This window comes from Phyllobates terribilis, unplaced genomic scaffold (assembly GCF_046119375.1).
Source record: "Phyllobates terribilis strain yellow unplaced genomic scaffold, ASM4611937v1 Scaffold_160__1_contigs__length_4322635, whole genome shotgun sequence".
NCBI classification, from domain to species: domain Eukaryota; kingdom Metazoa; phylum Chordata; class Amphibia; order Anura; family Dendrobatidae; genus Phyllobates; species Phyllobates terribilis.
Window position 1 is genome coordinate 1,522,380 of NW_027362920.1, and position 144,179 is coordinate 1,666,558.

Genomic DNA, 144,179 nt, shown 5'->3' on the forward strand with positions numbered 1-144,179 from the left:
ATCACTTTTTGTGGGACATGCTACTGGCTGGAGATGGCGTTCACCGCAACCTGCTGTAATATGACAATTATCTCTGCAAGACAATTTTCAATAACATTAGTACCCAAGGTTATCTTAGGGTGGCTTTCACGACGGTCAATGTCCACAATAATCAGTCCTTGCGCTGGCAGTTCAACTTTACCAATCTTTATGGTCACCTCCTTGAATCCCACCTGCGGCACGGGCTGACCATGGCTTGCGATGATGCTCAAATCGTCATCTGGGTAGCGGGTAATATCTGAGTCATTCCAGTACCGCTTAAAGAGCACATAGGGGATGGTGGTTACCTGTGACCCGGTGTTCAGTAGTGCACTCATAGGAATGCCATCCAGCACCACAGGCAAGACCGGTCGTCCCCCTACGTACTTATCATGCCAGCTCGATGGGCCTTATGATCTTATGCCTGGGGGTCGGTCCTCTGCCCCAGGTCGGGCCCATTTAAATGACAGTACCTTGCCATATGTCCTGGTTGGTTGCAGTGGCGGCAGATGGGTTGTCCGTCCTGGTCATAGCGGTCGCTGGGCCTTCCTCTGAACGATGGGATCCTCCTCCGTTGGCTCCAAGGGACGTCCTCCGGACTGGAAGCCAGCTGGATCTTTCCTGGGGAAGACACCTGTAAAGACTGCACAGTTCTTGTTAGCGCGGCAACGCTTTTGGTCAGATCTTGGACCTGATGGTGCAGGTCTACAGCCGGGGCTTTGTCCAAAGCCTGTGTATCAGCTCCCACAGGCTCTGCAGGCAAGGGTGCCGCCTCCTGGTGATAGCAGGGCGCCTGTGGGTTACAGCGCCACCTGGTGCCGGTTCTCGGAGCACCCGGATGGCCTTGTCTTTAAACTGCGCAAAGTCCAAATCAAGGTTCTGCAAGGACATTACACGCAACTGGGTTCGGTGGGCGCTGGACAGTAGACCCTCAATGAACTGTTCAGTCAACAGCTTATCCTCATTCCGCACGCTGTCAGGGTCTGCCTACTTAATGGCTCTCAGGGCCTCCTGCAAATTCAAAGCATAGTACCGTATACTGTCTTGTGCCCGCTGCTTGCATCCATAAAATTTTAGCTTGATCTCTGCTGAGGTGCGGTATCAAAAGTGCCAGTATTTCCTTTACAGTCCCCTTTTCCCTGGCTGACCAGGACTTCACTTCTCTTTGGGCTGCTCCAATTAACTGACCTATCAGGATGCTCACTTTATGTTCCTCGGACAGGGGGTATACTTTGAATGGGCTATACAGTCTTTCTTTAAAGTTGCTCAGGGTATGCGACTCCCCTGAGTACTGGGGTAACCATGCCGCTCCAGGGATATACGGCATCGTGAACGGCATCACTGCGGCACTGCCGCACTGGCGGTAGGAGCTCCCTCCATTCCTGGTGTCTTCCTCCCCCCTAGTTAACCGTGGCCTACCTTCCATTGCTTCTTCTCGTAGGCCGCGGCTCCGCAGGCGATCGTCGGGGTCGAGGACCTTGCGTCGCGCGCTGGTGACGTCGGCGTCCGCTAGGCTCCTTCCAGGTCCTTGCGCAGTGTCAGTACGTAAGGTGGGGCTTCAGCTCTTGCGCGCTTTTGGCGTCCACGCCCCTCTTCTTCCCGCGCGGCGTCCCAAAAATGGCGCCCAATAGCGGGAAAATGGCTGCGGATGGTGGGAAAACGTTTGCGGATGGCGGGAAACTTCACCACGGTAAGTATCACAGTCTTTCTTCAGGCACGCAGTACCCGGTGGTTGCGGGCACGAGATCCTGCCGACTACGCCAAAGTTGATGCGCCCCCTGGGCCGTGTGTGTGAGAATACCCGGAGCCGGGTCTCTGTGTGATGTCAGGGGTTGTAGTCTCCGTGGCGGCGACCCGGTCCCGTGGATCAGGGTGGTCAAACCAGTGGCGGATCTGTTTACTTGGTTTTTAATGTTGAAATGTCCGACTATGCCACCCGTGGATTGCGGTCTCTGAGAACCGCCGCTGCGGGGCAGACCGCTGAGGCTGATGTTGTGTGCGCAGCAGGGGGTAGTATAACTCCCCACGGGAGGAGTATAGCCTCAGGGCAGCGTGTGTAGATGGTGAGGGTTGTGGTGCATAGGCGCAGCAGAAATGACTCAAAGTCCGTGCAGTGTAGTTCAGGGTCTTTACTGTTGGTGATGAAGGAGACCCTGCTGGGAGTACTGGCTAGCATTAGAGGCCTGGTCAGTCTGTGAGCGAACAAGAATCCCCCTGGCCAGGTGGAGGTGTAGGCCTTCCCGTCTGACTGCACTCTTCCTGGCTACCTTGCTCTAGTCGTGTAGTAGCCCACGTCCCTGAGTGTACCGTGTGGTGCTCACCCGTATGGCTGGTGACTTGGGGCCTTTGGTTCCTTCCGCTCCTCTATGGCGGTGCCGGTCCCTTGCGTGTGACTGAGCCTCCAGGCTTTCTACGGCCAGAGGACCTGAAATCCCCTGCCAGGTGGTTTCTGCTGCTGGATGTGAATATCCTCACAGCCTCGGACTCCGGTGTCCGGTTTTCTGCGTCATCTGCCAGGACGAGCTCTGCTGCTCCAGTCCCTGGCTCTCAGCTCCTGTCTCCTACAGGGCTCCTTGCTGCTCTGTCCCTCTCTCTGGAACTAACTAACTAACCCCGCCCCAGATCCAGTTTATAAATGGCAGGTTCCTCCCCTCCCTGGACTGGGGCAGGAAGCGTTGCATGCAAATGTGCTCCTGACCAGGAAAACCCATGCTCGCTCTCAGATATGGTATTTCTACCACTGTGGCAACCAGACCCCCTGGGGTGCCACATATACATATATTTTCACACTTTTTGAATGGACTATGTATGGACTAGCTTTGGTTGTACTCAGGGCCTGTTTTAGAGATAGTGGGGCCCCAAATGCTCACATATTGCACCATCACACAGAAATATTTTGGTTGTATTTACATGCGCTGAGTTCAGGCCATTAAACGAGCGCGATCGACAATATTGAAGTCATTCGACGCTTGTTTCCCGGGTTCTTTACACCGGCTGAGGAAGAATGATGGGGACAGAACAGTCACTAGTAGATCAATCTGTCCCCTTACAGTATCATTTTATTAGCAGTATATCTGCAGATTACACCAAACGATGTGCTGCTGAGAACAATGAGCTTTGTTTTGGCATAAACAATCCAATCACTCGATGAATAGGCAGCATTGTGCTCCTTAAGTACAATATGCCCCATAGTCCTCCATATAGTATAATGTGCCCCATAATCCTCCATACAGTATAATGTACTCTCCATAGTTCTCAATACTGTATAATGCAGCCCTCATATAGTACAATGCACTCCCCATAGTCCTCAATACAGTACAATGCGGCCCCCATAGAGTATAATGCTGCCCCATAGAGTACATATACTATAATGCACCCCCCATAGCCCTCCAGCCTTGTGACCACCATGTTCTCAATGATGTAAAAAAATAAATACAATACTCACCTCTCCCCATTCCCCCACTGCTCCGGTCTGTGCAGCATGTCTGCTTGGCCTCAGCTGCTCCACTGCCTGGCACACAATTAAGTGACATAAATGACGCGCCCCCTGGGCCGTGGGGAGACCCGGAGCCGGGCCTGTAGATGCTGGGGGTTGTAGTCACTGTGGCAGCGACCCGGTCCGTGACCCAGGGCGGTCAAACCAGGGTAATCTATGTGTCTCAGTTATTGATAGTCTGACTATGTCACCTGTGGATTGCGGTTATTGGTAACCGCCGCTGCAGGGCAGTCCGCTGAAGCTGGTGGTATGCGCAGCAAGGTAGTGTAACTCCTCACAGGAAGAGTGTAGCTTCAGGGCAGCGTGTATGGATGATGGTGGTGATAGTGCCTGGATCAGTAATAATAACACGGAGTCTTTGCAGTGCAGTCCTAGGGTCTTTACTGGTGGTAATTATATAGGCCCCAACGGGAGTACTTGCCAGGGATGAGGGCCTGGTCAGTCTGGGAGCAATCCTAGAATCCCCTGGCCAAGTGGAGTTGTAGGCCTGCCGTTCCGACTGTACTCTTTTGGCTATCCCGCTTATAGTCGTGTTGTAGCCCACGTCCCTGAGTGTAACGTGCTGTTCACCCGTATGGCTGGCGACTCGGATCCCGTGTATTCCTCGCTCCTCTGTGGTGGTACTGGTCCTTTCGTGTGGCTGAGCCTCCGGGCTTCTGTCAGCCAGGAGACCTGCAATCTCCTGCCTTGCGGTTTCTGCTGCTGGATATACAATCCTCACAGCCTCGGACTCCGGTGTCAGGTCTTCTGTATCCACTGGCCAGGACGAGCTCTGCACAGCTCCAGTCCTCAGCTCCTTGCTCCTTAGTCCTAACTGACTCCTGACACTGAACTAGACTCTCACTAGACTGACTAACCCCGCCTCCAGATCCAGTTATATAGGGCAGGATCCTCCCCTTTTCTGGTCTGGAGCAGGAGGTGTTGCATGTAGTGTGTTCCCTGACCAGGAAACTCCTGTTTTGCTCCCAGACATGGTATTACTACCACTGTGGCAACCAGACCCTCTGGGGTGCCACATTCCACCCTAGTAAATTTCAGTACTCCGGGACTGAACATATTTTGCAAAAATACAACAGGTAACAATACATTAACATATTTACAACCATTAGAGTCTTTAAAGGTCACGGTATCATCCGCAACCAGGTGTCCATTTCACTGAAACAAGGTGCAATCAGAGGGACCTGTCCCAAACCCTCAACGTAGGCCCTAGGGTGGCTACAGGGCATTGATGATCCGGAGTTGGACCACATCTTCAGCCACCTCCACGGGTTTTTGTTCTGTGGTCTGGCACCAAAGGGGCACTTTACAGGTGCACTATTTACAGGCAGAGTTTTTGGTTATTCATTGTCCATAACCTGAAAGTCTTTTTGGACCCTGTAGGGTAACTGGAAAAACATATTCAATACACACACAAAACAATTCAACATTACAGTTATAGTTACATTTAAATTTTCCAACGAGCAGGAATTTGACCTCTGGTGACTCTGGTGGACCTGCGTAACACACTGTCTGTCTGTGTTCCACTCTGGTCCCTTTTCCCTACCCCTGGTGTGGTGGGCACTGTGTGACCTGCACTACTGGTATTTTGAGGTGTCACTGGTAGGTTGGGCAGCTTCCTACGGATCCTTTGGCTTACCGTGGGTACGACAGGCTCGCTACTAGCAGAGGGTAGATTCTCCTGGTCTGCTGATGAGGAATCTTCTGTCTCCGGGGCCATTGGTTCTTCCAACTCTACTGAGACTTCTGTAGGTGCTTGAGGTGCTGGTTGGAGAAATGTAAGGACAGGCACAACAATGGCATTATTCACTTGTGTCCATGACCGGGGAAATTCTCCGAGTACCGTGCTGACCATTTCTTACACTTCCTCTGCGGGTTGAGGGATATCTTGGCCTTCTTCAGCATGCTGTAGCTGCTCGGGACATTTCTTCAGGTGGTCTCTGGAAACTGGAAACTGTTGCTGTTGTCTCACCTCCGTCCTTACTTATGAGGCACACCTTGGTATTATCATGACTTGATGGTAGAATGGTGTACGGCTCTTTTTCCCACTGGTCATCCAACTTGTGGAGTCGCCTCTTCCTCTTTAGGACTTGCTCTCCAGGTGACAAGGGGGCAGCAGGTGCATGTTGATTGTAAGTCCTCTCTTGCCTTTCTCTTGCTTGGAACAGACTTCTTTCAACACTTTCCTGTACCTTGCGGTATTGCTGTTGCCACTCAGTGTCCCAATCTGCGTCTGGTGAGGCGTCCTCTGGTGTCAGAACTCCCATATCCAGATCGATGGGCAGCTTACCAGGTCTCGCTCTCATCAGGTAAGCTGGTGTGCAGTTGGTGGAATTCACTGGGATATGATTGTAGAGGTCCACTAGGTCTAGCAACTTTTCTGGCCACAGACTGCGTTCCTCCAGGGGCAATGTCTTCAGTAGGTCTATCACCACCTGGTTCATCTTTTCACACATCCTGTTGGTCTGGGGGTGATAAGGCGTTGTCCTGATCTTCTTGCAGCCGTACAGGTTACAGAACTCTTGGAATACCTCCGCTTCGAAGGCCGGACCTTGGTCAGTTAGCATAGGTTCTGGGTAACCATGCGGGCGGCAGAAGTGCTGTTGGAAAGCTCTGGCTGCTGTCTGAGCTGTTTGGTCCTTGACTGGCACTACTACCAGAAACCGGGAGTAGTGGTCTACGATGGTGAGAGCGTAGACATAGCCTGACCTGCTTGGGGACAGCTTCACATGGTCTAGGGCTACCAGTTCGAGCGGCTGCTTGGTGATGATGGGCTGCAGGGGAGCCCTCTGGCTGTCACGGTCTTTCCTTCTCAGGTTGCACGGTCCGCAGTCTCGACACCACCTCTCGATTGCTCCTCTCATGCCGACCCAATAGAACCGTTCACGCAGCAGGACTTCCAGCTTTTTCCATCCGAAGTGTCCTGCTCCATCGTGGTACACTTCCAAGACCATAGACGCGTCCCGCCTCGGGACTACCACCTGCCAGACCAGCTCATGCGCCTGGGAGTTGACAGTTCTTCGACACAGCTTCCCTTCATAGATGAACAGCTTACTCTTCTCTTTCCACAGCTGTTTGGTCTCCTCTGGAGCATCTGGGTCAGGGTATGAGTCGGCTCGTGTCAGCAACTCTTTGACTAGGTGGACGGCCGGGTCACTGTCTTGTGTTTCTGCCCAGCCGTGGTGGGGCAAGGGATTGAACGTGGCCTCTTTGGTGGAAGAGTACCTGTCTTTCACACAGTGGGAGCACTGAGTTATCCCATGACGGTGGAAAGCGGGGATTTCTATCTCTTCCAGTTCTTCTGGGTCTTCTCCCCCATCTGGCAAGTTAGGCATCCTGGACAGTGCATCTGCATTGGCATTCTTGCGCCCAGCCCGGTACTTGATGGTGAACTCATAATTGGAGAGTCGGGCCATCCATCTCTGCTCCAGGGCACCAAGTTTCGCAGTGTCCAGGTGTGTCAGCGGGTTTTTGTCTGTGAATACTGTGAACTTGGAAGAGGCGAGGTAATGTTTAAAGCGCTTTGTCACTGCCCATACCACTGCGAGGAAGTCTAGCTTGAAGGAGCTGTAATTTTCAGGGTTCCTTTCTGAGGGCCGGAGCTTCCTGCTGGCATAAGTGATTACCCGTTCTCTGCCCTGCTGGATCTGGGACAGCACCGCTCCCAGTCCCACGTTGCTCGCGTCCGTGTGGAGGATGAAGGGCTGGCCATAATCAGGGTAAGCCAGGATCTCGTCCCCCGTGAGGGCCATTTTCAGCTGGTGGAAGGACTCATCTTCCAGCTTGTCCCATTTGAATGGCGGCTTCTGGTTTTTGGCCTTCCTGGACTGGCCTATCAGGAGGTCCAGCATGGGTGCTGCCATCTTGGTGAGGCCTGGAATAAATCTTCGGTAGTAGCCTACCAACCCGAGGAACTGCCGCACTTCCTTTACGGTGGAGGGTCTTGGCCAGTCCTTGATTACTGTGATTTTATCGGGATCTGGAGCTACACTGTCAGCGCTCACCCCGTGCCTCAGGTACTGTACCTTGGGCTTCAGCAGATGACATTTTGAGGGCTTCACCTTTAGACCAAAGCCAGCCAGTGAGTCAAACACTTCCGCCAGGTGCTTCAGATGGTTCTCATACGTCTGGGAGTATACAATGACGTCATCCAGGTACAGCAGGACTGTCTCGAAATTCTTATGTCCCAGATAGCACTCCATCAACCGCTGGAAGGTTCCTGGGGCGTTGCAGAGCCAGAATGGCATGCAGTTGAACTCGCTGAGGCCCATCAGGGAGGTGAATGCGGTCTTTTCCTTATCCACCTCTGCTACAGGAACCTGCCAATACCCACTAGTAAGAGCCAAAGTGGAGAAATAGTTAGCAGACTTTAATGAAGCTAGTGATTCCTCTATTCTGGGTAACGGGTATGCATCTTTGTGTGTTATGCGGTTGATTTTCCTTTAGTCTACACACATTCTCATAGCGCCATCCTTTTTCTTTACAAGAACTAATGGAGCTGCCCAGGGGCTACAACTGTCTCTTATTACCCCAGCCTCCTTCATTTCTCGCAACATCCCTTAGGCATTTTGGTAGTGTGCAGGGGGTACAGGCCGGTACCTTTCTTTAATGGGTGGATGGTCTCCCGTGGGGATATGGTGTTGAACCCCTTTTACCTGCCCGAAGTCAAGTGGATGTTTATGGAAGACCCTTTCGTATTCCTGTACCACCCGGTACACTCCTTGTTTTCAGTGTGGAGAGGTGGAGTCAGTGCCCACATGCAGCTTCTGGCACCAGTCCTCCATTTATTCCTTGGAGCCGTTATCCTCTGCCTGTTGGGATGGAGGCAAGGGTTCCACTGTCTTTATAGAATTCTGGTTGACAGTGAACTGTTTGGCTAGAGTGGCATACCGGGGCAAATGGACTTCTCTCTCCCCAATGTTTAGGATGCGGACGGGTACCCTCCCATGGCGGACATCAACCACCCCCCGGGCTGTCAAAATGGTGGGCCTACTGTCAGAGTAGACGGGCTCTACCATGGCCTGGTAATCTCTACCCCTTAGACCAATAGCTGCCCGGCACCATATCATAATTTCACTTCTTAGGGGCATGGCAATAGGGAATGGGTCACTCATCCTGACACTGCCAATTTCACCACCAGACAGTTCTACCTGTTGTCTTTTCATCAGGGCTCTGATCTCTCTTTGTAGAACCGGCTGCTGGCTGGATCTGGCGGTCTCCGCAACCTGCTGTAACAAGACAATTATCTCTGCAAGACAATTTTCAATGACATTAGTGCCCATGGTTATCATGGGATGACTTTCTCGGCGATCAATGTCGACAATAATCAGTCCTTGTGCTGGCAGTTCCACTTTGCCAACTTTATGGTCACTTCTTTGAACCCCACCTGAGGAACGGGTTGACCATTGCTGGCATAAATGCCAAATGTTCATCTGGATGGCGTGTGATATCAGAGTCAGTACAGTAAAGAATGTAGCGGATGTTGGTGACTTGGGATCCAGTGTCCAGCAACGCGCTCATTGGAAAGCCGTCCAGCACGACAGGTAGGACCGGTCGTCCTCCCACATATTTGTCTCGCCAGCTTGATGGGCCTGGTGGTCTTATGCCTGGGGGTTGGCCCTCTGCCCCAGGTTTTGCTCGCTTAAATGACAGTACCTTGCATAATGTCCTGGCTGGTTGCAGCGGCGGCAGATGGGTTGTCCGTCCTGGTCGTAGCGGTCGCTGTTCCTTCCTCTGGATGGTGGAATCCTCTTCTGTTGGCGCCACGGGTTGTCCTCCGGACTGGAAGCCAGCTGGATCTTTCCTTTGGGATACACCTGCAAGGACTGTACAGTTTTGGTTAGTGCTGCTACACTTTTAGTTAGCTCTTGGACCTGATGGTGCACTGTCCAGAGTTTGCGCATCAGCTCCTACAGGCTTCGGGGAAAAGGGTGCCACCTCCTGGTGGTAGGTGATATCTGGGCGGCGGTGAGCTGTAGCGCCACCTGGTGCTGGTTCTCGTAGCACCCAGATGGCCCTGTCCTTAAACTTAGCAAAGTCTAAGTCAGGGTTTTGCAGAGCCACTATGCGCAGCTGGGTTCGGTGGGCGCTGGACAGTAAACCCTCAATAAACTGCTCAGTTAACAGTCTGTTTTCATCACGCACACTGTCAGGGTCTACCTGTTTGATGGCCCTCAGCGCCTCCTGCAGGTTTAAAGCATAGTTCCATACACTGTCCTGTGCCCGTTGTCAGACCATGCCCCGTTGAGATGGTTGAGGGAAAAGAGAGGTAACAATGCCAGGGTAACTAGATGGTTCCTAGCTCTTCAGGACTTCAACTTTCATGTAGAGCATAGGCCTGGGAAGTTACATGGGAACGCTGATGCCCTTTCCCGTTTTAGGTCAATTAGGATTACCATAATTTTTAATATTTGCCAAATGCCAGAATAAGGAGAGAGAGAATGTATTAAGGCATTTAAAAAAACGGGAAAGGTTTATTCTGATTTCATGTCAGATATTGAGAAAAACATGCATATGTGTCTTTTTATATACTGTATGTAAACTTCTGGTTTCAACTGTACATCTTGGGCCTCTTCCTTGTATAATGTGCTCTATTCTGCGCCCTTTCCTGGTATAATGTTCCCCATCCTGAGCACCTTCCTGGTATAATGCACTACATCATGAGCACCTTCCTGGTATAATGCACTACATCCTTGGCACCTTCCTGGTATAATGTTACCCTTCCTGAGCACCTCCTGGTATAATGCACTACATCCTAAGCACCTTCCTGGTATAATGCACTACATCCTTGGCACCTTTCTGGTATAATGTTACCCTTCTTGAGCACCTCCTGGTATAATGCACTCCATCCTGGGCATCTTCCTGATATAATGTACCCCATTCTGAGCACATTCCTGGTATAATGTACCCCATTCTGAGCACATTCCTGGTATAATGTCCCCCATCCTGAGCACAATCCTGGTATAATGTCCCCCATCCTGGGCCCTTTCCTGGTATAATGTTCCCCATCCTGGGACCCTTCTTGGTATAATGCACTCCATCCTGGGACTCTTCCTGGTATAATGCACTCCATCCTGGGACCCTTCCTGGTATAATGCACTCCATCCTGGGACCCTTCCTGGTATAATGCACTCCATCCTGGAACCCTTCCTGGTATAAGCACCCATCAGCCCAAGGGTGCTTTTAATTAGTGTTGGATTCTACCTGCCCACTTAAATTTGTAGGTTTCTATCTCAAGAGAGGCATGTTTGCCCATTTATATTGTAGGCTTATAGCCCAAGAGAGGCATGTTTAAGAGGTTAGTTAACCATCATGCGGAGGCTACCTTGTCGTGGTTGATGGGCATACATGAATTGGCCAATTTGTGCGCTAAGAGCCTTCATTTTTTGTAAGTACATTTTATTTAGCAATAATGCAGTTTAGCTCTTATGTTCTCAGTGTCTGCATATGTATTGTCCCTTGCAGTGTGTTGCTGAGCTTTCTTATTGTACCCTTCCTGGTATAATGTCCCCCATCCTGTGCCCCTTCCATTAATAATGTTTGCTGTTCTTCTCCAATACATTTAAAAATAAATAAATTATTCTTCTTCCCTTCCTCCACTCCCACAACTCGCAGCGTATTCTTCTATAGCACTTGAAGGAACTGGCATCTAACTTCGTCTTGCTGGCATGGTGCATGACGTCACGGTCATGTGCCGCCTGCGACTGGCACACCAACGTCAACAGCCGGCCTCTGATTGGCTGGCAGGGTGTATTGCGGTGCAGGGACACAGATGGTCTCTGCGTCTCAATACATTTCAGCTGAATGTGTGTCCTTGCATGCACCTCTAACTGAAATAGGTGCTGGTGGCGGCCGACCCCCCTCCTGCACGGGCCCGGTCGCACCCTCTGTGACCGATGTCGTTCCGCTCCTGGAAGGGATATGCTGATGTTTACTATTGGATTCTATCATGTATGTGAGAATAAAAGGCTTCTTGAGATTGATGACACTGCCATATCTAGCAGCCAAGACTTCTCAATAATAGCGGACAATTGAGGCTGCTGGGATCTAGATCAATCACACAACGACACGTGTACAATGCAATAGTGTTTTTATTAGCAAAATCATAAGAATCATTAACCTGAATTACATCGTAATTTACTAATAAAGAAGGTCAGCTCCTGATTTTACATAATGATCAGTAATGGCGCCATCATCCCATTCTCTCACACATTTACACTGCTGCACTGCCATCTAGTGATGAAAAATAAAAAGTACAATACCAACACAGTTTATTGTCAAATTGGCCATACAGAGTCACTATTGGTGGGATCATATTATTAACACGGCTCATTATAGACTGCAGGTTATTAACAAGTTAATGACACGGTGGTTGGAACAAAAGATCTCAAATTTCGACTCATCAGATCAAAGCACAGATTTCCACTGGTCTAATGTCCATTCCTTGTGTTCTTTAGCCCAAACAAGTCTCTTCTGCTTGTTGCCTGTCCTTAGCAGTGGTTTCCTAGCAGCTATTTTACCATGAAGGCCTGCTGCACAAAGTCTCCTCTTAACAGTTGTTGAAGAGATGTGTCTGCTGCTAGAACTCTGTGTGGCATTGACCTGGTCTCTGATCTGAGTTGATGTTAACCTGCGATTTCTGCGGCTGGTGACTCGGATAAACTTATCCTCAGAAGCAGAGGTGACTCTTGGTCTTCCTTTCCTGGGGCGGTCCTCATGTGAGCCAGTTTCTTTGTAGCACTTCATGGTTTTTGCAACTGCACTTGGGGACACTTTCAAAGTTTTCCCAATTTTTCGCACTGACTGACCTTCATTTCTTAAAGTAATGATGGCCACTCGTTTTTCTTTACTTAGCTGCTTTTTTCTTGCCATAATACAAATTCTAACAGTCTTTTCAGTAGGACTATCAGCTATGTATCCACCAGACTTCTGCACAACACAACTGATGGTCCCACATTTATAAGGCAAGAAATCCCGCTTATTAAACCTGACAGGGCACACCTGTGAAGTGAAAACCATTTCCGGTGACTACCTCTTGAAGCTCATCAAGAGAATGCCAAGAGTGTGCAAAGCAGTCATCAAAGCAAAAGGTGGTTACTTTGAAAAACCTATAATATAAGACATAATTTCAGTTGTTTCACCATTTTTGTTAAGTATATAATTCCACATGTGTTAATTCATAGTTTTGATGCCTTCAGTGTGAATGTGCAATTTTCATAGTCATTAAAATACAGAAAAATCTTTAAATGAGAAGGTGTGTCCAAACTTTTGGTATGTACTGTGTGTATATATATATATATATATATATATATATATATATATATACGCGGCTGCTGATGTTCTCGGCTGTCCCCATCAGTCCCATAGACACTGAATGGAGTGTGGCAGTGCGCATGCCTGGCAACGGCTCCATACTACTTCCTCCATAAGAGAGGATAGGGATCCCCACTCTAGTGATTGGTGGGGTTCCCAGTAACTACCATCACCGATCCTGCAGATCCTTTCTTCTGTCATTAGGTTTTTTATGTTTTACATGGTCCAATAGAGAGATCAGAGGTGCGATATAGTGAACTAACACATGCAAAGCCTAAATTATATAAAATGTGAAACCACCAGACTGTGACCGTAGCCAAACATCTTCTAACCTTCCTTACAATTCCTAAAGTTGTTGACCAATGTTTTTCTTTAAAGGGGTTCTCCAACCATAGACACTTATGACATATACTAGATGGTGGCCCGATTCGAACGCATCGGGTATTCTAGAATAGGTAAGCGGCCGACGGGGCGCAATTAGCAGAGAGGCGTTTAAATTTGGTGCCCAAATCGCTGATTGGTCGCGTTAGGCAACCGCGACCAATCAGCAAAGCGGTGTTTAAATTTGGCAGCAATATCGGTGATTGGTCGCGGACGGCGGCCGCGACCAATCTGCGAACCGTGTTAGTGAGGACTGGAGAGCGTGTTTAAATTTAAATTAGTCGCGTCCAATCAGCAGAGCGGTGTTTAAATTTGGCGCCAATACTGCTGATTGGTCGCGGCCGCCGACCGCGACCAATCAGCAGAGCGATACAGAGCGGGGTTTAAATTTGCACCAAAATCGCTGATTGGTCGCGACCGCGACCAATCAGCAAAGAGGTGTTTAAATTTGGCGACAATACTGCTGATTCTTCGCGGCCGGCGACCACGACCAATCAGCAAAGCGATGCAGAGCGGGGTTTAAATTTGGCGCCAAAATCGCTGATTGGTCGCCGGCCGGGACCAATCATCAGAGCGGTGTTTAAATTCGGCGCCAAAATCGCTGATTAGTCGCGGCTGACAGCTGCGACCAATCAGCAGAGCGTTGTTTAAATTTTGCGCCAATACTGCTGATTGATCTCGGCCAGCGACCGTGATCAATCAGCAGAGCGTTGTTTAAATTTGGCGCCAATCTCGCTGATTGGACACGTCTGGTGTCCGCTACCAATCAGCAGAGCGTTGTTTAAATTTGGCGCCAAGCTCGCTGATTGGTCGCGGCTGGCGTCCGCGACCAATTAGAACAGCAGTGTTTAAATGTGGCGGCAAGATCAGTGATTGGTCGCGGCCGCTATTTAAATGTGGCGCCCAAATCGGTGATTGGTCGCGGGCAGCGGCCGCGACCTATCAGCAGAGCGGTGTTTAACTTTAGCGCCAAGATCACTGATTGGTCGCGTGCGGAGAGCGCGACCAATCAGCGAATCGTATTGGTGAGGAGCAGGGAGCGGAATCGTATTAGTGAGGACCGGGGAGCGCCGCTGCCTGTGCGGCTACTTCCGCTGCGAGAACCCGGGACATGAGCGACTGCTCGCAGCAGAAGTATCCCGACCCGCAGCACCCCGCTCCCCAGTCTTCCCTTCACACCCTAGCCGCTGATCTCCCCACAGTATCCGCATGGTGTTACAAAGGTCCGGACATTTGTGTTAAAAATCGTTGATTGGTCGCTGGCGCTGCCCGCGACCAATCACCGATTTGGACTCCACATTTAAATAGCGGCTGCGACCAATCAGTACAGCGGTGTTTAAATGTGGAGCCAAGATCGGTGATTGGTCGTGGCCGATATTTAAATTTGGCGCCCAAATCGGTGATTGGTCGCGGGCACCGCCAGCGACCAATCAGCGATTTTTAACACAAATGTCCGGATCTTTGTAACACCATGCGGATACTGTGGGGACATCAGCGGCTAGGGTGTAAAGGGAGGACCGGGGAGCGGCGCTGCTCGTCGGGATACTTCTGCTGCGAGCGCCCGCTCATGTCCCGGGTTCTCGCAGCGGAAGTATCCGCACAGGCAGCGTCGCTGACATCCATGCGGCAAGGGTGTGAAGGGAGGACCGGGGAGCGGCACTGACATCCAATTGGTCGCGGCCGCTATTTAAATGTGCCGCACAAATCGGTGATTGGTCGCGGTCTTGACCCGCGACCAATCACTGATCTTGCGGCTAAAGTTAACCACTACTGTGCTGATTGGTCGCGGCCGATATTTAAATTTGACGCCCAAATCGGTGATTGGTCGCGGGCAGCGTCTGCGACCAATCAGCACAGCGGTATTTAACTTTTGCGCTAAGATCAGTGATTGGTCGGGTCCGAAGACCGCGACCAATCATCGAATCGTCTTGGTGAGGACCGGGCAGCGGCGCTGCCTGTGCGGCTACTTCCGCTGCGAGAACCCGGGACATGAGCGGGCGCTCGCAGCAGAAGTATCCCGACCCGCAGCGCCGCTCCCCGGTCCTCCCTTCCGCATGGATGTCAGCGACGCCGGCGGTCCTTCCGCTGCTGCCGGCCGGGACATGAGCGCCTCGCGCCAATCATCTCCCGGCTGCATCTCTGTCCCGCAGATGGGTCCGGCGGTCGGGGTCCTCCTGCTGGTACCGGCCGGGAGATGAGCGCCTCGCGGCGCTCATCTCCCGGCTGCAACGCCGCTGAGCTCCGTCCCGCAGAAGAGCCGCTAACGGCCGCCATCTTTTTTCTGAAATCCCGCGGCGCTGATTGGCCGCTGCCGGACCAATGAGCGACGCGGGATTTCCTGGACAGACAGACAGACAGACAGATAGACAGACAGACAGACAGACAGACAGACGGGATAAGACAATTATATAGTAGATACTTCGAAAACTCTTACCAACACTTATCAACCATTTGCAGTCCAAAAAGCCCCTCAGTGGCCAAGAAAGTAAGGAGAAAGTTTGGCCAGTTTTAATGGCCTGTCTCCAATAGGTGGATGTCCCCAGGTAAATATCATTACTGGCAGATAAACCCTTTTACCACTTTGAAAATCTAACACTCAGAGCAGCGATTCATCCGCAAAACAATTTTATATTACATCCATTTATAATCTACATAATACATTAACCAACTTTGTTACTAGATAGAATTGCTTGTCTTGCACTAGCCCTGAGTTATACCTTATTCTCTTCCACATCTCCATTGATCATTCTTAATTTTACTGCATCGCCTGCTTGTTCAGTGTCTGGACAGCAATTATGCTCTTTACTTTATTTGTATTCTTGGCATCATACAGTCATCTGATGTGTTAGAAGGGGCATCATTAAGTCAGTTATTCGGGGAAATAAAATTCAATGCTGGATCCCTGCGGATCCATTGCCATATGGCACCCCTGGATCCCATTGACGCAAGCCGCTGAGTGGTCTTCGAGGTCTGCATTGTTTGGATGGTAAGGAATAGCGCTGCATGCTGCACCTTTTTTGCCATGAAAAGCAAATGAATGCATAATGGAGCTACAGACGGAGGGCCGGAGCACAGGACAGGACCCTACAAAAAGCAGTACAGCAGAACTAAGCTGTAGCTAATCATGTGTCATCCCACACCTTTACATTCAGTAGTAATTCAGTGTGAATGCAGCTTTCAGCTATGATACAAGTACAGAATCATTTTTTACAAACTTATGCTACATTTGAAGACGTTCTGAAGATTTATGATCTGGGTAAACGGGTGAAATGGTGTATAAAGGTGAACCTATGCGTTACATGGATCAACAGCTGCAGCTCAATAACTAGCATCTATCTCTAGGCGGACATCTTCAGTGTCACATTGGACCTCCACACTACACTGGGCCTTACTATAATAGCTTTGTACCTGACATCATTACTGATGACTGCACTTTTACTGTGTCGTGTCATAAACAGACTCCCACTGGAGCGAACATGGTGTGCACATAACACAGCTGGCCATGGGAGGAAGCAAAAGAGTATACAGACAGGACAGCACAGGATGGCAGCTGATTCTGTGAGGTAAAACATTTCCCTGCCTGTTTAAAAACTTGTTTTACCTCATAAAGAATCGGCTGTGATCCCCGGCTGTAATGTCTGTATACTCTCTTGCATCCTCCCCGTCCAGGAGATGAGGTATGTTCAGACCATGTTCCTGTATGGTCAGACGTTACACAGTACACAGCAGGGGCATATTTCTAAGATTATCTCAGCACAGGAACATTTTATTTAAACACATCCAATTGTGGAACTTATTATTATTCCAAGATCTATTGATTAAAATGAATTTTGTTTGTGGGAAAATCCCTTTAAATAATTGAAAGAGGGTTACAATTGCTCCTTTGAAACTTGATGCAGGTAATCTTATATGAGAGTAATGGCGTATTCACACATCTGTGTGTCATAGATCGTGATGCACAAGCTGTTTGCGAGTCTCCTGCCCCGATCTTTGACAGCCTCATATACGTCTATTAGGCCACATTGGCAGAAATGGAAGCTGGCACGTTTAGGTGGGCTGCACTGTGGGAATGAAGAGCCTTGGGATTCCCAAACGTTTTTTATTAATATCAATGCGTTTCTGCAATGGACCAGGGCCTTTCTCAAGGTATAAAAAAAACAAGCTCTTCACTCCCGCAGCACGGCCCACCTAAATGTGCCAGCTTCCATTTTTGCCATTCCACCTCTTGAAGAACCTTTCCTCCAGCCACAGGGCAGCCGCGGCTTTCTACACCATTATAGCTGCGGTGACTGCACACAACACCTCTAGGTGAGCGCTGCCATCAATTATCCCGACCCCTTATCAGACGCTATTGCCCTATTTTGTGTGCGCTCCAGTCCTTCTCCACAGCGTCTCTATTAGGCACCTTCACACGTTCAGTAAGTTTCATCAGTGACGTGTTTCTATTATACTTTTCCTCTAATTGTTCCACTCCTGGTTTTGGCTTCCTAATACTGAGGTAAAATACTGACCAAATTACTGAATGTATGAACATGGCCTTAAGCTCTTAAGTTCGGGTCAAGAGGCCAGCAACTAATCTTTGAATCATTTTGTGCTCAGACCATGACACGCCTTAATGTGTAGAGTCACTTTCATCTTACAACTAAATAAAAACTACGTATTGTTTTAAAGGGGTATGCTACCACTTATCAATTAGGAGAAGGCATCAATATAAGTCAGTAGTATCAGATTGATAGGTGTCCAAATCCTAACACCACCAATCAGCTGTTACCAGCTCCAGCATGGAATCAATGGAGTGGCAGAGTGTTGGAACTCTACCAACCTGATCTTGGTGGTCCATCCTAAGTATAAGTGATCAATATCATAACAGTGAACACCCCTTTTAACTTTTTTTTGCAAATACTTGCTTCTCTCATCCTGAAATGCAGCATGTTTTTGGATCAAATCACATGTGGCATTTTTGTTGCATACATTTTTTCGACTAAAATTAAATTCTTACATTTAAAGGGGTTGTCTTATCCTAAAGAGGACCTGTCACCAAATTTTTCATGTTTTTTTTTCTATTTTATCTTTCATTTGCGGAGATATTAGCAATGAAAGTATTTGGCGCCTAATGAGTTAAAAAAATTAAGTCCAAGTAGATGTTATCAGAGTTTTCACTGGGGGTGCGAAATTCTTCTCCCTGCATGATGCTGACCAATTATAAGCAGACGACAGCACTGAAAAGAAAGATGATCTCATCCCCACCATAGCTTAGAGCAGATTTCTCAATGTCTAAGATGTAAGGATACAGACCTGGTCTCCTGGGCTAACCTCCTTCATGATTAGAGCACACAACTGACTAATACATAGAATCATAGAATCATAGAATCATAGAATGGTAGAGTTGGAAGGGACCTCCTGGGTCATCTGGTCCAACCCCCTGCTCAAAGCAGGATTCACTAGATCATCTCAGACAGATGTCTGTCCAGCCTCTGTTTGAAGACGTCCATTGAAGGGGAACTCACCACCTCTCGTGGCAGCCTGTTCCACTCATTAATCACCCTAACTGTCAAAAAGTTTTTTCTAATATCTAATCTGTGTCTCCTCCCATTTAGTTTCATCCCATTGCTTCTAGTCTTTCCTTGTGCAAATGAGAATAAAGATGATCCTTCTACAATGTGACAGCCCTTGACATATTTGTAGACAGCTATTAAGTCTCCTCTCAGTCTTCTTTTTTGCAAGCTAAACATTCCCAAATCCTGCAACCGTTCCTCATAGGACATGGTTTGCAGACCAGTCACCATTCTGGTCGCTCTTCTCTGAACTTGCTCCAGTTTGTCGATGTCTTTTTTAAAATGTGGTGCCCAAAACTGTACACAGTATTCCAGATGAGGTCTGACCAAAGAGGAGTAAAGACGGATAATGACTTCACGTGATCTAGACTGTATGCTTCTGTTAATACATCCCAGAATTGTATTTGCCTTTTTTGCTGCTGCATCACACTGTTGACTCATGTTCAGTCTATGATCTATTAGTATACCTAAGTCTTTTTCACATGTACTGTTGCTTAGCTCTATTCCTCCCATTCTGTATATGCTTTTTTCATTTTTATTGCCCAGATGTAGTACTTTGCATTTTTCCCGGTTAAAAACCATTCTGTTGGTTGCTGCCCACTGCTCCAGTTTATTTAGGTCTTTTTGAATCCTCTCTCTCTCTTCTCTAGTATTAGCTATCCCTCCTAGCTTTGTGTCATCAGCAAATTTAATCAGTTTACCCTCAATTCCTTCATCTAAATCATTGATAAAGATGTTGAACAATACAGGTCCCAGGACGGAGCCCTGTGGTACCCCACTTGAGACATTCATCCAGCTGGATGTGAAGCCATTTACAACCACCCTTTGAGTCCGATCACTAAGCCAGTTATGAATCCACCTAACAGTTGCCTGGTCCATTGCATACTTGGTCATTTTTTCAATAAGGATGATGTGAGATAAGGTCTCTGTGGGTGAAGGGGCAGCACAAGAGAGTTTAGTTGTGCAACATTACAAACCTTTCTAACAGCTCTCCTCCTCTTATGGTACTCTCACCTCTGCTGTACTGCGCCTATCCCACACTGCCTGTCCAGAAATGAGAGCACAGTGTCAGTGTCACACTTAGATCCGTTGTGCTCAACTTGTACTCATTCTGCAGTGAGATTAGAGCAGACTGTCATTACATTTCACCATAGAAGTAACCCAGAACGCACTGCTCCTGTGTGAGGTGTAATAACAGCCTAATATCACTGCAGAGAGAATACAAGTTGCTTTAGCACAGAAGACATAAGTGTGATACTGGCACACTCCATAATCAGGAGTCAATAAAAGGGTTTGTAATGTGACACAGAGAAACTCAGCTGTGCGGCTCCTTCCTTGTCTTAGAGCTGTTACCTCTGCTTTCTAATCATGCAGAAGGTTAGACCAGGAGATCAGGACTCTCCATCATTATACATCTTAGGCTAGGTTCCCACGATGAGCTTTTGGTGAGTTTTTGATGTTGTAGAATTTCTGCACCCATTAAGATAGGTTACTTGCATTATTTCTAAAATATGCAGCGTAAAAACTCACTAAAAACTCATAGTGAGAACGTAGCTTTATACCCTAAGAAACCCGCTTTGAGCTATGGTGGGGGCGTGTTCTTCTTTTCTTTGAGTGTTGCTGCTTGCTTATGATTGGTCAGCATCATACAGGAGAAATCTGCAGCATATTTAAGGATTTCTCACAAGCCTCATTCGGGTAAATGCAAAAAGGTAAATAAAATGACCAAAATTTCCACAACAAAAGTGTAGCTCTACCTACAGCGTATTCACACCCAGACTATAAGATTATGGCCGGTCTCTGGGTGGGTGTTTTTTTACACAGTAGTCAGAACCTACAACATTGTGGTGCCGTGCATTACATGAGCTATACTAAGGGAGCGCCTGTCAGCATAGAGCGAATACGTCCATATACCGACCAGCAGAAAGTGTAAGAGAAGAACTATAGAAGGATGGACCATAGTGGAGCATTCCGGACTGGAGCAACATAAGGAGCCAGAAGGCCTCCCCCCGGTATTCCATGCTATGTGCTCCTTATAAAGTGACATCTCTCCATAGACCCCTCTGTGAAGACCACCCCCTTATCCAGATGATACATTCTCACTTCCACCATATATAATGCAGACTGGCCATTTTTTTTTTTTTCAGAAAATCCCCGATTTTGGGTCGTCAGCTGTAAAAGAAGAAATGCTTTACACCAGTGCTGGGAACCTATGGCAGCGTGCAGAGGGGGCAGCAGAGCCCTCCTGGGGGGCACCATGGCCGCAGCACTAGCGCTACTGGATCGGGCCGGCGGGGAGAACTCTGAGCCGCCGAGTGCCGGCACCAGCTCCGCTACTGCAGCTAGATGCGCGATCTCTCTCGGACGGAAACACATCAAGCTGAAGTGTATTGCAGCGCACGAACTAGCCAGGCCCGTGCGCGGCAATACACGCTGCCGGCCAATCAGAAGCCAGCGGCGGGCGGCCAATGAGAGGCCATAGGCTGTCGGCCAATCAGAGGCTAGCATGACTTCGGCCGGCCAATCAGCGGCTGCCGGCCAATCAGAGGCCAGCATGACTTCGGCCGGCCAATTAGAGGCCAGCGTCTGCTGGCCAATCGACGGGGCATATGATGTTGGCTGGCAGCGTGTATTGCAGAGCACGGGCCTGGCTAGTAATACACTTCAGCTAGATGTGCCGACTACAGGAGAGGACGCTGCGCGGGAGAAGAAGGAAGGTGAGGAGGAGGGTTTATTATGTGTTTTTTTTGTTTGTTTTGTTTTTTTTTAAATATGTGATGCACAGTGACTGGGGGGGGAGGGAGCATATATACCAGGATTGAGGGGAGGGCCAGCATATATACCAGGATTGAGGGGAGGACCAGCATATATACCAGGATTGAGGGGAGGGCCAGCATATATACCAGGATTGAGGGGAGGGCCAGCATATATACCAGGATTGAGGGGAGGGCCAGCATATATACCAGGATTGAGGGGGGGCAGCATATATACCAGGATTGAGGGGAGGGCCAGCATATATACCAGGATTGAGGGAAGGGCCAGCATATATACCAGGATTGAGGGGAGGGCCAGCATATTTACCAGGATTGAGGGGAGGGCCAGCATATATACCAGGATTGAAGGGAGGGCCAGCATATATACCAGGATTGAGGGGAGGGCCAGCATTTATACCAGGATTGAGGGAAGGGCTAGCATATCTACCAGGATTGAGGGGAGGGCCAGCATATATACCAGGATTGAGGGGAGGGCCAGCATATATACCAGGATTGAGGGGAGTGCCTGCATTTATACCAGGATTGAGGGGAGGGCCAGCATTTATACCAGGATTGAGGGGAGGGCCTGCATATATACCAGGATTGAGGGGGGGGGGCATATATACCAGGATTGAGGGGAGGGCCAGCATATTTACTAGGATTGAGGGGAGGGCCAGCATATATACCAGGATTGAGGGGAGGGCCTGCATATATACCAGGATTGAGGGGGGGGGCATATATACCAGGATTGAGGGGAGGGCCAGCATATTTACTAGGATTGAGGGGAGGGCCATCATATATACCAGGATTGAGGGGAGGGCCAGTATATATACCAGGATTGAGGGGAGGGCCAGCATATATACCAGGATTGAGGGGAGGGCCAGCATATATACCAGGATTGAGGGGAGGACCAGCATATATACCAGGATTGAGGGGAGGGCCAGCATATATACCAGGATTGAGGGGAGGGCCAGCATATATACCAGGATTGAGGGGAGGACCAGCATATATACCAGGATTGAGGGGAGGGCCAGCATATATACCAGGATTGAGGGGAGGGCCAGCATATATACCAGGATTGAGGGGAGGGCCAGCATATATACCAGGATTGAGGGGGGGCAGCATATATACCAGGATTGAGGGGAGGGCCAGCATATATACCAGGATTGAGGGAAGGGCCAGCATATATACCAGGATTGAGGGGAGGGCCAGCATATTTACCAGGATTGAGGGGAGGGCCAGCATATATACCAGGATTGAAGGGAGGGCCAGCATATATACCAGGATTGAGGGGAGGGCCAGCATTTATACCAGGATTGAGGGGAGGGCTAGCATATCTACCAGGATTGAGGGGAGGGCCAGCATATATACCAGGATTGAGGGGAGGGCCAGCATATATACCAGGATTGAGGGGAGTGCCAGCATTTATACCAGGATTGAGGGGAGGGCCAGCATTTATACCAGGATTGAGGGGAGGGCCTGCATATATACCAGGATTGAGGGGGGGGGGCATATATACCAGGATTGAGGGGAGGGCCAGCATATTTACTAGGATTGAGGGGAGGGCCAGCATATATACCAGGATTGAGGGGAGGGCCTGCATATATACCAGGATTGAGGGGGGGGGCATATATACCAGGATTGAGGGGAGGGCCAGCATATTTACTAGGATTGAGGGGAGGGCCATCATATATACCAGGATTGAGGGGAGGGCCAGTATATATACCAGGATTGAGGGGAGGGCCAGCATATATACCAGGATTGAGGGGAGGGCCAGCATATATACCAGGATTGAGGGGAGGGCCAGCATATATACCAGGATTGAGGGGAGGGCCTGCATATATACCAGGATTGAGGGGAGGACCAGCATATATACCAGGATTGAGGGGAGGGCCAGCATATATACCAGGATTGAGGGGAGGGCCAGCATATATACCAGGATTGAGGGGAGGACCAGCATATATACCAGGATTGAGGGGAGGGCCAGCATATATACCAGGATTGAGGGGAGGGCCAGCATATACACCAGGATTGAGGGGAAGGCCACCATATATACCAGGATTGAGGGGAGGGCCAGCATATATACCAGGATTGAGGGGAAGGCCAGCATATATTCCAGGATTGAGGGGAGGGCCACCATATTTACCAGGATTGAAGGGAGGGCCAGCATATATACCAGGATTGAGGGGAGGACCAGCATATATACCAGGATTGAGGGGAGGGCCAGCATATATACCAAGATTGAGGGGAGGGCCAGCATATATACCAGGATTGAAGGGAGGGCCAGCATATATACTAGGATTGAGGGGAGTACCAGCATATATACCAGGATTGAGGGGAAGGCCAGCATATATACCAGGATTGAGGGAAGGGCCACCATATATACCAGGATTGAAGGGAGGGCCAGCATATATACCAGGATTGAGGGGAGGGCCAGCATATATACCAAGATTGAGGGGAGGGCGAGCATATATACCAGGATTGAGGGGAGGGCCAGCATATATACCAGGATTGAGGGGAGGACCACCATATATACCAGGATTGAGGGGAGGGCCAGCATATATACCAGGATTGAGGGGAGGGCCAGCATATATACCAGGATTGAGGGGAAGGCCACCATATATACCAGGATTGAGGGGAGGGCCAGCATATATACCGGGATTGAGGGGAGGGCCAGCATATATACCAGGATTGAGGGAAGGGCCAGCATATATACCAGGATTGAGGGGAGGGCCAGCATATATACCAGGATTGAGGGGAGGGCCAGCATATATACCAGGATTGAGGGGAGGGCCAGCATATATACCAGGATTGAGGGGAGGGCCAGCATATTTACTAGGATTGAGGGGAGGGCCAGCATATATACCAGGATTGAGGAGAGGGCCAGCATATATACCAGGATTGAGGAGAGGGCCAGCATATATACCAGGATTGAGGGGAGGGCCAGCATATATACCAGGATTGAGGGGAGGGCCAGCATATATACCAGGATTGAGGAGAGGGCCAGCATATATACGAGGATTGACGGGAGGACCAGCATATATACCAGGATTGAGGAGAGGGTTATTGTGTGTGGCCACCTTAACTTGTGTGTGCAAGTCACAGATAAACACAGGTATTTAGACTCTTTGCAGTGTATGAGCAGCACTGTAGAATTGGTGTCTGGATGCACCATTATGTATTTTACACTTTTTCAGAGAGTGAGAAATATTCTGTATGTAGTATGTGGTAATTGTCTGTATATCCTGTACTCCATGTGTGTATGTGTAAGTAGTAGCTGTGCATAATATAAATATATATGGTTTTATCTTTATTAAAGGCTATGGAGTCCCACATTTCTTCCATGGTATGCATCACCTTCTCCAGGGAAAACTCCTAATAAGAAAACACAGAAACTTTTCACTAGTAGCAGATTCCTCTTTGTTCCGACAAAGATGGGGGAGCAGCATATATACAAGGATGGGGGGCAGCATATCTACAAGGATGGGGGAGCAGCATATATACAAGCATGGGGGAGCAGAATATATACAAGGATGGGGGAGCAACATATATACAAGGATGGGGGAGCAGCATATATACAAGGATGGGGGAGCAGCATATATACAAGGATGGGGGAGCAGCATATATACAAGGATGGGGGAGCAGCATATATACAAGGATTTGGGGGAGCACACACAAGGATGGGGGAGAAGCATATATACAAGGATGGGGAAGCAGGATATATACAAGGATGGGGGAGCAGCATATAAACAAGGATGGGGAGCAGGATATATACAAGGATGGGGGGTAGCACATACAAGGATGGGGGAGAAGCATATATACAAGGATGGGCAAACATATACCAGGATGGAAGGGGGAGCATATTTTTTCTATCTGCAGTCTCATACCCCTGCTCCTGTTTGTGGCTGCTTTCGGTTCCCCTCGCCTGCTCTATGTATGAGTTGTTTTTCTAAACTAAAACCTCAGCATTCTGGTTAAATGACCGTGTTGGCACTATGGGATAAATAAGTGGGTTTTGGGTTGCAGTTTGGGCACTCGGTCTGTAAAAGGTTCGCCATCACTGACCTAGGATATTTTGGAGATATTGTCACTGCAGTATTCAGGTGTCACCATCTAGAGGTCAAAATGCAAATTACTACATGGATTCTTAAATTAAGTAATAGGGAGTCACATAGCAAGAGTGATTTGTATCATACTATCAAAAAATACTGCATCTTTTTGTAAAAGCATCTCATATACAGTACTGTGCAAAAGTTTTAGGCAGGTGTGGAAAATATGCCGCAGAGTAAAAAGCTTTAAAAATAGAAGTGATAATAGTTTATTTTTAAGAACAGTTATTAGGCTATGTTCACATGCTGCGTTTTTTCAACCCTTTGCATAACTAATAATCTTTATAATAATAATATTTTTATTTATATAGCGCCAACATATTCTGCAGCTCTTTACAATTCAGACAATTCACAGACATTCTGGGCGCTGTCCCCATCAGGGCTCACAATCTACATTCCCTATCAGTATGTCTGATACAAATGGAAGCAAGGGGACCTGTTATAGGACGGAAAATAATACTCCAATATTTGCAGTGGGTTTTTCTGCTGCAATTACTGAACATGTGCACATACCCTTATGACGTTTCTTTATATTTTAGTGGTTAAAAAAAATTCAGACCCTTAAATTGTTTGTTCCTCCTTATTCTGAGACCTGCATCTTTTCGCTCATGGAGCTGAATGAGGTCTTGGTTATTTTTCGCTGGGAGCTGATGCTTTTAACCCCTTCACCACCTTGGGTTTTCCATTTTTGCGTTTTCGTTTTTTGCTCCCCTTCTTCCCAGAGCCATAACTTTTTTTTTCCTTCTTCATGTTTAACATATTGTCTGAATAATTTAATATTTCGATAGATCGGACTTTTTTAGTCATGACGATATCAATTTTTTTTTCCATTTTTCCATTTTTGAATGGGGACAAAGGAGGTGCAGTTTTTTATATATTTTTATTTTTTAAATGGAACCTATCATGTGAAAAAACGCTATCAACCTGCAGGTGTGGGATTACTCTGAACTTGCTCGGCGCCCGCACTTTGAGCCCTGCTGCCAGGAGGAAGCTTTATTCCTCCCGGCATTGGTGTAACCGCACCCCCCGGCATTGACTGACTGCAGCTCAGCAGTACAACCGGACGACAGTCAGTGCTGGAGGCGCCACTCTCTATGTACAGAGCAGTGACTGAACCCGCGCCACCGCACCTATGACTGGAAGCTGACCGCTGCCAGGAGGAATACACATAATTTCCTCCCGGCAGCGGGGCTCTAAGTGCCAGGGCCAGACGGGTTCAGAACGCTATTAACCTGCAGATTAACCCTGTTTTTTCACGTGACAGGTTCCCATTTTTTTATTTCTACTATTTTTGTACCACTAGGGGATCTCAACCTGCAATTGTTCGATTGCTTACACTATACTTACCGGCTGCCATGGTAATGTGGCGCCCCTGCGGGTCCAGTTGCCACAGAGGTACTGCATCTCACCCAGAGGTGTGGTACTCCACACTCAGGTAAGGACGGAGTACTACCCGGGACCCACACACCCACATCCAATATTCTTCACTACAGTAGGGAAGGGCGAGATTGATCCTAAGGGAGAGCAGTCCCTGGTCCCTAGCTGGAGGTGGAACTAGGTACAGGAGGTGGGTGGAGGAAGAAGTTCAGGGGAGCACAGACAGAAAGAGTATAAAAGACAAGGGAAACCATCTAGAAGCGGACAGTACAGAGAGGAGCTCAGTTGGGAGTGGGAGCTCAGGAGAGCAAGGAAGGAGAGAGAGGAGTCGGACCTAGTAAGAGAAGCCCAGGAGGAGAGTGAGAGAAGATGGGAGCAGCGAGAGAAAGGCTCCAGAGACAGAGGGGATCCCAGGGGCACGGTGAGCGCAGGAAGCCACCCGTGCGCCCGAATTCATGCTGACGTGGAGGGATCAGGCCGCAGAGGGGTACCGGCCCCAGACTAGTGGAGAACAACCAGGCTCAGCTAGCCAACCGGAGGCTGCAGCATTTGCAAGGTGTTGCAGCCAATATTCACAATTATATCGCTGAAAAGGTGGCCACATAGGGTACAGGAGATTGCAAGTTGCCCGACAAGGCCCGAGGCCACTGGCTTGGGACACTGATTGTGAGGTGCAGGGTAGGAGGGTGAGAACCAGCGCTGTGAGACGACCAGGAAAGGTACATTGAACGGGGTCCCGTCTAAGTGCTCCTGAGGTACCTTAGAGTTTGCTGGATCACTACCCCGGAGGACACAGGGCGACATGGGAAGTTGCACACTGGTGACTGTAACCTGAGGAACTTAACAACTGTGAGTAAAACCTGAAGACTGCACCCCACTGTGTCCTTGAATAATTGCTGCGTCATCACCTGCATTACACCGCACCAACAACATCTACCTTCAAAATTCATCTTATTCTGCCCTGGGGCTAAGCTCTGCCTGTGGAGAGCTGAACCAACTCTGCTGCGTCACCTTCAGCTCCAGTGGATCTGCACCGCAGCGGCGGCCCCATATAGCCGCATACCACAGGTGGCGTCACAAACATTATCTCTAAAAAACTTTATTCCCCTTTTACTTTTCCTTTAATTTGACCACCCGGGGCCACGGACCGGGTCACTGCCACCGTGACATCCCCAGCACCAACCGGCCCAGCTACCGAGTACCCCACAGCCCCAGGGGGCGCGTCAGTAACCCATCAGCTCCCTGCAATCGCCATTCAGTGATTGACAAAGGCATTTAGATGGATAAACCTCAGCGATCGGAGCGAGCTCCGGTTGCTGCAGTTACAGGCAGTTTTTGGCTGTGTAGCACAGCCGGCATCTGCTACATATGATGTGAGCTCTACTACTGAGTTGGTTTCATACAGGCCTTAGAGACCTGGGACAAAACTACATCATGGGTTAAAGGGAACCTGTCATGTAAAATAACACTATTAACCTGCAGATATGGGATATGGGGTAAATCTGCAAGTAATAGCATTGTGACACTGTGCGGTGCCTGCACTGAGAGCCCCGCTGCCAGGAGGAAATTAACTTTATGTCACCCAGCAGCCTCTCTCTGTCAGTCACAGCGGCGGCGCCTGTGCGGCTTCAATCACCGCTCTGTGTATAGTGAGCGGCAGCTGTAGAAAACCCAATATCCAAATGCCACCTTATGGGAATCTGAAGTTCTGTATTCTCATCCATTAGTCAGAATGAAAACGACCACCAAACAGCGTCTCCTGCCCTGGAGGACCCAACACTTCCATGATTTCCAGGTACAGCCCAGTGATTACAGAGAATCATGTGTAATACTTCATTTCTCCTTTGGAGGCGCTGTAGAGAAATTCAGAACCTGCTGCCGGGTACTCGCTTACTGCAGAAGGGATCAGTTTGGTCTTTATCCGCAGCACATTGGGGTTTCACCTCTGACCCATATGGAGAAACCTTACATGAGACCGTATGACCCCATCAAGACTCAGGGGCGAAACCCACATTCACTACATGGACGACCAATAAAGACAAGAACAACGATGTAGGGGGTAAACGAAAGATTTTATTTATAGATGGGGTTATTATATGTTATAGTATCATGTATATGTGTAAATTATTCTTCTATCAGAATAATCCTATTTATGGGCCGCATTGATCCAGAGGAAGGCGAAAACCCCCTGTGAGGAATAAGCCAATTGTCCTCATATCAGGGGGGAAAATTCCTTCCTGACCCCAAATATGGCGATCAGAATAAATCCCAGGATCAAGGGCTGAGACCGAAATTAAATTAATTTCTAAAAAATGTATTAAACTATTTATCTTTTCCTTATTTAAGTTCAAAGCTACGGTATATATTATACATTATCTGAAAATCTGCCTATACTTTAAAATGTTTTTATGTATTTATAATAAGCCATTAATATGGGAATTACTTATATAACTGTCAGTTTATATCTATTTAAGGCCGTGTTGATCCAGAAGAAGGTGAAAAATTCCTTCCTGATCCCAAATATGACGATCGGGGTGAATCCCAGGATCAAGGGCTCATAGCTAATGTGTGATACGTAAGTGTACATTTTTTATTTAAATATTTAATTATTTTCAATTTTTGGACTAATTTATTTTTATATTTATATTAAATAATTTTTCTTAAACCAAAAAATAAATTATTTTTTTAGATATTTTTTCATTATAAATATAAGAACCTACTTATTTCTTCTATTTTACTAAACCTATCTATGGGCCGTGTTGATCTAGAGGAAGGCGAAAACCCCACGTGAGAAATGGGCCAATTATTCCCATGATGGGGGAAAAATTCCTTCCTGACCCCAAATATGGCGATCAGATTAAATCCCAGGATCAAAGGCTCGTACCTCCCTGTGTGTAATGGAAGTGAGATTTTTAAAAAATATATTTACATTTTTTAATTGTTATATATTTAGACTAAAAATGTTTTTGGTTTGTGTAAAATAAACTATTTTTGAATTTTATTTTTTTAAACTTATTTTTTTGCACTACTTATGTGTGAATCTACTTATTGATATATTACTAAACCTATTTAAGACCGTGTAGATCCAGAGGAAGGCGAAAACCCCCTATGAGAAATGGGCCAATTATCCTCATATTAGGGGGGAAAATTCCTTCCTGACCCCAAATATAGCGATCAGATTAAATCCCAGGATCAAAAGCCGAAACTTCTATCTACGTCCTATGTGTCTATGTGTGTGTGCCTATACCTGTAGTGTAGTGTAGGGTCTACACCTATCATGTACTGTGGATGTGACGGATGATGGGTGCAGTACTTACCCGGCCTGCGCTGAGGTAAGTTCAGGGATAATGGCCAATATTATACTATTGTTCCTGAACTCACCAGATGGAAACTTAGCACAGGCCGCTCCTGGGGCGCAGAAGACCTTCGGGCTGGAGGGATCTCAGATGCCAGCCATGGATTGGAGGAGGCCAAGTCAAGGGCCTGGTGCAGCGACACGATGGCAGTGGTCCGACATGAAGGTGTTAATGAGAGACATGATGTTCTAGGGCAGCCGAGGTGACAAACAGCAGCAGAGACGTGAGGTACGGGTCAGGAGGCAAGAAGTTCTGGGCAGTTGGCACGGGTTCATCCTGCAAGACATAAGGAGGAAGACATTTCAATAACTTCTATCTCCTGAATCCTCTGTTATCTTAGAGGAATGGTCATTATAATGAACCATTCCTCTATGTAACATCAGATATAATGTACACATCTAATGATCGGTGTCCTGTGTGTACAGCGGTCACTCACCAGATGGTCGTGGATTCTTTCACAGCCCAGATATTCTCATCCACCTAAGAATGACAGAGACATAGTCATTGACAGAAACAGTGGGAGAAGACAAAGATGGTCATAATGGCCACAAGGTGAGAAGAACATTTGATGGGATTTATCCTCACAGAGGATGATCTTACCGGGCCCAGCTTGATGACACATAATTGAATCCGGCCACGGGGTTAAAGGCTTTCTTATCCTCCAGCCACTGCAGATGATGGTTCTCCAGAACTGGCCTGAATGGTATAAATGGCGGCTTTGCTCTCCTTTTCTCTAGATCCTCCCAGCCGATGTTGGTAAAGAATGGATGCTCTCTGATGTTCCCGCACACATCCAAGCGCTTCTCAGAATTTTTGCACAGCAGCTTCTTGATAAGATCTTTCAAGTCAGCATCAAGCCAAGATGGAATTTCAGGCTCTCCTCTGGTTATCGCTGTGTAAGCCATTTTGCTGACGGAGCCGGTGTAAAATGGGGAGCGTCCTGTTGCCATCTTGGACACCACAATCCCCAGGCTCCACCAATCCACTGCTGTGCCATATCCTTTTTTGAGAAGCACCTCAGGGGCCATGAAGTGGAAAGTGCCCGTCACTCCAGAGATGTTATTGGAGGAGGTGACCCCATCTTGGGCGAGCCCCAGGTCAACTACACGGATGTGGCCATCGGCATCCAACATGATGTTTACTGGCTTAATATCTCTGCAATGAAATAAGAAAACATAATAAGAAATCTGCCCCATGATACAGGAGATGGAAAATGGGTCACTGCAAGATCAGGTGGACTAGGCAGACAGGAGCCCAGGAAAGTTGGGGGCAATTTTTTGAGCATGTAGAGGGGACAGAGAGAAGGAGGAAAGTTGTGCTTACCGGTGGACGATGTTGTGTCCGTGGAGGAACTGGAGACCACATACAATCTCTGCTGTGTAGAATCTGATGGAGAGAACAGAGTGTAGTATCAATGTCATCGCTGATACCTCCTTCCCTCCTGGGCTACATGACCTGCCAGTCCTCTCCCAGCTACATCTCCACCTCTGCTTTTATTTTCACCCCTCTGCTCTCTTTTTCGTATATCTTCCTCATACTCACCTGACGCTGTCGATGTTCAGGCAGCCGCACATGTCAATCAAAGCCTCGAGGCTGCCGCCGGACAGATACTCCGTGATGAAATACGCCAGCTTCCGAGACTGCTGTGCGGCATAGAGGTGACATAAGAATGGGCAGTCTCGGGCCGCCAGGAGTATCCGCCGCTCTCTCATAAGGATGTTTTCCTTCACCTTCTTTTTCTTGATCATTTTTACAGCCATAAAGATGTTTCGGCTGGGGACTGATGTCAGGACCACCTGAAGAAAGAAATAGGGAATGCTTAGAAAATGTGTATGGGAGGTGGAGAACAGCTGGTTTATCACTGCACAAGAAACGGGTGGGCTGAGTGGTGTGTGAGTCTGATGGTAATGGGGCGCCCCTGAGGGTTCTGTCGCCACAGGGGTACTGCATCTCTTTAATGAGGTGTGGTATCTCCTCTCCGAGGTAAGGATGGAGCACCTGTCAGGACCCCACCACTGCATTCAACACTACACCTCTCCCACCTGTAGGGTTCTTATATGCACCAGGGTGCTGCCCCAGCCAGTATAAGAGGAGATGGGGGGGAACCAAAGCTAGGGGGAACCTAGTAGTGGGTGAGGGTGGAGGACACACCAGGAGGTTACACTTGCTAATACATATTTAATAAACGGCCATCTTAGGTTCAAGGTCTTTTGATTGAGATCTTCATCGCTGAACTTGGCTTTCTGCTAGAACCTGCAGCTGTTGAAGATACACGGTCCTCGTACTCTGGCCTTGAGGCGAGGAGCGGGTTAGAGTTAACGGCTGTCTCTACCCGGTCAAGGTCCCTACCTAAGAAGGCCTGGAGGGGAGCAGAGGAGTAAAGCTCCACAGGCAAAAGGATCCCAGGGAATTCGGACGGAGCGGTTTACGCCACCTGTACTCTTCATTCTGGCCTAGTCAGAGGGACTCCTGCTGCAAGAGGGGACCGGCACCCGTTATCTGACTTTGTTACTTCACGTCCTAGTCAGAAAAGCTCCGGAGGCTTGGTGGATCCCACCGGGTAACAGACGGAGCGGAATTGCCACCCGTACCCTTGTTCTGTGAGTAACCAGAGGGAGACCCAGCCTTACTACACGCACCACACACGAACAGGAGAGGACCTAGTGGGAGTTTCTAGGAACACTCTGGTGCTGGGGTTCCTGATTGATGCACCCGAACTACCCGGAGAGTGCCGAACCCCCTTTCCTGGTGGCCGCAGCGCGCCGTGAGGAGCAAGGAGAAGCCTTGCAGCTGACCATTGACAACGTGAGTAAAGCTTGGAAGACTGCATCCATTGCCTCCAGTCCTTTATTCTAGCGCGACACCACACCACAACATACAACCCACTACTACTCTCCTGATCCCTCTTCGCTGCCCTGAGGCCCTGCTCCGCCTGTGGGGAGTAGTACCATCTGCTGCTGCCACGACATCCCGCCTCAGAGGACTGCTGCAGCGCTGTTGGCAATCACCGGACACCACAGGTGGCGTAGTCGAGTACCTTTCCATCATCCCTCCTAGCCCGTATTTTTATGTGACAACCCTGGGCACGGAGCGGGCCTAGGTCACAACTGCAACCACCCTACACGAAGGCCCGGCTCCGAGTACCCCAACTCTCAGGGTGGGCTAGCGAGCGAGTCCCCGTGAGGGGAGGCGTCACAGTAACCTGGACCTTATAGCTGAGCAAAGCTAATCTATCGGCATAATGCATTATCTGCTCCATGAATGCTCTATGGAGAGGTCTTAAAGGGTATTCCATTATCACCATATGGGAACAAATATGACAAACACTGGATGGCACTTTGAGCTGGTTGGAGTCAGTATTGGTCTTATATCAATGTGCAACTGATTTAAAGTTTACTGAAACATAGAGGGCAAAGTATATATTGTATCCTGATAGGAGCATATATGTGTGGCGCCCCATAGGTACTGCATCTCACCCAGAGGTGTGGTATCCCACTCTCAGGTAAGGATGGAGTACTGCCCGGGACCCATACACTTGCATCCATTACACTCCACTTCAGAGGGAAGGGCGAGATTGCTCCTAAGGGAGAGCACAGTCCCTGGTCTCTAGCTGGAGGGTGGAACCATGTAGTGGGTGTGGGTGGAAGAAGTAGTTTAGGGGAGCACTTCAGTAGGTGTATAAAAAGGGGAGCCATCTTGAGAGAGTGTGGTCAGTCTGAGAGAGAGATAGTTGGGAGCAGGAGCTCTGGAGGAACTCTACTCAGGAGGAGAGGAGGAAGGAGCGGGTCTAGTCTGGGAGGCCCAGGAGAACAGACTGAGAGAGAGGATGGGAGCAGAGGGAAGGCTCCAAGAGGAACAGGGGGGATCCCAGGGGCACGGGAAGTGCGGATGCCACCCGTGCGCGCGAATTTACCAGGAAATGGAGGGATCAGGCCGCAGAGGGGACCGGCCCCTAACTAGTGGAGAACTACAAATCTCAGCTAGAAACCAGAGGCTGCTGTACTTGCAAGGTGCAGCTGCCAACCACCACAATTACATCGCCGAAAAGGTGGTCACAGAAGGTCCAGGGGACTGCAGGTCGCCCGACAAGATCTGAGGCTACCGGCTTGGGGCACTGATTGTGAGGCGCAGGGCAGGAGGGTGAGAGCCAGTGCAGGAAGACGACCAAGGAAGGCACATAGAACGGGGTCCCGTTTAAGTACTCCGTTTAAGTACTCCTGAAAAAGGAAGGCACATAGATCGGGGTCCCGCTTTAGTACTTCGTTTAAGTACTCCTGAAAGAGGGATTGCTGAACCCCTTCCTTGGTGAACGCAGGGCGACGTGGGTGGTTATAAGCTGGCAGTTGTAACCAGGAGCAGCGTGATAACTGAGTAAAATCTGAAGACTGCACCCCACTGTGTCCTTGAATGACCATCACCAGCCCTGCACTACACAGCACCAGCAACATCTTCCTCATAAAATCACTATATCCTGCCCTGGAGCATAGCTCTACCTGTGGAGAGCTGAACCAACTCTGCTGCATCACCATTAGCTCCAAGGGATCTGCACCGCAGCGGTGGCTCCATATAGCCGCATACCACAGGTTGCGTCATGAACATTAAACTATAAAAACTATAATCCCCTTTTATTGACCGGCCTGGGTCACGGACCGGGTCACTGCCACTGTGACATCCCCTGCACCGACCGGCTCGGCACCGTGCACCCCACGGCCCAGGGGGCGCGTCATATGGACCAGGGCATGGACGGAAATAAATCTTGTCCCCCCAACTCCCCACAGATGTGATCCCAGAGATCAGCTCTTCCTCTTCAATGAATCAGAATACCCATTTATAGAATAGATGAGCTAATATGTGAAATAATCATGGGCTCAGGGGAGCGTCTGGATGTTTTTTCAGTCATCCCATAGACGAGCACTTCAATGAATATATATCGACAGAACAGGGCCAACCCCAGGTTTTCATGGGCACCGGGTGAAAAAGTCTAAGTGGGCCCCTTTAACACATACCACCATTCATGATGCACAGATACGGTAGAGAAATATAGGTATAGTACAATGCCAAAGATTTCACTTACATGAGTGATATCTATTGTAAATTCTACAATAACTCAGAAACCGGCGAATCCTCGCAACGCACAGTGCAGACCGGACAGTATAGAACTGCATACAGTATTATAGGCACCACATAGTCCTTCATACGGTATTATGGAACCAACATAGTCCTCCATACAGTATTATCGGCACCACATAGTCCTCCATACAGAATAATGGGCCCCACGTAGTCCTCCATACAGTATTATAGGCACCACATAGTCCTCCACACAGTATTATGGCCCCACATAGTCCTCCATACAGTATTATGGGCACCACATTGTCCTCCATACAGAATAATGGGCCCCACGTAGTCCTCCATACAGTATTATAGGCACCACATAGTCCTCCATACAGTATAATGGCCTCACATAGTCCTCCATACAGTATTATGGGCACCAGATAGTCCTCCATACAGTATTATGGGCACCACATAGTCCTCCATACAGAATAATGGGCCCCACGTAGTCCTCCATACAGTATTATAGGCACCACATAGTCCTCCATACAGTATAATGGCCCCACATAGTCCTCCATACAGTATTATGGGCACCACATAGTCCTCCATACAGTATTATGGGCACCACATAGTCCTCCATACAGAATGATGGGCCCCATATAATGCTCCATACAGAATAATGGGTACCATATATTGCTCCATACAGTATGGGCCCAATATAATACTCCATATAGAATGGGCACCATGTAATGCTCCATACATAATGGGCCCCATATTTTGCTCCATACATAAAAAAAATCAAATACTCACCTCTCCTCGCTGGCCGCTGCTCTGCTTCGGACTCCTCAGTGTTAGCGTCTTCTGGCTCTGAGCACTTCTCAGTACAGAGGGTGCTTCTGTAGTGACGTCATCGCTCCCTCCGTCCTATGACAATGTGGCGCCCCTGAGGGTTCGACTGCCACAGGGATACTGCACTTCTTTAATGGAGTGTAGTGTTCCTCCTCTGAGGTAAGAACAGTGTGATGGTCAGGACCCCACCTCCACATCCAACACCACACTTCTCCCACCAGAGGGGGCTAGAATGCACTAGGTGCTTCCCTCTTGGGTACTCGGGAGACTGGGGAACCAAGAGATAGGGGAACCATTTAGTGGGTGAGGGTGGAGTACTCACATTTTAGTGACAATAATTCATATTTAATACACAGCCATCTTGGTCATTGGTCGTCGTCTTTTGGCAGTCTGTCCTTTGCAATGGTTCTTTGACTGTCCTCTACTGTGATCTCCCACCCTGAGCGTGGATCCTGTGTGGACCTGCAGCTGATGGAGACACAGCTCCCGTACCTTGGCCTTGGGTCGAGGGGCAGGTTGCACATAATGTATGTCTCAACCCGGTCAAGGACCATGACCAAGAAGGCCCGGAGCTTAAGAGTGTAGCTCCACCGCAAATGGATCCCAGGGAGGATGCAGACGGAGCGGTGTACGCCACCTGTCCTCGCTATGCTGATCTATTCAGAGGGATTCCGGCTGCAAGAGGGGTACCGACACCCGACCTTGCTACTCCACGTCCTGGTCGGGAAAGCCCGGTAGGCCCTGAGGATCCCACCGGGTAATGGAAGGAGCGAAGCTGCCACCCGTACCCTGTTTCTGAGAGGAGTTCAGAGGGAGACCTGGCCTATCTACACACGCAGACAGGAATGGACCCAGTCTGAAGTCTAGGAACACTCTGGTGTGGGGTCCTGATTAAACACTTGTATTACTCGGAGGTGGTTGGACCCTCGTTCCTGGTGACCGCAGAACTCCGCGAGGAGCAGGGAGAAGCATTGCAGCTGTACTCTTCAACGTGAGTAAAAACCCTGGAAGTTAACCCCTATGGCCTCCGGACTCTTTATTCTGCACTACTCCGCACTACACGGCACAAGAACTCCTAGACTACTACCCCCTCCATCCTGTCTCTCTGCCCTGAGGCCCTGCTCCGCCTGTGGGGAGTAGTAACAACGACGGCTGCCGTAACATCCCGCCTCAGAGGACTGCAGCAGCGCTGGTGGCCTTCACCAGGTGCCACAGGTGGCGTAGTGGAGATCAGCCACTCAACCCGGATAAGCCCGTACCATCCCTTTTTAATGTGACGGCCCTGAGCACGGAGCGGGTCCGGGCCACGGCTGCACCCCATCTACAACATAGGACCCGGCTCCGAGTCCCCCATCTCCCAGGGTAGGGCTTTCGTGAGGCGTCACAACATCACAGAGTCAGAAGACGCCGAAGACACCGGAGCTGTGGTGGAACAGGGAGAGGTAAGTATTGCAAGTACCGGTGCCCTGAGCAAGCGGGGGGGCCCCTCTCACGGGCTTTGGCACCAAACTCCGCTTACTCACAGGCAGGAGTGGGCTGGGCCTGGGGGAAGAGGGGCAAATGCCCCCCGGGCCAGTTCCCCAGCAGAGGCTTTGAGCCGTCGGCTGCCAAGAAGACAGCAGCCAGCACTTTAATTGTATATAAGTGCTGGTCCGGCCATCCCTGTATTGCCGGCTGTGTGACCCTATCTCTTGAACTCAGTAGCACGCCGGCCTGCTGGGTCTTCACCGGAGAGAGGTCAGCAGGGCCAGGGCAGGAGGTCAGGGCTGGATCCTGAGTGTCTTGTGTCAGCGATGCTCTGAGGTCTCATGAGTTATTACTGCAGCTTCATCAGGTCGCGCTGTCTGTAGCCAGATCTGCAGGAAAGTCCCAGAGCCACTGCAGACTGTATACATACTCCAACACTGACTGCTCCTGAGCCTGGATCCAGGACATCATACATTATATATACTGCTATACATGATAATATGTGATGTTCTGTAGCCAGGTCCAGGTGTAATCAGTAAGGGTGTATTCACACTGCGTTCTGGCGCTCGTTCATTGGTCCCGCTGGGGCCTACTTCCGAATCCCCAGCAAAACGGTATATAATATATATACAGCTGTCATATACTATCCTGTATATACCATCAGATGTCTGTACACATAGTATAATATACAGCAGTCACATACTATCCTGTATATACCATCAGATGTCTGTAAACATAGTATAATATGTAGCAGTCACATACTATCCTGTATATACCATCAGATGTCTGTACACATAGTATAATATACAGCAGTCACATACTATCCTGTATATACCATCAGATGTCTGTACACATAGTATAATATACAGCAGTCACATACTATCCTGTATATACCATCAGATGTCTGTACACATAGTATAATATACAGCAGTCACATACTATCCTGTATATACCATCAGATGTCTGTACACATAGTATAATATACAGCAGTCACATATTATCCTGTATATACCATCAGATGTCTGTACACATAGTATAATATACAGCAGTCACATACTATCCTGTATATACCATCTGATGTCTGTACACATAGTATAATATACAGCAGTCACATATTATCCTGTATATACCATCAGATGTCTGTACACATAGTATAATATACAGCAGTCACATACTATCCTGTATATACCATCTGATGTCTGTACACATAGTATAATATACAGTAGTCAGTCACATACTATCCTGTATATACCATCAGATGTCTGTACACATAGTATAATATACAGCAGTCACATACTATCCTGTATATACCATCTGATGTCTGTACACATAGTATAATATACAGCAGTCACATACTATCCTGTATATACCATCAGATGTCTGTACACATAGTATAATATACGGCCGTCACATACTATCCTGTATATACCATCAGATGTCTGTACACATAGTATAATATACAGCAGTCACATACTATCCTGTATATACCATCAGATGTCTGTACACATAGTATAATATACAGCAGTCACATACTATCCTGTATATACCATCAGATGTCTGTACACATAGTATAATATACAGCAATCACATACTATCCTGTATATACCATCAGATGTCTGTACACATAGTATAATATACAGCAGTCACATACTATCCTGTATATACCATCTGATGTCTGTACTCATAGTATAATATACAGCAGTCACATACTATCCTGTATATACCATCAGATGTCTGTACACATAGTATAATATACAGCAGTCACATACTATCCTGTATATACCATCTGATGTCTGTACTCATAGTATAATATACAGCAGTCACATACTATCCTGTATATACCATCAGATGTCTGTACACATAGTATAATATACAGCAGTCACATACTATCCTGTATATACCATCAGATATCTGTACACATAGTATAATATACAGCAGTCACATACTATCCTGTATATACCATCTGATGTCTGTACTCATAGTATAATATACAGCAGTCACATACTATCCTGTATATACCATCAGATGTCTGTACACATAGTATAATATACAGCAGTCACATACTATCCTGTATATACCATCAGATGTCTGTACACATAGTATAATATACAGCAGTCACATACTATCCTGTATATACCATCAGATGTCTGTACACATAGTATAATATACAGCAGTCACATATTATCCTGTATAGGTGGACGGTTTTGTCTATTTTACAATAGAGGCAAGAATATATTAATCCTTTCCTCATAGATTGTAAGCTTGCGAGCAGGGTCTTCTCTTCTCCTGGTATCTGTTGATTTATGTGATCATCGTTATTTTGTAATGTCTTTTATTTTCTGAACAAGTCCCCTCTAAAATGTAAAGTGCTGCGGAATATGTTGGTGCTATAAAATTAAAAAATATTATTATTATATTTTTAATCAATTCTGAAGACATGATGCAATTTACCAGCCGCATACTTTTGTTTCTAACACTCTTTTCAGAGCTCATCTTCCTGTAGCCCCTCTGTCACTGCAGATTGCTGAATCGTGATAGAGCGCTGTGCACACACTGTCACGATTCCTTCGTATTTCCAGCGTAATGATCGCAAGTATGAGTTTGCATAGTTATGGTCGCATGCCGATTAGTCTCAGACACCTCTCTGAGCAGCTCACTGATAGAAGTGGATGAGAATCTAGTCGGCATTTGACCACAACTATCCCATCATTACTCCGGCTTTATGTTTTTAAAGTCTTGTACCTTCTGCTCCCTTTATGAAATAGCCATAGGTAAATACAAAAAAGATGGGCCGCTGCTCATGAGCCGCTGCTGTGTGCTTGCCCCCTAGGCCAAAATTTGCCATCCAGCCCCACAGGTCTCACAGTGTGCCAGTATCCTGACGGTGAGTGTGCTCCCCCGCTTCCTCAGGGCCCTGGCGCTTTCCCGGGTGTGCCGGCTGGTGATGCCGACCCTGCTGCAGAAAACAACAGATGGAGATAACATGGCAAGTATAGGTGATGAAGAAAAATATATAAAAACTTACTTGGCCAAAACTGCCCCTACCCAAGATATCATGGATGGTAAAATTGCTGATGTTAAGCCTGGGGTAGGGGCTGGATGTTCCGGGGTCCCTGCTGCATCCAGGTGTTGGCTGTTCATCCTCCAGTCCATTGCCTTTGGCCCCTCTCCTCTTCTTTGTGATATTCTTGAATCCAGAAGTATCACTGTCCTCTTCTCTCTTCCTCTTGTCTTCTCTCTGCTTCTCGCTTTCTCTGTGTCCAGTAGACGCCATTTGCAGTAATATCTTCCAGTCTGTAGACTTCCGTCCGATCTCTTCAGCCGACAGTTGAAAGTAAACGGCAGTTGGTCGTGTGCAGGCAGCGGCTCATGGCCCGCTCTGCCCGATACACTGATGTGGGCATCATGGGTGACAGTTTAGGGTCCAGAGGAACGGCACAGAACTTCATGGCGGCTTCTAGTGCTGTTTTTTTTTTTATTTCATAATAGCTCTTCCCATTACCAATGTAATTCTAGGGTTTCCATATATTTAAAAAAATCATTACTTTTATCTTTCATGTTATAATACTATTTCTCATATATCATGGTTACTAGGGATGATATTTTTAAAATATTTAGAAACCCATGTATCATTTCCATTACACTTCACAAATACTTGGTACTTTGTGTTGTTGTATCACATAAAATCCCAATAAAATACATTTAAGTTTGTGGATGTAACATGGAAAAATATGGAAAAGTTCACAGGGTATGAATACTTTATCAAAGCCATTTTCTGCAATTTAATAATTTTTTTCCTTCCATATTTCCTCTGTTACATTGAGTCTTTTCTACTTATTGAGTATTTTTTACTATCCTTGTATGTTTCCTGGGAACCCCTGCTCTTATTTGGAGTATGGGGTGGGTTGCCCTTTCCGTCCATGACTTGGAACATGGATTGGTCATTTTGCACACGTTGATGTGTTTTTTAGATTTTTGTGATCTGTGGATTTGTTCTGCTTTCCTCTTGATAGCGTTGACAATAAAGATATCCTATTATACAGTTATATGAAAAAGTTTGGGCACCCCTATTTATCTTAAGCTTAATGTTTTATAAAAATTGGTGTTTTTGCAACAGCTATTTCAGTTTGATATATGTAATAACTGTTGGACACAGTAATGTTTCTGCCTTGAAATGAGGTTTATTGTACTAACAGAAAATGTGCAATCTGCATTCAAACAAAATTTGACAGGTGCATAAGTATGGGCACCTCACCAGAAAAGTGACATTAATATTTAGTAGATCCTCCTTTTGCAAGAATAACAGCCTCTAGGCGCTTCCTGTAGCTTTTAATGATTTCCTGGATCCTGGATGAAGGTATTTTTGACCATTCCTCTTTACAAAACAATTCCAGTTCAGTTAAGTTTGATGGTCGCCGAGCATGGACAGCCCTCTTCAAATGATCCCACAGATGTTCAATGATATTCAGGTCTGGGGACTGGGATGGCCATTCCAGATCATTGTAATTGTTCCTCTGCATGAATGCCTGAGTAGATTTGGAGCGGTGCTTTGGATCATTGTCTTGCTGAAAGATCCATCCCCTGCGTAACTTCAACTTTGTCACTAATTCTTGAATATTATTGTCCAGAATCTGCTGATACTGAGTGGAATCCATGCGTCCCTCAACTTTAACAAGATTCCCGGTGCCGGCATTGGCCACACAGCCCCAAAGCATGATGGAACCTCCACCAAATTTTACTGTGGGTAGCAAGTGTTTTTCTTGGAATGCTGTGTTTTTTTGCCGCCATGCATAACGCCTTTTTGTATGACCAAACAACTCAATCTTGGTTTCATCAGTTCACAGGACCTTCTTCCAAAAAGAAATTAGCTTCTCCAAATGTGCTTTTGCATACCTCAGCCGACTCTGTTTGTGGCGTGCTTGGAGAAACGGCTTCTTTCGCATCACTCTCCCATACAGCTTCTCCATGTGCAAAGTGCGTTGTATAGTTGACCGATGCACAGTGACACCATCTGCAGCAAGTTGATGCTGCAGCTCTCTGGAGGTGGTCTGAGGATTGTCCTTGACTGATCTCACCATTCTTCTTCTCTGCCTTTCTGATGTTTTTCTTGGCCTGCCACTTCTGGCCTTAACAAGAACTGTCCCTGTGTTCTTCCATTTCCTTACTATGTTCCTCACAGTGGAAACTGACAGGTTAAATCTCTGAGACAGCTTTTTGTATCCTTCCCCTGAACAACTATGTTGAATAATCTTTGTTTTCAGATCATTTGACAGTTGTTTTGAGGAGCCCATGATGCCACTCTTCAGAGGAGATTCAAACAGGAGAACAACTTGCAAGTGGCCACTTTAAGTAGCTTTTCTCATGATTGCATACACCTGGCTATGAAGTTCAAAGCTCAATGAGGTTACAAGACCCAAAAAAGTGCTTTAGTAAGTCAGTAAAAAGTAGGTAGGAGTATTTAAAACAAGAAAATGATAAGGGTGCCCATACTTATGCACCTGTCAAATTTTGTTTGAATGCAGATTGCACGTTTTCTGTTAGTACAATAAACCTCATTTCAAGGCAGAAACATTATTGTGTCCAACAGTTATTACATATATCAAACTGAAATAGCTGTTGCAAAAACACCAATTTTTATAAAACATTAAGCTTAAGATTAATAGGGGTGCCCAAACTTTTTCATATCACTGTATATTTGGATGTCCGATCCTTTGTTTTTCTTGTTGACAATATTGTAACTGTGCATTTTTGGCTGCCACTCTGGTCTTTATTTAGGTTGCACCCTCCCAAGAACCAACAAAAATACAACCAATTAACTTAAAGTGAATGTGTCACTGGGTTTTTGCTGCCCCATCTGAGAGCAGCATGATGTAGGGGCTGAGACCCTGATTCCAGTGATATATCACTTAATGGGCTTCTTGCTGCAGTTTTTATTAAATCACAGTTTTCCCTGCAGCAGATCTAAAAATGCAGAGCTCTGTATAACCCTGCCCACATCACTGATTGGCACATTTCTGTGTACACTGTGCATAGGCATAGCTGCCAATCAGTGATGGGGGGCGAGGTTATATAGAGCTCATGAATATGGAGGACTACCTGGCAGCAGGATTAGTAGTCGTCTAGTGATAATTTCCTGTTAAAAAACAGTGATTTTATCAAAACTACAGCAAGCAGCCCAATAAGTGACACATCACTGCAATCAGAGCCTCTACATTATGCTGCTCTCAGATTCAGTAACAAAAACCTGGTGACAGATTCCCTTTAACCTATTAATAAAAAAAGACTAGACAAGGTTAGTTTGGATAAAGAATAGGTTACTTAAAACATAAATTAATAAGTCAATAAATATTAAAAACCATGGAATAAATTAATCAGTCAGTAATCAAATAAATAATCAACTGTGACTATCAAAAATGGACCTAGTCCTCCCAGCCTTAGCCAACTGATAGGCATCGCAACAAAAAGCGGGTGGGTGGCCAACGCTGGTGACTTGCTGTGCATGGACTACCCCGGACTTTGGTGAAACTGGGCCTTTTATGCAGAAATATTCCCGCGCTAGCATTAGTTCTCCCATCAGGATAAAGATGCATCTTCCTGCGCAAACAACAGAATCTTCTATAACTTGCTGGTAGAGGATCACAGCTGAGACAACAGTGACTCTGAAATGATAAGTACCATTGCCGAAAAGAGTAGGAGGAGAAAGAAGAACGGAAAGGGGAGCACAAATGCAGCCAAAGTATAGCCAAAATTCTTACCTCCAGAACAAATATTCTACTGGGCCTGTAAAACTATGTGTTCCCCCCGCTAACCTCTCTGGGGGCCCTGCCCTGACATTAGTGTCTTACCAGACATTGCTCCTTATCTGAATAATCTGTTCACACTATGTTTTTGCCTATTTGACACTACAGACAAAGGACCACCTATTACCAGGTCCTAGAGGGTCCTGTCCCAACTTCTACTACCTCATCTGAAAGAATCCACTTAATGAGTTGGATTTATACTACTTAAGAAGTTGTCCACTACTTTTACATTGATGCCCTATCCTACAAAACTAGTGGACAACCCCTTTAAATATAAGGACTTCTATATGTGCCTTTTTAATGGACATTAACCCCTTTATGACATAGGGCGTATTAGTACGTATCTGTGCCCTGGGACTTATGGACCAGATACGTATTAATACGCCCTGGCGATTTCGCCCGTACACAGGCTGTGCGGGCGCGATCGCCGCCGGGTGTCAGCTGATTGTCACAGCTGACACCCGGGGCTATGTGCAGGGAGCGGTCCCGGTCCAGCTCTGAGGTGGCTACGATAGAGGAGAGCATGGCTTCTCTATCCTCATCTCAGTTGCCTCTGGAACCATGTCTTACCCTGCTTCAACATCTGACCTAGTGAATAATATTGGCCTCACTATGTGTACACCTGATATGCCCAAACAAATCCATCACAGCTGTGCCAGGTGCTGTCTAATCCTAGTGTACATGGTATGAGCTGATCAGTCAACTGATTGGCTGCAGCAGTCACATGTGATACGGTCATGACGCAGTGGCATACCGCTAACAGCAGATAAACATATGGCTGCTATGAGGCCCATGAATCTGAGGGATCTTGGGTAATCATACTGTTTGTGGGCCATCATACTATTTGGAGGGCTAGGTGGGGGCCATCATACTATTTGGAGGGCTATGTGGGGACCATCATACTATTTGGAGGGCTATATGGGGGCCGACATACTATTTGGAGGGCTATGTGGGGGCGGTCATACTATCTGGAGGGCTATGCGGGGGCCGTCATACTATTTGAAGGCCATCATGCTATTTGGAATGCTATGTAGAGGCCATCATACAATTTGGAGGACTATCCGTCTCATTTCACCGACTTTTTGATTATCAATCTACATCATGTGTTGGATTATATATATCTTACTCTAATGTTCTCTTTATTACTAATCTATATCATGTGTTGGATCAGTCCTAGAGTACTTTGTCTTTTTGCCCACCACTAATGTATCTGCGCCATTATGGTTTATATGTAAGTCATTTTTTTAACTTTGGATAATAATAAACTTTGTATTTTTAATATTACTATGTTCTTGTACGTCATTCTCTTTATATGAATCATTATTTGAGACGTTGAACAGACTCTGTTTTTCTAAAATGTGACCTATATGGTCAAATTACTTTGCCTCATAAAGACTACAAGGTAGACAGACACGGGGGAAAGTAGCTTAGCTTTAGCCGACTTCGTAGAGATAACTCCAGGAGTCCTCCTACCACCACAGAGGAAGTTAGCAGTCTGAGAGCTCCAAGCATTCACAAGGAAACGTGACTATCACCGGACCCTCCCTGCTGCAAAGTGAAACTATTTAAACACCCAGGCCAGGGTGTCAATTAGCTGGTGGGAGGTAGCCGATGGGTCCTAGAGGGAAACAGCTAAGAAGGTGTCTGTATTGCCAAACGAAGAGATCTTCTGCAACCAACTGCAGGGCAACTGTCTGTTACATTTGACATACCCATGACACTAGCGCCACCTATTGTAAGTATTAATTTCAAAAGTCAATATTGATTCTTTAAAGGGTATTGTCACATGACTTAGGATAAAAAGGCCAAACCAGAAACTCCATTTTCAGGACACGTGTTTAAGGATGTTTGTCCCTCATCAGTGCAAGACAGGAGAGAACTTGCTTGTATGGGTGAGTGACCTCTGACAGGGGATCCAAGGGATACATTTTCTCTTTGTGGAGAAGTTACCTACTTTGCTAAGTTAGCTACTTGGTAACCCCTTTTGAATTCCTATGTTTACACTCAGTTAAAATAACAAAACTTATACTTACCACCGGCACCGTTCCTACGGTGTCCCTTCCAGTGCTCCATGCGATCCCTTCGGCCAATTAGCGGTGGCTTCACTTTCCTCTGCTATGGATAGAATTGACATCCAGGGGAAGTGAAAGAGCATCAGCAACTCTCACTTACTCCGAATGTCTTGATTTGTATGAAGGAGGGAAAAGTGAAGCCAGCGCTGATTGGCTGCAGGGATTGCGTGATATAACAATGTCACACAAGCCCCGGGAGAACCAGTGCCTACACCGCTGGAACAGCGCCAGCACTGGAAGTGAGTGTTATTATTTTACTGGGGGACACATAGGGATTGAGAAGAGGTTGTCCGAGTAGTGGACAACCCCTTTAAATTCCCAGTGGAGATCTGCATGTGACTTATATTTTTTAATTGCAGCAGTAAATCCCTTTAAGAAGATTATGATTTTACACTGTAAGTTTTCTAATAATTCAGAATGATTCCTAAAATATCTTATGTCCTGGGCGCTGGGTACTATCCATCTGCTGAGCCTTTGTGCTATGACCTAGGACAGTGCTGGCGAACCTATGGCACGCGTGCCAGAGAGGGCACGCAGATCCCTCCCTAAAGGGCACGCGCGCCATCGCCTCACTAGGACCGGGCCTGGCGGGTAATTACTTGGAGCCCCCCGACTTCAGCTAGATGTGCGTTCTCTGACACACATCTAGATGAAGTGTATTGCAGCGCACGAACTTGCCAAACCCGTGTGCGGCCATACACTCTGTCAGCAGGCGGCGTCAGCGTACAAGCGACTGGGCGCATGGCAGTGGCGTCATGCCGGCTACAGGAGAGGACGCTGAAATCAGCTGCCGGCTACAGGAGAGGACGCGGCGCGGGAGAGGAAGGAAGGTGAATAGGAGAGTTTATAATGTTTGTCTGTTTTTACTATGCGATGAACAGCAGCGCAAATACAAGGATGGGGGAGCATATTCATGGGTGGGCATGTTCCAGGATGAAGGATGGGAGACGACAACATATCTACAAGGATGGGGGAGCAGCATATCTACAAGGATGGGGGAGCATATTCATGGGTGGGCATGTACCCGGATGAAGGAAGGGAGACGACAACATATCTACAAGGATGGGGGAGCAGCATATCTACAAGGATGGGGGAGCAGCATATCTACAAGGATGGGGGGCAGCATATATACAAGGATGGTTGAGCAGAATATATACAAGGTTGGGGAAGCAACATATATACAATGATGGGGGAGCAGCATATATACAAGGATGGGGGAGCAGGATATATACAAGAATGGGGGAGCAGCATATATACAAGGATGGGGGAGCAGCATATATACAAGGATGGGGAAGCAGCATATATACAATGATGGGGGAGCAGCATATATACAAGGATGGGGGAGCAGGATATATACAAGAATGGGGGAGCAGCATATATACAAGGATGGGGGAGCAGCATATATACAAGGATGGGGGAGCAGGATATATACAAGAATGGGGGAGCAGCATATATACAAGAATGGGGGAGCAGCATATATACAAGGATGGGGGAGCAGCATATATACAAGGATGGGGGAGCAGGATATAAACAAGGATGGGGGAGCAGCATATATACAAGGATGGGGGAGCAGCATATATACAAGTGTGGCACCCCAGGGGTCTGGTTTTCCACAGTAACAGCAATGTTATGTCTGAGAGCAGGTGGGAGGTCTCTTGGTCAGGGATCCTATGCATGCCACACCTCCTGCCCAGTCCTGGGAGGGGAAGAACTTCCCCTATATAAACCTAGGGCTGAGGCAGGGTGAGTGAGTAGAGAAGAAGCAGAGAAAAGAAGCAAATATAGGAAGAAACAACAGGAGCTCTGTGGGAGCAGTGTTACAAAGAGTCAGGGGCTGGCAGCTGCAGAGCTCGCCCTGACTGAGAAGTTATCACCGGACCCGGAGTCCGAGGCTGTGGGGACTAACTCCTATCCAGCAGCAGAAACCGACCGGCAGGGGATTGCAGGTCCTCTGGCCCAGAAACCCGAAGGCCCCGAGTCACCGGCCATACGGGTGAGCACCACACGGTACACTCAGGGACGTGGGCTACTTATACCCGCCTCTAGCAAGGTAGCCAGAAGAGTATCGTTAGTTTGGGAGGCCTACAACTCCGCCTGGCCAGGGGAGATCCCATCTGCTCAAGGACTGACCAGGCCCCAATCGCTAGCCAGTACTCCGGGAGGGTCTATCTTTGTCACCAGTAAAGACCCTGAACTACACAGTACCGTCTCCGAGTGGTTCCTGCTACCCCCATCATCCACGTCGGCTGCCCTGAGGCCATACCCCTCCCGTTGGGGGTTATACTATCACGCTGCACAATCCTACCACTGGCCTCAGCGGTCTGCCCTGCAGCAGCAGCTCCCTGGCTGCACTCAACGGGTGGCGTAGTCGTCCAACATCTACAGCTAAAACAGCGCCACTTAGTCTGACTCCCTGGGCACGGACCGGATCACCGCCACGAGACTACAACCCTCAACAGATCCGGCTCCGGGTAAGCTCCCGCGTGCGCAACGCAGCGCGACACAGGCCCAGGGGCGCGTCAACTTTTGGCGTAGTCGGCAGGATTTCGTGCCCGCAACCACCGGGTACTGCGTGCCTGAAAAAGACTGTGAAAACTTACCCGTGGTGAAGATTCCCGCCATCCGGCGCCATCTTCCGCTTTCTTCCCGCCATCGGTGGAGTTTTCCCGCCATCCGGCGCCATCTTCGGCCTTCTTCCCGCCATCCGTGGAGTTTTCCCGCCATTGGACGCCATCTTGAGGACTCCGCGCGGGAAGAAGAGGGGCGTGGACTCCGAAAACGCGCGAGAACTGAAGCCCCGCCTCACGTCCGGACGTTGCGTAAGGTCCTGGAAGGAGCCCAGCAGACGCCGACGTCACAGGAGCGCGACGGAAGGTCCTCAACCCTGACGATCCACTGCGGAGCCGCGGCCTACGGAAGAGGATCATCGCAAGGTAGGCCACGGTCCACTAGGGGGGAGAAGGATGTCGGATACGGAGGAGAGCTTCACCGCTCCAACCCCCGCCAGCGCCACCGCTGTTGCGGTCATGCCTTTCACCATGCCCTATATCCCGGGGGCAGCCTGGCTACCCCAGTACTCAGGGGAGTCACATACCCTGCAGGACTTTAGAGAAAAACTGGATAGCCTCTTCCAGGTGTACCCCCTCACAGAAGAGCAAAAAGTAAGCATCCTGGTGGCCCAATTAACCGGGGCAGCCAAAAGGGAGGTAAAGTCCTGGCCACCTGGGGGGAGGACTGTCGCAGGGATACTAACCCGGCTGAGGGACACCTTTGATACCCGTACCTCAGCCGAGATCAAGCTTAGATTCTACGGGTGCAAACAGCGGGCACATGAGAGTATAAGGGACTATGCCCTGAACCTACAAGAGGCCCTGAGAGCCATTAAGCAGACCGACCCTGACGGCGTGGGAGACGAGGACAGGCTGTTAACTGAACAATTTATAGAGGGTTTATATTGCAATGCCCACCGAACCCAGTTGCGGGCAATGGCCTTACAGGACCCTCATCTGGGATTTGCACAGTTCAAGGACAGAGCCATCCGGGTGCTCCGAGAACCGGCACCAGGTGGCGTTGTGACCCACAGACGCCCCACTACCACCTACCACCAGGAGGCGGCGCCCTTGTCGGCAGGGCCTGTGGGAGCTGATGCGCAGGCTTTGAACAATGACTCGGCTCCAGACCTGCACCATCAGGTCCAAGAGCTAGCTAAAAGCGTTGCTGCGCTAACCCGAACTGTGCAGTCTTTACAGGTTTCCACTCCAGGGAAGATCCAGCTGGCATCCGGACCGGAGGACATCCTGTGGCGTCGACCAAGGAGGACCCCACCGGCCAGAGGATGACCCAGCGACCGATACAACGAGGACGGACGACCCATCTGCCGCCGCTGTAATCAACCCGGACATATGGCAAGGTACTGTCCTTTAAACTGGCACAACCTAGGGTAGAGGGCCAACCCCTAGGAAAAAGATCATCAGGCCCATCGAACTGGCGCGACAAATATGTGGGAGGACGTCCAGTCTTGCCTGTGGTACTGGATGGCATTCCTATGAGTGCCCTACTGGACACCTTGGTCACAGGTCACCACCATCCCGTACGTGCTCTTCAAGCAGTACTGGAATGACTCGGATATTACCCGCTACCCTGACGACGACTTGAGTATCATCGCCAGCAATGGTCAGCCCGTGCCACAGATCGGATTTAAAGAGGTGACCATTAAAATTGGTAGAGTTGAACTGGCAGCACAGGGACTGATCATTGTAGACATTGACAAACACGAGAGTCACCCAAAGATAACTCTAGGAACTAATGTAATTGAAAATTGTCTTGCAGAGGTGATTTTCCTTTTACAGCAGGTTGCCAAGAACGCCAGCTCCGGCGAGCAGCGAGTGCTCCAAAAAGAGATCCGGGCACTGATGCGACGGCAACAGGTGGAACTCTCCGGCGGTGAGATTGGTAGTGTGAGAATGTGTGACCCTTTCCCTATTGCCATGCCCACAAAAAGTGAAATGATGATTTGGTGCCGGGCAGCTATTGGTCTGAGAGGTAGAGATTACCAGGCAATGGTAGAACCAGTTTACTCAGACAGTAGGCCCACCATCTTGACAGCACGGGGGGTGGTTAATGTACGCCATGGGACGGTGCCCGTTCGCATAATCAATATCGGGAAGAGGGAAGTGTACCGGTATGCCACGCTAGCCAAATTATATACCATTAACCAAAATACTATAAAATCTGTGGAACCCTTGCCTCCATCTCACCCGGAGGAAGGTAACGGCTCTAAGAAAACAATGGAGGACTGGTGTCAGCAACTACATTTGGGTACTGACTCCACTCCCTCACATCAGAAACAGGGAGTCTATCGGGTGGTTCAAGAGTACGAGAGAGTGTTTAGTAAACACCCGTTAGACTTCGGGCGAGTCAAGGGGGTAGAACACCACATCCCCACGGGAGACCATCCTCCCATAAAAGAGAGGTATCGACCCGTACCCCCTGCACACTACCAACACGCCAAGGGGATGCTTAGAGACATGAAGGAGGCTGGGGTGATCAGGGATAGCTGTAGCCCCTGGGCAGCTCCACTAGTCTTAGTCAAAAAGAAAGACAACACCATGAGGATGTGTGTAGATTATCGGAAAATCAACCGTATCACACACAAGGATGCGTACCTCTTACCAAGGATAGAGGAGTCTTTGGCTGCTTTAAGATCTGCTAACTTCTTCTCTACCTTGGATCTCACTAGTGGGTACTGGCAGGTTCCTGTAGCAGAGGCGGACCGGGAGAAGACCGCATTCACCACCCCGATGGGACTTAGCGAGTTTACCTGCATGCCGTTCCGACTCTGCAACGCACCAGGAACCTTCCAACGATTAATGGAGTGCTGTCTGGGCCATAGAAACTTCGAGACGGTCCTGTTGTACCTGGACGATGTCATCGTATATTCTAAGACTTATGAGGACCACCTGAAACACCTGGCGGAAGTGTTCGAAGCTCTGGCAAGCTACGGCCTAAAGGTGAAACCCTCCAAGTGTCACCTCCTGAAACCAAAGGTGCAGTACCTGGGACACGTGGTGAGCGCTGACGGAGTGGCTCCCGACCCTGATAAGATCACCGCAATTAAGGAATGGCCAAGTCCCTCCAGTGTAAAGGAAGTGCGGCAGTTCCTCGGGTTGGTAGGCTACTACCGCAGGTTCATCCCCGGTTTCACCAAAAAGGCAGCTCCTATGCAGGACCTCCTGATAGGCCAGTCCCGGAAGGCCAAGAACCAGAAGCCGCCCTTCAGATGGGAGAAGTTGGAAGAGGAGTCCTTCCGCCAGCTGAAGATGGCCCTCACGGGGGATGAAATCCTGGCGTACCCGGATTACAGCCAGCCCTTTATCCTCTACACCGACGCAAGTAACATCGGACTAGGAGCCGTGCTGTCCCAGATCCAGCAGGGGAAAGAACGAGTAATCGCTTACGCCAACCGAAAACTGCGACCCACCGAGAGAAACCCTGAGAACTACAGCTCATTTAAGCTAGAGTTCCTGGCAGTGGTGTGGGCAGTCACCGAACGCTTTAAGCACTACCTCGCTTCTTCCCGGTTCGTCGTGTACACGGGTACACGGATAACAACCCGTTGACACACCTGGACACGGCAAGACTCGGTGCCCTAGAGCAGAGATGGATGGCCCGCCTGTCCAACTACGAGTTCACTATCAAATACCGGGCAGGACGCTCCAATATCAACGCGGACGCCCTGTCCAGGATGCCAAACCTACCGGACGTAGGAGAAGATCCAGAGGGACTGGAAGAAGTCGAACTCCCCGCGTTCCACCGGCATGGGACTATCCAGTATTCCCATCGGGTAAGGAGTAAGCAAGCCGCTACGTTTAACCCCTTGCCTCACTACAACTGGGAGGAAACGCAAGACAGTGACCCTGCCGTCCGACTGGTGAAGGAGATGCTGACTCGGCCAGAGGCTCGCCTTGACCCAGACGCTCCGGAGGAAGCCAAGCAACTGTGGGCTGAGAAGAGTCGACTGTTCCTTTACAAGGGGAAGTTGTGCCGCAGAATGGTTAACTCCCGGATGCATGAACTAATCTGGCAAGTAGTGGTGCCACGAAGAGACGCAGCCATGGTGATGGAGGCATACCACGACGGGGCTGGACACTTCGGATGGAAGAAGCTGGAGTTCCTGCTGCGCAGGCGGTTCCACTGGGTAGGCATGAGGGGAACCATCGAGAGGTGGTGCAGAGACTGTGGCCCGTGCAACCTAAGAAGGAAGGACCGTGCCAGCCAGAAGACTCCCCTGCAGTCCATCGTCACCCGGCAGCCGTTGGAACTGGTAGCCTTGGATCATGTAAAACTGACCCCAAGCAGAAGTGGCTACGTCTACGCACTAACCATCGTGGATCACTACTCCCGGTTCTTGGTTGTCGTCCCCGTCAAGGACTTAACAGCTCGAACAGCAGCTAGAGCCTTCCAGCAGCATTTCTGCCGTCCACACGGGTACCCGGACCAAGTGTTGACAGACCAGGGACCTGCCTTTGAAGCGGAGGTCTTCCAAGAATTCTGCACTCTGTATGGCTGCCGGAAGATAAGGACGACACCCTATCATCCGCAAACTAATGGACTTTGTGAGAAAATGAACCAGGTGGTAATGGATCTTCTGAAAACGTTGCCCCTGGAAGAACGCAGTCTGTGGCCTGAGAAGCTGCCCGATCTGGTGGACCTATACAACCACATCCCGGTAGGTTCCACCAACTGTACCCCGGCTTACCTAATGAGGGCGAGACCTGGTAAGTTACCTGTTGACCTGGAAATGGGAGTCCTGACACCCGAGGACACTTCACCAGAAGCAGACTGGGACACAGAGAGGCAGCAGCAGTACCGGAGAGTACAGGAGAGCGTGGAGCAAAGTCTCTGTCAGGCTAGGGAAAGACAAGAGAAAACTTACAACCAGTATGCTCCCGCTGTTCCCCTGGTACCCGGAGAGCAGGTCTTGAAGAGAAAAAGACGGCTCCACAAGTTGGACGACCAGTGGGAGAAGGACCCGTACACCGTACTGCCCTCAAGCCACGACAACCCGAAGGTCTGTACCATCAATAAAGACGGAGGGGAGACCACAGCCATTGTATCCCGGGATCACCTGAAGAAGTGTCCTGAACAGCTACGGAACCCTGAAGAGGAACAAGAAGACCATCGACCCGTAGAGGAAAGGGAAGATATGGTTAGTACTGTGCTCGGAGACTTCCCTCAGTCTTGGACTCAAGTCAATGGTGCAGTTGTGGTACCCATACTCACCTTCCTCCAACCAGCATCCCAAGCACCTACGGAGCAACAGGTAGAGCTGGAAGAACAGCCGGTCCAGGAGGCAGAAGACCCCACACCAGCAGACCAGGAGGATCAACCCTCTGCTTGCAGTGAGCCTGCCATATCCCTAGTGAGCCAAAGGGCCCGTAGACCGCTGCCCAGTTTACCCTTAACAGCTCCTACACCCTGTAGTTCAGGGCCAGACAGTCAGCTCCGTAGGTCCACTAGGGCCACTAGGGGCCAGTTACCCGCACGTTGGAGGATTTGAAGTGTATAAATTGTTTTATTTGTGGTTACCTGTTTATTGTTGCTTGTGTATAATTATGTGTTTCTAGTTATTTTTAGGAGTCCTTGGTGGATTTACCGGGAATCCTTTGTACATAGTTGGAGCGTAACCCAGGACGGACTAAAGACTGTTAAGGACTCGGGGCAGGACAGACCCCTACCTGGTTACGTCTCCCTGTTTTGGTGAAATGGACACCTTGCTTTCTTCAAAGACTGCACCCGGTTACGGACATGCCGTGACCACCTTTATGTGTTTCTTTATTGTTATTGTTATATCTTGTTATGTTTTTCTAAAATATGTTTAGTCCCGGAGTACTAAATTTCACTAGGGGGGAATGTGGCACCCCAGGGGTCTGGTTTTCCACAGTAACAGCAATGTTATGTCTGAGAGCAGGTGGGAGGTCTCTTGGTCAGGGATCCTATGCATGCCACACCTCCTGCCCAGTCCTGGGAGGGGAAGAACTTCCCCTATATAAACCTAGGGCTGAGGCAGGGTGAGTGAGTAGAGAAGAAGCAGAGAAAAGAAGCAAATATAGGAAGAAACAACAGGAGCTCTGTGGGAGCAGTGTTACAAGGAGTCAGGGGCTGGCAGCTGCAGAGCTCGCCCTGACTGAGAAGTTATCACCGGACCCGGAGTCCGAGGCTGTGGGGACTAACTCCTATCCAGCAGCAGAAACCGACCGGCAGGGGATTGCAGGTCCTCTGGCCCAGAAACCCGAAGGCCCCGAGTCACCGGCCATACGGGTGAGCACCACACGGTACACTCAGGGACGTGGGCTACTTATACCCGCCTCTAGCAAGGTAGCCAGAAGAGTATCGTTAGTTTGGGAGGCCTACAACTCCGCCTGACCAGGGGAGATCCCATCTGCTCAAGGACTGACCAGGCCCCAATCGCTAGCCAGTACTCCGGGAGGGTCTATCTTTGTCACCAGTAAAGACCCTGAACTACACAGTACCGTCTCCGAGTGGTTCCTGCTACCCCCATCATCCACGTCGGCTGCCCTGAGGCCACACCCCTCCCGTTGGGGGTTATACTATCACGCTGCACAATCCTACCACCGGCCTCAGCGGTCTGCCCTGCAGCAGCAGCTCCCTGGCTGCACTCAACGGGTGGCGTAGTCGTCCAACATCTACCGCTAAAACAGCGCCACTTAGTCTGACTCCCTGGGCACGGACCGGATCACCGCCACGAGACTACAACCCTCAACAGATCCGGCTCCGGGTAAGCTCCCGCGTGCGCAACGCAGCGCGACACAGGCCCAGGGGCGCGTCACAAGGATGGGGGAGCAGGATATATACAAGGATGGGGGAGCAGGATATAAACAAGGATGGGGGAGCAGCATATATACAAGGATGGGGGAGCAGCATATATACAAGGATGGGGGAGCAGGATATATACAAGGATGGGGGAGCAGCATATCTACAAGGATGGGGGAGCAGCATATATACAAGGATGGTTGAGCAGAATATATAGAAGGATGGGGAAGCAGCATATATACAATGATGGGGGAGCAGCATATATACAAGGATGGGGGAGCAGGATATATACAAGAATGGGGGAGCAGCATATATACAAGGATGGGGGAGCAGCATATATACAAGGATGGGGAAGCAGCATATATACAATGATGGGGGAGCAGCATATATACAAGGATGGGGGAGCAGGATATATACAAGAATGGGGGAGCAGCATATATACAAGGATGGGGGAGCAGCATATATACAAGGATGGGGGAGCAGGATATATACAAGAATGGGGGAGCAGCATATATACAAGAATGGGAAGCAGCATATTTACAAGGATGGGGGAGCAGCATATATACAAGGATGGGAGAGCAGGATATATACAAGGATGGGGGAGCAGCATATATACAAGGATGGGGGAGCAGCATATATACAAGGATGGGGGAGCAGGATATATACAAGAATGGGGGAGGAGCATATATACCAAGATGGGGGAGCAACATATATACAAGGATGGGGGAGAAACATATATACAAGGATGGGGGAGCAGGATATATACAAGGATGGGGGAGCAGGATATATACAAGAATGGGGGAGCAGAATATATACAAGGATGGGGGAGCAGCATATATACAAGAATGGGGGAGCAGCACATATACAAGGATGGGGGAGCATATTCATGGGTGGGCATGTACCAGGATGAAGCATGGGAGACGACAACATATCTACAAGGATGGGGGGCAGCATATCTACAAGGATGGGGGAGCAGCATATCTACAAGGATGGGGGGCAGCATATATACAAAGATGGGGGAGAAACATATATACCAGGATGGGGGAGCAGCATATATACAAGGATGGGGGAGCAACATATATACAAGGATGAGGGAGCAGCATATATACAATGATGGGGGAGCAACATATATACAAGAATGGGGGAGAAACATATATACAAGGATGGGGGAGCAGCATATCTACACGAATGGGGGAGCAGCATATATACAAGAATGGGGGAGAAGCATATATACAAGGATGGGGGAGCAGCATATATACAAGGATGAGGGAGCAGCATATATACAAGAATGGGGGAGCAACATATATACAAGGATGATATACAAGGATGGGGGAGCAGCACATATACAAGGATGGGGGAGCATATTCATGGGTGGGCATGTACCAGGATGAAGGATGGGACACGACAGCATATCTACAATGATGGGGGGCAGCATATCTACAAGGATGGGGGGCAGCATATATACAAGGATGGTGGAGCAGCATATATACCAGGATGGGGGAGCAGCATATATACAAGGATGGGGGAGCAGCATATCTACAAGGATGAGGGAGCTACATATATACAAGGATGGGGGAACAGCATACATACAAGTATGGGGGAGCAGCATATATACAAGGATGGGGGAGCAGCATATATACAAGGATAGGGGAGCAGCATATATACAATGATGGGGAGCAGCATATATACCAGGATGGGGGAGCAGCATATCTACAAGGATGGGGGAGCAGCATGTCTACAAGGATGGGGGAGAAACATATACAGGGTGGTCCAAAAGTAGGTGGACAGAATGTGTAATAAGGTTATGAAGGAGGAGATTTATCATACACTAAACTGCAGCCGCCTGTCTGGATCATCCTCCAATAAACCATGAATTAGACGTGGACGATAAGCTTTCCACCCAATAGATTTCCGGATTCGCATGATAGAAGCTCGTGAAATTCCCAATTCCAAAGAGGCTCTTCTGGTGGACTTTTTTGGACTTTTAACAAATGTTTCAGCAACAAGTTGTTTATTATCTTCTGTACAGACTGTTTTGGGTCGACAAGTTTTTGGATCATTAAGGATTGAGCCAGTGATATTGAATTTGTCACGAATGCGGTAAATGGTTTGTCTCTTTGGGGCTTGAGTACCAAATGTTTCAACCTAATTTGCTCTAACGGTTTCAGCATTTTGAGATTTCCAATACTCTGTTAAAATACATTTTCTTTAATCTGTATTTAAATTATTTGCCATTATGTGTTATCTGAATTATCTAAAAAGAAAACAGATTTAGGGGAGATCTATCTGTGAAAACTAGATCTGTGAAACTGGCTCAGTTGCCCTTAGAAACCAATCAGATTCCACCTTTCATTTTCCCAAGAGTTTATGATGAATGAAAAGTGGAATCTGATTGATTGCTAAGGGCAATTGAGCCAGTTTCACTTTACACCATGTTTGATAAATCTCCCCCTTCATAACCTTATTACACTTTCTGTCCACCTACTTTTGGACCACCCTGTATACAATAATGGGGGAGAAGCATATCTACTAGGATGGGGGAGCAGCATATATACAAGGATGGGGGAGCAGCATATATACAAGGATAGGGGAGCAAAATATATACTAGGATGGGGGAGCAGCATATATACAAGGATGGGGGAGCAGAATATATACAAGGATGGGGAAGCAGGATATATACAAGGATGGGAGAGCAGAATATATACGAGGATGGGGGAGAAACATATATACAAGGATGGGGGAGCAGGATATATACAAGGATGGGGGAGCAGGATATATACAAGAATGGGGGAGCAGAATATATACGAGGATGGGGGAGAAACATATATACAAGGATGGGGGAGCAGGATATATACAAGGATGGGGGAGCAGCATATTTACAAGGATGGGGGAGCAGCATATATACAAGGATGGGGGAGCAGGATATATACAAGAATGGGGGAGCAGCATATATACCAAGATGGGGGAGCAACATATATATAAGGATGGGGGAGAAACATATATACAAGGATGGGGAGCAGGATATATACAAGGATGGGGGAGCAGGATATATACAAGAATGGGGGAGCAGAATATATACGAGGATGGGGGAGAAACATATATACAAGGATGGGGGAGCAGGATATATACAAGGATGGGGGAGCAGCATATATACAAGGATGGGGGAGCAGCATATATACAAGGATGGGGGAGCAGGATATATACAAGAATGGGGGAGCAGCATATATACCAAGATGGGGGAGCAACATATATACAAGGATGGGGGAGAAAAATATATACAAGGATGGGGGAAGAAGGATATATACAAGAATGGGGGAGCAGAATATATACAAGGATGGGGGAGCAGCATATATACAAGAATGGTGGAGCAACATATATACAAGTATGAGGGAGCAGCACATATACAAGGATGGGGGAGCAGAATATATACAAGAATGGGGGAGCAACATATATACAAGGATGGGGGAGCAGCACATACACAAGGATGGGGGAGCATATTCATGGGTGGGCATGTACCAGGATGAAGGATGGGAGACGACAACATATCTACAAGGATGGGGGAGCAGCATATCTACAAGGATGAGGGGCAGCATATATACAAGGATGGGGGAGCAACATATATACCAGGATGGGGAGCAGCATATATACCAGGATGGGGGAGCAACATATATACAAGGATGAGGGAGCAGCATATATACAATGATGGGGGAGCAGCGTATATACAAGAATGGGGGAGAAGCATATATACAAGGATGGGGGAGCAGCATATATACAAGAATGGGGGAGAAGCATATATACAAGGATGGGGGAGCAGCATATATACAAGAATGGGGGAGCAACATATATACAAGGATGATATACAAGGATGGGGGAGCAGCACATATACAAGGATGGGGGAGCATATTTATGGGTGGGCATGTACCAGGATGAAGGATGGGAGACGACAGCATATCTACAAGGATGGGGGGCAGCATATCTACAAGGATGGGGGGCAGCATATATACAAGGATGGTGGAGCAGCATATATACCAGGATGGGGGAGCAGCATATATACTAGGATGGGGGAGCAGCATATCTACAAGGATGGGGGAGCTACATATATACAAGGATGGGGGAACAGCATACATACAAGAATGGGGGAGCAGCATATATACAAGGATAGGGAAGCAGCATATATACAATGATGGGGGAGCAGCATATATACCAGGATGGGGGAGCAGCATATCTACAAGGATGGGGGAGAAACATATTTACAAGGATGGGGGAGCAGCATATATACACGAATGGGGGAGCAGAATATATACAAGAATGGGGGAGCAGCATATATACAAGGATGGTGGAGCAGCATGTCTGCAAGAATGGGGGAGAAACTTATACAGGGTGGTACAAAAGTAGGTGGACAGAAAGTGTAATAAGGTTATGAAGGGGGAGATTTATCATACACTAAACTGCAGCCGCCTGTCTGGATCATCCTCCAATAAACCATGAATTAGACGTGGACGATAAGCTTTCCACCCAATAGATTTCAGGATTCGCATGATAGAAGCTCGTGAAATTCCCAATTCCAAAGAGGCTCTTCTGGTGGACTTTTTTGGACTCTTAACAAATGTTTCAGCAACAAGTTGTTTATTATCTTCTGTACAGACTGTTTTGGGTCGACCAGTTTTTGGAGCATTAAGGATTGAGCCAGTGATATTGAATTTGTCACGAATGCGGTAAATGGTTTGTCTCTTTGGGGCTTGAGTACCAAATGTTTCAACCTAATTTGCTCTAACGGTTTCAGCATTTTGAGATTTCCAATACTCTGTTAAAATACATTTTCTTTAATCTGTATTTAAATTATTTGCCATTATGTGTTATCTGAATTATCTAAAAAGAAAACAGATTTAGGGGAGATCTATCTGTGAAAACTAGATCTGTGAAACTGGCTCAGTTGCCCTTAGCAACCAATCAGATTCCACCTTTCATTTTCCCAACAGTTTATGATGAATGAAAAGTGGAATCTGATTGATTGCTAAGGGCAATTGAGCCAGTTTCACTTTACACCATGTTTGATAAATCTCCCCCTTCATAACCTTATTACACTTTCTGTCCACCTACTTTTGGACCACCCTGTATACAGTAATGGGGGAGAAGCATATCTACAAGGATTGGGGAGCAGCATATATACAAGGATGGGGGAGCAGCATATATACAAGGATAGGGGAGCAAAATATATACTAGGATGGGGGAGCAGCATATATACAAGGATGGGGGAGCAGAATATATACAAGGATGGGGAAGCAGGATATATACAAGGATGGGGGAGCAGAATATATACGAGGATGGGGGAGCAGCATACATACAAGGATGGGGATCAGAATATATACAAGGATGGGGGAGAAACATATATACAAGGATGGGGGAGAAACATATATACAAGGATGGGGGAGCAGAATATATACAAGGATGGGGGAGCAGCATATATACAAGGATGGGGAAGCAACATATATACAAGGATGGGGGAGCAGCATACATACAAGGATGGAGGAGCAGCATATATACAAGTATGGGGGAGCAACATATATACTAGATTGGGGGAGCAGCATATATACAAGGATGGGGGAGCAATATATATACAAGGATGGGGGAGGAGCATATATACCATGATGGGGGAGCAGCATATATACAAGGATGGGGGAGCAACATATATACAAGGATGGGGGAGCAACATATATACAAGAATGGAGAGCAACATATTTACAAGGATGGAGAGCAACATATATGCAAGGATGGGGGAGCAACATATATACAAGGATAGGGGAGCAGCATATATACCAGGATGGGGGAGAAACATATATACAAGAATGGTGGAGCAGCATGTATAAAAGGATGGTGTTATGTTCTGCTACCAGAGCTAAGGAAAGAGAGGAGATCTGTCCCTACGATAGAACTCAGCTGAATCCCTACGATGTAACAGGGAACCTGATCCTGCGATCAGACCTGCTAAAGTCCTAAGCTAGTCTGTACGGAGACCTATAGATGTGGGGAAGGAATCCCTACAAGTACTAAGGACTGGGAGGAAAATGGGACACCTCCTAACAGAAATAGTAGCAGACAGACGAACAAACAAAATATATAGAACATAGAGGTCCGTAGACCAAGCAAACTAACAGAGTTAGATACAGAGCACAGGCTAGCTAGAAAGTAGTTATACAATGAAGTCCAGCAAAGCCAGAAGGGCGGAGCAGGATTAAATAGGCCAACAAGGTCATGTGACCAGCAAAGGAAAAAACCTAAGAGCAAGGTTCTAACAGATGGGGGAGAAGCATATATACAAGGATGGGGGAGCAGCATATATACAAGGATGGGGGAGCAGCATATATACAAGGATGGGGGAGCAGCATATATACAAGGATGGGGAGCAGGATATATACAAGAATGGGGGAGCAGCATATCTACAAGGATGGGGGAACAACATATATACAAGGATGGGGAAGCAGCATATGTACAAGGATGGGGGAGCAACATATATACAAGGATGGGGGAGCAGCATATATACAAGAATGGGGGAGCAGCATATATACAAGGATGGGGGTGCAGCATATATACAAGGATGGGGGAGCAGCATATATACAAGGATGGGGGAGCAGCATATCTACAATGATGGGGGAGCAAAATATCTACAAGAATGGGGGAGCTGCATATATACAAGGATGGGGGAGCAGAATATATACAAGCATGGGTGAGAAACATATATACAAGGATAGGGGAGTATATTCATGGGTGGGCATGTACCAGTATGAAGGATGGGAGACGACAACATATCTACAAGAATTGGGGAGCAACATATCTACAAGAATGGGGGAGCAGCAAATATACAAGAATGGGGGAGCAACATATATACAAGGATGGGGGAGCAGCATATATTCAAGGATGGGGGAGCAGAATATATGCAAGGATGGGGGAGCAGCATATCTACAAGGATGGGGGAGAAATATATATACAAGAATGGGGGAGCAGCATATATACAAGGACAGGGGAGCAACATATATACAAGAATGGGGGAGCAGAATATATACAAGGATGGGGGAGCAGCATATATACAAGGATGAGGGAGCAGAATATATACAAGGATGGGGGAGAAACATATACAAGGATGGGGGAGCAGAATATATACAAGGATGGGGAGCAGCATATATACAAGGATGGTGGAGCAACATATATACAAGGATGGGGGAGCAACATATATACAAGGATGGGGGAGCAACATATATAAAAGGATGGAGGAGCAGCATATATACAAGGATGGGGGAGCAGCATATATACATGGATGGGGGAGCAAAATACATACAAGGATGGGGAGCAGCATATATACAAAGATGGGGGAGCAACATATATACAAGGATGGGGGAGCAACATATATACAAGGATGGCGGAGCAGCATATATGCAAGAATGGGGGAGCAGAATATATACAAGGATGGGGGAGAAACATATACAAGGATGGGGGAGCAGCATATATACAAGAATGGGGGAGCAGAATATATTCAAGGATTGGGGATCAGCATATATACAAGAATGGGGGCGCAGCATATATACAGGGATAGGGGAGCAACATATCTACAAGAATGGGTGAACAACATATATACAAGGATGGGGGAGCATATTCATGGTTGGGCATGTACCAGGATGAAGGATGGGAGACGACAACATATCTACAAGGATGGGGGAGCAGCATATCTACAAGAATGGGGGAGCAGAATATAAAGAAGGATGTGGGAGCAGCATATATACAAGGATGGGGGAGCAACATATATACAAGGATGAGGGAGCAGAATATATACAAGGATGGGGGAGTAGAATATATACAAGGATGGGGGAGCAGCATATCTACAAGAATGGGGGAGAAACATATATACAAGGATGAGGGAGCAGCATATATACACGAATGGGGGAGCAGAATATATACAAGAATGGGGGAGCAGAATATATACAAGGATGGGGGAGCAGCATATATACAAGGATGGGGGAGCAGCATGTCTACAAGGATGGGGGAGAAACATATACAGGGTGGTCCAAAAGTAGGTGGACAGAAAGTGTAATAAGGTTATGAAGGGGGAGATTTATCATACACTAAACTGCAGCCGCCTGTCTGGATCATCCTCCAATAAACCATGAGTTAGACGTGGACGATAAGCTTTCCACCCAATAGATTTCAGGATTCGCATGATAGAAGGTCGTGAAATTCCCAATTCCAAAGAGGCTCTTCTGGTGGACTTTTTTGGACTCTTAACAAATGTTTCAGCAACAAGTTGTTTATTATCTTCTGTACAGACTGTTTTGGGTCAACCAGTTTTTGGAGCATTAAGGATTGAGCCAGTGATATTGAATTTGTCCGAATGCGGTAAATGGTTTGTCTCTTTGGGGCTTGAGTACCAAATGTTACAACCCAATTTGCTCTAACGGTTTCAGCATTTTGAGATTTCCAATACTCTGTTAAAATACATTTTCTTTAATCTGTATTTAAATTATTTGCCAGTAAGTGTTATCTGAATTATCTAAAAAGAAAACAGATTTAGGGGAGATCTATCTGTGAAAACTAGATCTGTGAAACTGGCTCAGTTGCCCTTAGCAACCAATCAGATTCCACCTTTCATTTTCCAAAGAGCTTATGATGAATGAAAAGTGGAATCTCATTGATTGCTAAGGGCAATTGAGCCAGTTTCACTTTACACCATGTTTGATAAATCTCCCCCTTCATAACCTTATTACACTTTCTGTCCACCTACTTTTGGACCACCCTGTATACAATAATGGGGGAGAAGCATATCTACAATGATGGGGGAGCAGCATATATACAAGGATGGGGGAGCAGCATATATACAAGGATAGGGGAGCAAAATATATACTAGGATGGGGGAGCAGCATATATACGAGGATGGGGGAGCAGAATATATACAAGGATGGGGAAGCAGGATATATACAAGGATGGGGGAGCAGAATATATACATGGATGGGGGAGCAGCGTATATACAAGGATGGGGAGCAGAATATATACAAGGATGGGGGAGAAACATATATACAAGGATGGGGGAGAAACATATATACAAGGATGGGGGAGCAGCATATATACGAGGATGGAGAGCACCATATATTCAAGGATGTGGGAGCAGCATATATGCAAGAATGGGGGAGCAGCATATATACAAGGATGGGAGAGCAGCATATATAGAAGGATGGGGGAGCAGCATATATACAAGGATGGGGGAGCAGCATATCTACAAGAATGGGGGAGCAGAATATATACAAGGATGGGGGAGCAGCATATATACAAAGATGGGGAAGCAACATATATACAAGGATGGGGGAGCAGCATACATACAAGGATGGAGGAGCAGCATATACAGAAGTATGGGGGAGCAACATATATACAAGGATGGGGGAGCAGCATATATACAAGGATGGGGGAGCAATATATATACAAGGATGGGGGAGGAGCATATATACAAGGATGGGGAAGCAGCATATATACAAGGATGGGGGAGCAACATATATACAAGGATGGGGGAGCAACATATATACAAGGATGGAGAGCAACAAATTTACAAGGATGGAGAGCAACATATATACAAGGATGGGGGAGCAATATATATACAAGGATGGGGGAGGAGCATATATACAAGGATGGGGAAGCAGCATATATACAAGGATGGGGGAGCAACATATATACAAGGATGGGGGAGCAACATATATACAAGGATGGAGAGCAACAAATTTACAAAGATGGAGAGCAACATATATACAAGGATGGGGGAGCAACATATATACAAGGATAGGGGAGCAGCATATATACAAGGATGGGGGAGCAGAATATATACAGTGATGGGGAGAAACATGTAAACAAGGATGGGGGAGCAGCATATCTACAAAAATGGGGGAGCAACATATATACAAGGATGGGGGAGCAGCATATATACAAGGACGGGGGAGCAGCATATATACAAGGACGGGGGAGCAGCATGTATACAAGGATAGGGGAGCAACATATATAAAAGGATGGGGGAGCAGAATATATACAAGGATGGTGGAGCAGCATATATACAAGGATGAAGAGCAACATATATACAAGGATGGAGAACAACATATACACAAGGATGGTGTAGCAGCATATATACAAGGATACGGAAGCAACATATATACAAGGATGGGGGAGCAGAATATATACAAGGATGGAGGAGCAGCATATATACAAGGATGGGGGAGCAACATATATACAAGGATGTGGGAGCAGCATATATACAAGGATGGGGGAGCAGCATATATACAAGGATGGGGGAGCAGGATATATACAAGGATGGGGGAGCAGGATATATACTAGAATGGGGAGCAGAATATATACAAGGATGGGGGAGCAGCATATATACAAGAATGGGGGAGCAACATATATACAAGGATGGGGGAGCAGCACATATACAAGGATGAGGGAGCAACACATAAATAAGAATGGGGGAGCATATTCATGGGTGAGCATGTACCAGGATGAAGGATGGGAGACGACAACATATCTACAAGGATGGGGGGCAGCATATCTACAAGGATGGGGGAGCAGCATATCTACAAGGATGGGGGAGCAACATATATGCAAGGATGGGGGAGCAGCACATATACAAGGATGAGGGAGCAGCACATATACAAGGATGGGGGAGCATATTCATGGGTGGGCATGTACCAGGATGAAGGATGGGAGACGACAACATATCTACAAGGATGGGGGAGCAGCATATCTACAAGGATGGGGGAGCAGCATATCTACAAGTATGGGGGGCAGCATATATACAAGGATGGGCGAGCAACATATATACAAGGATGGTGGAGCAGCATATGTACCAGGATGGGGGAGCAGCATATATACAAGGATGGGGGAGCAACATATATACAAGGATGAGGGAGCAGCATATATACAATGATGGGGGAGCAGCTTATATACAAGAATGGGGGAGCAGCATATATACAAGTGTTATACCAGAAGATGAGGCCCCCAAATTCAAAGACCCCATCTATGCTATATAAGTCTGAAAGTTACTTTAGGTCAAAATAACACCAGCCGTGAATGTTCCTTCTTGAATCAATAATGCGTCCTTGCTAGTCATCAGAATGTATCTGATTAAATGTGTCTAATTTAATGTGTCTGATTTAATGCTTCAACACAAGCATAGACAGCATAAGAATAGAAACTAGTCTTTGTGTGCTAAAATTGTATAATCAAACCATATAAGGTAAATTCGTTTCCTGCCTTCAGAGTGGATATAAAGCCATGCTTTGTAATAAAGTTTAGAGCTTGTTTGACACACATCTTGTCCTGTGTCTCAGTCTCTCCAAGCTCGTAATCCAAAGGATAGAAGACTCAGAATGCAGTGACCACAGCTGGCGCCTCGAACAGGGACCTTGAGTTAATCTACCCAGGGGTGCTCGACCGGTTCGAGACGTGGAACTAGTGAAGCTCTCTGTTGGTGATATATACAGCGCTGAGGTAAGAATAACTGTTATATTCTACCTAATTATATCACTGCATAGAAGAGACTCCCTCACCCCCGAGCGGTCGGCTCCCCAGGTAATTCACAGATTGTTGTCTGGCTCAGGTCCCTTTGAACCAGTAGAATTCCCTCAGATAAATTGACAGTCCTGCCTTCTATCCTTTGGAAAAACTTAAGAATGAAAGTATGGATCCGATGATTGTGTTGTGGGTGTGTCTCGGGATTGGTGTTTTTGGTCTGTTTTTCTGGTTGGCGTATAAGTCCTGGAAGGCTAGTAGTGGAATGGTTCAGAAACCTTTGTGGCCCATTGTCTAAGTGACCATTGTCTAAGTGACTGAGGAGTCTACTCTAAGTGAGGAGAACCGAAAAAAAATGGGGAACCAAAATGCCAAGGAAGGCATTATAGCCAAAGACTTAGTGGTACGCAGAGAAGGGAAACAGGCACTGATTGGAATTGACAAAATATTGTGTAAAGCGGGAATGAATGAGAATGGAGAGATGAACGGAGAGAAATGGAAATCCTTCTTTAACTGCTATCATGGATGGCTGAAAGATAAGGGTCTGTTGGAGACAGTGGATGTATGGATGAATGCATGCGCTCATTTTAAAGGAAAAATTGAAGAATTAGGAGACGGACGTTACAGACTGACAAAAACCGGAATGACAGATTTTTCTCCCTGTCCGCTCCCGACGTCACCCAGCTCACCCTCACCCCAGTACCAGAATTCTCAGGAACCCAATTGTTGGGTTTGCCCCAGATGTGGACAGCAGAACCCCTTGACAGTAGACATCTGTGTGGCATGTGGAGGACCGAGACCCCACCCAGCTAGTCTATTCCCAATGAGGACGGTAGTTGTGCCAGGAGCACCGGGAGCAGCAGCAGCAGCAGCGGGGGGGGATGCTGTTGTTCCAGGTCAGGAAGCTCGCACAATGTTAATGTATAGACCATGGAGTCCTTCAGAGCAGTTGGCATTGATCTCCCAGCTGCCAGACCCATCCCAGTCCCCTATGGGTTTCGCTAGAATGATCACCACCATACAGGATACGTACCATGCCACTAGAATAGATCTGCAAGGGGTAATTAAAGGGAAATTGGCAGATGAAGCTCGGTATGACAGACTGACGGACGAAACTTATAAACAATATGACAGTAGAACGGGCCCTGATGTAGCGGAGGCTAATGATGCAGCAGCCGGGTTCTGTACGTAAAAGCGTTGGTAAAAGCATGTAAAGATAGGCAAGCAGAAAACCAAGTTACACTAGAAGATAGAGTGCAGGGGAAGGAGGAAGATCCTAAGGATTATTCTATGCATTAAAGAAAACCTGGTCAGAAATGGGGTTCAACCCCGGAAATAAGACTAGTGAGAGGGTATTAACAAGTGCTTTCATGAATGGACTAAAGAAGGAGATTGCAGAGAAGATAAAAGCAAGTAGACCGGACTAGAGATCAGTGAAGGCAGAAGATTTAGCTAGAATAGCTCAGGGGGCACAGCATGACATAGCGCAGGCAAAAAGAGCTGCCAGAATACACATAGTAGAGACGACCCCCAGAAACAACAGAGGCAGAGGACGGACTGCAGGAGGAGGACAGAAACTGTGTTACGGATGTAGAAAGCCAGGACATTTTAGAAAGGACTGTAAGACCAACCCGTATCCAAATGCTCAGAGTACGGGTCCTCCAGCCGACCAAACAACGCCCCCATAGGATGAGGGTAGCTTGCACATGAACCCCCTCATCTCCTTACCCCCAACTCCCAGTTGTATAGTGCAGGTGAACATACCAGGGGGACATGAAATCGATTTCCAAGTAGATACGGGAGCCGACAATTCAGTAATTACGCAAGGTGATTGGCCATACACTGACACTGATTTTTCACATCATGTCATTGCCACCCCCTTCAATTCCCTGTCTGTCCTGCTCCCTGTCACTAAAAGAATTCCCCTGCAAATTCAAGGAGCTACTGTACATAGCCAGCTCATGGTATCGCCCCGAGGCCAATGTAATCTATTGGGAAATGATGTGTTGTCCCAATTACAAGCACATATTGAGTATCATCCCGATGGCACTGTCACCATGACCCCAGGTTTAAAACCAAGTACCCTTTGCAAAATTATGTCACTAGATATTGCCAGCATAGAAGAGAAAAATGAGTTTCCCCCGATATTGGAGCATGCTGTACCACATGATTTTTGGGCCTCAGACAAAACAGATGTTGGTAGGTTAAGAGTTCAACCAGTAATGGTAAAATTAAAACCAGGAGCAATTTTGCCTCAACAGAAGCAGTATCCCCTTAGCTCGGCTCAGGAGAATGCCATAGCCCAGCAAATCCAAAAATTACTACACAGGGGAGTCCTAGTCAAAACCCAGTCCCCTTGCAACACTCCCCTGTTCCCAGTAAAGAAAAAGAGCGTGCCAGGACAACCAGACGCATATAGAATGGTCCATGACCTCCGGTTGGTTAACAAAGCCACAGAACTTCTAACACCAGTTGTGCCCAACCCGCATACTCTTCTGTCTCAGATACCTTCTAACTCTCTTTGTTTTTCAGTGGTCGATTTGGCAAATGCATTTTTCAGTGTACCATTACATCCTGACTGCCAGTACTTGTTTGCTTTCACGTTCCAGGGCAGTCAATATACATGGACGGTGTTGTCACAGGGTGCCCAGAATTCACCCACAATGTACACTGCAAGTCTGCATGAAATACTGGAGGGATGGTCTGAACCACATATCGTTGTTTTGCAATATGTCGATGACCTGCTCATTTGTGCCCCTTCTAGGAAACAATGTCATAGTGCAACTATATCGCTTATGTTGTTTCTTTATCACGCTGGCTGCAAGGCATCGAAAGATAAGCTTCAGTTTTGTAAATCTTCAGTCACCTTTTTGGGACATTGCATTACACCAGGAGCCCGCCATTTAACAAATGCACGTAAACAAGCAGTACAGGCATTCACCGTCCCCATTAATGTTTCAGCCCTCAGAACTTTTCTTGGACTTGTTTCCTATTGCAGACAGTGGATTCATGCCGTCTCTATTTGGATGCAGCCCCTCTATGATTGTCTTACCCCAACACCTTTTGTACTAACACCAGAGGCAATAGACTGTTTTTATTCTCTCAAAAAACGTATTTTGGCTGCTCCAACTTTGGGTACCCCTAATTATGAGCTCCCATTTACTCTGTACCTTCATGAACAAGCCGGACATGCAGCAGGAGTTTTAACTCAAACACATGGTGATAATCAGAGACCTGTTGCCTATTTTAGTGGCAGATTAGACGCGGTAGCCAGAGGTGCACCATCCTGTGTACGTGCTCTGCATGCTGTTGGACTATTACTCCATAAATCCGCAGACATTGTTCTTGACCACCTGCTCACCGTTCTAACACCTCATGATGTCTACACTATATTGAATCAAGTGCAACCCTCTCACCTCTCAGCAGCACGTCATCTTAGGTTACAATGTGCACTGTTAATGCCTCCCAATGTTTCTTTACAGAGGTGTACTACCCTGAATCCAGCAACTTTGTTACCTCTCTCGGATCTGAAGGTGGGGTCAGGTACTGTGCTTTTTAAGGAAGATCCAAGAGAGGAAGTTCCTCATGACTGTGTACGAATGATGGCACAAGAAACGGCAGGTTTACCTACTGTATTTGAACATGAATTACAAAATGCAGATTTTGAATTTTTTGTAGATGGATCCCGTCATCAGGACGATTCCGGTACTTTCCATACTGGATATGCAGTTGTCTCCCTCAATGCAGTAATCAAGGCAAAACCAATGCTCCCACACCAATCGGCTCAAGAGGCTGAACTTAGGGCCCTAACCGAGGCCTGTAAACTAGCGGAAGGTAATAATGTTAACATTTACACAGATTATAGGTACGCATTCGGTATATCGCATGATTTTGGTCCCATATGGAAGTCAAGAGGTTTCCTGACGGCAGCAGGACACCCCATTAAGAATGCTGATGCGGTCCAGCAGTTAATTGATGTGTAGCACCCCGAGGACTCGGCTGCTACAGGGGTATTGCACCTCGAACCAGAGGTGTGGTATTCCACTCCCGGGTAAGGATGGAGTGTGGAACATAGCTCAGTTAGCTGCATGCACTACACTCACCCCATTTCCGGGGGACAGACCAACGGTACTCCCACCAGATAGATGTGCAGGTACGACAGCTTCTGTCCCTGGCTGGAGGGGGGAGGGGGGAGGAACATCCCAGTGGTGTAGGAGCAGAGAGGGGAGGGACTCTGGGCATAGGTAGGAGCCCATTGGGTGCTAGTCACCTGGGCTCGGGTGTCAGAAGGGAGTATAAAAGGTGGGCACCATCTTGGATTAGAGAGTTCAGGCAGGAGGAGAAGAGGAGAGGCGCTCAGCCATAGAGGGCTGACAGGGAGCTGTGGCTCAGTCCGGGCCCAGCTCCAGAGCCAGGCCTGAAGTGGAGGCCTGAGGCAGAGAGAGAGAGAGAAAGAAGAAGAAGGAGGAACAGAAACACCAGGAAAGGCCCAGAGACGCAAGAAGAGAGGGAACCCTGAGATCCTACGAGTTAACGGGTGAAGGGTTGGCAGAACAGGGTACCGGATCCCAAACTGGTAGAGGCCAATTATCCTCAGCCAGGAACCGGAGGTCGTGGTCAAGCCTTGGCGCGACCCCTCACCATATCCACCAGGAAGGCATACCACGTATAGGGTCAGGGGAGCCGGGAAAGGTTTCGCCACCAGAAGGCCCGAGGGAGCCGGACAAAGGTGGGTCCCTGGTGGGGACGGCCAGTAGGAAGGAAGAGAGGGGAGCTCTGGACCACGCTCTGGAATTGCCTGGGAGTTGGCCGAGTCCCGTACCTGGTGGACACAGCACGGCTCGGGCGATCACTGCTGGCCGGAGTGACCGAAGCAACAACTGTGAGTAAAGCTTTAAACCTGCACCACAAGTCTCTGTGATTCCTTGCCACTCCAGCACCACTAGCACTGGGACCCTCACAACATCACTCCTATCAATTTCCACACTGGCTGCCCTGGGGCAATACTCCTCCCGTGGGGAGTCATCCCATACTGAGCTGCACAAACAACATCAGCCTCAGCGGTCTGCAGTGCAGCGGCGGTCCCCACTGACCGCAATCCACGGGTGGCGTAGTCGAACAATACAACATCTTATGCCAAGCACCGCCACTTAGTTTGACACCCTGGGCACGGACCGGGTCACCGCCACGAGGACTACTACCCCCATCGGATCCGGCTCCGGGTATCCCCCGCGCGCATGCGCAACGCTGCACAACATGGCCCAGGGGGCGCGTCAGATGCACTACAACTACCCAAAAAGGTAGCTGTCATAAAGGTAAGAGCACATACCAGACGCACCGACCAGGTAAGCAGAGGTAACGTGATGGCAGATGCAGCGGCAAAAACAGCAGCCTGTAAGCCGCAACAAGGGTCAACAGTACGTCAGTTAAGTGCCCCTAAAAACCCCTTTGTGTCGGAGGACATCTTATCCCAAATGCAGGCTCAGGCTCAAAAGGAGGAGTCTGATAAGTGGTTAAAGGAAGGTGCATGCCTGAATGAAGCAAATGGGGTTTGGGGGAAAGGGACACGACGATGCCTTCCAAGGGCACTGTACCCAGCAGCTGCCCAGATGCTACATGGGCCGACACACCAATCTAAAACGGCTGTGATGAGTGTGATGCAGAAACATTGGGTGGCACCAGGATTCTCCACCTGTATTGAAAACCTGGTACAAGGGTGCATGATATGTGCTACACATAATCAGGGTAGAGTAGTTAATACACCACTCAAACACACCCCCGGCCCCTCTATCCAGTCCAGAGACTGCAAATTGATTATATTCAGCTGCCAAAGTCAGGATCATGGGAATATGTGTTGGTCTGTATTGATTTATTCTCAGGATGGTCAGAGGCTTTCCCGATTGCCAAAGCCACGGCTGCGGCAACCGCAAAGAAACTGCTTGCAGAGGTGGTCTGCAGGTATGGGGTACCAGAGGTAATTGAGAGTGACAGAGGTACACACTTCACAAGTGAAATAATGAATGAAGTCATGTCAGCTCTAGGAATTCAACAAGCATTCCACACCCCATATCACCCGCAAAGTAGTGGTAAAGTGGAAAGACTGAATGGGACATTGAAATTAAAAATTCAGAAAGCCATGGCTGAGACAGGAAAACCATGGCCGGACTGTTTACCGCTTGCTCTGTTTTCAGTAAGATACACGCCTAATAGAAAGACTGGACTCTCTCCATATGAGATATTGTTTGGCAGCGTACCCAGCCTAGGGTGTTTCTATCCGCAAGCATTAGAAATGAATAACCATGTGCTAAGTTCCTACGTGAGGGCTTTACACAAAAAGATTAAGCAAGTACATGATAATGCCTTCAGTTCTCTTCCAGATCCAGATCAAGACTCTAGCAGCCATATGCTGCAACCTGGAGACTGGGTGGTTATAAAAAGACACATGAGGAAAAGCCTAGATCCACGGTTTGACGGACCCTTTCAAGTTCTGCTGACCACAAGCACAGCCGTTAAGCTAGAGGGAAAAGAGACCTGGATCCACGCGTCCCATTGCAAAAAGATACTAGGAGAACCAGCGGACAAAGAATGAAGACATTGTTTATACTTACCTGCATCCTTGCGACCACAGGTGCATGGACTAGGTTGAGCACCACAGATGGAGACGACAATAGATTCATTAAACACCATCTTGCTCTAATCGATGGACTAAAGGAGCAAAACCAGACCATTGCTAATTGTTGGATATGTACACATGCCCCTGTGACATCCACTAGCATACCCTTTCTCACTGTCCCAGTCTCATGGGAAGAGATAAACTTTTGGGTGAACTGTTCAGAAACTTGGGCCAATAATGCCACACAGAGACTGTTGGGATACCACTGTTGGGATTCCCGTAGTAGGATGGACAAAATTTCCCTGGTAGCAAGGGAACCTGACGGGTCAAATAATTCCCAGGTTGTATATAGCATTTAAAGGAGGGGAGTGGGTACCTCGTAACAAAGCAAAAATTACTGATCTAGGGAAAATACCTGAACAAGGATTGAAAATAAGTTTTAATGCCACTTCAGGAAGCAGTGATGCCTTTAAACCTTCCCTGTTGGAAAGATATCTACACACTTCTAATTGGGTGAATAATGTTTATTTTAAAAACGGGACAAGTGATACCTGTGCCAAAATACCTGGCAATCTACAGTGTAATGAAAGCTCAAGTTATCAGAGAGGTGCACCTACGTGTGGCAATCCTGATGCTGGCTATTATTCCCCTATAGGTCAAGTGCCTGGGTGGTGTATGATGTCAAATGTTTCTAAGTTTGTTGATTTAGTTCACCATCTAATACTGCAACATTCAGCATTATGGAATCTCCCCTTATCCATGTATTGGGTATGTGGAGACAAGGCTTTCAAGTGGCTCCCAGTAGGAGTAACAGGAACTTGTACTTTAGCCAGATTGACACCCGCAACTTATATTGTTACTCCAGACCAGCTAGATCCTTTGTCTATCCCAAAACATACACTGCATAAGCGATCAGCAGACAATAAAGAAAGACCAAGTGGGAGACCCCATATAGTTCAAATGGGAGGGGTAAACAAATTTTTCAGTGCATTGTTTATATACCCTATGTTGACACAAATGTGGGATAAATTAGTAGAAGCTACGGACTATCTTGATGATCAGATTTGGGATATTTTAGAAGAAGTTAATGGATCTCTTGCAGTACAGAATCAATTGATTATTGTCACGAACCAACATACCCTTGTACTAGATTATTTAACAGCAGCACAAGGAGGGATGTGCCAGATAATAGGGCCCGCATGCTGTCATTATATAGACAATTCTAGTGTATTGACGCTGAAACATAAGTTAGAGGACGTTGTAAAACTAAGGAAGCTTTATGATGAGGCCAACCTCAAGAATCAGGATTCCTGGTGGGCAAACACCTTTTCCTTTCTAAATCCTGCTAATTGGTTTAAAGGTATCGGTGGGTGGTTGGCTGGTATAGTGCAAGCTATTTTACAGGTTTTGCTAATGTGTCTTGCGGTTTATTTGGTTTTTGAGCTTTTTCTAATGTGTATTCAGCGGTGTACTAAAAGAAAATATAGAGAAACATATTGATAAATGAAGGAACAAAAGGATGGAATGTTAGAGCAGAAGATGAGGCCCTCAAGTTTAAAGACCCCATCTATGCTATATAAGTCTGAAAGTTACATTAGGTCAAAATAACACCAGCTGTGAATGTTCCTTCTTGAATCAATAATGCGTCCTTGCTAGTCATCAGAATGTATCTGATTAAATGTGTCTAAATAAATGTGTCCGAATAAATGTTTCAACGCAAGCATAGACATCACAAGAATAGAAACTAGTCTTTGTGTGCTAAAATTGTATAATCAAACCATATATGGTAAATCCGTTTCCTGCCTTCAGAGTGGATATAAACCCATGCTTTGTAATAAAGTTTAGAGCTTGTTTGACACACATCTTGTCCTGTGTCTCAGTCTCTCCGAGCTCGTAATCCAAAGGATAGAAGACTCAGAATGCAGTGACCACAGTGCCAATAAGACAATCACCCCCTGTAGGACTGTGGGTTTCGGTAACTGCGGAGGGCTCGCGGCCTTGCAACTTTTTTTTTCATGGGTACCTTCTGCTACCTATCCGGGTTCCAGTACCGTCAGCTGGTTCTCAGCAGTGCCTTTGGCTTAGGTGCCTCCTTCTCGGTATCCAAGTTCCACCAACGTCTGCTGGTCCTTGGTAGTGCTCTCTGGCACAGGTACCTCCTGCTTAGCAACCGAGTTCCAGTACCGTCAGCTGGTCCTCGGTAGTTCCATTGGCTCTTGTACCTTCTGCTACCCATCGGGGTTCCAGTACCGTCAGCTGGTTCTCGGCAGTGTCTTTCGCATGGGTACTCCCTCCTGCCCAGCCTGGTTCCAGCATGACAGCTGTTTCCGGGTGGTGTCACCGTCACTTTGCCTCCAATGCGTTGTCCTGTCGTGTTGCGGTCGGGTTAGCCGACTCTATGGTGCCTGCAGTTTAGGTGACTCCTATGTGGGCTGCGGGATCTGGCAATGAAGGCTGATTCCATAGTGCCAATAAGACAAGCACCCCCTGTAGGACTGCGGGTTTCGGTAACTGCGGCCGGCTCGCGGCCTTGCAACTTTTTTTTATGGGTACCTTCTGCTAACCATCCGGGTTCCAGTACCGTCAGCTGATTCTCGGCAGTGCCTTTGGCTTAGGTGCCTCCTTCTCGGTATCCAAGTTCCACCAATGTTGGCTGGTCCATGGTAGTGCTTTCTGGCACAGGTACCTCCTGCTTAGTAACCGAGTTCCAGTACCGTCAGCTGGTCCTCGGTAGTTCCATTGGCTCTTGTACCTTCCGCTACCTATCCGGGTTCCAGTACCGTCAGCTGGTCCTCGGTAGTTCCATTTGCTCTTATACCTTCTGCTACCCATCCGGGTTCCAGTACCATCAGCTGTTTCTCGGCAGTGCCTTTGGCTTAGGTGCCTCCTTCTCAGTATCCAAGTTCCACCAACGTCTGCTGGTCCTTGGTAGTGCTTTCTGGCACAGGTACCTCCTGCTTAGTAACCGAGTTCCAGTACCGTCAGCTGGTCCTCGGTAGTTCCATTAGCTCTTGTACCTTCTGCTACCCATCCGGGTTCCAGTACCGTCAGCTGGTTCTCGGCAGTGTCTTTGGCACGGGTACTCCCTCCTGCCCAGCCTGGTTCCAGCACGACAGCTGTTTCCAAGTAGTGTCAACGTCACTTTGCCTCCAATGCGTTGTCCTGTCGTGTTGCGGTAGGGTTAGCCGACTCTATGGTGCCTGCAGTTTAGGTGACTCCTATGTGGGCTGCGGGATCTGGCAATGAAGGCTGATTCCATAGTGCCAATAACACAAACACCCCCTGTAGGACTGTGGGTTTCGGTAACTGCGGAGGGCTCGCGGCCTTGCAACTTTTCTTTTCATGGGTACCTTCTGCTACCCATCCGGGTTCCAGTACCGTCAGCTGGTTCTCGGCAGTGCCTTTGGCTTAGGTGCCTCCTTCTCGGTATCCAAGTTCCACCAACATCTGCTGGTCCTTGGTAGTGCTTTCTGGCACAGGTACCTCCTGCTTAGTAACTGAGTTCCAGTACCGTCAGCTGGTCCTCGGTAGTTCCATTGGCTCTTGTACCTTCTGCTACCCATCTGGGTTCCAGTACCATCAGCTGGTTCTCGGCAGTTCCTCAGCCTTCTTGTACCTTCTGCTACATTTCCAAGTTCAAGCTTTTTGAAATGGTTCTTGGTAATCACTCTGGATCTCCCTGATGAGGACCCTGAAGACGAGGACCCTGAAGACCACCCCGAAGAAGACGAGAACCCCGAAGACGAGGACCCTGAAGACGAGGACCCTGAAGACCACCCCGAAGAAGACGAGGACCCAGAAGACGATGACCCTGAAGATGACGACCCTGAAGACCACCCCGAAGAAGATGAGTACCCCGAAGACGAGGACCCTGAAGACGAGGACCCTGAAGACCACCCCGAAGAGGAGGACCCCGACGACGATGACCCTGAAGACAACGACCCTGAAGACCACCCCGAAGAAGACGAGGACCCCGAAGACGATGACCCTGAAGACAAGTACCCTGAAGACGAGGACCCTGAAGACCACCCCGAAGAAGACGAGGACCCCGAAGATGACGACCCTGAAGACGAGGACCCTGAAGACCACCCCGAAGAAGACGAGGACCCCGAAGACGACAACCCTGAAGACCACCCCGAAGAAGACCAAGAAGATGACCCTGAAGAAGATGACCAAGAGGACAAAGAACAAGAAGACAACCACCAAGATACAGAAGAACAAGAGACAGAAAACCAAGAAGCAGAAGTACAAGAAGCTGCAGAACAAAAAGCGGAAGAACATTAAGCATAAGACTAAAAATCAGAGCAAAAGATATTATCTAAATTATAAGCAGAAGATGACTAAGCAGTGTATGGGTGTGAGTCCGTTCCTCCTCGTGGTGCCCCTGGAAAAGACCTGCTGCTGCAGGGCAAACTGAACGCGGACAAATCCTGTTGTAAATCTTTTGTGATGGGCAGAACGAAAGGTGTAATGTTCAAACTTTTATAGATAACAACTACAGGAATGCCTGTCACAAATAAGAATATGATGAAGAAGAAGAATATGAAGAAGATGAAGAAGTAGAATATGAAGAAGAATAATAGTTGAATAAGAAGAATATGAAGAATGTAAAAAAAAAGAATAATATGAAGAAGGTGAAGAAGAAGATGAAGAAGGTGAAGAAGAAGTTGATGAAAAAGATGCTGATGCTGAGGATGATGAAGGAGAAAGTGTGGGAGAAGTAAAAAAGAAGGTGAAGAGCATGGAAGTAGTGAAACATAAATATCTGACAAAATATAAAAAAACTTAACAGTCAATATTTCCGTAACTCAGAACGTCTTAAAAAAAATATTAATTCCTGCTATTCCATTTGATTGGGCTAAACCTCTATGCCTTTATTGTCTCCCCCACCTCCCCCAATACATTCTACATTATTCTTAGTTGTTTTCCTTCATGTAGAATTAACCTACAAGGAAAGAAAGGGTTTATTTTTATTCCGATATTTGTGTCCCATTGACTTGCATTGGGTTCCGGTATCGGAATCGGCGATATCCGATACTTTTTGGGTATCGGTCCAATCCAATCCGATCTGATATTTCCCGATATCGGAAGGTATCGCTCAACACTAGTGTGGAGGTATGGTGGGTGCAGTGCCGCGCAGGAATAAACAAGCGGAGGCGGTGGATAAAGTCATCCTGGTCTTTACTCACTTTAGATGTACTTTTAGCCGCAAAGCTTCTCTCTGCTACACATGGCGCACTGCGGCCACCGGGTAGGGGGTTCAGCACTTCCCAGGTAGATCAAGAGCACCTGTCAAGACCCCGCTGGTGTGTTCCTCTCCTTTTTCTCTCCTCCCGCTTGTGTTCCTCCCTGGGATCCACTAAGCCGCCGGGCTTTTCCAACAGTGACGTGAAGTACACAGTCAGATATCGGGGGCCGGTCACCCCTCTTGCAGCAGGAATCCCTCTGGCTAAGCCAGAGTGAAGAATACAGGTGGCGACTCCGCTCCGTCCGTATTCCCCTGGGATCCTTTTGCCTGTGGAGCCTATCTCCTCTGCACCCCTCCAAGGCCTTCTTAGAACAGGACCCTGACCGGGCAGAGACACTGGTTAACTCTGACCCGCTCCTCGTCTCAAGGCCAGAGAAAAAGGACCGTGAATCTTCAGCCAGCTGCAGACTCTTGCTGGACCCTGACAGAAGACCACAATCAAAAGACTTTGAACTAAAGATGGCCGTTTATTATATATGGTTCTATAAGTGCTTCCTGTAAGTGTTTCCTCCACCCTCACCCACTACTTCGTTCCCCCTGTCTTTGGTTCCCCCCATCTCCTCTATCCCGGGCCAGGGCAGCACCCTGGTGCATTTAGGCCCCCTACAGGACATTTGTGGTGAAGTGTTGAGTGCGAAGTGGGGTTCTGAGTGATGCTCCATCCTTACCTGGGAGAGGAGATACCACATCTCTATCTGACGTGCAGTACCCCTGTGGCGACTGAACCCTCAGGGGCGCCACACAACAAATAAAAAAACAAAAGACGTAACATGACAAATATAATACAGAACATCTATCTATATAATTGTCTTATCCCGTCTGTCTGTCTGTCTTTCTGTCTGTCTGTCTGTCTGTCCTGGAAATCCCGGGTCGCTGATTGGTCCGGCCGCAGCCAATCAGCGACGCGGCATTTCAGAAAAACATGGCGGCCGTTAGCGGCTCATGTGTGGCACGGAGGTCAGCGGCGATGCAGCCGGGAGATGCAGCCGGCTGCTCGCAGCATAAGTCCCCCGACCGCAGGCGCCGCTGACCTACATGCGGCTATCGTCGGAAGATCAGCGGCTACGGCCGCTTATCTCCCAAGGACAAGTGTGACGCCCCTCCCCTCCTCTCCCCTCCACTCCTTTCCCCTCCTCTCCCCTCCCCTCTCCTCCCGTCCCTCCCCCCGCTCGATCAGGACCCCGGCACCCGGCGTCATACTTACCCCTCCCCTCCTCTCCCCTCCCCTCTCCTCTCCTCCCGTCCCTCCCCCCGCTCGATCAGGACCCCGGCACCCGGCGTCATACTTACCCCTCCCCGTGCCTGCGCAGCAGTTCCTGTGTCTTCCGCTGCAGCTCTGTGACGTCTCAGGTCAGAGGGCGAGGTGAAGTCTTTACACCGCGCTGTCTCCTGACCGGTCACAGCGCACAGCGTGAAGATGCCGGCTACGCTGGAGTCCAGAGAAGCAGTGAGGTGAGTATTGGATTTTTTTTTTTTTTGTACGGGGCCATAGGGGACCTGCATGGGGCACTATGGGGGGATGGGACATCCTGCATGGGGTATTATATAGGGGGGATGTGACAGCCTGCATGGGGTATTATATGGGGGGAGAGGTGACATCCTGCATGGGGTATTATATAGGGGGGATGTGACAGCCTGCATGGGGCATTATATGGGGGGAGAGGTGACATCCTACATGGGGCATTATATGGGGGAGAGGTGACATCCTGCATGGGGTATTATATAGGGGGATGTGACATCCTGCATGGGGCACTATAGTGGGATGTCACTTCCTGCATGGGGCATTATATAGGGGGGATGTGACATCCTGCATGGGGTATTATATAGGGGGGATGTGACATCCTGCATGGGGTATTATATGGGGGGAGAGGTGACATCCTGCATGGGGTATTATATAGGGGGGATGTGACAGCCTGCATGGGGCATTATATGGGGGGAGAGGTGACATCCTACATGGGGCATTATATGGGGGAGAGGTGGCATCCTGCATGGGGTATTATATAGGGGGGATGTGACATCCTGCATGGGGTATTATATAGGGGGGATGTGACATCCTGCATGGGGTATTATATGCATGGGGTATTATATACGGGGGGATGTGACTTCCTGCATGGGGCATTATAAAGGAGGGTCGGGAGACATATGCTAGAATACCCGATGCGTTAGATGGGCCACCATCTAGTAAAACTATAAAGATAGATATGACATAATGCTTAAGTGAGGACCACAAGATCTGGCAGATACAGACACCAAGTCTATGAGCAATGGTGAAAAATATATATTGCAGTTTGTAACAGCCACAAAATAATATACATGAAGACCAGAGTTGAAGGTAGGCAGGTCCCTAACTCCAAAATATATATAGTGTAGAAGATACTATGTCTCTATGGGGAAATAAATATGCAGGCTACAACGCAAAATAGAAATAAGCAATACCTAACATGGGACTATAAAAAATGAAACAGATGGTGCATAGAAGGTGGGGGGATTGAATGGTGGTCACATAAAGCCCCAAGTCCAAAGTCCACTGGAGAGTCCTGATATAGAACTAATTTATCCCAAACTGTAAAATAAGATACAAAGCGGAACCTTATCATATATGTCAGGCCACTAACGGATGGAGCAGAACATGAGGAATGGGTGGGAAAGCAGGAGGGGTAGTTTTATTGTCATAAAAAAACAGAAGAGAGAAAGAGGTGGAAAATGAAACCATGCTAGGAGCAGATAAAAAGTGTAGAGGAAGGGAAAAAAACATAGGAAAAGACTGAATAAGAGGAAAGAAAAATAAAATAAAAATGAAGATGAAAAAAAAAATAAAGGAAAAAATAAAATTAATAAAAAATAAAATAAAAAAATAAAGATGAAAAAAGGGGAAAAATAAAGATAAAAGATGAAAAATAAAGAAAAATAATGAAAAATGAACCATAAGGAATAAAAAATAATAGATTATTCAGAAAGAATAAATAATAATAATCAAAGAAATTAAAAAATATGTAGCAGCCCGATGTGCTCCAGGTTCCTAAATACATGGGATGATGAGATTCCTGATATAAAAAGGATCAAGAAGACTGTCCTCCTGTCTTGAATAATAAATACTTTGATCTCTGCAATATTCACATAATTCCGATACTTCAATGTCCTATATATTAATATATTTTACTGTATTGCAGTTACCTATTGTTAAATGTGTGATACAATACCTGCAACATTGTTTTAAAATGGATATTTACTGATGTTTATAACAGGATTCGGATTTATATCTTATTGCTGTATGTTTGTAGCATTTATTATAAAGGATTCTTCAAGAAACGAGTTTAAAAAAAACAATAATAATTCTGCACACATAGATATTCTCATAAGAAAGACAAAACCTCACTTTTATTTTCCTAAATATTCAGGGTTCAGGTTTATTAACGTTTTAAATTGACCGACTGCACTGGAGTTGTCAATATTAAAATGAATAATCAAAAATACAAATTGAGCACACAGTGCATATATATGTATGTATATATATATATATATATATATATATATATATATATATATATAAAATATATACATATATATATTTATTTATTTATAAGCAAAAGTTTGGTTCATCATCCTCCAAATTTGATATCTATCTATCTAATCCAAAAATATGGAGGCAGCACACAGTTGAAGAAATTTTTTTTATTATTATTTAATAGCCCATGTGGCGACGTTTCGGTCCAGTATTGTGCACCTTTCTGAAGCTACATGGGCTATTACATAATATAAATTTTTCTACTTCATCTGTGTGCTGCCTCCATAGTTTTGGATTATATTAGAGGACTGGTATGTAACAAGGGGGCTTTTCACCTAAACTTTTTGCTTGTGCTGTTTTTTATCTTATTTCATATCTATCTTATCTATCTATCTTATCTATCTATCTATCTATCTATCTATCTATCCATCTATCTCATTGTGAGGAGAGATCAGAATAAAAATGATGTCACAAGTGATGTGATGACATCACCGCATTCTATATCCCAGTGTTCCGGCCTAAGGGAAATCACTGCCTTACAGACTCCCAAGGGTGAGGCAGCCCCTTTTATTTTTCGTCACGAACGAAGCAAAAATTGATTATAAAATGGATAAAGAGAGAAGAAGAGCCCATAGAGATCGGGTTCTCCGTGAGAGGAGAGGATTAAATGAAGAGCAGGTACCATTGTTCGCTATTGGGCGAAAAGGCTTTATACTACCGGACGTGGACACTGACGCCTCAGAAATGGCGTCCAAACGTCAAACTCTGGACAAAATGAGAAAGACCAAAAGATACGAGATCCTTACAGAGAGAAGGAAAATGGAGACCCTCATGGAGTCTCACTCTGCAACCTCCGCTGAGCTTCAGAGGGCCATACTTATCTCCTTGAAAAAACTCGGAGATCTGGTCCCTGAAATACGGAGGAGGAACAAAGATGCCATCCTCAATAAGAGGAGAAACATCAGCGCAGAGTTAGAGCTGGAAGAGGTTCTCCAAGAGACACCGAGACAAGTGACATCCTCCAGATCTGAAAGTCTGGAGGCACCGAAACTACAAAGAGCGGCAGCCCAGAAGAGGATCAGGAACAGCAGAGACTGGGTTGTCCAATGTAGAAGACGTCTCATCTACGCTAAACCCATTATAAATGGGAATGGTGCATTGCGGAGGTCGAGGTCATCAGCTGAAAACATCTCCATCCCAGAGAACAAACAGCTGAGTGTTTCTCCACCAAACACATCACTGGATACAGATGGACCAGGTAAGATGGATCTGCTCAGTGTAATAAGACTGGGGGTGAGGAGGATTATACTCCTAATATTATGTACTGGCATCAATTATCAAAAGTGCAGAAAAACTGTCCTTGTTGCCCATAGCAACCAATCACAATGCGGCTTTCATTGTTCCATAGAATGTTAAGAGATGGAATCTATGTTGTGATTCGTTGCTATGGACAACAAGGACAGTTTTGCTATTGGACAGTTTTGATAAATGAGAGCCCAAATATTAGACATTTCCTGCTCATTTACATAATGCCATTTAAAATTATAATATTTTCTCTGGAGCTACATTTGTTAACCCCTTATTGACCAGGCAACCTTTTTTTTCTCTCCCTCCTTTGAAAACCCATAACTATTTATTTATTAATTTTTCTGGCAATGTAGCTGTATGTGGACTTGTTTTTTTAGTGGCCGAGCTGTAGTTTTGAACATTATTTATTTTACCATTCAATGTTCTGGAGCACGGGGAAAAAGATTTAATCTGTGGTAAAATTGTGGAAAAAAAGTGATTCCAACATTGTTTTTTTCTAGATGTTCATTGAGTGGTAAAAATGACCTGACAAAATGATTCTCCATGTCAGTTACAGCTATGATACTGCTGAACTTGCATAGGGGTTTCTAAAAAATACTTAAGAATTTTATTTAAACAAATGCTTTGTGTGGCCATGTTCTGAGACATTGGAACTGTGTGATTGTGATCGCTGGATGGAGATGTGTGAGGGCTTGATGATTTTTTGCGTGGTGAACTGTAGCTTTTATTGATACCTTTCCTGGGTAGACAGGACACTGTGATATCTTTTTATTGCAATTTTTTAGGTGAATACAGCGCCCCCCAAAAATGCAATTCTAATGTTTAATTTTTTTATCATGTTAGTGTTCACTGTTTGCAATATTTAATTTTATATTTTTGCAAAATCGGACTTATGCGGATACAAGATGTGCTTATAAATATGATTATAATTATGTCAATTTGGTGATTCAAATATTTTTTACATTTTCCCTCTTTTTTAAACTATTTTTTTTTATTTACTTCACTTTTTAGTTTCCTTGGGGGACTTAAACCTGTGATTTTCTGATCGCTTGTACTATATACTGTGGTAGAACTGTATATAGATAAATTGACATTCTCGTATGAAATTAAGCCAGGCTGGTCTTAACACTAGGCCAAAAGTGACAGACTGGGGCTTTCAGCAGTAGGCCCAGGTAGTCATTTTAAACAATTGACCCCCTGCAATAGTGTCCTGGGGGGTTAATAGGTGCTGGTGCACTCAAATCGGCAATAGCTTCATTTAAATATCACTGTCAGCATTGAAATGGTTAAACTACAGTAATTGGAGTGTGCTCCAGTCGCTGCAGTTATAGGCAAGTGGCAGCTATGTAATACAGCCAGCATCTGCCTGATATGGTGCATGCTCAGCTAATGAGCCCGCTTCATACATTTTATGCACAACATGACAAACATTTCCATTATGTGTTCGCAAAGGGTTTAATAAATCTTGTATTTTCTCAGCAGATGGAGGCCTTATGATACCCCCTGACATAGCAGACATGCCAGAAGAAGACCCTGGTGATGCTAGAATCTGTATTTCACCCCTGAGAGAAGTGGTCAACACTAATAATACTATTGACTTTGACAGCCTTGACTTCCAGAAAGTTCTTGGAAAGGGAGGCTTCGGAAATGTAAGTGTGAATTTATCCTCCACCATGTTCATCAATGTATCCTGCACCAGATGCACAGGAGGGTTGTACATATTCATTACAGGATGCTCATATGTAATGATATATGAGATAAACTAGTGAACTACTACACACTAATAGATGGGAGTTCAGTCTGATCTGTTGTGATTTTTCTCCAGGTCATCTTGGCATTAGATCTGGTCAATGAAGGACTTCAGGCCATTAAAATCATGGACAGAAGTTATTGTAGAGAGGACATATTCTCTACAGAGCTAGAAGTCCTGAGAATGGCTGCCGGATGCCCCTACCTAATGACTATGCGGGCGTTTAGGGAAACACCATTGGAGTATGTGATAGCCATGGACTATATGGCCGGAGGAGACCTGTTTGACCACATGGCAGATTCAATGCTGTTTAACACAAGGACAACAAGGTAAATGTCTTATACTGAATATTAATAATCCGTTGCCCTCGCACTGTAGTCCTAGAGCAATGGACAACGACAACAGGAGAAAATAATGACATGAAAAGGACACGTGTGTGATCTCCTCATGTTCTCTGTATGATTGTGCATGTAACCACTAATCCATCCTTTCTACTCCACAGACTCTTTGCGGCAGAGATGGTGTGCGGACTCCAGTTCCTGCATGAACGCGGCGTCATACACCGGTAATCATTTCACCTTCATAAATCTGTCACCTGTGACTCTCTGTTGTCTCCTTACATATCTATTGTAGAAAGTTCTTTCCATGAATTGTCCTCACAATCAGTGTCTGCTCCTTCTCCCTGCAGTGACCTGAAGCCAGATAATATCCTCCTCCAAGACACCGGACACATCAAAATCTCCGACTTTGGCTTAGCAGCCATGAATGTATTTGAGGATGGCATAGTGAAGAACAAGGTTGGCACTAAGGGTTACATAGCGCCCGAGGTAAGGAATATCTCTGTGTGATTGATGCCAATAGTAGGATTGAGGGATAATCTGATCCCAATGTATCCTGCTGATATCTAATCACAGACCGGTCCTCATAGTCTCTGTGTGTAAATCCCCTTCCCGGTATATTAAGCTCCTCTCCAATCTCATGTTTCCACAGATAATGGACAGTAAAGGCTACAACCATCTGGCAGACTCCTTTTCCTTCGGCGTCATCTTATATATAATGAGTGTAGGTGACCAGCCATTCTATTGCAAAGGCACAATGGATGAATACCACCAGTCTCTGCGTGATGACATCCCTTATTTTCCACCTGGGATCTGCTGTCATACCATGGACATCATAAAAGGGGTGAGTAAGATCAGATGGATAAGTATGATGGGGGGATTACTAAAAGAGATAGAAGATAAGATGGGAATAGTCCATAGACATTGTGTAAAAACTTGTCAGTAATAATACATAATATAATGACTAATGGTCTCTATCATTTTCTAGCTTCTCTGCAAATCTCCATCTGCCCGATCTGCCATTACATCAACCATCAGATCGCATCCGTTTTTCTATTCTATAGACTGGAGCGATGTGGAGTCCGGCAGAGCCGACCCACCATTCCCATATTGCTATGTAAGTACAACACATACAGACATCCATAGTGTTATCACTACCCAGTAACACACTTACCCACTATACACCTTATCGCTATATCCCCCTAGTACTGTTTATACTGTATGTGAGGGGCTGATTCTCAGACGTGTATATTTCTCTTCTTACAGCAGGAGTATTAGGCTGATAAAAATCAGCCCCATTCCAGTAACATCCAGGAATGAAGATTTACATTAATCGGATGAGACAATTACACTGGACTTTCTTATTTACCGGACTGTGACAAACCTACCGAGCTTCCACCACATAATATCCAAGTAGATTTGAGCACCAAACATCCAGGGATTTATTCCGATCGCCATATTTGGGGTCAGGAAGGAATTTTTTTCCCTTGATATGAGGATGATCCAGCAACGAGTCCTCAGGGTTATTTTTCGCCTTCCTCTGGATCAACATAGCAAGTAATTAAAGGCTGAAATTGAAGGACTTCTTTCAGCCATACTTGCTATGTTACCATCTGGACGACTCATCTACAATGTGGTGGTAAGGAGACGACTACAAGATATGGACATAAAGAAGGAAGCGGCTGCTCCTTCTCCTACTTGGCCATGTACAGACACAAGGAAGCGGCTGCTCCTTCTCCTACTTGGCCATGTACAGACAGAAGGAAGCGGCTGCTCCTTCCTCTACCAGGCCATGGTCAGACAGAAGGAAGCGGCTGCTCCTTCACCTTCCTGACCATGGTCAGACAGAAGGCCATATGGCTAATCGCGATGCTGAAGGAATCCAGGAAAACTCCAACTATACAGATCACAAGTCACACATTCCTGCTCTTCTCCTCTCTCATGTGTGATCCAGACCTGGATGTCCAAAAGCGGCAAAAGTGTAAGCCGAGGCCTGAGGAGCAGAATCATCTGCTCCTTTCTATAGAAAGTCACTGTATCTACACACTTTCTTTTATCATCATTGCAAATTTGTAACAACTTTATTGCACAAATATATATATATGTATATATAAAACATCTAAGTGTCTTTTGTGCGTTTGGTTAAATTCTTCTCATATACAGACCTGCTTTTTGTTATTTTTATTAATATCATGATAAGGACAAGGTATTTTGGTGCCTTAGGCAAATGAAGCCTATGGTGACCCCCACCAAAGGAATAGGCAAGAAACTGAGGTAACAGGACCCCTAACGCTGCACCTCCTCCCTCCGATCAGTCCGATAATAATCTCTGACGACCACGTCCACTCAAATTATTACTTTTCTCACCAAAAAAATACCAGCACAAGTAAAAAAAATGTGGCGTACTTTAGGGTTGAGGCTTAAAAGGGAGCGCAATGTCAAAGTTCTATATAGAATCGTTCATTGTTTGTGGACCATTTACACATTACAAGGAACAAATAGCGTTATTCATCCCTGACATTCTATATTTTACATGTCCTACCCAAGGATACTGATGGAAACTAATATAGCTGTTAGTATAATGGAGGCCGTGGGTTTCAATTAAGGTCATGTGACAGATGCAACTTGTAACAAAACTGATGGCGTTTCTAGTGCCGTATTCCAGTGTGGCGCCATCCTGTAACAGAGAACACACCGGAAGTAGCCTGCGTCTTGTTGGAGTTACCGGCAGGGGAGGGAGCTGATTACAGCTCTTTTGCTCCTGTCCTGGGCAGCGCTCAGATTGTCTTAAAGAGGCAAATACAATTCAGTGCAGAGAGGGAGCGACAGGCGGTGAGCGGTGTTAGTGACTCACTGAACGCCTGTGACTGAAGGAAGGGGCCGAAACAATGTCATTTTTATTTTTTTTTAAACTGAGCCCCCTCGGGGAGACAAGGGGTAGCGCCCTAGGCTAGTGCCTACCCTGCCTACCTGTCGAACCAGCCCTTATTATGAATCATGTTTGATAATTTTTTTGTGATCTTTATTAATTCATTCTTCATTCACTTTTTTCCTAATAAATACTATAATCAATGTAGTCTTGACCTATATTTATATCTGTATATGGGCACTTTGTGGTGGTAACAAATCCACATTGTATCAATTTTTCAAAGACCCCGGTGCTGTCATCTTTTTCATATGTTTTTATTATTTTCAAGGAGCTTTTCCACCCTAATGGCAATGTGCCCAGGGCATTCTGGTTAATACCAGATGGAGGGGAACGCAGTCTCCATTATTTGATAGGACTACACATGATAGGATGAGATACACAGCTCAGCAGACTGTATTATTTGATTGAACTGCACATGATAGGATTAGATACACAGCTTAAAGGGAAACCGTCACCAGAAATAACGCTATTAGCCTGACATATGGGGTTAATCTGCAGGATAACAGCGTTATTATGCTGCCCGGCGCCTGCACTCAGCCAAATACGTGCAGAATCAAAGCTTTCCTGTATTATAAAAACACATTTAAAATACAGCTTCAACATCTGCACCAAAAACACATCAAATAAGGGAGAAAATTCATAAAAAAGGCAGCGAAAATGCAATGAGTATTTACTCTCTGTGTGAACTCGGCCTTAAAGACACCAAAAAAGCCAGATGTCATATAGTCATGCTTATGTAAAAATGAAAGAGTTCTGACTAATGTGGCGTCCCTGCGGGTCCAGTTGCCACAGAGGTACTGCATCTCACCCAGAGGTGTGGTACCCCACTCTTAGGTAAGGATGGAGTACTACCCAGGACCCACACATCTACATCCAACACTACACCACGCCAGACCAGCAGGCGGTGCAATATGCACTTGTTCACTGCGGAGCCCTGTCCCTGGCTGGAAGGGGGGGGGAACCAAGAGAGGGGGAACCATGTAGTTTGTGTGGATGGAGGAAGAAGTTCAGTGGAGCACAGACTTGGAGTCAGGAGAAGGAGTTGAGTGGAGAGGAGTCTGTGACAGCTCAGGAGGAGCTCTGCTCACGAGAGCAAGGAGGAGAGAGAGAGAGGAAAGAAGAGAGGAGCAGTGAGGAGGGCTCCAGGAAGACAGAAGGGATCCCAGAGGCACGGCGAGTGCAGAGGCAACCCGTGACCCCGAATTCACGCTGACGTGGAGGGATCAGGCTGCAGAAGGGGACCGGCCCCAAACTAGTTGAGAACAACCACTCTCAGCTAGCCAACCGGAGGCAGCAGCATTTTCAAGGTGTTGCAGCCAAAATCCACAATTACATCGCCGAAAAGGTGGCCGCATAGGGTCCAGGGGACTGAGAGCACGTCGCCCGACAAGACCCGAGGCCACTAGCTTGGGACACTGATTGTGAGGTGCAGGGCAGGAGGGTGAGAGCCAGCGCAGTGAGACGACCGAAAAAGGTACATAGAACGGGGTCCCGTGTAAGTGCTCCTGAGATACCTGAGGGTTTGCTGGACCCCTACCCCGGAGGACACAGGACGATGTTACACACCGGTAACTGTAACCTGGAGTCTTGAACAACTGTGAGTAAAACCTGAAAACCCACTGTGTCCTTGAATAATTGATGCGCCATCAACTGCCCTGCACTACACTGCACCGACAACATCTACCTCATAAAATCACCATCTACACTGCCCTGGAGCTAAGCTCTGCCTGTGGAGAACTGAACCAACTTTGCTGCGTCACCATCGGCTCCAGTGGATCTGCACCGCAGCGGTAGCCCTATATAGCCGCATACCACAGGTGGCGTCACAAAATATTATTCTCCAAAAACTTTATTCCCGTTTTACTTTTCCTTTAATTGACCGCTCTGGGTCGCGGACCGGGTCACCGCCACCATGACATCCCCAGCATCGACCGACCCGGCTACCGAGTACCCCACGGCCCAGGGGGCGCTTCAGATACAACTAAAAATTACAAAAATAAATCCAAGTCCCAATTTGAGATGAGTGGATCGATTTGCAAGACTCCGGTTCATGTTCCAGGGCAGTGGCACCTGGCAGGTAGACGGGAGGCCTGCGGATCTCTTACATTCGGAGTCTCTAGGACAGCCTTTGATTTGTCATGACTGTTATGACATCATCAGTCTGTAAAAAGTTGACTGTAAAAGTTTGAAGTTGTGAAATATGACCTGCTGTACTATGAATGTTATGTGTTGTATTTAAGTTGATTTTCTCCCCTAGAATTAATGCAATCTTTTCCACTCTGATTCCTGCAGAATTTTAGAGAAAAACCTCCTTATAAATTGGAGTTGTATATACAGTTGACACCAGAAGTTTACATACACTATATAAAAAGACACATATGCATGTTTTTCTCAATATATAACTTGAAATCAGAATAAACCTTTCCCATTTTAGGTCAATTAGGATTACCATAATTTTTAATATTTGCCAAAATGCCAGAATAATGAGAGAGAGAGAATGTTTTAAGGCATTTTTATTACTTACTACAAAGTCAAAAGTTTACATACATTTCATTAGTATTTGGTGCCATTGCCCTTAAACTGAATGACTTGGGTCTGACTTCCACAAGCTTCTCACAATAGTTGGTCGGAATTCGGGCCCATTCCTCCTGACAAAACTGGTGTAACTGATCCAGGTTTGTAGGTCGCCTTGCTCACACCGGCCTTTTCAGCTTTGCCCATAAATTTTCAATAGGATTAAGATGAGGGCTCTGTAATGGCCACTTCAAAACATTGACTTTGTTATCCTTAAGCCACTTTGTTAGCATTTTGGCAGTATGTTTCTGTAACATACCTGGCGGCGTCCTTGCATAGTGGTCCATCTCCCACTGTGCAAGAGCGCGCACTTGATCTCCAGTCCAGTCTGCTAGCCTGGCTTCCCTCCATGCTGTTTGCTTGCCTCTGTGTCTGCTGCTTAAGGGCGGCGCCCGATCACTTCCTGTTTCTTGTACCTGCTGCAGGCACACCCCTTGTGTGTTCTCAGCCTTTTGCTGTCTGTCATCTGCTATTTAACCCAGCTGCTCCAATGAATCCCTGCCTGAGCATTGTGTTTCATTCAGTGTGGTCTTTCACTCTGATTGTGCCAGGTCCCCTTCTGTGTTCTCTTGTCTGCCTATCCTGGAGGCTGTATTTCCAGGCCTGTCTGAACACGCTCCTTGCCTGTTCGTCTCGCCTTCTAGGGGCCGCATACCTAGACCCGCTCCTGTATCTTGTCTGTCCTGTCTGAACACGCTCCTGGCCTGTTCCTCCCACCTTCTAGGGGCTGCATTCCTAGACCCGCTCCTGTATCTTGCTACTGTGTCTGTTCTTGTCTGTATACTCTTCTAGCCTGTTTTCCCGTGTTTCTCTACGTCCGTACCTTTCCTTTTTCTGCACAGTCTGAACTCGTACCTAACTCCTGCTCGTTGTCACTGTACTCCCGGTTGTGAGTTTGTGGTCCACTCGCTACTTCACTGCAAGTACCCTGTGGGTATCTGGTTCTGCCTTTCCCTTCCTGTCTGTTCCGTGTGAACAGAGCCCTGTTCTAGCCTGCTCTGCCTTTGCTCACTGCTCCGGCGGTTCTAGCCTGCTCTGCCTTTGCTCACCGCTCCGGCGGTTCTAGCCTGCTCTGCCTTTGCTCACTGTTCTGGCGGTTCTAGCCTACTCTGCCTTTGCTCACTGTTCCGGCGGTTCTAGCCTGCTCTGCCTTTGCTCACCGCTCCGGCGGTTCTAGCCTGCTCTGCCTTTGCTCACCGCTCCAGCGGTTCTAGCCTGCTCTGCCTTTGCTCACCGCTCCGGCGGTTCTAGCCTGCTCTGCCTTTGCTCACCGCTCCGGCGGTTCTAGCCTGCTCTGCCTTTGCTCACCGCTCTGGCGGTTCTAGCCTGCTCTGCCTTTGCTCACCGCTCCGGCGGTTCTAGCCTGCTCTGCCTTTGCTCACCGCTCCGGCGGTTCTAGCCTGCTCTGCCTTTGCTCACCGCTCCGGCGGTTCTAGCCTGCTCTGCCTTTGCTCACCGCTCCGGCGGTTCTAGCCTGCTCTGCCTTTGCTCACCGCTCTGGCGGTTCTAGCCTGCTCTGCTCTTGCTCACCGCTCCGGCGGTTCTAGCCTGCTCTGCTCTTGCTCGCCGCTCCTGGCGGTTCTAGCCTGCTCTGCTCTTGCTCGCCGCTCCAGGCGGCCTTGTCCTGCTCTGCTCTTGCTCCGAGCGGCCTTGTCTTGCTCTGCTCTTGCTCGCCGCTCCGGGCGGCCTTGTCTTGCTCTGCTCTTGCTCGCCGCTCCAGGCGGCCTCGTCCTGCTCTGCTCTTGCTCACCGCTCCGGGCGGCCTCGTCCTGCTCTGCTCTTGCTCCGGGCGGCCTTGTCCTGCTCTGCTCTTGCTCGCTGCTCCGGGCGGCCTTGTCCTGCTCTGCTCTTGCTCGCCGCTCCAGGCGGCCTCGTCCTGCTCTGCTCTTGCTCGCCGCTCCGGGCGGCCTCGTCCTGCTCTGCTCTTGCTCGCCGCTCTAGGCGGTCTCGTCCTGCCCTGCTCTCGCTCGCCTCTCTGGGCGGCCTCACTCTGCTGTGTTTGTCCGCCACATCTGTGGTTCTGTTCCTGAGTCCCACTGTGTACTGGGTCCTATCCCGCCTGTGTTCCTACCTGCTAGCGCCTCCCTGTCTGCACTCTAGCCGTGCTTGCCTGTACCCCCCTGCCTGCATACCCGCCTGCCTGCATACCAGTCGTGCCTGCCTATACCCACCAGTCTGTGTGCCAGCCTAACCTGTCTGTTCCTGTATTCCCCTGTGTGGGTCAACAGCCGTGTCCGGGGTCTGTCCTGGAGTAGCACCTGGTCCCTCTGCTCGGTTCCTCCTTGGTGCACTGGCGTCGTATGCCGTCGTGCGACCCTGGTCGGATCGGGTGAATACCTAGTTACGCCCCTCCAGGCATTCACTCTCCGGCATGGTCCAGTGGAATCGCACGCACACGCCGCTCAGCCCGGGCGTGTGCATTACAGTTTCAGGTCATTGTCCATTTGGAAGACCCATTTCTTACCAAGCTTTAACTTCCTGGCTGATGTCTTGAGATGTTGCTTCAGTATTGTCACATGATCTTCTTTTCTCATGATGCCATCTATTTTGTGAAGGGCACCAGACCCTCCTGCAGCAAAACAACCCCACAACATGATGATGCCACCCCCGTATTTCACAGTTGGGATGGTATTCTTAGGCTTCCAAGCTTCTCCCTTTTTCCTCCAAACTTAACGATGGTCATTATGCCCAAAAAGTTCAATTTTAGTTTCTTCAGACCACAGGACAAGTTTCCAAAAATTAAGGTCTTTGTTCCTGTGTACATTTACAAACATTAATCTGGTTTCTTTATGTTTCTTTTGGAGTAATGACTTCTTCCTGGCAGCATGGACTTTCAGCCTATGTTGATACAGTACTCGTTTCACTGTGGATATTGACACAATCTTATCAGCTTCTGCCATCATCTTCACAAGGTCTTTTGCTTTTGTCCTTGGATTTATATGCACATGTTGGACCAAAGCACGTTCATGTCTGGGACACAGAACCCATTACCTTCCTGAGCAGTATGAATGCTGGACATTCCCATCTTGTTTGTACTTATGTATAATTGTTTGTACAGATGAGCGAGGCACCTTCAGGTATCTTGAAATTGTACCCAAGGATGAGCCAGACTTGTGTAAGTCCACATTTCTCTTCCTGATATCTTGGCTGATTTCTTTACACTTTCCCATGATGCTACACAAAAAAGAAGTGTGTTTCAGATGTGCATTAAAATACATTCACATCCAAATTTTTTTTTGCTCTTAATCCTGATTATTTATATCTATAACGCCACTGCTTAAAACCGTGGTCAGACGTGATATGATATTACTTCTGTAATAATCGTGACATGTTTTGGAGCATGCCAAATATTACCCTCCATTTAAAGTCTGCAAGTTATGTGTTGTTCAACATATTCACACTTGGTCGCTGACCAATGCCACATCTATAAGGCCATTGCCTAAAACCATGGTCATCAGACATTATCCGATATTACTGCTGTAATAATCATGACATTTTTTGGAGCATGCCAAATTTTACCCTCCATTTAAAGTCTGCCAGCTGTGTGTTATTCATGCTATTCACACTTGGTCTATGACCAATACCACATCTATAAGGCCTAAAACCGTGGTCATCAGACGTTATCTGATATTACTGCGGTAATCATGACATTTTTTGGAGCGTGCCAAATATTACCCTCCATTTAAAGTCTGCCAGTTGTGTGTTGTTCATCCTATTCACACTTCGTCGCTGACCAATACCACATTTATAAGGCCACTGCCTAAAACCGTAGTCATCAGACGTTATCCGATATTACTGAGGAGATAATCGTGACATTTTTTGGAGCAAGCTACATATTACCCTCCATTTAAAGTCTGCCAGTTGTGTGTTGTTCATCCTATTCACACTTGATCGCTGACCAATACCACATCTATAAGGCCATTGCCTAAAACCCTGGTCATCAGACGTGATCCGATATTACTGCAGTTATAATCGTGACATTTTTTGGAGCGGGCCAAAAATTACACTCCATTTAAAATAGGCAAAACGCTTGGCAAGGGACAGTGAAGTGGACGTAATGGTGATGGTGCACGCAAAGGCCTATGCCGTGGGCAAGCTGAAATTATGTCTGCTGAGTGAGCACAACAAGCACCCACATCATGGTCACCCTATCTTCCTGTCCCACTTTGTAGGGGGCAGCGGAACCCCACTCTTAAAGCCAGAGCAGTGTGAAAAGGTTGTTGGTTGGATAGCATATAATGCTTCCAGTCACTTTGCCACCACCACCACCACCGTCTTTCACACTGTCCAGTCTCAGTAGCCATGAGTATGGACCACATATTCCTCACCCTGATCCTCCTTACTCCCACTATGCCGAGTGCCCAGAGACAACTGATCCCACACTTGAACGCTCAGAAGAGCTGTTTACTTTCCCATTTATAGATTTGGGCCTTTCTCCTGGCCCGTTTCAAGTGGGGCAAGAAGAGATCACATGTAGCTATGCCCAAATATTTGAGCAGCCATGGTTACATAAAGGCGACGGTTGAAAAGTGCAATTACTGTCGCAAGAGGTGGATGATGATGATGAGACACAATTGCCAGCGAGTCAGAAGGAGGCCCAGGGTGCATACGGGGAAGACGAGGTGGGACATTAACACGAGGAAAGTTGCCAGTCCAACTGTTAGGTCTTCCAGAGTCTGGCTCTTTTTTAAAAACTGTCCTGTTAACCCAAAAAAAGGCTATTTGCAAAATCTGCCATGCCAGCATCATCAGGGGCAGCAAAACTACCAGCCTGACCACCACCAGCAAGCTCAGGCACATGACAGCAAAGCACCCGACTAGTAATGCCAGAGTCCAGAAACAGTGTCTAAGGGTGACAATACTGCCTGTACCGCTGTTGTGCGTGCACACCAATCCTCTGTCCATGGTGCAGGCAAAGATGCCTCCCGCCCTGCACCTGTAGTTTGACACTCACAACCACCACCATCAGCAACCACGTGCACATCCTTGTCCCAGGGCTGCATTCATTTGTCCCTGCCCCAGTCCTTTGAACGCAAGCGCAAATATGCAGCCAACCACCCACAGGCCATAGCACTAAACTGCCACATTTCTAAAATGCTTGCACTTTAAATATTGTCTTTTAGGCTCGTGGAGACACAATCTTTCTTCAACCTCATGGTGGCGGCCATCCCTCAGTACTCGGTTTCCAGCTGCCACTATTTCTCCCTGTGTGGTGTCCCTGCCTTACACAAGCACGTGTCCCAGATCATTAGCCGTGCCCTCAACAATGCAGTTACAGGGAAGGTCCACCTAACCACGGACACATGGACAAGTGCTTGTGGCCAGGGACGATACATCTCGCTGATGGCACACTGGGTTAATAGGGGAAGCCGGGACCCAGTCGGACGGAACACATCCTCCTGACGCCAAGGATTGTGGGCCCTGGGTCAATCAGGGTTGCCCCTACATTATAAAGCTCCTGCACCTCCTCCTCCTCTTCAGCCTCCATCTCCGAAATTACCACATCAGTAGGAAGCTGGAAGCACTGCAGTACTGCCTCGGCCAAGTGGCAACAGGCTGTGCTGAAGCTGATATGCTTATGGGACAAACCGCACACCTCTATGGTGTTGTTGACAGCTTTAACAGAGCAGGCAGAACTCTGGCTGTCACCGCTGCACCTACAGCCAGGCATGGTGGTGTGTGACAATGGCCAGAACCTGGTGGTGGCTCTGAAGCTTGGCAAACTCGCACAAGTACCATGCCTGGTCCATGTGCTCAACCTAGTGATTCAGCAGTTTTTCAAAACTTACCCGGATCTGCCGGAGCTGGTTGTCAAAGTACGCCGTCAGTCTGCCCATTTCGGAAAGTCAGCTACAGCTTCCACCACCCTCGCTGTGCTTCAGCAGCGCTTGCAGCTTCCAGCTCATCAACTGGTGTGTGATGTCACCATACAGTAGAACTCAACCTTGCATATGTTGGGGAGGATTTGTGAGCAGCAGAGGGCAGTCGTTGAGTACCAGCTTCAATACGCCTGACGGTATTCAGCCTCCACACATAAGAGCTGATGAGTGGGCATAAATGTCTGACATCTGTGCCATCCTCCAAAACTTTGAGGACTCCATCAAGATGGCGAGCGGCGATGACGTCACCATCCTTCTTCTCTGTCTAATGAAACGCTTGTTGCTCACAATTAAAGAGGAGACATTGCAGGCGGAGCATGATATGGAGCAAGGAACTATACAGGTTGATGCTACACAGCCTAGCCTCATCTCATCTCAATGCAGGTTGGGTGATAATGAGGAGAAAGAGGAACAGGAGGAGGAACAGGAGCTGGTTTCATGCGCTACAGATGTTACTACCCACACAACATTCATACCGCCTGGTCAGCGTGGATGGTGTGAGGAGAGGGAGAATGAAGAGGTGGAAAGGTGGAGGATGAGGAGGAGGAAAGCATGGACAGTCGTCCTCTTTGTCAGGAAAGGGAAGTCTTGGCTGTTGGCAGTCTGGCTGTTAGAATCTATGTTGTTTTACTATCGGCCATCTTGTTGTGGTTTGCTGGCTTCTAGTCTTTTCCTCTGGTGCTGGGTGTCTTGGTCACGTGATCTCTTCAATCTTTATTACTTAGCACCTGTCTCCCATTCCATGCTGCACATCAGTGTTGTTTACGCTTGTGCTCTGGCTAAGTAGCCTTGTTAAGTTCTTTGTGCTTTGGACAATTGATTGCTTGGGACTTCTTGTTCCACCAGTTTTGTTCCCTTTTATCTTCGTTTCTGCAACTAACTTTTCTGTTAGGAGGTCTCCAGTTTTGCTCCCAGTCCTTAGATCTTTTAGGGACCCCTTTTCCCCTTCCTTCATGTCTTCGTTTGAGTTCAGTGCAGGAGTTTAGGTGCGGCTATTCATAATAGGGCACCCACTCCAGCGTAGGGTTAAGCTGAGTCTCAGTGAAGGGACAGCTTTTCCCTCCTATTCCTTAGTTCTAAGTTGCAGTACATAACAGTATGTCCCGCCCTGTTTAAAAAAAAAAAAGGTTTTTTTTTTTTCTCCTCTCCTCTTCCTGGGTTATCTTCAGTATGTGTACCATCCAGGAGCTTGCTCAATGCTTGAAAGGATTGACTCTGGAGGTTGCCGATCTTCAGCAGTACATGAGTAAATACCCTGCAGAATGCTATGAAGAACTTAAGGTAGGATTACCTGAGTGTTTCTCGGGTAAACAACAGAATTTTTTTTCATTTAAAAACGCTTGTTTGTTGTATTTTCAGCTCAGACCTAAATCTTCTGGGAGTGAACTACAGTGTGTAGGCATTATTATTAGTGATGAGCGAGCACTAAAATGCTTGGGTACTCGTTGCTCGGGTCGAGCACATTGTAATACTCGGGTGCTCGACCCGAGCAACGAGCCCAATGTAAGTCTATGGGAAACTCGAGCATTTTTCAGGCGGCTCCACCCGGCGGTCTGCAGAGGGCCTAAAAATTTCCCAAATTGATGGGAACAGTGCCCAAATGACATGGGAACAGCATGGGGAAGACCCCTGGAAGCATTTCTGACTCCCAGGTCACTGCTGTCAACAACGTTGTCAGAGTATTACGCCACTTTTACGGACTCACAATAAAACATACAAAAACAAAACCAAAATGGATTTTCCTGGGAAATATATTAAGGAACATCCTTTCCAGGGTAATGACTTGTATATATGGCAAAATAAATAACCAAAACCAAAAATACTCCTCCACACCTTGGGCTATGTTCACACGTAGTTTTTGATGCGATTTTGCACTTCTGCATTGCTTTCAGCAAAGACAAATGCATACACTGGGAAATGTCATTTTAACATTTTACAACCTTATCTGGCCATGTGGTGTGTGACACATCATCAGACACATGCATACAGTGCTGAAAAGACATGGGACCAGCATGGGGAAGACCTCTGGAACCATTTCTGACTCCCAGGTCACTGCCTAAAAGTGTGCCCATCATAAGTGATTCTTGGCGCATGCGAAGATGCCTCCCGCCATGCACCTGTCGTTGCAGACATCACCGTCCACGTCCTTGTCCCAGTGCAGCATTCAGTTTTCCCTACCCCATTCCTTGGAATGCAAGCGCAAGTATGCAGGCAGCCACCCACCCACAGGCTGCAATACTATACTGCCAAATTTTTGACAGCTGCTTGCACTTGAAATGTGGCCTTTTAGGCTCGTGGAGGCGGAAGCTTTTCATAACCTCATGCCTGCGGCGGCCGGGTGTCCATACTCGGTCCCCAGCCGCCACTGTTTCTCCCGGTGTCGTCTCCGCCTTCCACAAGCATGGGTCCCACAACATTACCAGTGCCCTCCCTAGTGCACTTACTGGGAAGGACCGCCTAACCACAAACACGTGGACAGGTGAATGTGGCCAGGGACGGTATGGAGCCATTCCACAGCTTTTTTTGCTGAGAGTTGTATTTAGCTCGGCGAAAGGTCTGGCATAGAGGGAAACCATATCTATTCTGGGTGTCATTTCTCCGTCACCAGGTTCCAGACATTGACACACACGACCATGCCTGGCTGTATGTTCAGCGGTGAGAGCCACAGATCAGACTGCTGTGTTACAGCTTTCAACAACTCTGCAGCGCTGGGCGGTTTGTCAATTAAGTATTAAGCATGTTATCTTCAGCACAGCCTGTTGCCGCTTGGCCAAGACAGTGCTGCAGTGCTGTCAGCTTGTGACTGATGTGGTCATTTCGGAGATGGAGGAGGAGGTGCATGAGCTGAACAATGTGATTACATTGTTGTTAAATTGGTGACGCTGTTTTTTATACTAAAGAAAGATCCTATTGTTTTGTTTTTTTATGTATTTTTTTAAGACAAATGCATTCACCGGGAAATGTCATTTTAACATTTTACAACCTTAGCTGGTAATGTGGTGTGTGACACATCATCAGACACTTCCTGTTTTATTTATGATGGAGGGACTCTGAAAGTCATAAAGCCTATTTTTATAGGGACATCAGATGGCCCTTACTATTCTTAAAAGGCCAGCAGTCGGCCCTAGCTATTGTTAGAGAGCCATCAGTCGGCTATGCTTTGTTGTTCCCATTATTAACAAGTGGGTCTCCTATACTGTTATAGCTTATCCAGTGACTGCAAGGGCTGCCAGAAATTTGGACGCAACCCAATACCCCTTTGAAGAGACATAGAGGAGGGTCTCAGTAAAAAAGTGTTCCCATTATAAAGGATCGGGTCTCCTATAAGTGGTAATGCCCATGCTGTGACTGCAAGGGCTGCCAAAATTTGGGAAAAACCCCATTAAGAATTTAAAGACACATAGAGCAGGGCCACAGTAACAAGGTACGACATGTTCCCATTAGAAAGGAGAGGGTCTGCTATACAGTTATAGGGTATGCAATGAGTCCAATGGCTGACAATTTTAGGAAAAAACCCACTAAGAATTTAAAGACACACAGAGCAGGGCCACAGTAACAAGGTACGACTTGTTCCCATTAGAAAGGAGAGAGTCTGCTATACAGTTATAGGGTATGCAGTGAGTCCAACGGCTGACAATTTTAGGAAAAACCCCACTAAGAATTTATAGACACATGGCCCCGGAGCTGGGCTCACTGAGTGACAGGACACCGCTCCTGAGCTTAGCTCCGGGGCCCGCTCGCTGGTGCGGCTCATTATCCCTGGCTCCTCAGCATCAGCGGTCAGAGAATTAAAGCTAGGGACACATAGGACATGTGAGTATAAGGATTTTATTATTTTATTCTTATTTTTACAGGTGAACACTGCGGGAGCAGACACTACTACCCTCATCATTGTCTCCTGCTGGTGCTGATCGCAGCACCGGTAGGAACCATGATGAGGGCAGTGTTCAGCACCCCGCGCATGGGAACAGTGCTAACTGTACAGTGATTCCCAGGCACCGTTCCGTGTGATCTTGATGCTGCTCACGGGTGGCACATGGTTGCCACATGTGACACACAGGGAAACATGAGACACGGATATCTCTGGTACCGGTTTATACCGAAATATACGGACATGTGAAACCGGCCTAAATCGGCTGCGAAAAATCCTCCGAATAAACAAACTGCTCAATCGTCAGGTGAAATGATCTTTTGGGATGCACACAACATTATCATTCTTGGCACAAGACTTGTGCTGCCGAGAACAATGACAGCCAATGAACAATCGTCTAATACAGATCATTCAGAGTGTATCTGAAGCGCAGTATTCCTGTGTAAATTGTCTATTAACCCCTTAGTGACTGAGACAATTTGGACATTAATGACCAGGCCAAATTTTTGAATTCTGACCAGTGTCACTTCATGTGGTAATAACTCTGGAACGCTTCAATGGATCCCGCTGATTCTGAGACTGTTTTTAGTGACATATTGTATTTCATGATAGTGGTAAAAAATTTTGATACGACAATTTGGTGAAAATTTTGAAAATTTTGCAATTTTCAAACTTTTAATTCCTATGCCTTTAAACCAGAGAGTTATGTCACACAAAATAGTTAATAAATAACATTTCCCATATGTTTACTTTACAACAGCACAATTTTTAAAACATATTTTTTTTTGTTAGGAAGTTAGAAGGTTTAAATGTTGACCAGTGATTTCTAATTTTTCCAACAAAATTTACAAAACTATTTTTATAGGGACCATATCACATTTGAAGTGACTTTGGGAGGCCGATATGACAGAAAATACCCAAAAGTGACACCATTCTAAAACCTGCACCCCTCCAAGTCCTCAAAACCGCATTCAAGAAGTTTATTAACCCTTCAGGTGCTTCACAGGAACTAAAGCAATGTGGAAGCAAAAATGAAAATTTTTTCATAAAAATTTTACTATAGCCCCAAATTTTTTATTTTCACAAGGGTAACAGGATAAAATGGACCACAAAATTTGTTGTGCAATTTCTACTGAGCATGTTGATTCCCCATATGTGGGGGAAAACTATTGTTTGGGCACACAACAAGGCTTGGAAGGGAAGGAGCACCGTTTTGACTTTTTGAACGCAAAAAAGACTGAATCAAGAGTGGATGCCATGTCACATTTGGAGAGCCCCTGACATGAAAAACAGCAGAAACCCCCACAAGTGACAGCATTTTGGAAACTAGCCCCCTCAATGAATAACACATCTAGATGTGAGAACAAATTTTTTTTTTTTTTACAAAAACACTGTTTTAGCACCAAATTTGGACCCAACAATTTGTTCTGCAATTTCTCCCGCATGTGGCAGCATTCTATATGTGGATATACACTACTGTTTGAGCACCCGGCAGGGATCAGATGGGAAGGAGCGCTACTTGGCTTTTAGAACGCAGATTCCTTTTGAATAGATTATGGGCTCCATTAGTTTAGCCCCTGAGGTGCCAAAACAGCAGAACCCCCACCCCCAGGTCACCCCATATTGGAAACTCCACTACCTAAGGAATTCATATAGGGGTGTAGTGAGATTTTGAACTCATGGATGCCTCACAGAATTTTATAACATTGAGACATGGAAATTTGTTCTCAGTAGCGATCTGGGAGTCAGAGATGCTTCCAGGGTCTTCTCCATGCTGTTCTCCTTCCATTCAGCACTTTTACCATCCATTTCATCATTTTCAGTGCCCCCCAGACCTCCTTGTAGGGTCTTCTGGAAAAATGCTTTGATTTCTCATTGACGCTCATTATACTCGTTACTTGAAATGAGCATCCAAGCATTAGAAATTGTTTAGGTCGAGTAACGAGCATCTGAGCATTTTAGTGCTCACTCATCTCTAATTTTTACCTGTGGATTTTCAGCATTTTATGCAATGCAATGCAATTCTGACTTTAAACTCTGAATGTCCACAAGAAAATTGACATGTTGAGGATTTCAAACACACAAGGCTGGTCAGTTTACGCTATGTAAAAAAAAATTAAACAGTGGACCCCAGGATGGGGGACATTATACAAGGAAGGGGCCTAGGATGGGGGTTATTATACCAGCAAGGAGCCCAGGATGGGGGACATTACACCAGGAAGGGGTTAAGGATCGGGATTATTATACCAAGATGGAGGTCATTATACCAGGAATGGGCACAGTATACCAGGAAGGGGTCCAGGATGGGAGAAATTATACTAGGAAGGGGCTGGGAATTCTGGGACATGGTTATACAATGGAGGACATTATAACAGGAAAGGGTCCATGATGGTGTCAGGATGGTGTACAATATTACAGTAAGGGGCCCAGTACAGGAGACATTACACCAGGAAGCCCCCATGATGGGGGACATTATACCAGGATGGGTGACATTGTTACACAAAGGTACCAGAATGTGGAACATTATTACAATAAGGGGTCAAGGACAGGGGACATTATACCAGGAAGAGGCTCAGGATGGGGGACATTATTACTGGAAAGGGCTCAGGATGGAGGACATTTTACCAGAAAGAGTACAGGACAGGGGACATTATACAACCCCTGGCAAAAATTATGCTTGGTCTGAAAAAAATTACCCTTACTGAGTACCACATTTTTAATCTTGATTTCTTTTAGTGTTTCTTAAAGCCCTAAAGTTGCCATTTGAAATGACTTTAGTTTTGTGCCATGTCTGTGATCTGCTTTTTTTCAACAACATTAAACAACTGAATGAACATCCTCCGAGCCTGGTGATTCCATAATTTTTTCCAGGGGTTGTAATAGGAAGAGGCAAAGGATTTAGGAAATTATACCAGGAAGAGGTGTAGGTGGAGGTGACGCGCCCCCTGGGCCCTGGGGTACCAGGTGCTGGGCCTATGGATGCCGGTATGGGGGATATCACGGTGGCTGGCCCGGTCCGTGACCCAGGGTGGTCAGTAAAAGGGGGAATATGTATAGGGGATTTGGAAAGTTCTGGAGCCGTCCTCTGGAGCTGGTGTTACGGCAGCAGGGATGGTGTGGCTCTCCACAGGTAGAGCTAACTCCAGGGCAGCGTGAGGTGTAATGGATGGTGGTGCAGGGAGAGACGGCAGGATGGTCCCGGAGGAAAGAAGGACACTCACACGGGGGTAAGCTTCTGTACCTTTACTGGTGATGTTGCAGGCACGGTCCAGGGTACTCCGGACAAGGGCGCACTTTTGGACTCTCCCTAGTGAGCGGGTATAGGGCCTCCTGATCCGTGGCTTTACTCGCTAAGCTTCTGACCTGCCTGGAGCTAGGCCTAGCTTGGTTGCTGTCTCTCTTTTGCACCTGCTGACCTGGTGGTAGGGCCTACTCTTGCAGATCACTCTCCCTGGATGCTGGGGCCTCCGTGACTCCTAGCCCTGGTACTGCAATCAGTATTTGGTGAACCTGGGACCTGTAGTCCTCCAGGGGTTCCGGTGGTTCCTACTGGGTATTGAGGGTCCCTGTAGGCGCGGACCCGGTGTCCGGTATATATCTCGGGGTGAGCCTGGTAAGCTCCTCTGCCCCCTTGGCTACTTCTTCCTTCTCCTCTATCCTTCGGCCACACTCAGGGCCCTCACTAGGCCTTCACACGTGCTGTAGGCCTTGGCTCGCTAAGCACAGCAGCCAGCTTGCTGCCTCTTCGCTGCTCTCTGAGCGTCAGCACGCTCTCTGCTCAACTCTGAGCTCTGTCCCTCTCTGTGTCTGAGAGACTCACTAACTAGACTGAGCTGCCTGGCTCCACCCTCCCTTTATATATCCCTGAAGGACTCCCTCTGGTGGTCTGAGGTGGTAGGGTGGAGGTGTGTGAATGTGTGAGGGCCTCTTGTGGAGAAGTCCATCCATGCACCCTTCTGGGTTCTGTGGCACCAGTGCACAGCAGGGCACCACAGAGGGACATTATTACAGGATGGTGGTCAAGATGGGGGACAATATTAAAGAAAGCGGCCAGGATGGGGAATATTGCAAAATCATTGCAAAATGAGCAGAAATGCAGACATGCATTGCACACTTAGGTATAGTTGTGAGAAGAACCAAATTTGTTTATATTATGTGATGTATTGGAATTTATGAATGTGTCTATCATAATGCAATGGCAATCTGAACTGTGGGTACAGTATAGAAAGTATAGAGTAGTAAAGGCACAGACAAGTGATGCGAACAAAGGATGATTATTTCCTCCATCAACAGATGACTTATGAAATAATAATAATAATAATAATGAAACAATTTATATAACATAACCATTATATCCCTAAATGTATTACACTGTAGTAAAACAGATAACCTTTCCTAAGGCTAGGGTCAAACAAGCATATATGTCTCATCCAAGGGAATTGGGTCGATTAGACAAATCACACTCTGATAAAACTCTAATTAGAGTTTTATCAGAGCATGATCATAGTGTGTTCCGATTCTGTTGGATGAGAAGATGGAGAACAAAATTTCTCCATCTTCTCCATTATGTCAGTCCATGAAAATCGGACTGCACTCAAATGTAATCTGAGTGCAGTCCAATATTTTACTTCGACTCATAGACTTGCATTGCCAAGTGCGCTCCGAATTTTGGATCAAACTAGTACATGCTGCAATTGTTTTCCTCGGACCAGCTCTGTCTGAGAAAAAAATCTGACATTTGCACAGCCCTATACAATAATAATGATCTAAGTGCGATCCTATGTTTTGTTGGATCACACTAGGACTGATAATACGGTTGTCTGCTCAAGCCCTTAGAATAGGTCATCAATGTAAGAGTGATTGGGGTCTGACACACAGAAGCCCCACACAGGGCCAATTGTAGCTTTTCTGCAATCTAAAGGTCCGTTTACATGAACTGGCCAGTGGCACTATATGACCGCTGATCAATAAACTAAGTATCAATGGTTGTTTCAGTGGCAGTTTACGCAGGCAGACCAAAGCAAACGATGAAAACTGAGTGATCGATCATAGTTCTCGGCAGTGTGAGACCTGTTTATCCAGGACGATGCCAAGCTGAGAATGATGATCTTTTGTTTTGCACAAAATATAATTTCCCCCAATGAATGAGTGTTTTACTGATTTATGGAATGATTGGCAGCCTGATTACACGTCAAGATAACAGTGAAACCAGCGTTTTGAACAATGCTTGCTCCTTACTAAGTGGTTTGTCCCTCACTTAGGGGCATCTCCATTTAGAGTGTGACTGATTCTTATAATTGTTATTATTGTTTTTGCCGTTTTCATTTAAGGTATTTATTTCTATCATAATTCTGGATGATTACATCGATATGAAATGTTTTGCTGTAGTTTAATCATGGTTCTTTGAATTTCCCCATCATGTCTGGTGTAAGTAGTGACATTTGTTGTCCTATATTGCAGCCCTGTCTGCCTGTGAGATGGAAGCTGAGAGGAAGCTGCAGACGTGTCAGTTCTAAGCGCACACAGCTCTGCAGTGAGATCAGGAGAGCAGAGAGCGGCCATCACACATCACACTGGGAACTCCCCTTCATGTGAGATAAGGAGGCAGAGTTATCTTCCAGGCAGCGTCGTCCCCAGAGCCAGGAAGAGGTCATTTACATAAAGTGATAAAAGATGATTTATCAACAACAAGGCATCAGATATGAGGCATACAGGCATCACTCTCCTCTGCAGTCCATAACCTATATGCCCATATTAATAGTTTACAGCAATCCAGAATTGCTAATCTGGCGCACCGGGCATTTTCCCAGTGGTCCACGGATGTGTGCATTGTAGTAGGCCACGGGGCCCGCTGATCCGGCCACCGGCCTGCTTTTCTGGCCGCTGGCCCCTTAAATCTGGAGGCACAGCCGGGATTGGGGCGCTCTGCGCCTGCACGCAGGGTTCACTATTTGAACTGCTGCATGCGTCACATATAAGAACACATCAGCGTTCTCTGTGGGAGGATAGCGCGATCCTCTCTCCCGCCTTTACAACACCGGCTGCAGCTGTTGGTGCAGCGCAGCCCGGTGCCGTACCGAATCAGGAAGCGGATCTCTGCAGCTCTGCTCCTACCTGGGTGAGTACAGTGGCATGATGATGTATGCTGTTGTTTAGCCAGTAAAAAACATGTTTCTGGTACCCAGGGGTGGGGGGTGGGGGATGACCTCTGGGGCTGGGGGCTTACATATGGGGCTAGGGGCTGACCTCTGGGGCTGGGGGATTACTTATGGGTCTGGGGGCTGACCTCTGAGGCTGGGGGCTTACTTATGGGGCTAGGGGCTGACCTCTGGGGCTGGGGGATTACTTATGGGGCTGGAGGCTTACTTATGGGGCTGGGGGCTGACTACTAACTTCCGGGGCTGACTGATGTGTTTATGGATCTGTGATACATATTCAGCAGTTGCTGTGTGTCCTATGTGATGTATATGTGTCTCCTGTGATGTGTGTTTCATAATATAGTATAATGTGGTCTTAATTATAATGTAAAGTTGTGTATATACAGTATAGACCAAAAGTTTGGACACACCTTCTCATTTAAAGATCTTTCTGTATTTTCATGACTATGAAAATTGTACATTCACACTGAAGACATCAAAACTATGAATTAACACATGTGGAATTATATACTTAACAAAAAAGTGTGAAACAACAGAAAATATGTCTTATATTCTAGGTCCTTCAAAGTAGCCACCTTTTGCTTTGATGACTGCTTTGCACACTCTTGTCATTCTCTTGATGAGCTTCAAGAGGTAGTCACCGGAAATGGTTTTCACTTCACAGGTGTGCCCTGTCAGGTTTAATAAGTGGGATTTCTTGCCTTATAAATGGGATTGGGACCATCAGTTGTGTTGTGCAGAAGTCTGGTGGATATGTGTCACCCTGGCCTGGATGCCACAAGTGTAATTAAAGCTGTGTCTGAGAGCAAGGGGGAGGTTCTTTAGTCAGGGGAACATTAGCATGCAGTACCTCCTGTCTCAGGCCAGTAGGGGGAGCAGGCTGCCCCTATAAAAGCTGTTACTGGGGGCAGGGTTAGAGAGAACTGGATGGCCTGTCTCAGCACTGAGACTTGTCCCAGAGCAGAGCAGGGACAGAAAGTTGTATTGCACCTAAGAGGAAGTGTGGCAGGAGGAGAGCCACAAGCCAGAGACAAGAGGCGAAGAGAGCCTGTCTTGGCAGATAAAAGACTTACTTTACCAGACTTTGGTGTCTGAGGCTGGGAGGATTCTACATCCTCCAGCAGATAACCAGTCCGCAAGGGACTGTATATTCCTTGGCCTAAGAAGCCTGGAGGCCCTGCCACAACCGAAGGGACCAGTAAAGCCGTACAAGGCTGGGAGCAGAAAGGAACCCACGTCGCAGGCCAAACAGGTGAGAATACACGGAAAGCTCGGAAACGTGGGCTGTTACCCTATAACGAGGAGATAGCCAGAAGGAGCGCAGAAAGCACGGTAGGCCTACACCCTCACCCTGACCAGGGCCAATTTCCCCGTTGCTCTCAGACATCCAGGTCCCCTCCTAGCTGGGACTGTTTATGAGTCAGTTTACCTGTTTCAGTAAAGACCCTGGACTGCAACCTATTGTCTGTGTGCTCCTTCGCGCCTCCAGCACTACCAGTACTGGGACTCTCACCACCATCACTCCCACCATCCACTACACTGCCCTGGGCCGCACTCTTCCCGTGGGGAGTCACACCATCCCAGCTGCACACATCATCAGCCCCAGCGGTCTGCCTTGCAGCGGCGGTTCCTAATGACCGCAAATCCACGGGTGGCGTAGTCGGACATAATCAACAACACATAACGGACTACCACTGGCCTGACCACCCTGAGCCATGGAACCGGGTTGCCACTACTACTCCCATCGTTCCCCCTATTGCCCGGATCCGAGTGCCCCACGGCCCAGGGGGCAAGTCAGATACACAGCTGATAGTCCTACTGAATAGACTGTTAGAATTTGTATTATGGCAAGAAAAAAGCAGCTAAGTAAAGAAAAACGAGTGGCCATCATTACTTTAAGAAATGAAGGTCAGTCAGTCCGAAAAATTGGGAAAACTTTGAAAGTGTCCCCAAGTGCAGTTGCAAAAAACATCAAGCGCTACAAAGAAACTGGTTCATATGAGGACCGCCCCAGGAAAGGAAGACCAAGAGTCACCTCTGCTTCTGAGGATAAGTTTATCCGAGTCACCAGCCTCAGAAATCGCAGGTTAACAGCAGCTCAGATTAGAGACCAGTTCAATGCCACACAGAGTTCTAGCAGCAGACACATCTCTTCAACAACTGTTAAGAGGAGACTTTGTGCAGCAGGCCTTCATGGTAAAATAGCTGCTAGGAAACCACTGCTAATGACAGGCAACAAGCAGAATAGACTTGTTTGGGCTAAAGAACACAAGGAATGGACATTAGACCAGTGGAAATATGTGCTTTGGTCTGATGATTCCAAATTTGAGATCTTTGGTTCCAACCACCGTGTCTTTGTGCGACGCAGAAAAGGTGAACGGATGGACTCTACATGCCTGGTTCCCACCGTGAAGCATGGAGGAGGAGGTGTGATGGTGTGGGGGTGCTTTGCTGGTGACACTGTTGGGGATTTATTCAAAATTGAAGGCATACTGAACCAGCATGGCTACCACAGCATCTTGCAGCGGCATGCTATTCCATCCGGTTTGCGTTTAGTTGGACCATCATTTATTTTTCAACAGGGCAATGACCCCAACACACCTCCAGGCTGTGTAAGGGCTATTTGACCAAGAAGGAGAGTGATGGGGTGCTACGCCAGATGACCTGGCCTCCACAGTCACCAGACCTGAACCCAATCGAGATGGTTTGGGGTGAGCTGGACTGCAGAGTGAAGGCAAAAGGGCCAACAAGTGCTAAGCATCTCTGGGAACTCCTTCAAGATTGTTGGAAGACCATTTCCGGTGACTTCCTCTTGAAGCTCATCAAGAGAATGCCAAGAGTGTGCAAAGCAGACATCAAAGCAAAAGATGGCTACTTTGAAGAACCTAGAATATAAAACATATTTTCAGTTGTTTCACACTTTTTTGTTAAGTATATAATTCCACATGTGTTAGTTCATAGTTTTGATGCCTTCAGTGTGAATGTACAATTTTCATAGTTATGAAAATACAGAAAAATCTTTAAATGAGGTGTGTCCAAACTTTTGGTCTGTACTGTATAGTGTAGAGATGTTTATATAGTATGGTGCTGTGTACATAGTGTAGTATATAGTTTGGAATCCACACTATATACACAGGCACATCCCTACACTATATAATATATCTAGTATATAAACAGCTCGACTCTATATTCTTTTGCACAGTATATAGTGTGGAGCTGGGTATATAATTGATTGTAGAATATATTGTGGAGCTGTGTATGATTTGTATACTTCCCCTGCCCTGTATACATGGTGTCATTCTCAGTATCTGCTCTTATTATGTTTGCGTGTGTGTGTACATACATACACGCATAATATAATAATATACAGTACAGACCAAAAGTTTGGACACACCTTCTCATTTAAAGATTTTTCTGTATTTTCATGACTTTGAAAATTGTACATTCACACTGAAGGCATCAAAACTATGAATTAACACATGTGGAATTATATACTTAACAAAAAAGTGTGAAACAACTGAAAATATGTCTTATATTCTAGGTTCTTCAAAGTAGCCACCTTTTGCTATGATGACTGCTTTGCACACTCTTGGCATTCTCTTGATGAGCTTCAAGAGGTAGTCACCAGAAATGGTCTTCCAACAATCTTGAAGGAGTTCCCAGAGATGCTTAGCACTTCTTGGCCCTTTTGCCTTCACTCTGCGGTCCAGCTCACCCCAAACCATCTCGATTGGGTTCAGGTCTGGTGACTGTGGAGGCCAGGTCATCTGGCGTAGCACCCCATCACTCTCCATCTTGGTCAAATAGCCCTTACACAGCCTGGAGGTGTGTTTGGGGTCATTGTCCTGTTGAAAAATAAATGATGGTCCAACTAAACGCAAACCGGAAGGAATAGCATGCCGCTGCAAGATGCTGTGGTAGCCATGCTGGTTCAGTATGCCTTCAATTTTGAATAAATCCCCAACAGTGTCACCAGCAAAGCACCCCCACACCATCACACCTCCTCCTCCATGCTTCACGGTGGGAACCAGGCATGTTGAGTCCATCCGATCACCTTTTCTGCGTAGCACAAAGACACGGTGGTTGGAACCAAAGATCTCAAATTTGGACTCATCAGACCAAAGCACAGATTTCCACTGGTCTAATGTCCACTCCTTGTGTTCTTTAGCCCAAACGAGTCTCTTTTGCTTGTTGCCTGTCCTTAGCAGTGGTTTCCTAGCAGCTATTTTACCATGAAGGCCTGCTGCACAAAGTCTCCTCTTAACAGTTGTTGTAGAGATGTGTCTGCTGCTAGAACTCTGTGTGGCATTGACCTGGTCTCTAATCTGAGCTGCTGTTAACCTGCGATTTCTGAGGCTGGTGACTCGGATAAACTTATTCTCAGAAGCAGAGGTGACTCTTGGTCTTCCTTTCCTGGGGCGATCCTCATGTGAGCCAGTTTCTTTGTAGCGCTTGATGGTTTTTGCAACTGCACTTGGGGACACTTTCAAAGTTTGCCCAATTTTTTGGACTGACTGACCTTCATTTCTTAAAGTAATGATGGCCACTCGTTTTTCTTTACTTAGCTGCTTTTTTCTTGCCATAATACAAATTCTATCAGTCTATTCAGTAGGACTATCAGCTGTGTATCCACCTGACTTCTGCACAACACAACTGATGGTCCCAACACCATTTATAAGGCAAAAAATACCACTTATTAAACCTGAAAGGGCACACCTGTGAAGTGAAAACCATTTCCGGTGACTACTTCTTGAAGCTCATCAAGAGAATGCCAAGAGTGTGCAAAGCAGTCATCAAAGCAAAAGGTGGCTACTTTGAAGAACCTAGAATATAAGACATATTTTCAGCTGTTTCACACTTTTTTGTTAAGTATATAATTCCACATGTGTAAATTCATAGTTTTGATGACTTCAGTGTGAATGTACAATTTTCAAAGTCATGTAAAAACAGAAAAATCTTTAAATGAGAAGGTGTGTCCAAACTTTTGGTCTGTACTGTATATATCTCAACAATCTGATTAATTGTCAAAAAAATGGAGGACTCTTCTTTATTAGCCCATGTGGTTATGTTTCGGATTCATGTTCTGTTATGGAACTGAATTGTCGTCATAGAGGCTGGCATCTGCAGGGTACAAATGTATATATACAATGCACAGTACCACTCATCCTGTCCTGTATATATACAATGCACAGTACTACTCCTCCTGTCCTGTATATATACACTGCACAGTACCACTCCTCCTGTCCTGTATATATACAATGCACAGTACCACTTCTCCTGTCCTGTATATATACACTGCACAGTACCACTCATCCTGTCCTGTATATATACAATGCACAGTACCACTCCTCCTGTCCTGTATATATACACTGCACAGTACCACTCCTCCTGTCCTGTATATATACACTGCACAGCACCACTCCTCCTGTCCTGTATATATACACTGCACAGCACCACTCCTCCTGTCCTGTATATATACACTGCACAGCACCACTCCTCCTGTCCTGTACATATACACTGCACAGCACCACTCCTCCTGTCCTGTATATATACACTGCACAGCACCACTCCTCCTGTCCTGTATATATACACTGCACAGCACCACTCCTCCTGTCCTGTATATATACACTGCACAGCACCACTCCTCCTGTCCTGTATATATACACTGCACAGCACCACTCCTCCTGTCCTGTATATATACACTGCACAGCACCACTCCTCCTGTCCTGTATATATACACTGCACAGTACCACTCCTCCTGTCCTGTACATATACACTGCACAGTACCACTTCTCCTGTCCTGTATATATACACTGCACAGTACTACTTCTCCTGTCCTGTATATATACACTGCACAGTACCACTCCTCCTGTCCTGTACATATACACTGCACAGTACCACTCCTCCTGTCCTGTATATATACACTGCACAGTACCACTCCTCCTGTCCTGTATATATACAGTGCACAGTACCACTCCTCCTGTCCTGTATATATAGACTGCACAGCACCACTCCTCCTGTCCTGTATATATACACTGCACAGTACCACTCCTCCTGTCCTGTACATATACACTGCACAGTACCACTCCTCCTGTCCTGTATATATACACAGCACAGCACCACTCCTCCTGTCCTGTATATATACACTGCACAGTACCACTCCTCCTGTCCTGTATATATACACTGCACAGTACTACTCCTCCTGTCCTCTATATATACACTGCACAGTACCGCTCCTCCTGTCCTGTATATATACACTGCACAGCACCACTCCTCCTGTCCTGTATATATACACTGCACAGTACCACTCCTCCTGTCCTGTATATATACACTGCACAGTACTACTCCTCCTGTCCTCTATATATACACTGCACAGTACCGCTCCTCCTGTCCTGTATATATACACTGCACAGCACCACTCCTCCTGTCATGTATATATATACTGCACAGTACCACTTCTCCTGTCCTGTATATATACAATGCACAGTACCACTTCTCATGTCCTGTATATATACAATGCACAGTACCACTCCTCCTGTCCTGTATATATACACTGCACAGCACCACTCCTCCTGTCTTGTATATATACACTGCACAGCACCACTCCTCCTGTCCTGTATATATATGACGCGCCCCCTGGGCCATATTCTTTTAGGGGGAATATCCGGAGCCGGATCAGATGGGAGTTGTAGTCTTCCGAGTGGCTGTGACCCGGTCCGTGCCCAGGGTGTCAAACTGAGTTGTATGTGGCAGTCCTACAGATGTTATTAAGTTCTTTATTGTCGACTACGCCACCCGTTGTGTTGCGGTCACTGTGGCCGCCGCTGCAGCAGGGTCCGCTGAGGCTGGTGGTGTAGGTGCAGCTTTGGTGATATAACCCCCAACGGGTGGGGTATAGCCTCAGGGGGATCAGGTGCAGAGGATGGGAGTTGTGGTGATGCAGTGTAGACGGCAATCAGAGACAGAGTCGGGTTATGCAGTTTAGGATGTTTACTCACTGCTGATGTTCTGGTCACTCCAGCTTCGAGTGACCTCCCGAGCCGTGCTGCGTCCACCAGGTTCTGGATCCAGCCAACTCCCAAATAAGTCCGGAGCGTGACCCTGAGCTCTCCTTCAGTCCTTTCTCTGGCCGTCCCCACTATTGATCCACCCAGGTCCAGCTCCCTCGGGCCTTCTGTTGGGAGACCCTTGGCCTTGGGTTCCCTGACCCTCCTCGTGGTATGCCTTCGTGGTGGATGTGGTGGGTGACCGTGGCAAACGCTGCCCACGGTCTCCGGTCTCTGGCTGGGGAGTGTTTTTACCCCCACCAGCTTGGGTTCCGGTACCCTGATGCCGACTCTTCACCCGGGGATTTAATTTGGGGTCTTAGAGTCCTTTCTTCTTTTTCCCCCTCTGGGTCTCTCTCTCTCCTCTCTCACTCTGGGTCTCTCTTCTCCTCCGCTCGCTGACTTTCTCTCTGCAACTGACCCTGTTCTTAGTTGGTGCCCACCTTATATACACCCTCTATGTGTGAGCTCAGGTGACCAGCACCCAATGAGCTCCTATCTTTACCCAGGCTGCTCCCCCTATCTGCCCCTACACTACTTGGGATGTTCCACCCCCCTCCCACTCCAGCCAGGAACAGACTCGGTCGTACCTGCACATTTCTAAGTGGGAGTACCGTCGGCCTGTTCCTCGGAAATGGGATGTATGTAGTGCATGCAGCCTACCGAGCTCAGATCCACACTCCATCCTTACCCGGGAGTGGAATATCACACCTCTGGGTTGAGGTGCAATACCCCTGTAGCAGCCGAATCCTCAGGGTGCTACATATACACTGCACAGTACCACTCCTCCTGTCCTGTACATATACACTGCACAGTACCGCTCCTCCTGTCCTGTATATATACACTGCACAGCACCACTCCTCCTGTCATGTATATATACACTGCACAGTACCACTTCTCCTGTCCTGTATATATACACTGCACAGCACCACTCCTCCTGTCCTGTATATATACACTGCACAGCACCATTTCTCCTGTCCTGTATATATACACTGCACAGTACCACTTCTCCTGTCCTGTATATATACACTGCACAGCACCATTTCTCCTGTCCTGTATATATACACTGCACAGTACCACTTCTCCTGTCCTGTATATATACACTGCACAGAACCACTCCTCCTGTCCTGTATATATACACTGCACAGTACCACTCCTCCTGTCCTGTACATATACACTGCACAGTACCACTCCTCCTGTCCTGTATATATACAGTGCACAGTACCACTCCTCCTGTCCTGTATATATACACTGCACAGCACCACTCCTCCTGTCCTGTATATACACTGCACAGTACCACTCCTCCTGTCCTGTATATATACAGTGCACAGCACCACTCCTCCTGTCCTGTATATATACACTGCACAGCACCACTCCTCCTGTCCTGTATATATACACTGCACAGCACCACTCCTCCTGTCCTGTATATATACACTGCACAGTACCACTCCTCCTGTCCTGTATATATACACTGCACAGCACCACTCCTCCTGTCCTGTATATATACACTGCACAGCACCACTCCTCCTGTCCTGTATATATACACTGCACAGCACCACTCCTCCTGTCCTGTATATATACACAGCACAGCACCACTCCTCCTGTCCTGTGCATATACATTGCACAGCACCACTTCTCCTGTCCTGTATATATACACTGCAGGTCTTTTTTTTATTGATAGAATAAGTACAGTACATGACAGAACAATAATACATTACAGGACACCAAACATATGAACAAAACAAGACGACAAATCACAGAAAATAGAAACAAAATAAATCCCCCCAGGAATATATACATATACAAGAAATAAATATTATAAAACCTATAAAACCTCCGGCCCAGCTTCATTCATACTACTATATACAATCCCACACAACGCTCACACTGTCCTATATACACATAAAACACCGTCCTATATACAAGATTATATACAATAAAACGCTAGAAACACAAAACACTAAACCTAATATAACGTATATACAACCGGAAACTAACACTAACCTACTGGTCCCACTGCCTGACCTTACAGTCACACCCTTACCGCACCTCATTCACACCACAGAAAACCAAAAATAACAATATATACAATAGTGACATGAACAATTTTAAACCTTTTTTTGTTTTGTATATTTTTTTATTTTTTATTTTTTTTTTAATATTTTTTTTGTAATTTTTTAATATATATATAAAACACACACCTACACTAACTATCCCGCCACCCCTGATCCAGCTCTGGCCACAAAGTTCAGGATTACTCCGAGCTAGGATCAGACCCCAAAGTTTTTCCCCAGGCGGGGCCTGGACCAGGCCAGATCAGTCCTCTTATCACCGCTGATGAAGAACTTCCCCAAATCCCCCACCCAACCTAACTAAAACCCCCTATTATACATTATATACAATATATACAGAACACAACCTACACACTCACCATCCAAGGCTCAAGTTCGATGCCGGCAAACCTTCTATTCAGGAGACAGAAATACAAAACAAAAATCTAGGGTGGAAAGACATCAGCCCACCACCAGGATATAGGAGTACTACCGGACTAAGGCACCCTGAAGGAAAAGCCCCTCCAGAGACGGGCCGCCCTCCGGGCACCCAGTCTTTCATACTCCAGAGAATGTACCTTCACCAGGTCACCTAGGATGTTCCTACAGACTTCATCTACATGGAGGATTTTACTCTGCGTCGAAACTAAAACTCGTGCGTTCCACGTGAAATACCTGACCACTGCGCTGACTATGAATAAAGTGTCTCGGTCCCTTCTCCCAAGGTCTCCGAACGCTCCATAGGCCCACCCGGGGTAGGACAGAGTAGCCAGCCGCAGCCAACCAATGGAACTCCCCACCCTGTTGTACACCTCTGTATTAAAGGGACAATGAAGCAGGAAGTGCTCCATGCTTTCCAGCACGTTAGCACAAGCCTCACGGGGGCAATTCCTGTCCTCGGAGCTCCTGTACTTCAAATTGTCCCTCACATACAGCTTACCATGGAAGCAGCGCCAAGTCAAGTCCCAGTACTTCTCGGGGATCCTGCTAGAATTTAACAAACTCAACCCAACCTCCAGATCCCGACTTGGGCAGTCTTTGAGGGCCAATGGACTCTGAAAATGAGAAACCAAGACCCTCATATCGAGGAGTTTCCTCGGGAGGGACCTCACCTCCCACATTCCCAGACCCCACCGGCGGATTATTTTCAGAACCGGGGTAACATAAGCCGGGAGATGCCCGTGTGGTGTGCGAAGATCCTTCAATCTTCCCCCTGTCTCCCATTCCTGGAAGAAAGGCTGAAACCATCCCTTGCAGGAGAATACCCACGGAGGAGCCCTCTCTTTCCAGAGGTTTGACACGTTCACTTTCAAGAAGGTGTTCACTAGGAACACCACGGGGTTCACCATATTCAAACCCCCTAGTCTCCTCGTGTGGTAAGTGACCTCCCGCTTGACTAGGTTCAGTCTGTTACCCCATAACATCTGGAAGAACAGACTGTAGACCCGTGTCCAGAGAGGCTCTGGCAAGACACAGACGCTGCCCAGGTAGATTAGCAAGGGGAGCAGGAAAGCTTTGCACAGGTCAACCCTTTCCCTCAGGGTGAAAGAACATCCCCTCCATTGGTCCACTCTTTGGGCGACACCTTTGATTCTGCCTTCCCAGTTTTTCGTGGAGTAATCACCCTGGCCGAATTCGATGCCCAGGACTTTGGCATGTTCTTGGGGTTCGGGGAGGGTGTCCGGAAGATCAAACCCGGGATCTCCGCCTCCCAGCCAGAGACTCTCACACTTATCCTGGTTGACCTTGGACCCGGATGCTCCGAGTAGCGCTCCACTCGCTGCCTCCCCTTGCGAAGAAACAAATACGGTGACATCGTCCGCGTAGGCCACCACCCTCAGGATAGCCTCCGGTGCCGCCCCGCCCATCCGCACCCCCGCCAACGGTCCACAATCGATCCTTCTGAGGAAGGGATCGATTGCAAACGCGTAAAGCAAAGGGCTAAGAGGACAGCCCTGACGGACACCGGATCCTACCCCGAAAGGTCGTCCAATCCACCCATTCACCAGAGGGAAAGTCTCAGCCCCTGCATATAAGGTCTTAAGCTTGTCCACAAACCCTCCAGGCAGACCATACCTCAAAAGAGTGGACCAGAGGTACTCGTGGTTAACCCGATCAAAGGCTTTTGCCTGATCCAAGGTCAGCAAAAACCCCTTCCAGAGGCCCGCCCTGCCTTGCTCCACGGCCTCTCGGACACCTAGAACAGCACTAAAAGTGCTACGGCCAGGAACGCAACAGTGCTGAACCTCCGAAAGGAGCCGGGGTGCAAACTTCACCAGCCTGTTGAAAAGTATCTTAGCCAAAATCTTCCTTTCCACATTGAGAAGTGCTATGGGACGCCAGTTCTCAATGCGTGACGGATCCTTACCCTTTGACAAAATGATCAAAGCTGACCTCCTTAACGATCTCGGCAGAGTGCCCGAGGAGAGACACTCGTTAAGCACCTGAGTCAAGAGGGGGACCAAAGAGTCCCTAAAGGTCCTAAAGAACTCGGATGTTAAGCCATCCGGACCTGGCGACTTTTTGGGCCTAAGCCCATCGATCGCCAGTCTCACTTCCTCTTCTTTGATCGCTTCTGCCAAATCGCCCAGCGAGAGGTCAGCCCCTGGCTCAGGAACAGATTCAGTCAGGAAAGCCGACATCCCGTCACGATCAAGCTCCCTCTTTCCCAAGAGGTGCGAGTAGTAGGAACTGACGACCTCCAAGATCACTGACCTGGACCTTCTCAGGGACCCCGTACTGTCCACCAGCCCCGTCACTATCTTACTATTCACTGACATCTTACAGTTTCTGTAAGGGTCGGGCGAGCAGTACTTCCCGTAGTCCCTCTCGAAAACCATAGATGCGTGCCTATCGTACTGACACCTCTTCAGCAAGGACTTCACTTTGGAGATCTCCTCGCGGCTACCTCCAGTCAAGACAAGATGCTCGAGTTTCCTTCTCAGGCTCTGATACAGGCGATCCCTGTTCAGGCTTCTGAAGTTCGAGAGCTGCCGGAAGAATCTCGCCACCCGATTTTTGAACATCTCCCACCACTCTGACTTAGTGTTACTTAGGCCCAGCAATGGTACCTGGCTCTGAAATAATTCCTCAAAAGAACGTCTTACAGCTTCTTCCTCAAGGAGTGACGAATTCAGCTTCCAATAACCTCTTCCCATCCGAGGAGTCTCTGTAACGTTCAAGAAAACATAATCAAACAGTGATCGGAGAACTCCACCTCCACAACCGACAACGGTGAAGAGATGGCCTCCTCCTTCAAATAAAACCTGTCTAGCCTAGACCTGCACTGACTACCTCTAGAAAAGGTGAATCCCGTGTTGCCCGGGTTGTGCCGGATGTGGACATCCACCAGGCGAGCCTCACTCACTATCCTGTTTAACGCGACCCAGTCATAAGACAGCCGGTCTCCGGAACCTCCTCTATCACAGGATCTCGTGACATTGTTGAAATCCCCTCCGAAGACCACCTGCCGACTCGAAAATAAAAAAGGTTTGATCTTCAGGAAGAGACATTTGCGGTCCCACTTGGACTGGGGACCATAGATGTTAATGAGCCGAAGCTCTTGTCCCCCCATGGAGACATCTAGGATCAAGCATGTCCCCATTTCTAATTCGATCACTCGTCTGCATTCAACCGCTGCGGTCTTAAAAAGGACCGCCACCCCGCTATACGGCTCCGCTGCAAGAGACCAGTAGGAGGGCCCATGCCTCCACTCCCGCCTTGCTTTATGCAAGGTTGATATATCGGTCAACCTGGTCTCCTGCAAAAATAAAATGTCGGCGTCAAGTTGGCCGAGAAAATGAAAGGCCGTGTACCTTGCCGCATCTGACTTTATGCTGCAAACATTAATAGTTGCCAACGTCAACGGGGTGGGTGCCGCCATCATGAATGGTTGAATTAGATAGCCTTTTTCTTCCCACCACTGACAGTCCCAACCTCTTCCTCCGATAATGACGGGTTTTTAGTGCGCTTAAGACAAACAGACTCGTCCATTCTCTCCTTACATACATTCTTGCCCCCGTCTGGTGGTCCTGGGTTAGTCGTCCCCCCAGAGGGCTTTGTATTTGCCCCCGAGAGGAAGACCCAGCCATCTCCTGAGCCCCAACCACCTTGTCCGCAACCTCCGGCCCCGGGTCCCCATTTCCCCCCTGCAGAGGGAGGTCCTGGAGAGCCCCGAACCGGTTGGAGAGATCCACCAGAGGGGGGGCGGCTGAACCCTCCAATGGCGCTTGGATCACGGCCAGAGAGTCAGAGGGGTCGCACTCCAAAGAGGCAGCTCGAGACCTGGTCCCCCTCCTACCTCTGGCCGTTTTCCTGTTACCCTTTTTCTTTTTCTGTGACCACTCCCCCTCTCCCTCATCTAGACTGTCACCAGAAGAGGGTTCCTGGGAAGACGTGGCGTCCTCTCGCTCTTCCCTTTCAAGTCTCTTGACCTCCTCGCTCAATTCACTGTCTTTAGGATCCTCAGCTGCAAGTGAAGTACCTGGGTCAGAGTTTAGGGACATTACTCATTACTCCCTGCCCCCTGTCCCCACGGCGCTGCTCCTGCCGCCTGATGGTGGATGGCGGCAGCTTGCTCCTCACCGGTTCCCTGCCTCCCCGCCTCTACTGGTCCCTTCACCGGCAAGATTAGTCCTGGCTTTCGCCTGTCCCGCACTCGCCGCTTTCAGGACAGCATTGGCGAAGGAACGTGGAGAGCGACTGAACGGGTGACCGAGGTCACCACACAAGTTACACCTAATCCTGCGACAGGCAGCAGCAAGATGACCAAGGTCCCCACACAGTGTGCATTTCTGGGTGGTACACTGCGCACTGAAGTGTGTGGGGCTACCGCACCTGTGACAGACCTTAGGCTGCCCCCGGTAGAAAATCAAGATCCTATCCCTCCCCAAAAAGGTTGAGGAGGGGATATGGGTAATAGTGTTTCCCGAAACCTTCAATCTCACCATGAAGGTCCAGGCTCCTGACCAGATACTATGGCCATTCAGATTCTTTTCGGGAATATTGGTGACCTCTCCGTATCGACTCACCCAGGTCGTAATGTCCATACAGGAAAGCGACTCGTTACTAGTCAAAACGGTCACTTTCCTGACTGAATCTTGGTGGGTTATTGCCAGGGGAAAGAGACCATGCCATTCGGGGTGACTCCGAGCCAGCTCATGGCGAGACCAGAAAAGCTCAAGGCCCTCCGGTCTCATGAAGCTGACATCGAAGTAGGAGGTCCCGTAGGGATGGATCAAGGCAAAGATGTCATATGCCGCAAAGCCCATCCCCAGCAGGAGCTCAACCACCTTCCACCTATCAGGACAGGCATCCTTGCTTACCCACTGGAGACGGACCACGTTCCTATGGTTACTCCTCTGCCCCGTTGTCGACAGAGACCAGACAGTCTCTGCCCCTCTATCTCGGAAGGCTGAAAGACCATGTCTCTCTATCCAGAAAGACAGATCAACCTCCCTCCCCTCTATAGTGATGGAGCTCTCCCCTCTCCTCAGGGCGTCCAGGAGCTGCTGTTGCAAGTCACCATCCCCAGGGCCACCAGACGAGGGCGAACTACTACCCCCAGCACTGACAGCTCCTGAATAGCTTTGGGCTGAAGCCCCCGCCAATGCTGGGGGGGGCAGCGGGACCAGCACCTACTTTCCCCCCACCAACACCAGTGCTGCTCCCACCATTCACTTCACTACTACTCCCACCATTCGCAGGACCATTACTCCCATCATTCACTCCACTACTTCTCCCACCATTTGCTGCATCACTACTCCCACCATTCATTCCACCACTACCCCCACCATTTGCTACACCACTACTCCCACCATTCCCACTACTCCCAGCATTCATTCCACCACTACCCCCACCATTTGCTACACCACTACTCCCACCATTCCCACTACTCCCACCATTCACTCCACCACTACTCCCACCATCTGCTCCACCATTACTCCCACCATCTGCTCCACCACTACTCCCATCATTCACTACACCACTACTTCCATTCCCTTTACTTGTCACCCCATTACCTCTGCTGTTCTCTGCACCTTCCACAGTCACCTCCATTCCTTCCTCCCTTGTGTCTGGTGTCTCTGCACTCACACCTGCTGGGCCGGGGGAGGGGAGCACTTCCAGGGACTCCTTTCCCTGCAGCACCACACCCTTTTCCCTTTGGTTGCTGCTGGCTTTCTGCAGGTCGTCTCCTGGAGCGCCCTGCCCCCCTACTGCAGCATTTTGGTCCTTGTGCTGGGCAGACTGTTTGTTGGGCACCGCTGCCCGCCCTGCACCCACAGACTTTGGGGTCTTAGTGTCCTTTTTGGGCGCTGGGGCACACTGCCCCCCTGTCGCAGCAGTGTGCCCAGTGTTCCTCACAGATGTGTTTTTCACATCCCTCCCGGCCCCCCCAGCCCCGGTGATAACTGGCTTAGCCGCAGAGGGCAGGGAGGGAAACTCCACAGAACTTCCTATGTCCGGCGCTGTGAGTACCTCCACAGCCTCGCCCTCTGCACTGTTCCCTGCACAGATGGCAGCATCGCCGGACATCCTTCTTCTCTCCCCACCTTGCCTCTGCATCGAGCCCACTGCAGAGCCCGTGTCTTTAGGTTTGGTGGGGTTTAAACAGAAGGTGGCAGGCACAACATCAGACATTGGTACATACTTGTAACTCACCACCTCCTGTGCGGCTCCTCCGGTCTTCCTCTTCCTCCTCTTGGTCTCCTCCACTGGTTTGTTCTCACCGAAGGAAAACCGCGTCAGGTCCACTGGAAACTCCAGCAGTCGGATCTCCCTCAGCAATCCTCCTTCCTCCTCCTCCCCCAACACTCCAGCCTCTGCTGTCGGAGTCCTCTGCCCTGCAGGGAGACCACTTGGGCTCCGGCTCTGCCCCTCACTGGCTCCAGCAACTGAAACTCCAGTCACCTCTTCATCCTCCTCCTCCTCTTCACTAAGGACGCCGGTTGGCGGTTCTCCTGAGGTGTTTAACCCCTTCATTTCTGAGAACCACCGCTGGTTCTTAAACCTTTCCAGGAAGGGACCTGCGCTTTTCTCAATCCCCTCCCGGAGGAGCACTAACCTGACCACCTCGTCTCTGAGGGCTTTAAACCTCTGGGAGGTCGCGGGTCTTTCCTTGTTGGACGCCCGGGTGTTCAGGACCCAGGCCTCCCTCAGCTCCTCTTTCAGCTGGGTTAGTGCTTTGCCGGCGTCCTCGTACTCTCGCAACGTGGCGACCACTCGGGAGGAGAAGGAACTTGTGGACTCGCAAGAGCTCATCTCCCCCCAGGATCTTGCTGGGCTCTTGTTCCTGGGGCCTGGGGTGCCCCGGTCTCCCTCTCTGGGCGGGCGGTGAACAGTCTCGGGGTTGGAGTAGGTGGATGTACTCTTCCTCACCCTTCCCGATCTCCTCACTCCCTTCTGGGCCGGTTGTTGAGGCTCCTTCTCCCCCGCCGACATAGACCGGGGGATAGGAGGCTGGGAAGCCATGCCGGCCTCCCAGTAGGCCTGCCTCTCCCTAGGGAGAAGAGAGGCAGACGACGACCCTCCTCCTGGAAGTGCTTGAGCTCAGGAGGCAGGTGCTACTCTCAGCACCACTCCTCCTGTCCTGTGTACTGTATATATACACTGCAAAGTACCAATTCTCCTGTATACAGTATATACACTGCACAGTACCTGTATATATACATATATACAGTATATATACAGTCCTGTATATATACAGTCCTGTATATATACCTGTATATATACAGTATATATAGACTGTATATATACAGTCCTGAATACAGTCCTGTATATATACACTGTACATATACACTATATATATATACACAGTCCTGTATATATACACTGCACAGTCCCATTTCTCCTTTCCTGTATATACTGTATACTGCACAGTACCACTTCTCCTGTCCTGTGTATATATGACTCGCCCCCTGGGCCGTGGGGCACTCAGAACCGGGCAATAGGGAGACGATGGGGGTAGTAGTGGCGACCCGGTCCCGTGGCTCAGGGTGGTCAGACCAGTGGCAGTCTTTTAGATGTTTTAGATAATGTCCGACTACGCCACCCGTGGATTGCGGTTATTAGGAACCGCCGCTGCAGGGCAGACCGCTGGGGCCGATGATGTATGCAGCTGGGATGGTGTGACTCCCCACGGGAAGAGTGCGGCCCCAGGGCAGTGTAGTGGATGGTGGGAGTGATGGTGGTGAGAGTCCCAGTACCGGTAATGCCGGAGGAGTGAAAAAGCACACAGACAACGTACTGCAGTCCAGGGTCTTTACTCACAGTTAATATCCAAGTCACTTCTGCGGGGAATGACTGCCCGAGCCGTGCTGCGTCCACCAGGTGAGGGGCTCGGTCAACCCCCAGACAGCTCAGGAGTATGGCTCAAGACCCCCTTTTGTCCTTTCTCTGGCCTGCCTCACCAGTGACCCACTTTTGTCCAGCTACCGCGGACTTGTGCGGTTAAACGTGGGCCCCGTCCTCCGCTGTCCTATATGGTGCCTTCCTAGCAGGTTTGATGAGGTGTCGCACCAATAAATGATCACGACCTCCGGTCTTTGGCTGAGGGTTGTTTCTCCTCCACCAACTTGGGATCTGGTACCCTTAATCTGCCTGACCCTGCACCCTGGATTCTCGTGGGTTCTTAGGGTCCCTTCCACCTTCTTGTTCCTGAGCCCTTCTGTTTCTCTCTCTCTCTCTTCTTCTCCTTTTCTGTTCCTTTCTCGTGGAGCTGGGATGAGACGTAATCTCAGCTCCACTTCACCTCCTCTCTCTCTCTCTCCACTCTCCTCCTCGGCCTCTCACTAGGCCCACTCTGGAGTAGAGCTCCTACAGAGCCTCTACTCCCTGTCTTCTCTTCTCTGGACAGAACCTAGATCTAAGATGGTGCCCACCTTTTATACCTCCCTCTAGCCATGAGCCCAGGGGACCAGCAACCAATGAGCTCCTATCTACGCTCAGGAACCAACCCCTATCTGCCCCTACAGCACTGGGTGTTCCACCCCCCTCCCCACTCCAGACAGGGACATAGTTGGTCGTGCCTGCACTTCTGTCTAGTGGGAGCACCGCTGAGCTGTCCCTCGGAAATGGGGTGTGTGTGCTGTATGCAGCTAACTGAGCCCTGGTCCATACTCCATCCTTACCCGGGAGTGGAATATCACACCTCTGGTCTGAGGTGCAATACCCCTGTAGCGGCCGAACCCTCGGGGCGCTACATATACACTGCACAGTACCAATTCTCCTGATATATACACTGCACAGTACCACTTCTCCTGTATATATACACTGCACAGTCCCACTTCTCCTGTCCTGTATATATATACTGCACAGTACCACTTCTCCTGTCGTGTAAATATACACTGCACAGTACCACTTCTTGTTTCCTGTATATATACACTGCACAGCACCACTCCTCCTGTCCTGTATATATACACTGCACAGTACCACTTCTCCTTTCCTGTATATATATACTGCACAGTACCACTTCTCCTGTCCTGTGTATATACACTGCACAGTACCACTTCTCCTGTATATATACACTGCACAGTCCCACTTCTCCTTTCCTGTATATATATACTGCACAGTACCACTTCTCCTGTCGTGTAAATATACACTGCACAGTACCACTTCTTGTTTCCTGTATATATACACTGCACAGCACCACTCCTCCTGTCCTGTATATATACACTGCACAGTACCACTTCTCCTTTCCTGCACAGTACCACTTCTCCTGTCCTGTGTATATACACTGCACAGTACCACTTCTCCTGTTTATATACACTGCACAGTCCCACTTCTCCTTTCCTGTATATAGATATACTGCACAGTACCACTTCTCCTGTCGTGTATATATACACTGCACAGTACCACTTCTTGTTTCCTGTATATACATATACACTGCACAGTACCACTTTTTGTGTCCTGTTGTCGTGAAGCAACATTAGACTTTGGTTGGGTTAATATTGGTTTATTATTTTCAATATTCCTATGATAAAATAAGAATAAATATTGGAAAACTAATTTAAACATCCCAAGTATCCCCTATCCTGAGAACTTTCCAATCACTGGGGGTCCGTCCACTGAGACCCCCATAATCCCGAGATCCAGAGCTCTGAAGAGCACCATGTTAGTGGGGCTATGGTGGATCATACACACTGCTGCACTATTCACATGTGGCTCATCAAATAACTCCTTAAAGGGAGTGATGAGGGGCACGACTAAGTAAAGCCAAATTTACTGATCTGGGGTAATGAGTGTTACAGTATGTGGGCTGGTGGGGTTTGTCTTGCAGGGCTGCTTTTTTGTCCCAGTCCGGCCCTGGTTTACAGAGATCAAATGGAGTTTTTTAAATTAATTTTCTCATTGTAATATTAATAGAATTCATATGAAATGAAGTGAAATATGTTGCAAAAGTTATTTTTATTATTGAAAAAAATATAAGATACTGATATTCAACTGTGAACTGGATACAAGGCACAAGATAAATGCATGAATACAGTGCAGGTTGGATTACTTTGCCTTATTTCGGCTTTGTGGAATTAAGTTCATAAAATAAGCACCTAAAAGAAGAAATCACACTAACAAACATGTGATGGGGCATCTCCTTAAGGTCCAAAAGTGATCTGGTTTCCCAATAGTATATATTTTCAACCAGTTTATTTTTTAGAGAAAGAACTAATGCCTGATCCTTCTTCTGGAGGGATTGAAATGCCAGATCCTTCATCTTGACCAACTATTGCGCCAGATCCTTCTTCTGGAGTGATGACAATGCCAGATCCTTCATCTTGACTGATTATTGTGCCAGATCCTTCTTCTGGAGTGATGATAATGCCAGATCCTTCATCTTGACCGATTATGTCGCCAGATCCTTCTTCTGGAGTGATCACAATGCCAGATCCCTCATCTTGACCGATTATAGCGCCAGATCCTTCTTCTGGAGTGATGATAATGCCAGATCCTTCATCTTGACCGATTACAGAGCCAGATCCTTATTCTGGAGTGATGACAATGCCAGATCCCTGATCTTGACCGATTACAGAGCCAGATCCTTCTGGAGTGATGACAATGCCAGATCCTTCATCTTGACCGATTATTGTGACAAATTCCTCGCCAGATCCTAATCCAGATCCTTCAAAAACTAAAAAATTCAATAGTTAGCAGCCATCAATTTCATAATTAGTTACTAAACAGCAAAAAAATATTAAAACTACAAAAGAACAAGCAGATTAGTATCCAAGAGCAACTTTGTGTGTTAAGGAACACAACGCGCTGGGGTTTATTCACGTGGGAAGAATTAGATTATAAAACAGCTCAATTGGGGATATTTATTAAAATTATCAGAGAGAGGGCATGAATTTACTAGTCTTTAAAAATGTCACTAATTGCAGCAAATGTATCACATTGGTGTATGTGCAACCATGGTAGAAATGCAAAAATTCAGCCATTTTGTTCCTTATGCCACTTCATAGATAGTGTGCACATGAACATCAAGTTAATATATATCACATTATAAATTTGTAATTACTTGTTAAATTATTACATTTGTTCTTAGCAGTAAACTATAATATATACAGTAATTATGTTTAGAATACTCTAAATATTATAATATATACTATTACGATTACAATACAGTTATATGAAAAAGTTTGGGCACCCCTATTAATCTTAAGCTTAATGTTTTATAAAAATTTGTGTTTTTGCAACTGCTATTTCAGTTTGATATATGTAATAACTGTTGGACACAGTAATGTTTCTGCCTTGAAATGAGGTTTATTGTACTAACAGAAAATGTGCAATCTGCATTCAAACAAAATTTGACAGGTGCATAAGTATGGGCACCCTTATCATTTTCTTGTTTTAAATACTCCTACCTACATTTTACTGACTTACTAAAGCACTTTTTTTGGTTTTGTAACCTCATTGAGCTTTGAACTTCAAAGCCAGGTGTATGCAATCATGAGAAAAGCTACTTAAAGTGGCCACTTGCAAGTTGTTCTCCTGTTTGAATCTCCTCTGAAGAGTGGCATCATAGGCTCCTCAAAACAACTGTCAAATGATCTGAAAACAAAGATTATTCAACATAGTTGTTCAGGGGAAGGATACAAAAAGCAGTCTCTGAGATTTAACCTGTCAGTTTCCACTGTGAGGAACATAGTAAGGAAATGGAAGAACACAGGGACAGTTCTTGTTAAGGCCAGAAGTGGAAGGCCAAGAAAAACATCAGAAAGGCAGAGAAGAAGAATGGTGAGATCAGTCAAGGACAATCCTCAGACCACCTCCAGAGAGCTGCAGCATCAACTTGCTGCAGATGGTGTCACTGTGCATCGGTCAACTATACAACGCACTTTGCACAAGGAGAAGCTGTATGGGAGAGTGATGCGAAAGAAGCCGTTTCTGCAAGCACGCCACAAACAGAGTCGGCTGAGGTATGCAAAAGCACATTTGGAGAAGCCAATTTCTTTTTGGAAGAAGGTCCTGTGGACCGATGAAACCAAGATTGAGTTGTTTGGTCATACAAAAAGGCGTTATGCATGGCGGCAAAAAAACACAGCATTCCAAGAAAAACACTTGCTACCCACAGTAAAATTTGGTGGAGGTTCCATCATGTTCATTGAACATCTGTGGGATCATTTGAAGGGGGCTGTCCATGCTCGGCGACCATCAAACTTAACTGAACTGGAAATGTTTTGTAAAGAGGAATGGTCAAAAATACCTTCATCCAGGATCCAGGAACTCATTAAAAGCTACAGGAAGCGACTAGAAGCTGTTATTTTTGCAAAAGGAGGATCTACTAAATATTAATGTCACTTTTCTGGTGAGGTGCCCATACTTATGCACATGTCAAATTTTGTTTGAATGCAGATTGCACATTTTCTGTTAGTACAATAAACCTCATTTCAAGGCAGAAACATTACTGTGTCCAACAGTTATTCCATATATCAAACTGAAATAGCTGTTGCAAAAACATCAATTTTTATAAAACAATAAGCTTAAGATTAATAGGGGTGCCCAAACTTTTTCATATAACTGTATATACTATTACTATTACCTATGGTAATGACCAATAGAATTATTGGAAAATAAGTTACACAATGTAAACTATCTACATTATGTGGAGGGCGACAATCGCAGAAGCCGTTCTTGTAGCAAGATTCATCAACAGATAGAAATATCTAACTGCTTGGTGTGTCCAAGAATGCTATCACACATAAAGACACATAATGCCGCCTAAGCTGTGCCCAAAGTAAGGTCTACCCAGGGATTCCCCATAGAAGAGTCTGTAATTAATAGTGGAATTAAATGAACACATTGATGTTGGATTTATATTCTTACAGGATTACAACAATAGAGCATAAGATATTACCATACAAATATTACATATAATAAGAAGCAGTAAGAAGTCAGACAATAGATACATATAATGGAACATTGTGCATTTGAGTGTTTAATTAATTGAAGACATTGATGTTGGATTTAGATTCTTACAGGATTAAACCACTAGAGCATAAGATATTATGATATAACTATTACATATACTAAGAAGCTGTAAGAAATCAGACAATAGATAAAGGAACTGGACTTACGAGGTGCAGAAAATATGGGGGTCACGCAGCAGAGGAGGAGAAGGTAAGTGGCCTGCATGGTGGTCCTCGCTTCTGTATGACTACAGGTAAGAAGTGAGGAGCAGATGGAAGAGGCCTCTTTATATAGGACTGGGACACTACATTTGGGGGAGGGGTCAGTGGTAATAGCTCCGCCCCCTTGTATCTAATGTAAATGACACTAATGGTTACATAGTAACATCAGATCTGGTGGTTACACTTCACATTACACATCGTCATAAATTATTTTATTTAAGTAGTAATTTATATTATTTATATTGTTGGTGACTTTTGTAAGTTTCTTCTGTTTTCTTCTGAATATACGGAGATGTATTGTGTAGCTCCAGCAATGTATTGATCTGTATAATTTGATTACTTTAACAAATATATATATTAGACTAAAAAGCATCAGGGCCCCTGCACACTATAGTATTACAGATCTGTACAATACAGCGACGTCCATAGAAAGTAATAACCAATCCTGAATCTGAAGCCTCATTCCTATATTACTATACACTGCAAAATACAATCCTATAACACTACAATCCTATACACTCCATAATGGATAATGTCTACTGTATATATCCCCTAAGACAGACAGATTTCCCCACTATGTATAACAATGCGGATAAGGTGAACGATACAAAATCCATGGAAAATAACAATCTTTATTAGAGCATAAAAATATATAGATATACAATTAGAAGTGATACTGCACAAAGATTAGGAGGAGGAGGAGGATTGCAGCCCAGTTATAGTATAACAGAAGTAATGTGCATTTTATCCATAGTGGGCATAAACCAAAGTGGGACTAAGTAACCAAAATCATAAGTGCCCACTAGGTACACAATGAGAAAGATCAATCAAATGTGATCAAGTGGAAATGATGGAGATCGGGCAGCCACCCACAGCTTGATGCGTGTTTCACCTATCGCTTCCTCAGGGGGGCGTTGTCATATACTGCAAAACAAAAGCCCAATAATTGCAAAATATCCTACTAATACTTCCATTCTATTAGTCCAAAAAGTAAAAAGCCTATTTGGTACAATACTTCTATTCAACAAACACTCAATCAGGTCAAAGAAGTATAGATGCACAAGTTTGATAAAAAGATTTGGAACTTTTATTGAATTATTTAAAAGAAATTTATAAAACACACATAAAGGGGAAGTGAACCAATGAAGGTGCCTGCAGTGCTAGTAACAAGGGTAGTCAATCATTTATTCTGTTTAACAAGACTTACAAAAGGAGATCATATCAATGAACCCAGTGATAAATACATGAAGAATTAAATAAATAAATAAGTAAAAGGATCAGTATCCAAAATTCATTCATCTAGTAAGCATTAGTGGATAACAAGTACATACCTTAAAGTATCCAGCATAGATAAATGTAGTCAAAATGCCATGAAAGTATATATCTATAAATATGTCAATAGGTCATATAGAGAGAAGCCATAAAGCCCACAAGTGGTAGACAAGTGTCAATATAGGGCAAAGTCAATCATGGCCCACAAAATACAGATGGTATCACCAAGCATAGAGATGAACAGATGGAATCATCAGGCATAGAGATAAACAGAATGTAAATAAAGACAATACAGCTGTCCTTACCTGCAGTTGAAAGGTTGTATTGTCTTTATTTACATTCTGTTTATCAGAACAGAATAAATGATTGACTACCCTTGTTACTAGCACTGCAGGCACCTTCATTGGTTCACTTCCCCTTTATGTGTGTTTTATAAATTTCTTTTAAATAATTCAATAAAAGTTCCAAATCTTTTTATCAAACTTGTGCATCTATACTTCTTTGACCTGATTGAGTGTTACTCCCATTCTAGTAGCCACAATAACAACGTACAACTGAAGCAATAAAAAAATGCCTTTATTAAAAATAAATATAAAAACATAACAAAAGTAATTTCTAAAAATACCCATTAAATACCATGGGAAACAATTGAACTCCACAACAATAAATAAAGCTCATAGGATATGATGAAGGAGTCTATATATCATCTGATGTCTATACACATAGTATAGCACCTGCAGTATACAGGATAATATATGACTGGTATATGGTATACAGTGATTACAGAAGTCAGATATCATATACAGGATAATATGTGACTGTTATCTATTGTATAATTCCCAAATTTAACAGAAAGGAAAAAGGGACAAATTATTTGGCTTGCATAGTAGCAGAGTGCTTTGTGGAAAATTAATGACCATGCCTCGAACCATTTATTTCTATACAGATAAATGTACAAGGATGACTGCATCTTCTAAAGCAGCAGAAGCCAAGGCATCCCGAAACAACTGCTGGGGTATCGGCCTGGGGGACATCCGTATACATAGCTAGTGTGACTGTGGATTAATTGATCTGTGATATACTGCAGTAACTGCACCTTAATCACAACATTTATTTAATCATCACACACTGGAATTACAAACCATGAGGGCTATGTCCTCATTAAAGAATACTGACACCTCGGATTGTTGTTGTTTTTTTTTTGTTGTTTAATACAAATCACAAATCTACAGAATCCAGAAATGTAAAATCAACTATCTACCTAAGACTAGCATCCTCTGTAATCGAAACCTTCTACCCCCATCTTCAGGACTTCTCTTGTGCTGCAGCAGTTCTCTGGAATGCACTATCCCACAGAATATGGTTAATCTAACTATGCCCTGTTCTCCCTTCCTTAATTTTCTCCAGAATCTGGTCCCTTCACTCATCTGTATCCACAGCCTCCATGCACTCTACAGCTCCTTGTATCTGTACTTATACAGATTCTGGCTGATGACTGGTTCATGTAATGGTATTTGAATTCCCCTGTTTATAATAATCATGGCCGGACCATACATGACAAGCACCTTTTTATCTTTTGTGTCACTCCTATATCTTCATAGACTGTAAGCTTGTTAGCAGGGCCTTCACTCCTCTTAGTATGTCATGAATTATGTGATAATCTGTATTGTCTTATTCAGTTTGTACATGTCTCTACTAAATATAGAAATTAAATAAAAAATATTATTATATATAACTCTCTTTGGCCCCCTGTAGTACAATGTCTCTCTTTTTGGTCCTCATTTAGAATAAAGTCCCCTTCTTTGGCCACCATTTATCATAATGTTCCCCTTTTGCTCCCATGGTATGATGCCCCCCTTTTTAGACAAAATTTACAATAATGTCCCCTCTTGGGGCCCCCATTTAAAATAATGTCCCCCTCCTTGGACCCCAATTAAAATAATGTCTCCCTCTGTGGCCCCTACTTAGGACAATGCCCCCTTCTTTGGCCTTTGGCTCCCATTAGGTGTCAAGTATTATACATATATATATATATATATGTATATATATATGTATATATATATATATATATATATATATATATATATATATAAAAGTATGTAGACCACTCTTCTTTTGCAAACTGTCCCAGGTCTCCCATATGTGAAGTGTGTCTCCTCCCAAGAGCAATTTTAAGAGCAATTTAGATCCGGACTAAGCAATGAGTCCGGATCTAAATCCACAGGTGTTCAAAAGGATTTAGATCCGGACTCATTGCTGCCACTTCAGAACTCTCCAGCACTTTGTTCCCATCCATTTCTTGGTGCTTCTTGAAATATGTTTGGGGTAATTGTCCTGCTCGAAGTCCCATGACCTAGGACGCAAACCCAGCTTTCTGACAATAGACACTACATTGTGACCCAAAATCCTTTGGTAATCTTCAGATTTCATGATGCTTTGCACGCAGTCAAAGCAATGAGTGCCAGAGGCAACAAAACAACCCCAAAACATCTTTGAACCTCCACCATATATGACTGTAGGTACTGTGTTCTTTTCTTTGCAGTCCTCATTCCATTTTTGGTAAACAGTAGAATGATGTGCTTCACCACAAAGCTCTATCTTGGTTTCATCTGTCCACAAGATGATTTCCCAAAAGGATTTAGGCTTACTCACGCACATATTGGTAAATTGTAGTCTAGCTTTTTTATGTATCTATGTCAGCAGTGGGGTCCTCCTGGGTCTCCTGCCATGGTGATTCATTTCATTCAAAAGACTACATATAGTTCACGCTGACACTGATGCACCCTGAGCATGCAGGACAGCTTGAATATCTTTGGAACTTGATTGGGGTTGCTTATCCACCATTTGGACTATCCTGCGTTGCAACCTTTCATCAATTTTTCTCGGCTGTCCACATCCAGAGAGATTAGCTACAGTGCCATGGGTTGTAAACTTCTTGATAATGTTGCGCACCATGGACAAAGGAACATCAAGATCTCTGGAGATTAATTTGTAACCTTGAGATTGTTGATATTTTTCAACAATTTTGGTTCTCAACTCCTCAGACAGTTCTCTTCTCCTCTTTGTGTTCTCCATGCTTAGTTTGGCACACACAGTCATACAATGCAAAGAATATGTAAATTTCTCAATTTTTTATCTGATTTCAGGTATGATTTCATATTGCTCAAACCTGTTACTTGCCACAGGTGAGTTTGAATGAGCATCATATGCTTGAAACAAAGTTGTTTACCTACAACTTTGGAAAAGTGCCAACATTTTGGTGTGGCCCATTTTGGGAGTTTTGTGTGAAATTATGTCCAATTTGCCTTTTTTGTTTGTTTTTTTGTGTTGTTCCATTACATACAAATGAAATAAACATATTGTAGCATCGACGTCTCTGCCCCGTTCTAGGCAGAGACGCCGTCCCTCTCACCTCCCCGCTCCTGGCGCGGCGTCCTCCAGCGCTGCTCTCCCCGCTGCTTCCGGCGCGCGCTCCTTCCCCGGCAGTGTGCTTAGGGCGCGCGCGCGCGCGCGCTCCCCCTCTCTTAAAGGGACCGCGCGCGCCGTCCTAAGGAGTCCCCGGCCAATTGCCGGAGGACCTCCCATATAAAGGGCACCTCCTCCAAAATGGAGGTGCCCGAGCAATGTTGTTTGCACCTGTGTCTCACCTGTGCTTCAGCCCTCAGGTCCCGTTGCCAGTTACCTGCCAGATTCCTGCCAGCTTGCTGCCTTTGTCCTGCCTGATATCCAGTCACCTGCCTGCTAGCCTGAGGTCCGACGGTCTGCCTTCCAACTCCTGTCAGTCTGTCTATGGACCAGCTTGCCCGCTCACCTGGGAGCGCACACCTGTTACCTGCCTGCTAGCCTACCTGGAGGCTCCGCCGTCACGTGCTGTGACCATCTGCCTTTCCAGAGACTCCTGCCCGCTCACCTGGGAGCGCACACCTGTTACCTGCCTGCTAGCCTACCTGGAGGCTCCGCCGACACGTGCTGTGACCATCTGCCTTTCCAGAGACTCCTGCCCGCTCACCTGGGAGCGCCCACCTGTTACCTGCCTGCTAGCCTACCTGGAGGCTTCGCCGTCACGTGCTGTGACCACCTACCATTCCAGAGACTCTCGCTTGCTCACCTGGGAGCACACATCTACCATCTGCCTGCTAGCCTACCCGGAGGCTCTGCCATCACAGGTCGTACCTACCCTTTACCCAGAGACTGCCCCGGTCACTTGCCGTAACTCCCTGCCCGTTCATCCAGAGACTGCCCCGGTCACTTGCCGTAACTTCCTGCCCGTTTATCCAGAGACTGCCCCGGTCACTTTCCGTGACCTCCAGCCCGTCCACTCAGAGACTGTCCCGGTCACCTGCTGTGACTGCCTGCCCGTCATCCCTGATTGCCACCCGCTCCCTTACAAGGACCGCCCCCTTGTATAGTAGCTCAGAGGTTCCGCCTCCCAGACCCGTTACACATATCTATACCAACACATGTGTAATTACATTAATTTTCCAGGAGCAATACTTCATTTTCTGGAACAAATTCAAGGGTGAAAAACACTATGAAAAAAGCTTGAAATCTATGACGCTTTTTAACAATGGATAAAAGATGTTAAGTGTGTAAAGTGAGGGATCCTTTAAGCTTGGCCATGGACCCCGGGGCCCCGGGCGGTAGCCCAGATTGCCCTCATTATAATCTGCCTATGGTCCTAAGTGTTCCCCGGATAGTGGCCCCGGAGCTGCGCTCACTGAGTAACAGGACACCGCTCCTGAGCTCAGCTTCGGGGCCCGCTCGCCGGAGCGGCTCATTCTCCTCGGCTCCTCAGCGTCAGCGGTCAGAGAATTACAGCTAGGGACACATAGGACATGTGAGTATAAGGATTTTATTATTTTCTTCTTATTTTACAATGGATCCCACTGATTCTGAGATTGTGTTTAGTGACATATTGTACTTCATGATAGTGGTAACCAATTTTGATACGACAATTTGGTGAAAATTTTGATAATTTTGCAATTTTCAAACTTTTAATTCCAGAGAGTTATGTCACACAAAATAGTTAATAAATAACATTTCTCATATGTTTACTTTACATCAACACAATTTTTAAAACATTTTTTTTGTTAGGAAGTTAGAAGGTTTAAAAGTTGACCAGCGATTTCTAATTTTTCCAACAAAATTTACAAAACCATTTTTTTAGGGACCACATCACATTTGAAGTGACTTTGAGGGGCCTTTATGACAGAAAATACCCAAAAGGAACTAAAGCAATGTGGAAAGAAAAATGAACATTTTACTTTTTTTCACAAAAATTTTACTATAGCCCCAATTTTTTTATTTTCACAAGGGTAACAAGATAAAATGAACCACAAAATTTGTTGTGTAATTTCTACTGAGCATGTTGATACCCCATATGTGGGGGAAAACTATTGTTTGGGCACATGACAGGGCTCGGAAGGGAAGGAGCACCGTTTCGACTTTTTGAACGCAAAAAAAGACTGAATGCCATATCACCATATTAAAATGAATGCCGTAATGCCATTATGAAAACAAAATGCCATATGAAAAAAGTGGATGCCATATCACATTTGGAGAGCGCCTGACATGCGAAAACAGCAGAAACCCCCCACAAGTGATAGCGTGACGTCTCTTACTCGAAAAAGCCCTTTTCTTTACCCTGGGAGATGGGGGACTCGGAGTCGGGTCCTGTGATGGAGAGATGGGGTGCAGCCGTGGCCCGGACCCGACCCGGACCCGACCCGTGCTCAGGGCCGTCACATTAAAAGAGATGGTGTGGGCTTATCCGGGTTGAGTGGCTGATTTACGACTACGCCACCTGTGGCACCTGGTGAAGGCCACCAGCGCCGCTGCAGTCCGCTGAGGCATAGTGTTACGGCGGCCAGAGTTATTACTACTCCCCACAGGCGGAGCAAGGCCTCAGGGCAGAGGGACAGGAAGGATGGAGGGGGTAGTAGTGGAGGAAGAACGGATGCCACGTCGCGCGGTGTAGCGCAGAATAAACAGTCCGGAGGCCATAGGGGTGAACTTCCAAGGCTTTACTCACATTAGAGATGGCAGAAGGAAGGCGACTCCCTGATCCCCACGGAGTCCTGCAGTCACCAGGGATGGGGGTCCGACAATCTCCGAGCAAGTCCAGCATTCAATCGGGACCCCGCACCAGAGTGTTCCTGAACTACAGACCGTATCCTCTCCTGTCTGTGTGTGTAGATAGGCCGGGTCTCCCTCTGAACTCCTCTCAGAACAAGGGCACGGGTGGCAGCTCCGCTCCTTCCGATACCCGATGGGATCCTCTGGGCCTACCGCGCTTTACCAACCAGGACATGGAGAAGCAAGGTCGGATGTCGGGGCCGGTACCCCTCTTGCAGCCGGACTCCCTCTGAATATATCAGATGGTGAGGACAGGTGGCGTACACTGCTCCGTCTGCATCCTCCCCGGGATCCATTAGCTGTGGAGCTACACTCTTAAGCTCCGGGCCTTCTTGGTCGTGGTCCTTGACCGGGTTGAGACATTCCTCGTCTGCAACCTGCCCCCCGTCCCAAGGCTGGGGTATGAGGGCTGTGTCTCCATCCACTGCAGGTCCACACAGGATCCACGTTCAGGGTGGGAGATCACAATACCTCACAGTAATTAACAGCACAAAGACCAAAACCAAAGATGGCTTTTTATTAAATATGAAATTTAAAGTGTCACTAAATTGTAAGTCCTCAACCCTCATCCACTAACTGGTTCCCCTCACTCTTGGTTCCCCAGTCTCCCTGTAACCAGGAGGGCAGCACCTGGTGCATACTAGCCCCCCTGGTGGAGAAATGTGGTGTTGGATGCAAAGGTTGGGTCCCGACCATCACGCTGTTCTTACCTCGGAGGAGGAACACTACACTCCATTACAGAAGTGCAGCATCCCTGTGGCGGTCGAACCTTCAGGGGCGCCACAGTTCTACAGTGGGATGTGCTACATAATGAAGTTTCTCTTAAGGGGCACTTGGAAGATGTCCTTATCACCCCGGTCAGTAAAATCTTTATAGTGGTGGCAGGATGAGCCTAACCTATCTCGAGGGGTTCCCTGGGTACTTAGGGTCACTAGAACAATTACCACAGATGCGAGTCCGAGAGGGTGGGGAGCCCATCTGGGAGATATGGTAGCCCAGGGGACCTGGTCAGATATTGAAAAGGGTCTCTCCTCCAATTCAAAAGAACTTCTGGCGGTAGACAAGGCGGTGAATAATTTCTTACCTTTCCTTCAGGGCCAGAATGTAAAGATCCTCTTGGATAATCTAGTTGCGGTAGCATATGTGAACCACCAGGGGGATACATGGTCAAGATCGCTGATGAGAGTGACAGATCATCTCTTCCAGATTACAGAAAGTCACCTCCTTTCCCTGATGGCCCTCCATATAATGGAAAAAGAAAACATGAGAGCAGATTTCCTAAGCTGCTATCCTCTGATGCAAGGGGAATGGGAACTAAATCAAGGAATTTTTACCCAAATAGCCGAAGATGGGGGGGCCTCCGGTCAGGTAGATCCGTTTGCCACAAAACTAAATCGGAAGACAAAGATCTTGTGTTCCCTAAATCCTCTAGCTGTGGACGCTTTCCTGATACGTTGGTATTTCAGCCTGGCGTATGACTCCTCCCCCCCTGGTTGGCTGTTCTTCTCATGGTAATAAGAAAGATCAGGGAGGAGAAGGCCAGGGTTCTGCTGATCGCACCCTTTTGGCCCAGGAGGCCCTGGCTCTCATGCCTGAGGAACATGTCCATCTCTGATCCTTGGGTTCTTCCAGAGATTCCATATCTCCTTCTCCGGGATCCGATATTCCATCCTCAAGCAACTGGCCTCCACTTGACGGTGTGGAACTTGAAAGGACACTGCCAAATCAGAAAGGTTTTTCCAAAGGTCTAGTAACCATCCTGCACAGCAGAAAACCTGTTACAACCCAGATTTATGCCACAAGTTGGAGAAAGTTTTTGTCTTTCTCTGGTTCTGGGGTTGATGGGGAAGGGGTGCCAATAGGACAAATCTTTGGAGTTTTTACAAAAAGGTCTTGAACTAGGGTTATCCACCAGCACCCTTAAAGTACAGATTTCTGCCTTGGGTGCCCTATATAGCTGTGATGTAGCTTGTAGCTACTGGGTTTCTCGGTTCATTAAGGCAGCTTTTAGATCTAGACTCATTATTAAAAGCAGCTTGGTTCCCTGGGATTTAAATTTGGTTCTAAAGGCCTTGACTAGCTCGCCGTTTGAGCTAATAGTCAGCAACCCTTAAATCCCTCTCTCTTAAGACCGCTTTAATATCTTTAACCTCGGCCAGGAGCATTAGTGACATCCAGACCCTGTCTATGGCCTCGCCGTTTACTCAAATTCTGGATGATAGGCAGGATCTGGTCTAAAAATCACTCTCTCTCCCTAAGGTAGCTACTCGTTTCCACAGACTTCAGGAAGTCCTCCTACCCTCCTTTTGTCCACATCCTAGTAACCAGAAAGAGGTGGAGTTACATACGTTAGAAGTGAGGAGATGTGTGGTTAGGTACAATTCAGTTACCAAAAGCTTTAGGAAAGATAACTCGTTGTTTATATCCTACCAAGGGGCTAGGAACGGTCTAAGGTCACGAAGTCCACCATAGCTAGATGGAATTAGGAGGCCATTTCTCTATCATATACAGTATAGACCAAAAGTTTGGACACACCTTCGCATTTAAAGATTTTTCTGTATTTTCTTGACTATGGAAATTGTACATTCACACTGAAGGCATCAAAACTATGAATTAACACATGTGGAATTATATATTTAACAAAAAAGTGTGAAACAACTGGGTTCAGGCCTGGTGACTGTGAAGGCCAGGTTATCTGGCGTAGCACCCCATCACTCTCCTTCTTGGTCAAATAGCCCTTACACAGCCTGGAGGTGTGTTTGGGGTCATTGTCCTGTTGAAAAATAAATGATGGTCCAACTAAACGCAAACCAGATGGAATAGCATGCCGCTGCAAGATGCTGTGGTAGCCATGCTGGTTCAGTATGCCTTCAATTTTGAATAAATCCCCAACCGTGTCACCAGCAAAGCACCCCCACACCATCACACCTCCTCCTCCATGCTTCACGGTGGGAACCAGGCATGTAGAGTCCATCCGTTCACCTTTTCTGCGTCGCACAAAGACACGGTGGTTGGAACCAAAGATCTCAAATTTGGACTCATCAGACCAAAGCACAGATTTCCACTGGTCTAATGTCCATTCCTTGTGTTCTTTAGCCCAAACAAGTCTCTTCTGCTTGTTGCCCGTCCTTAGCAGTGGTTTCCTAGCAGCTATTTTACCATGAAGGCCTGCTGCACAAAGTCTCCTCTTAACAGTTGTTGAAGAGATGTGTCTGCTGCTAGAACTCTGTGTGGCATTGAACTGGTCTCTAATCTGAGCTGCTGTTAAACTGCGATTTCTGAAGCTGGTGACTCGGATAAACTTATCCTCAGAAGCAGAGGTGACTCTTGGTCTTCCTTTCCTGGGGCGGTCCTCATGTGAGCCAGTTTCTTTGTAGCGCTTGATGGTTTTTGCAACTGCACTTGGGGACACTTTCAAAGTTTTCCCAATTTTTCGGACTGACTGACCTTCATTTCTTAAAGTAATGATGGCCACTCGTTTTTCTTTACTTAGCTGCTTTTTTCTTGCCATAATACAAATTCTAACAGTCTGTTCAGTAGGACTATCAGCTGTGTATCCACCAGACTTCTGCACAACACAACTGATGGTCCCAACCCCATTTATAAGGCAAGAAATCCCACTTAATAAACCTGACAAGGCATACCTGTGAAGTGAAAACAATTTCCGGTGACTACCTCTTGAAGCTCATCAAGAGAATGCTAAGAGTGTGCAAAGCAGTCATCAAAGCAAAAGGTGGCTACTTTGAAGAACCTAGAATATAAGACATATTTTCAGCTGTTTCACACTTTTTTGTTAAGTATATAATTCCACATGTGTTAATTCATAGTTTTGATATCTTCAGTGTGAATGTACAATTTTCATAGTCATGAAAATACAGAAGAATCTTTAAATGAGAAGATGTGTCCAAACTTTTGGTCTGTACATCTAGCGGCGTGGAAGTGCCAGAAGGGCTGAAGGCTCATTCCACCCCACCCCTCCTGGGCTGAGAAGACAGGTGTCTCGATAGAAGACATATTTAAGGCTGCTACCTGGTCCTGTCCCTCTACATTCCATAGACACGATAGGTTAGATATGGGTGTATCGGCTGACCTCACCTTTGGGAGAAGAGTGTTCCAGGCTGTGGTCCTTCAATAGATTACTTCATCTCTGTAATTCTCTCGTGGTGCTGTCATGGTCGACCGATAAAATCTTAAATTACATACCAGTAATGGAATTTTTCGGAGACCATGACAGCACCCTTATATTTCCTCCTTTCACGTTTGTGGGAACACTCCCCTTTTATTAATTATAATATCACACTCAATAGGTGTCGTCTGGTATGGCAATTTTGTGATTGTTTGCTGTGTTTATTAACCTGGCAGTCCTCTCAATGCTCTGTAATCCCAACTGAGGCGGGAGAGAGGTGGCGCCCTTTTAAGCCTGTAGGTTTCCTCTCCTTGGTGGGCGGATCCCCTCTCTCGTGGTGCTGTCTCTGAAAAATCCCGTTACCGGTAAGTAACTTACGACTATACATTTGATGGAGCAATCAAAAAGTTGTACCCCAAAATGGTATTAAAAACGGTCTTAGAAAATTGAAACACAAGCCAAACAATTTGTTTGCAAAGTTTAGAATTTTTTAAAAGCAGTAAAATGTTTTCGTTTTCTTCTGCACCATTTCACTTTATTTGGAATTCATTGCCCTTTTTTTTTCTATATGTTGCACAGTAAAGTGAATGGCGTCTTTCAAAAATGCTGTAATTTTGTCCCACAAAGTACACCTCAACCCTGCTGTATTGAATAGTGTCTGTGTTATTCACTATGTGATATGTGTTTTTTTATTGTATACTAATGTATAGTGACTAGTGATGATTGAGCGTGTTCTATGAACCCATTCAGCGAGCACGCTAACAGCCGTGACACTTGCAGGCACGGCGACCTTAAAAGAAATGCCGAGCATGCCAAAATACTCGGCGAGCACCTGAGCGTGCTCGCCGAAGGGGTTGATAGAACACGCTCGATCATCACTAATAGTGACCAGATGCCTCTAAGGAATCTTTTTTGGCCTCTGTTTTACTGGTGCTTGAAGTGCAAATTTTTGTAGCTCTAATGATTAAGTAATATGCAACTATGTGAACTGCAATTGCCAATTAACAATTTAAGGGTATCCATCAGATATACCCCTCCCTCCAATTCCCATTCATGACCATGCAGGATTTGGAAAGCTAAATCCATAGACACCTCTATATCTTTTATCTGTTGCTGCATTTCTGAGTGCTCTGGGTGTAACGGAGCACTAACCAAGCCTCAGCCTTCCAAGGTTGCTTCCCTGCCCAGCACCAGCCTCTTTATCTTGATTGATAGCTCACTGTCAGTTTTTTGGGACGTCAGGCACCAAGCAAGGAAAATCAGTGAGCTAGACACTAGCACTGGGAACTTTCCCTCCGTACATAAACAAAACATAAACCAAAAAAAAAGCAATTTGGCACGTTACTTAATTTATGTAGATTTATAGAATGAAATGTTGGATTTCGTACGAGCTCGATCCATGTTTTTTCACAGAGCTCATATCTATTATAGTCTAGGGCTGTTCACATATTTCTGTGGACCGCGTATTTTTCACCGAAACACGTTGACCTGTCGGACTTTGATCCAAATCAAAGTTTAGAGCTTCTCGGATGCAAAACAAAGCTGATGAAAGTCTGAATGAGGCCTTACTCTATTATTTATTTTTTAAGCAGCGTTCATTCCAGGCTGCTGTACACATGAAGAGGGTTTACACACCTAAAATACATATATAAAACACAGAAACAAGCTACCATTGACAGACTAGTATGGAGGGAGACACTGCCACTACGAGCTAACAGTGTGGATTCTGGTGTCTCGCTCCTTCCCTCAGGGTGTATTCCAAAAGCCTCCTCCAATAAGCAAGTTCTGGACAAGCTGCAGGTGGAGAGGGAGTGCGGGATTACGGTGAAGGCCCTGACTGCGTCTCTGTTTTACACTTACGAGGGAAAGAAGTATCTCCTGAACCTGATCAACACTCCGGTGAGTGTGACGTTTCTTCTTGATTTGTTTCTCTGTGGTCTTGTTGCGGATGTTCAACTGGTCACGGCGGTCGCGTGACCTGTCACATAACTAAATGATGTCATGGAAGGTCCTTTCACACCAACGCGAGCCGTACAAGAGACCGGACGCAGTGGAGAAGACCGGGGGCCATCAGAAGGTAAGTATAATGTTATTTTCTCCAATCCCCTCCATGACAGCACACCTGGAGGTAGCCTCCCCATCCTAACTAGGGACAGGAAAACAAGAGGTTAAATAGCCCCTTCCCGCTACAATCCCCAGTGTTTTCCTGTCCCTATGGGATGAAGAGGTTACCTGGGGTGCCTGCAGCCGGCAAGCAGGGGCCTATTAAATTTACCTGCCGGGCTGCAGCTCCCGTGT